This window comes from Oncorhynchus masou, chromosome 17 (assembly GCF_036934945.1).
Source record: "Oncorhynchus masou masou isolate Uvic2021 chromosome 17, UVic_Omas_1.1, whole genome shotgun sequence".
NCBI classification, from domain to species: Eukaryota; Metazoa; Chordata; class Actinopteri; order Salmoniformes; family Salmonidae; genus Oncorhynchus; species Oncorhynchus masou.
Genome location: NC_088228.1, coordinates 13,399,649 through 13,506,629, shown reverse-complemented (window position 1 = coordinate 13,506,629; position 106,981 = coordinate 13,399,649). Strand labels below are relative to the sequence as shown.

The 106,981-nt window shown below is 43.2% G+C and overlaps 3 protein-coding genes across 4 annotated transcripts; 1 reads left to right on the top strand and 2 right to left on the bottom strand.

Annotated features, from left to right (window-relative positions):
* The first annotated feature begins 5,586 nt into the window (after window positions 1-5,586).
* On the top strand, window positions 5,587-7,382 carry LOC135558529 (transcription factor JunD-like). Its single transcript, XM_064992396.1, has one exon. It carries the CDS (start codon window positions 5,844-5,846, stop codon window positions 6,747-6,749), a length of 906 nt encoding a protein of 301 aa, XP_064848468.1. The 5' UTR covers window positions 5,587-5,843; the 3' UTR covers window positions 6,750-7,382.
* A 331-nt stretch (window positions 7,383-7,713) lies between these two features.
* LOC135558530 (ras-related protein Rab-3A-like) lies at window positions 7,714-14,911 on the bottom strand. The gene is made up of 5 exons (XM_064992397.1): window positions 14,830-14,911; window positions 12,755-12,979; window positions 11,052-11,170; window positions 10,728-10,852; window positions 7,714-10,058 (listed from the first exon to the last, which is right to left on the bottom strand). The coding sequence occupies exons 2-5, from the start codon at window positions 12,977-12,979 to the stop codon at window positions 9,868-9,870; spliced, it is 660 nt and encodes a 219-aa protein (XP_064848469.1). The 5' UTR covers window positions 14,830-14,911; the 3' UTR covers window positions 7,714-9,867.
* Window positions 14,912-18,697: 3,786 nt separating this feature from the next.
* On the bottom strand, window positions 18,698-97,882 carry LOC135558526 (3',5'-cyclic-AMP phosphodiesterase 4D-like). Of its 2 annotated transcripts, none has more exons than XM_064992389.1 (14): window positions 96,800-97,882; window positions 47,489-47,677; window positions 39,398-39,434; window positions 36,531-36,604; window positions 34,003-34,049; window positions 33,626-33,738; window positions 28,178-28,271; window positions 27,139-27,323; window positions 26,877-26,975; window positions 26,593-26,757; window positions 24,974-25,073; window positions 24,516-24,793; window positions 24,086-24,268; window positions 18,698-23,769 (listed from the first exon to the last, which is right to left on the bottom strand). In XM_064992389.1, exons 1-14 carry the CDS (start codon window positions 96,874-96,876, stop codon window positions 23,233-23,235), a joined length of 2,178 nt encoding a protein of 725 aa, XP_064848461.1. In that variant the 5' UTR covers window positions 96,877-97,882; the 3' UTR covers window positions 18,698-23,232. The 2 variants fall into 2 exon arrangements, with proteins under 2 accessions (XP_064848461.1, XP_064848460.1); XM_064992388.1 differs by lacking the exon at window positions 96,800-97,882 and adding an exon at window positions 71,349-71,967.
* Between the last annotated feature and the right edge of the window lie 9,099 nt (window positions 97,883-106,981).

Here is a 106,981-nt window from a genome sequence, read left to right as displayed (position 1 = left end):
GATATCTGTTCACCACAACAACTTATGGTTTGTATTCAGTCCACACCCCTGTTTCAGGACATGACTCATACGTTCGAGCCACTGCCTTCTGAATGCCTGATTCTAAATGCCATGCTGAATATGGATGGAAAATAAAAGGCAGTTTCTGTCAAAATAGGAAGCTTTTTGTTGTTGTTTTTTTTAATGTGCTGTGAAGGAAGGTGCAATCTATTCCAAAAAAGAGACATCAAAGGGAGATGACTTCACTAATGGAACATCTTTCAATTGATGACCTCCTAACCATATGTATCTTGAATTAATTCTATTCTACAAAATCTGATTTTCCCTGAACAAAGCATCAAAGGCTATTTAATACACCATATACAAAATGCTGGAAGATGTATATCTGAATATTGATGCCCACCTATAAACACACACACACACACACACACACATTGCGATCCCCCCATCCACCACCCTTGCATCGTGCACTGCGGGCTTCGACAATCTCAATCCCCTTCCCCCAATCATTCACCTGCTCTTGCGTCACAGCCTATGTCAACGTTGCCATGGAAACAAATGATGCCCTTGCTATTCTGTGGTGTTGATGCAGACAGTACATCTTCCCTTCCTACGGGGGGTTATTGGCTATTATGGCTGCCTAGTACCACCCACTGCGCTGGGCTATTCATAGCAATAGCAGACAGCCATCACCGTTTGGGGCTTTCTGTTCCGATGTGTTAGATCTCTCATGCCTTAACCAGCAGATGTCTGATATTGTCTGGGCAGATACTCTATATATACAAAGTATGTGGACACCTCTTCAAATTAGTGGATTCTGCGATTTCAGCCACACCTGTTGCTGACAGTTGTATAAAATCGAGCACACAGCCATGCAATCTCCAAAATCTCCAGGCAGCGTAGCCTAGTGGTTAGAGCGTTGGACTAGTAACCATAAGGTTGCAAGTTCAAATCCCCGAGCTGACAAGGTACAAATCTGTCGTTGCCTCCTTTCCAACAAGTCAGTTCATTACATTTCTGCACTGCTCGAGCTGCCCAGGTCAACTGTAAGTGCTGTTATGATGGATTGGAAATGACTAGGAGCAACAACGGCTCAGCCACAAAGTGGTAGGCCACACAAGCTCACAGAACGTGAGTACTGAAGCGCATAACGTTTAAAAACCGTCTTTCCTCAGTTGCAACACTCACTACTGAGTTCCAAACTGCCTCTGGAAGCAACATCAGCACAATAAATGTTTGTCGGGAGCTTCATGAAATGGTTTTCCATGACCGAATAGCTGCACACAAGCCTAAGATCAGAGTGGTGTAAAGCTCGCCGCCATTGGACTCTGGAGCAGTGGAAACGCATCCTCTGGAGTGATGAATCACGCTTCACCGTCTGGCAACTTGATGGCTGAATCTGGGTTTGGTGGATGCCAGGAGAGCGCTGCCTGCCCAAATGCAAAGTGCTAACTATATAAAGTTTGGTTGAAGAAGAATAATGGTTTGGGGTTGATTTTTATGGTTCGGGCTAGATGCGAAAGGAAATCTTAACGCTACAGCATACAATGACGTAATGGGTCAGCGGTCAAACGACCTCCACTCATCACTGTAAAACGCTCCCTGAAACACTTCAGCGAGCAGGCCTTTCTAATCGACCTGGCCGGGGTATCCTGGAAGGATGTTGATCTCATCCCGTCAGTAGAGGATGCCTGGATATTTTTTTTAAATGCCTTCCTAACCATCTTAAATAAACATGCCCCATTCAAGAAATGTAGAACCAGGAACAGATATAGCCCTTGGTTCTCCCTAGACCTGACTGCCCTTAACCAACACAAAAACATCCTATGGCGTTCTGCATTAGCATCGAACAGCCCCCGTGATATGCAGCTGTTCTGGGAAGCTAGAAACCATTATACACAGGCAGTTAGAAAAGCCAAGGCTAGCTTTTTCAAGCAGAAATTTGCTTCCTGCAACACAAATGGACACTGTAAAGTCCATGGAGAATAAGAACACCTCCTCCCAGCTGCCCACTGCACTGAAGATAGGAAACACTGTCACCACTGATAAATCCATCATAATTGAGAATTTCAATAAGCATTTTTCTACAGCTGGCCATGCTTTCCACCTGGCTAGTCCTACCCCGGTCAACAGCACTGCACCCCCCACAGCAACTCGCCCAAGCCTTCCCCATTTCTCCTTCTCCCAAATCCGTTCAGCTGATGTTCTGAAAGAGCTGCAAAATCTGGACCCCCTACAAATCAGCCGGGCTAGACAATCTGGACCCTTTCTTTCTAAAATGATCTGCCGAAATTGTTGCCACCCCTATTATTAGCATGTTCAACCTCTCTTTCGTGTTGTCTGAGATTCCCAAAGATTGGAAAGCAGCTGCGGTCATCCCCCTCTTCAAAGGGGGGGACACTGTTGACCCAAACTGCTACAGACCTATATCTATCCTACCATGCGTTTCTAAGGTCTTCGAAAGCCAAGTCAACAAACGGATTACCGACCATTTCGATTCTCACCATACCTTCTCTGCTATGCAATCTGGTTTCAGAGCTGGTCATGGGTGCACCTCAGCCACGCTCAATGTCCTAAACGATATCTTAACCGCCATCGATAAGAAACATTACTGTGCAGCCGTGTTCATTGATCTGGCCAAAGCTTTCGACTCTGTCAATCACCACATCCTCATCGGCAGACTCGACAGCCTTGGTTTCTCAAATGATTGCCTCGCCTGGTTCACCAACTACTTCTCTGATAGAGTTCAGTGTGTCAAATCGGAGGGTCTGCTGTCCGGAACTCTGGCAGTCTCTATGTGGGTGCCACAGGGTTCAATTCTTGGACCGACTCTCTTCTCTGTATACATCAATGAGGTCGCTCTTGCTGCTGGTGAGTCTCTGATCCACCTCTACGCAGACGACACAATTCTGTATACTTCTGGCCCTTCTTTGGACACTGTGTTAACAACCCTCCAGGCAAGCTTCAATGCCATACAACTCTCCTTCCGTGGCCTCCAATTGCTCTTAAATACAAGTAAAACTAAATGCATGCTCTTCAACCGATTGCTACCCGCACCTACCCGCCTGTCCAACATCACTACTCTGGACGGCTCTGACTTAGAATACGTGGACAACTACAAATACTTAGGTGTCTGGTTAGACTGTAAACTCTCCTTCCAGACCCATATCAAACATCTCCAATCCAAAGTTAAATCTAGAATTGGCTTCCTATTTCGCAACAAAGCATCCTTCACTCATGCTGCCAAACATACCCGTATAAAACTGACCATCCTACCAATCCTCGACTTTGGCGATGTCATTTACAAAATAGCCTCCAATACCCTACTCAACAAATTGGATGCAGTCTATCACAGTGCAATCCATTTTGTCACCAAAGCCCCATATACTACCCACCATTGCGACCTGTATGCTCTCGTTGGCTGGCCCTCGCTTCATACTCGTCGCCAAACCCACTGGCTCCATGTCATCTACAAGACCCTGCTAGGTAAAGTCCCCCCTTATCTCAGCTCGCTGGTCACCATAGCATCTCCCACCTGTAGCACACGCTCCAGCAGGTATATCTCTCTAGTCACCCCCAAAACCAATTCTTTCTTTGGCCGCCTCGCCTTCCAGTTCTCTGCTGCCAATGACTGGAACGAACTACAAAAATCTCTGAAACTGGAAACACTTATCTCACTCACTAGCTTTAAGCACCAACTGTCAGAGCAGCTCACAGATTACTGCACCTGTACATAGCCCACCTATAATTTAGCCCAAACAACTACCTCTTTCCCTACTGTATTTAATTAATTAATTAATTTTACTCCTTTGCACCCCATTATTTTTATTTCTACTTTGCACATTCTTCCATTGCAAATCTACCATTCCAGTGTTTTACTTGCTATATTGTATTTACTTTGCCACCATGGCCTTTTTTTTTTGCCTTTACCTCCCTTATCTCACCTCATTTGCTCACATCGTATATAGACTTGTTTTTACTGTATTATTGACTGTATGTTTGTTTTACTCCATGTGTAACTCTGTGTCGTTGTATGTGTCGAACTGCTTTGCTTTATCCTGGCCAGGTCGCAATTGTAAATGAGAACTTGTTCTCAACTTGCCTACCTGGTTAAATAAAGGTGAAATAAAATAAATAAATAAAATGACGTTCTGGACGATTCTGTGCTTCCAGCTTTGAGGCAACAGTTTGGGGAAGGCCCTTTCCTGTTTCAGCATGACAATGCCCCAATGCACAAAGCGAGAACTTGACTGGCATGCACAGAGCCCTGGCCTCAACCACATCGAACACCTTTGGGATGATTTGGAACGCCGACTGCAAGCCAGGCCTCATCGCCCCATATTGAGTTGCACTCCCTTTGGCCCTCAGAACATCCTCAATTCTACAAGGTGTCAAAAGCGTTCCACAGGGATGCTGGCCTATGTTGACTCCAATGCTTATCACAGCTGTGTCAAGCTGGCTGGATGTACTTTTGGTGGTGGACCATTCTTGATACACACTGGAAAACCCAGCAGCGTTGCAGTTCTTGTCACACTCAAACCGGTGGACCTGGCACCTACCTCCATACCCCATGCAAAGGCACTTAAATCACCCTGTGAATGGCACACATACACAATCCATATCTCAATTGTCTCAAGGCCTAAAAATACTTCTTTATCCTGTATCCTCTCCTTCATCTACACTGACTGAAGTTGATTTAACAAGTGACATTAGTAAGGGATCATTGCTTTCCTCAATTCACCTGGTCAGTCTATGTCATGGAAAGAATGGGTGTTTTGTACTCAGTGTATAGGCCACTAACCATTCTAAGAATTTTAAGTTGAGTTCTTTGTCAAACATTGGCTTCTAAAAACAGCATGGTTTCCTTATCCCTCTGCAGTATCTCCTTCCTCATTTCTGTTAAAACATACCGGTAATTACTTCCCCAATAAACCACCTCTTAGTTTATTTGCACCAAGCTGTGCAATCTCTATTAGAAATGTGTTTGGATCGGAAGACACAGTATTAAATGACTAATGTCAGCAATTTGAGGTCAAATGTTTCCATTCAGTGACTGACTGCATACCTATGATTCCTGAGCCCATGTTTTTATGTGCCTTGACTTGCTACAATGTATCCCCAGATGTATTTTAGTCTACTTTGTCATCATATATCCTAAACTGGACAGAACTGTGAGAATGTTTGGAATTGTAACCAAAATAGATCACTTGCAATGAAGAATAGACTGACACAATGACACACACGTTTGGGGCTGATAAATGAAAGTTTATACGTGTGTTCATTCACATACAGCTGTCAAGTTGGCGTGGGAACATTGTCTAAGTTCCTCTAAAGACTGGACTAGTCAAGATAGCTGAAGAAACCTTATGTGCCCCTCCCTAGTTCATTCCCCGCCCAGTTTCTCTTGGCGACCCTGAGCGTTCTATTTTATGACATCAAACCACAATGCACCGCACTGTTTGCAGTTTACCTAAAGTCTCCATGGCAATATGGACTGGTTCGGCCCCTTATTTAAATCAGACCGGAAACGAACGTCATTTTGGGCCAATCTTAGCACGCTAAAGTGACATAATGGAATTTTTAGGGGTAAAAAACAAGCAGAGGGTTGGGTGTACGCATACCAGTTGTGCCATCTGTGAAATGAGTTCATACGGGCGAGAAGAACAGAAAAAGCCACGACTATTGTTTTAGCCTCAGGGGTACAGGTAAAGGGGAACCAGAGTTTGAAGATAGGAAAAATACAGGAAACTGTAACCTGAACTGTGTTTTATTGCCGGAGTTTAACGGTTGAATCGCCTTAGTTTATGCGTAAACCTCAACATACCCTCATGTGAGGGGTTAGAATGGAAACAACCCTCTACCCTTGTAATGTGTTGAATACTCGAGGGATTTCAAGCCTCTATTCCTACAACAGCATGATGAAGAAAGAAATTAGTCTAAACCTGGATGACCAAAGCTCGATTCTGAAACCGAATCTCCGGGACGCAGAGGGAATTCTGAACTCCCCGGACTTGGGACTCTTGAAATTGGCGACTCCGGACCTTGAACGATTGATTATCCAATCGAATGGAATGGTTACCACGATCCCAACCTCTCAGTTCCTCTACCCAAAGTCAGCCAGTGACGAACAGGAATTTGCCGAAGGCTTCGTGAAGGCGCTTGAGGATCTTCACAAGCAGAACCAGCTGAGCGAGGGGACGTGCGTACCGCCGGACAGACTGGACCTCATCAGCTCCAACGCAGCCCCAATCGGCTTGCCGTCAGATCTGCCAGTGTACACGACGTTGAACGGCTATGGTAATAGCCCACTGGGCAGCACAGTGAATTATTCCACGGATACAATTCCATTCCCACCACCACCTTCTCATCTGATGAGCGCGCATCAACAGGCGGCTGCGGCGGCTCTGTCACGACTCCAGGCGTTGAAGGACGAGCCGCAGACGGTCCCCGACATGCAGTGCTTTGGAGACAGCCCGCCTTTGTCTCCTATTGACATGGACAACCAGGAGCGCATCAAAGCAGAGAGGAAAAAGCTGCGCAACAGAATAGCGGCGTCCAAGTGCCGTAAAAGAAAACTGGAGAGAATATCCCGTCTTGAAGACAAGGTCAAAAACCTTAAGACACAGAACACTGAACTGGCCTCCACAGCCAGTGTGCTTAGAGAGCAAGTGGCCCAGTTGAAACAAAAGGTTATGAACCATGTCAGTAATGGGTGTCAACTTCTCCCAAACCAAGATCAAGCTTACTAGAGGACAATGTAGGCCTATGAGGTACCCACCACCATGGGGTTCGTTATCCTTTGGGGATATGGACTAACTGAAACCCAGTAGGCTATTTGCCTGTTCTAATAGAATACAAACTCGTTGCTGAAAATCCATTAGAACTGGAACACTATGGGTCTCTCTTAAAAAATGTGGCTAACAGACTAATTTTGCTGCCCTCTTCAGAGGAAAATGCACTATCAGCTCTCCAATGGACAATAATACATAGCCGAACAAGGATAGCATTATCTGCATGTAAACTGGACAATCTCAATGAGTGCACCTAAACACCAGAATGTCAGTGAGCGCATGTCATCCACTGTGTAATATATAATGCCTTACTTGTTTACAAGCACTTATTTACCAATGACAAATGTATATTTTATTTACTAAAACATGTCTTATTTTGCATACTGTCTTTTATATTTTCTGCAAATATGAATTGTGCATGTCTTGTAAGCTCGTGTTGGCTACAGTAATTTAATGTTGTGCAACTCTGTGTATCTGTCGCTATCCATGAATGTAGCCTTCGTTGTTGGCCCTATGTAGCCATTTTGAACGGGATTTGACCTCTCAAAGCTGTTTTATTAAATTCTATGAATTGTTTATTCTGTTGTCAAATGTTGTTGTTGACCGACTGTACTTTATTTCAGTTCCTGTCCTATTACACATTGTGCCAGCTATTTATTATAGCCTCTACCAGCAATGGATTAGTGTAGAATAGGTGCATATTGTTTTCCCCCCTATCCTGTTGTATTACAGGCTTTGTTACATTGAAATAAAAAGGGGTAAAATAGGTAGGTAGCAGTGGGAGTCCTACTCTATTATGCCACCTATTGGCTTAATGAGGGTAATACCATTGTCAGTTTGGGCCAAGAGGCTACTGTACACCCAACACAAAAATGTGCCTCAAAGACAGATTTGAATAAATGTTGACTCATTTTTCACACAATGCTTTTATGTTTTGTTTATTAATTCCTTGTTTTATCAAACCTGGAGTTAGTGTTACAGCACAATTCACATGACTAAAACCCAAAAAAGAAACATTATTTACAGGGGGAAGATAGGATGGAGAGCTAAGAGAGAGCTCGCTGAATTGAACAGATACCTAAGTCAGAGGCAAGTTTACAGCTGTAGCGAAACACAATCAACAAAACTAAAGTTACCCAATGCAGTATAAATAATAGGATGTGATAAGTACTGATCCTACTTCGAAAACTTTTCCCTTTTTGAAAATTGCCACAGTGTAGGCATACATGCCAAATGCTTCTCTATCATTACTACAATATGACAGGCCTTTTATTCAGCCCTAAACATGTCTAAGTCTTGTCCTAGAGGGTGTCATTTTCGGAAAGACCTAAGCAAAGCTGTCTAAAGGGTCTGCTATGAGGGATCCTTGGGACATCCCTACCCCCCCCCCCCCCATTGAAGTTGACATTTAAAATGGTTATGTTCATGGTTAGGTAAGTGTTATGGTTAAAAGGTTAGGGTGCGGGTCAAGCTAAAGTTTAGTGCATGGACGTCCCAAGGATCCCGGATAGCACAAACCCTACCTAAATCCTTCAAGCAAACAGTATTTGTTAAAGACATGCTTTGTTGGCTGTTAATATTTTCCATCAAGGAGAACCAGGAGACTGGAATACAGTATTTACAATAGCATTATTACACCCACACTAACGGCTTCATGGTTGGTTTAAAAACATAAGTATTTCCCATTGAAACAGCTCGTACATGATCAGGAGAACATAGTGAAATGGAAGTGTCTCAGTCTGGAGTATGTCAACACTTTAATTTCAATTTTGAACCAATCTTTTTTTCAATACTGATATAACCGTCTTTTTTAAACTGATAGTGCAGCCCGCAAACAACAACCTACGAAAAACCTACTTCATTAATAAATAAATATACTGTGTATAAATATAGATGGCCGTGACAATGTCTTCATGTGCCTGAGTGCATTTCGTTTGGCTCTAGCTAGTTATGTTTTCCTCATGTATATGCCAACAAGCAATTCTCACTACACAGAAACAGCAAAAATCACACAAACATGACATTGAACATGCTTTAAAAAAAGTATTTCCTCCTCACAAAAAAAAAAAAAAAAAAAAACCAGACTGCCAGACACCGGGAAGTGATTGGAACGTGATGTAGTATAAGGGTGCTGTACCCAGTGTCGTTCTGTGTGTGTTGTACACATGAATAAGAGGTAATTGTGCTGTAGAGAAGCAGTGTTATACACTGACAAAAAATTAGAAGCTTCATTTAACTGTTCTTCACACATGCTACGTTCTTAAAGCAAAACAAACCAGTTTGATTCAGAGGGGCGTGACCCACAACAGCTTACAGAAGTTCCATGAAAAAAAATTAAACACACACCTCTCACAATGCACAGATATGTATACATAAATATTGTAATTGTTTACTATTTGTTTATATATTTTCACATTTTAAAATGCATATTCATTCATGTCTGAACATTTATACATACTGTTCTTATACCTAAGACACCTTTATCCATCAATCAATATTCTTTCTATCAAGGTTTGCGAGGGGGAAAAAATGAAGTTTTTTTTTTTAAGTAAAAAAAATAATAATAAGGACAGGGACCAGTACTTAACACATTGTTTTCTTTTTCTTAAATTCCGCAATGAAAAAATATTAGAAAATAACCATGACTGATAACCAATATGCATGGGATTTTGGTCGGAAATGTTCGAAAACACAATCTCATCCAATTTTTGTTATCACAAATTTGGACCATACCTCACTCACGCCAATGGATTTGGTGGCTTAATATGTTCTGTCACCAGCCAAATAGGGGACATATTAAAAAAAAAAAACAGCAAAGCTATCAACAGTAAACAGATAATCAGCAATGTGGCCCTTTGAAAAAAGTCATAATCCTTTCAGGTTTGAGGCCGCAGTAAGGGGAGTCAGAGGAATGTGAACTTTGGACTTACAGTAGAACACCTATAGATAGACGGGGGACTGAAATACAGAATGGAGTTTTTCGGATTTTCCATCCAAACACAAACCCATCACAGACCTCTTCCACCAGCTGAGAAGGTTGTAGGAAGGGGGTGTGTGAGAGGTCAGGTGTGTGTGTTTAGCAAGCACAGTCCTGGTGGGGGCGTTCGGGCTGCTCGGTGAGCTGGGGCCCCTGTTTGGCCCCTGTGACGGCGGGGTCGGCGTTGTCCAGGCTCTCCGACATCTTCTCACAGATGATGTCCACCAGCCGCTCAAACGTCTGCTTCACGTTGATGTTGTCCTTGGCACTGCACTCAAAGTACTCAAAGCCTGCAGAGGAAAGACAGATGTCTGATTAATTAAGAGACGTTCAAATCTAACGAGTGATGTGTACTTGTTGTAATCATCAACACTTGACATGAATTTGTCCATATATTGTTGCCCCAGAACTACTGTACACAGTAACTGCAGATGACCTTAAACCTGACCCTTGGCAACAGCGACTAGGATCAATGATGGACTCTTTATGACATAGATGAAACTACATCGCTACTTTATTCGCACTGCTATGCTTTATCTTGGCCAGGTCGCAGTTGTAAATGAGAACTTGTTCTCAACTAGCCTACCTGGTTAAATAAAGGTGAAATAAATAAATTAAAATAAAATAGTAATAGTAATAGTATCTAGCAAGATTGAGATCAGAGGTTATTTTTGAGTGCATTTCACAAGTGGCTAGTTTACATCAACTACCTTCACTCAAACAAAACAACTGCAACGGTTTTAGCCTGCAAACTTTGGTTTTGAATCGCCACATTCTGGCATGTCTGCCTCGTGATTTGTTGGTCAAGTTGTCAAACAAGAGCCTAGTTCCTATTGCCTACAGTCGGCTTTCAGAGACTACTGCAGGTTAGGAACATAAAACTCATTTTGTAGTGAAAGGAAACTGATAACTTGTTGCTGTTATATTACTGGGTAATTAAGTCCAGTGTTCCAACTCACCCAGTTGGTCAGAGAGCTGCCTGCCCCGGTCTGCTGCCACCACCCTCTCATCCTCCATGTCACACTTGTTTCCCACCAGCAGGACCTGGGCGTTGTCCCATGAGTACGTCTTAATCTGGGTGGACCTGACACACACATTAAACTGAGTTATATTAAGGATCCTATCATAACTTCCCATACTGAACATGTTTAGTTGCATGCATGGACCCTCATTCAAGCAGGCAAAGCAACTGACGCTTGATTGGTGTGGTCATCAAATTATTTAACTTTTGTAGAACATAAACACAATACACGGACAAACACTATTTCCCAGTGGACCCGTACCAGTCCTGCACGGCATTGAAAGAGTCCTCGTTGGTTATGTCATACATGAGCAGGAAGCCCATGGCTCCTCTGTAGTAGGCTGTGGTGATGGTCCTGTATCGCTCCTGGCCGGCAGTGTCCTGAGAAGCACACGTTATATCACACAATCGGTCAGTATATCACACACACGTATACTCAGGCACAAAAATAGCCCTGCAATGTACTACCACATAAAATAATGCACTAAGTTTAACCTCCCATCTTTAAACATTGTAGTTGTGGATTAAAAAAAATAAAAAAGATACTAACTTTAATATTCCGTATGATGTCAGAAGTGTAGTTGTTGTATCAATTTAGAGCCAGCACACGTAGCAGTGCAGTATATCAGAGTAAGATTCTGTTTTAAACAAGCAGTGTGATGACAGTGCGATAGATACTCCAGTAACATAACACAGAGAGATGCAATAGCACTCAAAGCCATTTTCTGATGTGTTTAAGCAGGTTTTATGGGCGTCACCAGGCCATAATGATGCTGCACATAGGAGAGACAGCAACGACAGACACTTTAGAAATCGAATCAAGGTCGATTTAGGAAAACTAGACTTATCAGCATACATGTTTTTTGGCTTTAGCGATGTTATAACGTCGAGACATGATCATGTTCACAGGATCATATGAATAGAGTAAACCCACACTGACAGCATATAATCTTGATTTATTCCATACATGTCAAACAGGATATAAATCAAGATAATCTTGGGAGAGGGGATTTGCTCACATTAATAAAATGCGCCTCGGATCTAGCAACTGAGAAAACCGTTCAAATTTCAATAAAACATGTAGATCTAGGTGAGCATGTGTCATCAAATCCTCAAATTACATGTTTCAAGATACAGTAATCATAATCCTTATAATATGAATATCCTTCTTGTGTATGAAGGTAGCACCCTAGATTTGAGCTGTGTGCACTGTTCCATAGCGAGGTCTACTCTGCTAAAAGGGGTGGATACAGATGACCCACCATGACACACGTAGTGTCACAACCAATCTTCTTCAGAACTAAACATATTTCTTACAGGAGCCACAGACACAGAGACTGGAGACACAAACCTCCTGCTAGTGTACCAATACTGCTCCTCTCCACCCCCTCTGCTGTCATGCAGGAAAGTATAGGGGTCTGACTGGCCAAAATCCTAAACAAACACACCCTCTAAAAAAAGCATAACTTTCAGATCTAGCCTATTGTCATGGGATATTTCCCATACAGTTGTCCCCCCCATTACTTTATAGCCAACAAACTTGGAGAACTAGTCTACTTGCCAAGACCTTTGTGCTCATTCATATTTCACAAGGTAAAATAGTACTCACCAACCCTGGTCCTGGAACGCTACGTATGTTTTTGATCCAGTTCTAATACACCCGATCATGCTCTTGTCGAGCAGTTTATTCGTTGGATTAGGTGTGTTAAGTGCTTGGTTGAAACAAAAGCCTGCACACCTTGTACAGTAGCTCTCCAGGACCAGGGTTGGGGATTAGATACCGCAATGGTTGAATCTGTCAATGTCTGTTCTTCATCCAAACGAGCCGACTACATATCCGTTAGATGAGGTAAATGTGTAATTTGGTGTAGCGATCCCTTTAAAGCAAGAACACCCTTGATAACAAATGAGCTAATTTGTGTTCAACAGAGGAAAAATATAATTTAGTTATGGTCAGTGTCTTACCCAGATCTGCAGCTTGATCCTCTTGTCGTTTCTGTAGATGGTCTTCACCTTGAAGTCGATGCCCACCGTGCTGACAAAGGCCGGCGTGAATGAGTCGTCTGCGTAGCGAAACAGGAAGGAGGTCTTACCCACACTGCTGTTGCCAATGATCAGGATCTTGAACATGTAGTCAAAGTTCTGGTCTGAGGACTCCTTCTGTCCATAAGTGGCTGTTGCGGAAGCCATCTTTGGAGGGATAGAATGACGACAAATGTAATTAATACTTTTGTTGCCCATTTAAAATAGATTTTTTTTATTCTGTCAAAATGGCAGATTTATCCATTTGCTTTGTCAACAATCAGAGGATTGTTTTTCAGAGAAATCCATGAGCACCTCTTTGGTAAATGTCTGAGGAAATGGGCAGGTAAGTAGACCTACCAAATGATTTTCACTCATGCTCACCCATATCCAACATCTACTTTCTCTATGAAAAATAGCTACATCAAAATAAGACAGTATGTTTTGACATCAAACCAATAACTATGGAGACATTTTCCTAAACGCTTCCAACGGCAGTGGTCAATAGAATGAGAATTATAATCTAACACCTCTCTGGGAAAGGGATAGACAACTATCAATAAAAACGGCAGTGAGTCGAATCATACTGATTGATGCTGACTATTTTCAATGAGCCGTAAAGCCTTTTAGTAAATGATTGACTTGAGATTAGTCACACCCTTCAAAATGTATTCATCAACTAAAGAGAAGGATGTTTAAAAAAAGCCGAAAGCAATATATTTTTGTGGAATAATATGATACAACATTTTGAATTAAAACCAAAATAGTTGAATTTTGAAATAGGCGTATGCTTTGATTGTATGGCCTATTACAGTATTAAGGACCCAGTGTGATTTTGATGGCTATGAATGTCAGTGAATCCTTGCAACTAGATTTCATTGAGTAATACCATAATGATAACAGAAACAAAGTGATTTTGACACTGAATATTTGGAATCCTCCCAGATCTCTTTCAGTCATTTGATACTACAGGCATCTTTTATTGATCCCAATGGTGGTGAGGACAAGCCTCACCTGCTTTCAAATAAAATGTATCCACTAAAGTACAGGATCAAAACTGATTGACCTCCATAACATTTCCATAACACTATCTTGAGAGGTGGGAGTCTTGGAAACATCAGTGTCCTGTGGCGCTGTATAGTCAGCTCCTGCACATTCTAGTGCGCATATAAGGTTTAAACAGAAAAACGATACTGTAATACCTTTTATCATGCATAGTAAAGCAACGTAATGAAAACAACATTTTGTTATAAATAAATGTAGATAGTCATTGCTTACATTGCCTGGACATTTCAGACAGTAAAATCGCCAAGATAAAGAAGGCGGAAACCGCAGGGCTTAGGCTAAGCATCGGCTAACCCATCTATGGCTGGGTGTTGTGAAAATAGATTTTAGCGCATGTTGTATACTTGAATGGACAGGGACATGCAGTTACATCAGGCGGTTTGACTTGACATTTGCTATACAATGTACGTAGATAATTGTATTTACATGGGTAAGCGGTCTTGGTCACAGGGAGATCAATTAAGCTATTGGGTCACCATTGTTCAGCTAGCTATCTAGCTAGTTTGACGCCTATCTTTATAGCCAGCCAGCCAGTTGCTGCTTTCCTCAAGATTGCTAGTGGGCTCGAAAGGCTCGCGCACCATTCAATGGGGGGAAAACATTTCGAAACATGTTTATTTCCCAAATAACAGTTGCTCTTGGTCATTCAATATGATTTCTGTTGTAATGGCAGAAAACCCACGCTACATTATTTTTAAACAGCCGCATTGACAGCATAAACATCAGTTCATCCAATAAAACATACACGGCTCCCTGCAATTAGGCTTAGCTAGCATACTAGGCTAGCGAAGCATTCCAGCCTCGCTATATGTCAAATGAAGGTTACTCTTCCTTATTTCGCAAATAAATTGGCCCTCTCCACTTTTTGATTTACATCTGGAAACATAATCTAACCCTTTCTAGTGCTATAATTTCTTTAAATGACTCGCAAAATAATACCGCTTGCGGCTTACCGTGAAAAGCCTGTTTTTATCTGCAGCGCTATTGCAGCAGTACCCAGTATCGCACCTGCAGAACCTTGGGCGTCACTTGATTGCCTGTCACCGAAGGGGCGGGCTCAGAGTAGAGCTAGAGGATGACTGACAGTCTTTTAAACCAATCGAGACTGTTTAAGGTCGCTGAGCTCTAGGGCCTACCCCAATACCTCTCTCATTATTGAGGGGACTAGTTATGGATAAAGGTAAAAATCGATTGTCATCAAACTGTACAATAATTTTCTCATGATTCATAAAAAAACATGTTGCCACCTATCCCTTTGCTACTAGGACTTTATTTAGAATGATTGTCTTATTTTTTACCTTTATTTAACTAGGCAAGTCAGTTAAAGGACAAATTCTTATTTTCAATGATGGCTGAGGAACAGTGGGTTAACTGCCTTGTTCAGGGGCAGAATGACAGACTTGCACCTTGGGGATTTGATCTTGCAACCTTTTGGTTACTAGTTTGACACTCTAACCACTAGGTCACGCTGCCGCCCCGTCTTATTGAAATACGTTCAGATAACCATATGTCATCTGATTTGTGTTGGAAAAAAACATGCATATCATAGCAGCATTCCATGGTCAACGTTATTCCCAATAAGCATCCATGATGTCAAAAGCATGTAGACTTCTTTATTGGCAAGGTGGACAGGCGTACAGGTACAGTAAGAGCGTTGAAACCCATAGTAAACAGTTGTGTTTAGATTGTCGTGACTGCAGACTGAATAGTTCTGGTCCGGAGAAAAACATAGGAACAATGTGCCTGAAACAAGGAGGAATCTCCTACTCTACTGATGCTATCTAGAAAACATACAGTTATGAATAGAACCGCTGTTCCCTGAAGGAAAGAACAAGGTATAACATATTATAGGGGGTCAACCAATCCTATTCACCTGAAGCAAACTGAAATCAAACCCAACGGGTCAATTAATGCAGAGCCCGCCCTCAGAAGCCCCACCTCCCTGGCTATAATATGAGGGCTCGCATACACTTCCTAAATTCAATACTGCTCTTCAGCGAGCCCGAACCCCCTGATGGCGTGGGGTCTAAATAGGTTATACCTTGTTCACTCCTTCAGGGAACAGTAGTTATATTCATAAATGTACATTCCCTTTCAGTCGGTCACTCGGTATAACACACTATGGGTACTTTCAATCATGCTCCAAGCCGGCTCAGAGGGTACCACACGACAGCCCAAGCACACAAACAGCTTCTACCGGCTGCAAAATTGGTTTACAGAAGTCACCTTTTTCTCTGATACTTAACCAAGAATTCTGAACTGTCAGAACCCCATATAGGGACCTAGAACCTGCTGCAACTTGGCAATGCACACTGACAAGTCCATAGACCCCACAGTTCCAAGAACAATACTTAATTAACTTGCGAGCCTGACATGTCAGAACTTGTACAAGGAACTGCAAGTCCAAAACAACAGAACCCCTGTCATGACTTGGTAAAGCGCACATGCACAATGAACCAAGGCAGCCTGCGCATAGCCACGGCATCCCAAGGCTCAAACCCACAGGGAAACTGTGGTAACCCAGACAAAACGCTGCCTAACATTGGCCCAAGTCCATATGTAACGGATGTGAAACGGCTAGCTTAGTTAGCGGTGTGCGCTAAATAGCGTTTCAATCGGTGACGTCACTTGCTCTGAGAGGGGTGTACTAATAGCATGTGGATATCCCCAACATGCTTGGCTGATGCCAAGGCCATTAGCAGGGCAGTCTTGTCTACAGACACCAAATGTTCCAAAGGAGGCTCACTCAATGTGGAACCACACCACCAGAGCCACCAGATAGGACCCCTGGGGAGAGCCGTCAATCCCTACATGACACGCCGAGAGATGAATATGGAAAAAGAAAGGCTCTGCTCAAAAAGCTCTTGCAAGAACATCAGAAACTCCTTTAACCTGACACCAAACCTCAAACTCGTGCCACTTATTTACAATCCTCTCGTAGAGGGTGCACACGCCCAACTGTATAGTCATAATCAGAGGATAAACCCTTGTCATCAAATTCAACCTTTCAGGGGCCAAATCTGCAGAGCCATATCTACGGCCTTGGGTGTCAATAGACAATAGATCCTGATGACACGGAACCCCTCCACGGGTCCCTACATAAACTTAAATATGGAAAAAGAAAGGCCCTGCTCAAAAAGCTCTTGCAAGAACATCAGAAACCCACCTAACAGGCAGAGGATCTCCGGGAATCAGGGTTGTCTGGTCCAACGGGGAGCCACCAGAATCAACAACAGACCTTCCTGAAGGACCCTCTCCACAGTGGCCTGAATCAGGTCCATTGGAGGAACGCATAGAGCAGGGTCCGAGGTCACTGATATGCCAAGCATCCGCTCACAACAAAGTGCACAGATCTCTCATTGAGAAGACGTCGACAATGCGCATTTTCTCGCAATGTGTAAAGCTTTACGTCGGCCCTGCCAAACCGGTCCCATATCTGGGCAACCACTGAGGGGTGCAGTCTCCACTCCTTAGAGATAGGACCCCCCTTGGAAAGTAGATCTGCACCCACATGGAGAGATCCGGGAAGATACTTTGCCCTGAGCGACAGGAAATTCGCACTGCTCCATACGAGGAGATAACGTGCCAGGTTTAGGAGAAAGAGAGACCTCGTCCCCCCTGCCTGTTGATGTACGCCACCATCATCCTGTTGTCAGACCTTACCAACACATGATGGCCCTAAAACATCGGAAGGAAATGCCTCATTGATAGCAACGATGGGGAAACCCTAAGCAACCAATGGCAGTGGCAAGATGCGTCCAGACACTAGCAGTCACCTAGCGCTGAAATATACGCATCAGCAGACGTCCCAGAGGCACCACAGCCATCATAGAGGCCATTAGACCCAATAACCACAGGCAAAAGCAAAACGGCACTAAGGGCCCCAGCCGGAATGTGACCCTCCTCTGTTGGGACAAAAACGCGTGATAGAGCAAGGTCCAGAAACTGAATGCATTGAGCGCTGAGCCGTAGTCAACAACTTCTCTTGAGATTCATTATGAACACCATATGGGAAACAAGTGTGGCAGTGTGGGACCGCACTATTATCTCCTAGGATAATTTAGGTTAATTTATAAATTTAAAAAAAAATTATACTTGTTTTTCATTTCTACCACTTTTGACAACCGCGTGTCTGAATGTGAGGAAGGAACTGTGTTTATTATGCCCACCCTGGGTTCGGGGACTTCGGCAACCAGTAACTTGCCCCTTATTGACCAAGCCACTTGGGAGCACTGTTGCCACAGTAAATGTTTGGGAAGGAGGGCCCAGAGAGCACGCCCCCTCTCCCGGCCTCCAGCTAGGGTTGAGATGTCTGCTTCTTCCCCAGCGTGACAGAAGAATCTGCTTGCATCCTGCGTTCCTTCAAACCAGCACGCCGTCTGTGCCAAGACGTCTGCCGCTGCCCAGAAGCACCAAGGCGGCAACCCGCCTTAGGCGTGCACCCTTTCCTTCACGCCTCGGAACTGCAGAACCGCAAACGATTTTAGTTGGAAAAGGACCCATAGAGCTACGTCCTGCTTTTGTTTCTCCCGAAATTGGCCCGTAAGGACTCCATAGCCGAGCAAAACAACCTTTTTGAATAAACTGTCTCATCCAAATACATCCGCCTATCCCTCTCAGGAATCCAGGACAACATCAACCAGAGGTGGCACTGAGCCACCACCATCGCCCCCCATACTTTCCCCCACAGCCAGGATAGTACAGTGGGACAGACATAACTTTGTCCAGCTGATCCGCTGAGGATCAGCACTGTTTATTTGGAATCATCATGCTAGGATTTTGTCACGCTCGTCGGAAGAAGTGGACCAAGGCATAGCGTGGTGAGCGTACATCTTCGTTTATTTATAATGTCGTCAACAAAACCAGAAATAACAAACAAACGTAAAGTTACGTGGTGCTCGCAGGCCACTACACATAGACAACTACCCACAATCACAGGTGGGAAAAAGGGCTGCCTAAGTATGATCCCCAATCAGAGACAACGATAGACAGCTTCCTCTGATTGGGAACCACACTCGGCCAGAAACAAAGAAATAAAGAAGAGAGTGCCCACCCAAATCACACCCTGACCAAACAAATAGAGACGTAAACAGGCTCTCTAAGGTCAGGGCGTGACAGATTTGCCCCCTTGTTAGCCTCTGAAGTTAAGTAACTCGCCAGCTTTCTATCCATTGGTGGTGTGCAAACGAGCCCCGTCTCCTCCATACCCACTATTAATGAACTCACTATAACCTGGTAGCTCCAGCCTGGCTGAATGAGGGGAATCACAGTTTGTCTTTAGCTCATCACTCATCACTGCTGCAGGGATGGGAGGTAACCTGGAGGAACTCCTCTGCAGGGGAGAAGGACAATCTAACCCTAGGTGATCTGCCGCCCTACGACACAGCTCCAACAAAGGCGCATTAACCACCAATGGTTCACTCTCCCCCGCCAAATCCAAAGCCGGGGCTTCAGGCTTTCCCGGACTGATGTCAACCCATTGACACTCTGAAGACCCTCCAGAGCCAATCAGGGATAGTATATCATCCCTGGAATCCAGAATCTGAACACTGCCAGAGAAACCAGAATGAGCCTCACTTGGCTGGGATTACACCCATATCAACTCTACACCGGCCTCAAACAACCCCATTCCCAAACTCTCATTTTCACTGGAAGAACCTTTGCCAGCAGCCTCAATCTTCCTCACAAAGTAAGCCCTACACCCAATAGAGGTTGAACCCCAGCCGGAGACATTGATCATGCAAACTGGCCTGAGCCAAGTGTGTTTCCACCCCAAGCAAGCAGGATAGCACTCTTTTCTTAATATTTTATTGTGAAACCACATGCCCTAGGTCATGGTCGGAGGTTCAAACTCGGCTGGTTAGCCTTTTTGAACTTCCTCCTACCACTGGCCATCTTACTCAAGCAACAGAGCACTAGCTACACAAGCAGAGCAGAAAGTAGTGGGTGTTAAGCAAACACAAATCCTACCTAAACAAGGAAGTATTAGCTACACAAGCAGAGCAGAAAGTAGTTAACAAATGCAAAAATGTAGGAAATGTATGCGAGCTCCAGTATTATTGTCAGGAAGGCGGGGCATCCGAGGGCAGGCTTGGCATCCATTGGCCCGTTGGGAGTGATTTCAATTTGCTTCAGGTGAATAGGATTGGTCGTTGACCCTACATAGTATGTTATACCGAATGACCGACTGAAAGGAAACCGTAAAGTTGGTTTATTTTTGCTTTCTTTTATGGCAGACATAAGGAAACTAAAACATTTGGTTGAGTGCCAGAGGAGGCTGGTGGCAAGATCAATGGGAGGACGTCTCATTGTAATGGCTGGAATGGAATAAATGGAACGGTATTAAACACATCAAACATATGGAAACTACATGTTTTACTCCGTTCCATTAATTCCATTCCAGCCATTACAATGAGCCCGTCCTTCTGTAGGTCCTCCCACCGGCCTCCATGGTTGAGCACTGTAGTTGAAATCTATCCGATTTTTTTTTCTCCCAAAGCTCAGAAGTTAGCTACAAATAAATACTTAGCCTCCGACAAAGTCTATAGTTCTTCATTTTCAGACAGATATAGAAATAATAAATAAACTGTACACAAAGCGTTGTGAGGAAAATATACAAAACAATCAATGGTAGACAGAGCATAACTGAATCTTCGTGAAAATACTGTCATAAAATGTCTTCACCAGCCATTGTTTCATGACAGCTGAGAAAGACAGAAAGGCTTGCTTGAGTTCTGAACTGTTTGTGCTCCTTAACTACAGTGTGCATGGCACTGGTGTCTCCCCACCATATCGAGTATACAATCTATGAGGAAAGAAAACGTACGCAAATATAAGGCTCCAGAAAGTCACATTTCTGGATCTTTCGTAAAAACACAACATCAATTTACTCCACGTGTAGGTTCAAAAGTTTCTGTTCACAGATGAGCTTATTTTAGATACTTGAATAATTTCCTTATGAATCTTGCATCTTTCATGCATCTTTATCAAAACATATTATAGATACAAAAAAGTTCTAATTCCATAGCACAAGTCCACCAATTTAGCTTCAGTGGTCCAGCCTGTGCTATGCATCAATTGTAATAATCAAGCCACATAATACCAGAATACGGAATACTAATGTGGATTAGTCAACAGAGTTACATCACACTCGACTGTACTTTAAGCACAGACTTGTAAAAATTACTATACAAAGTGCTTTGGTTTCTTTACAAATTCAATTCATCTAAATGTCCAACCATTCAAACATTAAGAAAGGTGCGGTTATCAGTGAATTATTGTTCTAAAACAGAAAACCTATGGGGCAGAAAGGGTATACAGGGAGGGCGACATGATCAACATTAGTCATTGATGGAAATTAGCCTGGAGCAAAATGGAAATTACAGTACGAGTTGTGTCATGCTTGCTTGGCACTTGTACTGTCATTGGTCATGTCCCTGTGAAGAGCAGAATATTGACCAATGACAAAAGGAAAAGGGTGTGAAAATTTCAGCACAGAAAACTGGCCTATGGCCAACGGTCTTTTTTTTTTTTTTTTTTTTACAATTGCCTTGAGCGGCACATCTTTCATACAGTTCTGAAATAGTTTGGCAAATATTACACCATGTGCTTCACAAACTGTGATAACATATGTAAACTCTACCAATGTATCTTTTTTTTACTAGTTCAACTGGTTGATAGTGTGACCAGATTATGGTACCTGAAGTAAGTAGGAAACTTGAGACCTTTACTGTAACAACAATAATAGACTTGAAAGGACATTGTACAGTTTGACTCATTTGGTAGAGCATGGCACTTGCAAATGCCAGGGATGTGGGTTCAATTCCCATGGGGACCAGTATGAGAATGTATGTGCTCAAGTTGTAATTTGCTCTGGATAAGAGCATCTGTTAAATGACTAAAATGTAAATGTAAAAAATGTCCCACAGCCCTACTGTACTGTCAAACAGTTAACTTAACTCTGTCCAGGTTCCCTCAATGCAACTAGTTATCCTAATGTGCTAGGGTATGTAAGTGCTGGCTACCATGTTGCCAGTGGCAAACAAAAATTCTCAGTCACCTGCCTCCAATGTGTTTATGGATTGGCTCAAGCCCTTCCAAGCAGGATGAGGATTGGCTGTGAGTAAAATTGTAAAGTGCTAAAAGTGGAGGCAAACTGATGCCATAAAAAGGTTAAGGATACACACAATTACAGTATAAAGCAGTATGTATACACTATGAGGGACTTCAAATAGAAAAAAATAAAATAAAATAAAATCATACAGACAAGTGGTGCATCTTAACTGAAGTGCTTGTTTTGGATACCCCTGCCTACAACAGCAACACAGCTAAAACCAATCCACTTAACATACCTATAGTCAAATTACTGTAGGTATGGGCATTTTGAATGCCTAGAATAGCAGTACACATTCAGATTTTAATTCTGATATTCAACACTGGGAGGTGCCAAGTGCACACCGCATAGCTTTGGGTTACTTATATGTCCCTATAACGGCTGGCTCAGGGTTGGTTTTGTTGGTTTACACATAACAGGACTGTGGTTAGGACTGTGGGAGGAAGAACTGACCCTAAACCAGTTGTTAAGGGTGTGGCTGATGAGAGACCCCTAGTGATGCACCGAGTAGCTGTTACAACAAGGTACCCAAAAAGTGTTGTGCTACATTGAAACAATCTCTTCCTCAATTCTGATGTTCTGCTCTGTACTTTGTCCTTTGTAGTACATATTTGGTAAGTCTGCAGTTTACCGGTTTAAACCACTTTCTGCACTAGTTTAAAAGGACTTCAATTAAAAACAAAATGACCAACAGTTGAAAAGGCAGGCAAATGTTGCCATTGGCCAAGTCCATGTTTATTAATCTGTTTGGCATAATGTCTCAAAAGCCTTTGTGGTGTTTGTTGTTACTAAGTTTGTCGCTTCGTCAATTGTTTCAAGCGGTCATAAGTAGTCAAAAGGAAGACGTGTTCCACAAAATCCTTGCTCTTTTGTCGTAGACCTTGGCTTGACTTGCAAAACAGGAAGGTTGGTTTTCTCAGTGTCTCTGAGAAACATAAGCTGAGTACGGGGACACGTCCAACTCAGAGACGTAAAACGGTAAAACACAAAAGACCAGCTCAAAAACACGGTTTCCTGTTCTCTGCAACCAAAGAAGGAACAGTGGGGCTCTCCTTTCTCCAGTACGAGGTGACTGCTGTGTAAGTGCAGACTTCCTGAACGCACCCCCTCTACGTTCCTTACCCCAGCTTTGTCCTGCCATTCAATCCAAGGAAGCCAGAGATGGGGGTTGAAGGGGTCAGAGGGGAGGCTCAGAAATGTAAAAAAAAAAAGAAGAAAAAATAAAAAGAATATTGCACTGATGTTATGTACCTAGCCTGAAGCGCCTCACACCGGCGTTACCTTCTTGGTCATGTTCTCTGTCTTCGGTGGCCTCCCTTTCTGGGTCAGAGTCTGTGGACAAAGTCCTGCCACCAAGATTGAGGACAGAGGTAGCCATTTTGGAGAGTACTTGCGTGTGTGGGTGAGAAGTGGCAGACATGGAATGGAGTCTGCTGTCCGGGTCAGTCCTAGAAGGCTCCATCCCAGTGCTACTGTACCCCTCCTCCTCTGCCGGAGGGCTCTCTGTGTCGGACTCGCACTCCTCCTCCTCTAGGGTCAGCTCAAACTGGAACTTATCTCCTGTGGAGGATCCACCTCCACCCCCTCCGGCTCCCATGGCTCCCCCAGGCAGGCCCAACTTGTCCTGGGCCTCGGGTGTGGGCGAGGGGCTGTGTGGGATCATGCTCTGGTACCACTCACGATTGTCCTCCAGCGTGTCTAGGATGTCCTGGGCATCAGGGTGGACCAGGTCTGCCCACGTCTCCCACAGAGGATGGACGATGTAGTCTATGAAGCCCACCTGTAGAAGAAAATGATTATAGTCAGTGGCATATTAGTAAGAGGCAGACTTTTTAGCCCAGACTGTGTGTGTGTAGAGCAGGTGAAGAATCTGTCTGTGTGGCCTGTCTCAGGGGGAGTGGGATATGCAAAAAAAAACACATTTCCAATTCACACGTGTATATTGCACACTTGTTCATGTGTGAAATAGGACAAATGTAAGAATATACCGAACTATTATAATTGTGTGTGTGTGTGTGTCTCTCTTCTGCATGTGAACATAGTGTGTGCATACTGTACTGTATGTGTCTCAATGCCTGTGTGTATAATAACTGTACCTGGTTCTTCTCGATGGAGGCGTTGTGTTTGTCACACATGGGGCTGATCTCCATGCCCTTGTCCCTCTCCCTGTCCCCCTGGGTGAAGAACTCCACCATGATGCGGTCAGTCCACTGGCGGTAGACCTCCAGGGGCTTGGTGGGGTTACTGAGGTCAGCACAGTGAACCATGTTCTGGAGGACCTGGAGAAACCAAAAACACTTCTTATTGAGTATCAAGGAAAATAAATAACCATACAATCATATGACAATAATACGATCCCAATGGTTCATTTGGCTGGAGCAGGGTGCTGTCAGCCAAAACAAGTGTTTTGGGTTTAATACCCAATACTCAATACTAAATATGCTACATATTAGATACATTCACATTGGTTATGCTGAATATGAATCCCTTCTAAGATAGTTAATTTTATTATTCTGTGAGTCTTACCTGGATACGATCTCCATAGTTGTCTAGTAGAAGTACTCCTAGACTGGTCACCTTCTTGGTCTCCACCATAGTCTTCAGGTCAGCCAGCAGGTTCATGTGTTTGGACATGTCTGTGGCTAACACCATGTCTATGACCATCTTGCGTAGGGACTGCCTCTGTTTCTTGCTGAGGTTCTGGAAGATGTCACAGTTGTCCTCCTGCAGCAGCTTAAAGCCCACGGCCAGGTGGTGGTTTTCCAGGACCGACACGTCGTTGTACATCAGAGCCAGCTCGGAGTCTGGACGGACACACAGGAGAGGAACAGTGCAAACACACATTCTACAGCAGGGGTTTCAAACTGGCGGCTTGTGGGACATATACGGCCCATGAGACAATTTAATGTTGACACACAACCACAAAGGATTCCAATATTTGAAACATCTCTATGCCTCGTGCCCAGTGGGATATGTGAACTCACTGGTGTTGATGAGGAACTGGTTAGACACCCCCGGGTGGTCCACATCATGTATAGCACTGGCAAACAGAGCAGCTAGGATCTCCAAGTCCGTGAACACCGCCTGTAGAGATTGGAGGAACACAGGGATGTTAATGCAGGTAAATACTGTACAGCAGGGGTCACCAACCGGTCGATCGACTGGGCAATCTCCATGGTATTTCTAGTCGATCGGAAAACATTTCTGTAAAAAAACAACAACGATAAAGCCTTGCATTCCTTTATTTTGTTGGCCGTAGGTGCACGCGATTCAGCTGCCCTTCATGTCAGGTAGGGCGAAATGTTCCCGTTTTCAACCATTTAATGTGTCTGAAGGTACAAACTCTACCTTCCCGGTGGGCCTGGAGAGCAAATCAAGTGCACTATAGGCTGACCGCTGGCCAGTCGGATTGCTCAGATTCCCGGGTCTACAGTAACATAGCTAGGCGGGAAAGAAAGCAGCGGTAAAGTTGATGCGGTGAGATTTCAAAACATTTCAAATCATGACCAGAGAGAGAATGTCAATGAATACAGCAAAGAGATGCTGTTTTTATGAGTGAGTTCATGTTTAAGTTCTTACTCAGCACTGTCAACACTTTTTATTCAACACTTAGAGGCTATTAAAATGTGCATTCTTCAAACTTCCACTCACGCTACAACCAACACTGCAGCTGTAATGAATGAGTAGGAAAGTGTATTGATCGGCTTGCATTATTATTAGCAGATTGGGTCTTTTTTAATATCGAGAAATATTTCACTTTCTCTGTTCATTGGAGTAACAACATGAATTTGTGCATTATGCAGGAATAATGCTGTACTACTCGAGTTTCACCATCAGGTGGAAGACGGTGTCCCTTTTTGGTCAGTGTCAACAGAGGAAAGGGAGAGCGGAGGGACGTTGAGAGGCGAACCCCTGTCTCCTCCTGCTCTCTCCCTCTGCTGACACTGACCATCAGATGCAGGCACAATCAGGCCAGTAAATTTTTAAACGTACAGTATGCTCACTCAGCTTTGCCTCACAAGTAATACAACAACATCTACTGATCAGTTATTACCGGTGTGCAACTGATCTATTACCGGTGTGATCATATAGCCTACCTCAAATTTTTATATATTTTTTAATGTTCTGAACAACAAAGCATTGGCAGGGCAATTCAAGCAAAGACGATATGTGGTGATAATGTATTGGGCCTATCGCCTACTGCACAAACCTCATTGCTACAGTGCTGTTTTAAATAGGTTAATGTTGCATTGGCTTCCGTTTATTTAAGTCCTGTTAAAAAAAAATCTGAGTGGTAGATCTCGTCTTGCTTTTTGACTCAAAGTGATCTTCACTCAGAACGGTCACCACTGCTGTACAGTATGTGTGTGAGAATGTGTATGGGACTTGTGCATAGGCACAACAACAATGTGGGACAGGTGGGACACATGTCTGCCCCAATTTTCAAAACACCTTTTTTCTAATGTCCATAACTTTGAAGTTATACGATGTATTGTATAGCCCTGCAGAAGGTGTACAGTTTTGAACATTATATTGCATATATTATTTTTTTAAATAAATTATATATATATATTCAGTATTTTTAGCTAAAAAGTTGTCATACCTCCAGGGCAGGGGTAGAGAGGAGGACGTGGGTGGACTGGACCACGTCTGCAGCGTGTATGTTGTTGTGGTAGGCCACGTCATGGTGGTAGTGGTCCTCCAGGGTCATCATGAAGGTGATGAAGGTGTCTGCAGGGATCTTGAATGACTTCAGCAGCTCTCGCTCCTATATGGAATACATATATGATGTTCAGCATTTTTTATCAGTGACTTTGTAAATTGTTTAGCCATGTAAGAGGGCCCTTTTTCGAAGAGGACTCGTTTGGAAACATGAGGATGACATACCTGGAAAATTGAATAAATCGCCACCGTCAGCGGACGATTCCCAGAATATTCAGATATTTTGAAAATATCCACACCCCATCGGTTTATATCTTCCAACTGCTGCCAGGTGGAAAAACATTTGTTAGAAAAAAACTGCAGATCATTTAACTCCAAAATGTGCCGGGGACTATTAAATCCTAAGAGTGACAGAACTTGTGGCAGAACAGAACCCTAAAAGTGAGGTACTTTCTAATTGTCAGAAAAGAAGGGTTGCGTCGACTACCTTGGCGAGAAAGCCCTCCTGAGTGGCAGCAACCCCGAAGCGGGGGATGTTGGAGGGGGCCACACTGGGGATGATCCTGGGCTTCTTCACCCCCACGATCTGGGACATGGGACGCTTCTTCTTGTCCGTTTTCTCCTTCTTCTCCTTGATGTGTGGAGACATGATCTCCATGTCATGTTGCTTTTCTGGGGTGCACAGTTATTCCACAGTTATTCCACAGTTATTCCACAGTTATTCCACAGTTATTCCACAGTTATTCCACAGTAATAACAATAGAGTTCAGAAGGGTTGTCTATTGAAACCAGGGCTGGTTACACTTTACACTGAGTTGAAGTTGCACAGATATCATGTAGTTGCCTGGATTTGTATTGTCTTGGCGTAATCACATGTAATGTTACAGGCTTGGGCTTTTCCATTTATATTTCGAGGTTGGACGTTAGCACGTGGGGCGCACCGATTGGTGTCACCTTATTTGTCAGTATGTACTACACCTGTGCTGGTTGGTCATCTCGTTAGGGGGAAGGTGTTTCACCTGTGCTGGCCCAGGTGCTATTTAAGAGTGGCTGGCCCAGTGCTCTGATGGTCTTGAGAGATGTGGAGAGTTAACACTTTTAGTTGGCTTGCCTTATTTGATTTCCAGACAAACAATCCTTTATCTTATCTGCCCTGTTTTCATTTTGCTCCACTTTTTGGTTTGCTTCCTGTCTTTAAGTTTGGTTTGTTTTTTCAAATTTTGTTTGCCTCTTCTTGGGTAAATTTAGTGGGTGTCTTGTAGGTTTTGTTGCTAGTCAACTTTCAGTGGACTCCCCCATGAGTGTCTTTCAGAACCCCTCCTAAAACCCTGCCTGTTTCATTTTGGTTGTTGTCAGTGACTCTTTGTGAGTTCCCCTTTCTGTTTGAGCGACAATTTTTCATGCTGAGGAACGTAACAGTAACTACACAATAAGTATACATTAGTAACTTTTAGATTCACATTACAGTACATATGGCCTCTACTAAGGCAGTCAGACAGTGAAAGGTGGTGGAGAGAAAGACGTACCTAGGAAGGTGCTGGAGATGAACTCTGACACCTGGTTCCCTGATCTGCTGGCCTCTGATAGCTGAGTGAGCTCTCTGTTCAGCATCCTCTTGAACTGTGGAGACAAACAACAACACACTGCATCACTCAGACTGTCACAATATAGTCTCTACTGTAGACTGTGGACATACACATGACAGAAACATCTACACTGAGATATTTGGTAGTTTGCATGTGTGTGTCTGGTAACTTCTTCATTGAAGAAACATGTACTTACTAAGACTGTGATGCATATGCAGTTGTCCCACTTAGCTTTCTTAAGATGAATGCAACTAAGTATAATTCGCTCTGGATAAGAGCGTCCACTAAATGACTAAAATGTCAAATGTTTTAGAGCTCAGGAATTCTTTAAAGACTGGACAAATATTTTTCTTAATTTTAACAAAAGTTTTGTTTTAATGCACTATTAAAAGCTCCTGTGCTAATTTCATTAACATTTTGGCATGTCTTTCTAGATTTAGAACATAAAACATTTATATCTCAAACATTATCCCTTAAGTCGGGGCGGCAGTGTAGCCTAGTGGTTAGAGCATTGGACTAGTAACCATAAAGGTTGCAAGTTCAAATCCCGAGCTGACAAGGTACAAAATCTGTCGTTCTGCCCCTGAACAGGCAGTTAACCCACTGTTCCTAGGCCATCATTGAAAATAAGAATTTGTTCTTAACTGACTTGCCTAGTAAAATAAAGGTTAAAAAAAAAGGTCTAACACAGCAAATACTTTAATTGTTTAAGCATGTGCTACAGAACACTGATTCAAATACTTTGTCCGATATTGACAAAATAATATAGACTCCATCAGTGACGGTGTTGACAAGCCACTGACGGAGTTGACAACCGATACTCAAAACAGACATATTTTGGCCTCTAAAAATAAAAGTTCAATACAAACATTTGCAAAATATGGACATTTATTAATTGGAAAATTCCCAATAAAAACAACAATTTTATCAAATCTTTCAGTACTTTGGTTGGAGTTGATGTCAGACAATAATCTGACCGAGTTGATGTCTTATTGAGTTTACAAAAATATAATTTTTCTTCTTTATTCAAGTGGTAAATATAGTAGCATTTTAGTTTTTCCTCAGTTGCTTTATGACTGCAAAACTTAGTTAAATGTAACATCTTTTAACCAGAATTCTGAGCTAATTTCATGTAATGCTAAACATTTCTTTCATGACTTATGACGTAATCATATGCTATCTGGGGGGCCCAACCTCCAGTGGGACTCCAGCACAGTAAAGTATTATAATAGTAAATATACTGAAGAACAATATAAACACAACATGTAAAGTGTTGGCCCCATGTTTCATGAGCTCAAATAAAAGATCCCAGAACTGTTCCATACGCACAAAAAGCGTATTTCTCTAATATTTTGTGCACAAATGTGTTTACATCCCTGTTAGTGAGCATTTCTCCTTTGCCAAGATAATCCATCCAACTGACAGATGTGGCATGTTAAGAAGCTGATTAAACAGCATGATCATTACTCAGGTGCACCTTGTGTTGGGGGCATTAAAAGGCCACTTTAAAATGTGTAGTTTTATCACACAACACAATGCCACATTTTGAGGGCTGCTGACTGCATGAATGACCACCAGAGCTGTTGCCAGAGAATTTAATGTTAATTTCTCTACCATAAGCCGCCTCCAATGTTGTTTTAGAGAATTTGGCAGTACGCCCAACTGGCCTCACTACCACATGTAACCACGCCATGCTAGGACCTCCACATCTGGCTTCTTCACCTGCGGGATCATTTGAGACCAGACCGCAGATGAAACCGAGGAGTATTTCTGTCTGTAATAAAGCCCTTATGTGGGGAAAAAGTAATTCTGATTGGCTGAGCCTGGCTCCCCAAAGCTGCAGGAGGGTGTGCTACACCAGTGATTATACTGTATAATCATCATACACAAAGATAATACATCCCATAATAGATGCCAACCAAGCATGTGCACACAGAAAAAGACAGTACATACACACACACTGTGCACACTGCATGTACTGTACATATGTTCACACATACTTCTTGCACACACATATCTGCACATACACTTTATGGACACACTCATACACACATGCACAAGCACTCCTGACACACACACACACCCACACACACATGCTGCAAAAACAGCATCACTTCCCAACTAATTGCAAAGAACTCTGCAAAGAAGGATGGACACCTGTACTACACATTCATTCACCAAGCAACACGTGTATTCCATCCCATCCCAGTCCGTCTTACCTGAAGGTACATCCTCGACAGAGAACAAGTCATTGACTTCGGGCATTTCAACACTAAATAACGCATGGGGTGGGAAAAAAAGCAGGGTCCTCTCTGTAGCTGCTGTACTGGGCTTACAGTCCGTACTGTGCTCCTGTCCTGCTTGTCTGAGCTCCTTCATTCCACTGCAAGCAGATAGTCTACACACACAGTGCACTGGGAAGGTTTTATCCACACACTCTAGCGGGAATGGACAAGTAAGAGGATTGCCTTGGTGGAAGAAGTGTGGAAGCCAGGCTGAGGATGCAGGGTGTGGGGAGCATGGCAGAGAAGCGACTCCTGCCACTTACTCTCCTCTCCCCCTCAGCAGCACTATTCTGCCTGCTGCTCCGCGTGTAAACAGAGGAGAGCAGCACACGCTACTCCCAATTACCACCTCCCCATACTGTATGCCTAAAGGAAGGAACAAATCAGCAGCCTGCTGCATCAGAGGCTGGGACAGGGAAAGGGATCTGATTGGCCCACGGTGGGGGGAGAGTAGGCAGGGGCTGGTTGTGTTCGAGGCTTCACCATGTGCACCAAGTTAAAGATGATGAGGAAATCTGATGCCTTGAATAGCTGAGGTATTTCATCCATATACTGTATGTGACCCGATTCAGGATACTAGGTGTATATCATGTCACGACTTCACAGGAGAGCCAATTGAACGTAAAAAATATTTTTTCATCAAAATGCGGTTTTTGGCAAAATGCCTTCTCGAATATGTGAACTTGTGCCTTAATATCAAACTTGTATGTCATCTGTAAATATGAATAGAATTGTTAAATTACAAGCTTAGTTGGTTTAGCCACATAAAAATACAATTTATGTGAACACATGAATGTGTTGCTTTAAATGACATGAATGACAATGAAACAAGTATCTGTAGATCTAAGCTATGAGGAAAGAGAAAACAGGGGACGATAGGATGATTCGGCATGATAGGCAACATCATTATCCTATTATGAATGTAAATAACACAAACGTTTGCAGAAAGCAGAATAGAAAATACATTATAGCAGGAGAGAATTTCAGAAAAATCCATTGCACATTATATTTTCCCATACGATACAATGTAGTGAAGATGGTAAATATGCGAAGTTGGTCAAGTAAACCAGACAAAGAGCAACGACAAAGGGTGAAATGTTTAGAATGCCAAACATAAAAGTTTGATGGGAAAAATCAAGTGCGAGCATGGATGATTCCTCCTTACTGACTCCCTTTTCATTGACTATTGGCAGCAATGTGGGGGTGAAGCACATAAAATGCACCACCACATGTGTGCCTTGCATGTATGTATATGGTATATGTATATACAGAGAGCCTGTGTGTGGTGTATGTATACAGGGAGAGCCTGTGTGTGTTAATTGCCTGTTCAGGGGCAGAATGACAGATTTGTACCTTGTCAGCTCGGGGATTTCAACTTGCAACCTTTCGGTTACTAGTCCAACGTTCTAACCACTAGGCTACCCTGCCGCCCCAATACTGGGAGTTGGGGGTTTGTGTCTACCGATGCATACCCACTATCCCATTCATTCAGGTAGGCCTGATCACAGACAACGATGAGACAGCCTATAGGGAGGAGGTCCTATACCTTAGTCGTGTGGTGCCAAGATAACAACCTCTCCCTCAACATGATCAAGACAAAGGAGATGATTCTACAGGAAAAGGAAGACCGAGCACGCACCCATTCTCATCGACGGGGCTGTAGTGGAGCAGGTTGAGTTCCAAACACACCAAGACAGTCGTGAAAAGCGCACAACAAAGCCTATAGATTTGGCATGGGTCCTCAGATCCTCAAAAAGTTCTACAGCTGCACCATCGAGAGCATCCTGATTGGTTGCATCACTCCCTGGTATGGCAACTGCTCGGCCTCTGACTGCAAGGCACTACAGAGGGTAGTGCGTACGGGCCAGCACATCCCTGGGGCCAAGCTTCCTGCCATCCAGGACCTCTATAACAGGCGGTGTCAGAGGAAGGCCCTAAAAACTGTCAAAGACTCCAGCCACCCTAGTCATAGACTGTTCTCTCTGCTACCGCATGGCAAGCGGTACTTGAGCACCAAGTCTAGGTCCAAAAGGCTTCTTAACAGCTTCTACCCCCAAGCCATAAGACTCTTGAACAGCTAATCAAATGACTACCCAGACTATTTGCATTGTCCCTTTTACACTGCTGCTACTCTCTGTTCATTATCTATGCATAGTCACTTTAACTCTACCTACTTGTACATATTACCTCAATTACCTTGACTAACCTGTGCCCCCTCACGTTGACTCTGTACCTGTACTCCCTGTACATAGACTCACTACTGTTATTTTACTGCTGCTCTTGAATTATTGGTTATTTAAATTTTTTACTTATACATTTTTTACATAACACTTTTTTTCTTAAAACTGCATTGTTCGTTAAGGGCTTGTAAGTAAGAATTTCACTGTAAGGTCTACACCTGTATTCGGCGCATGTGACAAATAACATTTGGTTTGATTTGATTTGATTCATGGGACGAACTCAAAATGTCAGAAGGCATTGGCGATTTCATTCACATTTCCTAATCTCTGATGGAATTCATTGTATTAGTGGCCTTTCACATTTGTCCAATCAAGATCAGCACAAAATGCATTTGCAGAGTGACACAGTCACTGGCTTAGTGGGCTCTTTTTTAATTTGGGAGGCCACCAAAAGTGCATTGGCCAAAATGTATACATATTTTTATTTATTTATTGCTTACTTTGACGTAAGAGTGAAATAATAATATCCCTTTTGTTTTAATGGAGAGGGGAAAGGTCAATTGTTTTGGCTAAACAATAAGAAAATTAGATTGAATCAAAGTCTGAAAGAGAGTCTTAATAGATATTGTTCAGCTACAGAAAATTTGATAAAAATTCCCTGTAGATTCATTTGGCCAAGTCATGATCCATACAGGGTTCTAGATCACAGTCATTCATGACAACTCTTCATAAAACCACGATGGCGCTGACTCAATGGTGAGCTTTGTGCTTTTGTATTGTACCTTGTTTAAGTCCATCATAGTGAATTAACTCAAACCTGAACCAAATACTGATGTAAGACATTAGTAGCTTCAGCCTTACCATTAAAGTCGAGGGTACAAGTGAGTAAGCTCCCTGGGTTATGGGTGTGTGTATGTGTGTACCTTATTGGAGGCCATCTCGCTGACGGAGTGGCGTGTCTTCAGAGTATCCAGCTGCTCCAGACACCAGTCCAGCTCGTCCAGAGTCTCCACGGCCAGCTGCTGAAACGGCTCCTCTGTCACACCCGCACAAGGACAACACACAACGAGACGAGCACGTGATTTAACGTTCTTTTAACGTTCAACCTCCATTCAAGAATCAATGATTCAATCTCAAAGTCCCCTTTGCTGTTTATATCAATGGTTAAATCATCAGTTTGGTTTAATATCAGATTGAATCTAATACTAATCTTAGTCTAATTGCTAAATGGCTGAATGAAATTTCTGTATTTTTTGTGGAGTGTAGAACTCAACCAAGCAAAACCTTTTCAAAGACTCACCTGCTAAGCTTGTATTTAACATGGACGGTGGATTACTGCCAATTCTCCTGTGGACACACAGACATCCCAGTTTTGAGTAAAGTTGATATCTATGTACTGTGTCTATGTATTGTTCACTTCATCATTATAATCAACAGGGAGCACGTGGGTTTGGGTTTGAGAGGCGCCAAAGAGGATGGATGACGTTTTACATGTTCCTGACCAACTGTGCTATTTTGTTAGTTTTTTGCGATGTTTAACTTATTTTTTAACTTATTTTGTACATACTGTTGCTGCTATTGTCTCTTATGACCGAAAAATAACTTCTGGACATCAGAACAGCAATTACTTACCACAAACTGGAAGAAGCTTTTTCCTTTAACGAGTCCGACGAGAAGGATATACTGCTCTTCTGGGAACAGGCTCAAATCCCCGTCATTTCCATGAAGAAAAGACGGAGGAAAAGAGGACGCAGATCGGGTTGCCTTCTGAGAATCCGTAGGCGAGCGAGTAAACTCCGACTGCCTTCCGTTCTACTTGCTAACATGCAATCATTGGAAAATAAAATGAATGACCTACGATTACGATTATCCTACCAACGGAACATTAAGAACTGTAATATCTTATGTTTCACAGAGTCGTGGCGGAATGACGACATGGATAATATAGAGCTGGGGGAATTTTCCATGCACCGGTAGAACAGAGATGCTACGTCTTACCAGGAGGGGTGGAGGTGTGTGTCTTTTTGTCAATAACAGCTGGTGCGCAATGTTTATTGTTGAAGGAGTTTCGAGGTATCGCTCACCTGAGGTGGAGTACCTTATGATAAGCTGTAGACCACATCTACCAAGAGAGTTCTCATCTATATTATTTGTAGCCGTCTATTTAGCACCACAAACCGATGCTGGTACTAAGACCGCACTCAACCAACTCTATAAGGCCTGATCAAAGAAGAAAATGCTCACCCAGAAGCGCCATTCCTAGTGGCCGGAGACTTTGATGCAGGCAAACTTAAATAAATTTTTACCAGCATGTCACGTGCAGCCAGAGGGAAAAAAACTCTAGATCACCATTACTCCACACACAGAGATGCATACAAAGCTCTCCCCTGCCATCCATTTGGAAAATCTGACCATAATTTGATCATCCTGATTCCTGCTTACAAGCAAAAACTAAAGCAGGAAGTACCCGTGACTCGCTTAATACAGTGGTCAGATGACGCGGATGCTAAGCTACAGGGCTGTTTTGCTAGCACAGACTGGAACATGTTCCCGGGATTCATCCAATGGAAATGAGGAGTATACAACCTCAGTCATCGGCTTCATCAATAAGTGCATCGACGATTTCGTCCCCACAGTGACGCTCGTCGGATGTGGCAGAGCTTGAAAACTATTATGGACTACAAACAGCTGCCCAGTGATGCGAACCTACCAGATGAGCTAAATGCCTTTTAAAATCCACAGATGATGCAATCTCAATCGCACTCAACACTGCCCTTCCCCACTTGGACAAAAGGAAAACCTGTGAGAATGCTGTTCATTGACTACAGCTCAGCGTTCAACACCATAGTGCCCACGAAGCTCATCACTAAGCTAAGGACCCTGGGACTAAACACCTCACACTGCAACTGGATCCTGGACTTCCTGACGGGCCGCCCCCCAGGTGGTAAGGGTAGGGAACAATACGTCTGCCACGCTGATCCTCAACACTGGGGCCCCTCAGGGGTGTGTACTTAGTCCCCTCCTGTAGTCCCTGTTCACCCACGAATGCGTGGCCAAACACGACTACAATAGTGGCCTGATCACCGACAACAATGAGACAGCCTATAGGGAGGAGGTCAGAGAACTGGCAGTGTGGTGTCAGGACAACAACCTCTCACTCAATGTGAGCAAGACAAAGGAGCTGATTGTGGACTACAGGAATAGGAGGACCGAGCATGCCCCCATTAACATCAACGGGGCTGTAGTGGAGTGTGTTGAGAGTTTCAAGTTCCTTGGTGTTCACATCACCAACGAACTATCATGGTCCAAACACACCAAGACAGTCGTGAAGTGTGCAAGACAAAACATTTTCCCCCTCAGGAGACTGAAAAGATTTGGCATGGGCCCCCAGATCCTCAAAAAGTTCTACAGCTACACAATTGAGAGTATCCTGACCGGTTGCATCACCGTCTGGTATGGCAACTGCTCGGCACCTGACCGTAAGGCGGTACAGAGGGTAGTGCGTACGGCCCAGTACATCACTGGAGCCAAGTTTCCTGCCATCCAGGACCTATATAATAGGCAGTGTCAGAGGAAAGCCCATAAAAGTGCCAGAGTCTCCAGTCACCCAAGTCACAAACTGTTTTCTGTTACTTTTTAGATTTATTTTTTTATTTTTTTAAACTTTAGTTTATTTGGTAAATATTTTCTTAACTCTTCTTGAACTGTACTGTTGGATAAGGGCTTGTAAGTAAGCATTTAACCATAAGGTCTACACTAGGTCTATGTTGTATTTGGCATATGTGACAAATAAAGTTTGATTTGATTTGATTTGTAGACTGAACTTACTTGCTGGGTTGACGATCTTGCTGATGGGTCAAAACGGCGAAGTTGCTTCTTACCGTCCTCAAACTGGCAAGTACCTACAAGAACGGACAAGATTAATATACAGTACCAGGCAAAAGTTTGGACACCCCTACTCATTCAATGGTTTTCTTTATTTTTTACTGTTTTCCACATTGTAGAATAATAGTGAAGACATCAAAACTATGAAATAGCACATATGGAATCATGTAGTAACCAAAAATTGTTAAACAAATCAAAATATATTTTGTATTTGAGATTCCTCAAAGTAGCCACCCTTTGCCTTAATGATAGCGTTGCACACACTTGGCATTCTCTCAACCAGCTTCATGAGGTAGTCACCTGGAATGCATTTCAATTAACAGGTGTGCCTTGTTAAAAGTTAATTTGTGGAATTTCTTTCCTTCTTAATGCGTTTGAGCCAATCAGTTGTGTTGTGACAAGGTAGGGGTGGTATACAGAAGATAGCCCTATTTGATAAAAGACCATATCCATATTATGGCAAGAATAGCTCAAATAAGCAAAGAGAAACGACAGTCCATCATTACGACATGAATGTCAGTCAATCCGGAAAATTTCAATAACTTAGAAAGTTTCTTCAAGTGCAGTCGCAAAAACCATCAAGTGCTATGATGAAACTGGTTCTCATGAGGACCGCCACAGGAAAGGAAGACCCAGAGTTACCTCTGCAGCAGAGGATAAGTTCATTAGAGTTACCAGCCTCAGAAATTGCCGCCCAAATAAATGCTTCACAGAGTTCAAGTAACAGACACATCTCAACATCAACTGTATCAGAGGAGACTGCATGAATCAGGCCTTCATGGTCGAATTGCTGCAAAGAAATCACTACTAAAGGACACCAATAATAATAAGAGACTTGCTTGGGCCAAGAAACATGAGCAATGGAAATTAGACCGGTGTAAATCTGTCCTTTGGTCTGATGAATCCAAATTTGAGATTTTTGGTTCCAACTGCCGTGTCTTTTCGGTGAATTAATGTTCGCCGCATGTTCCCGCATGTTCCCACCATGAAGTATGGAAGAGGAGGTGGGATGGTGTGGGGGTGCTTTGCTGGTGACACTGTCTGTGATCTATTTAGTATTCTAGTATTCACAGCATTCTGCAGTGATACGCCATCCCATCTGGTTCTGTGCATAGTGGGACTGTCATTTGTTTTTCAACAAAACAATGTCCCAACACACCTCCAAGCTGTGTAAGGGCTATTTGACCAAGTAGGAGAGTGATGGAGTGCTGCATCAGATGACCTGGCCTCCACAATCACCCGACCTCAACCCAACTGAGATTGTTTGGGATGAGTTGGACCGCAGAGTGAAGGAAAAACAGCCAACAAGTGATCAGCATATGTGAGAACTCCTTCAAGACTGTTGGAAAAGCATTCCAGGTGAAGCTGGTTGAGAGTACCAAGAGTGTGCAAAGCTGTCATCAAGGCAAAGGGTGGCTACTTTGAAGAATCTAAAATCCAAAATATATTTTGATTTGTTTAACAATTTTTTGGTTACTACATGATTCCATATGTGTTATTTAATAGTGTTGATGTCTTCACTATTATTCTACAATGTAGAAAATAGTAAAGATAAAGAAAAAACCTTGAATGAGTAGGTGTCTCCAAACTTTTGCCTGGTACCGTACATCCTCTCTACTACCTAATTGTGATAGTTGAGGTACTTCATGTATGAATAAAAACATTTAGAATATATTATATGCATACTCCGTGAAGTGTTACAATTGAACATTTAACCCCACAAAAGTGCTAAGCATACACTGCAATGGAGTACATTTAAACTCTCTTACGTCTTGATCAAACCGACAGTGTTATTGCGCAAATGGTACGCTGCATCATCTGGATATGTGTGCAACAAAAGTTCAACATTCACCTTCTGTTACCATTTCTGGCAACACATACAGTTTAACGGCATACGTGAGATAACTCCAATTTATGCACCACACAAAACGCACTGCAACTGCCTTTGCAACTTAATGCTGCAAGTCTAACGCAGGGTTTCATTGGAAATGTATGTACTTCTGGTGTACCAAAATGCGTTTTCGCTGTTGGTGTGATCGAGGCGTTAGTGTTAAATAGTGGCTTGCAATAGTTCATTTTCAACACTTTTCAAAACAAGCAAGCACTAGCGGTGCCCCTGAGCCATCATAATTACAGGCTGATGAAGAGTGAACCCCCTCGCTAGCCCCCACCCTCCCATACGTCACACATGTCAGAGTCTGGGCACCAATCTAAATCATGAGTCAGCACGTTAAAAAGGACGGTATCTGGTTTCCCGGCTGTGGTGGGTTTCTGATCAGTCATCAGCCGTATCGAGGAACGCCATGTTGGATTCCTCGCTTGTTTAGTAAAGTGAGTGCGGTTATGACGCACGTCCTCTGTCACGGGCCTGGCTGCTGCAATGTGCCAGCCACATGCCAAAGGCTGTTCCGTTGGCCATCTACTAAGTGTCACTGGCACCTATAGTGACAGCTGTGACTTCACTGACAACAACCTTTTGTAGTTCTCTTTTTTTTAAGCTTAATATTACTCAGAATCAGTCAGTGTTCAGTTCCGTTATTTATTTCCTTGTTGTGTTGTTGTGCATAATGACGGTGAAGTTACATAACCAGTGGGCAGATTAGAGGTCACATTCCAAATTACAGGGAGAATTTGGCTTGGCAAACCAGAGCGTGCTTAAAACCAGTGGGATAGATTCTAACCCATGCTGGCAGCAATACATTGTACATGTGCTCCAGAGGCAGTAGCCTAGACCGCTTGTCCATACCAGGCCAATTCATTAACCATTTATTCAGCTGAAAAACACAGGACAGAATATTTCCAAAACTAACCTGTGCAAATGGTGTCACAATCATGTCTTCTCCATGTCTATAATGGGGCAAAAATGATGAAATTTAGGTTAAATCCAGATATTGGTTTAGGCTCTGGTCTTACATTTTTAAAAGTACATTAACAGAATCAGTGAAAAGGTTAAACAAATGTGCAACCATTTAGTGTGCGTACAATATTTAGGTTAAATCCAACATGACTACTATGGTACTAATGTCTACTGAGCACTTTACACATTTGCATTTAATCCTAAATCAAGACAGTTGATCAGTGTCTGTGGAAAAACACTTCAACAACCTGCAGACCGACATCAAAGAACGCAACGAATAAAGGTAGACCAGACCGGGTGAAATTAAGGTCAAACAAAGGATGCCATGCACTGTACATTACAGGAACCGTGAGGTAGGGAGAAATGAAAGTCCAACTGGTAAAGTTACAGGGTTGAGGTTATACTAGGGTCTTTTTCTCGAAGCTTCACATGCAAAAGAAAAAAGGCTTTTCTTGGGGTCACAGGAAAAACATGGGGAGGGGTAATTTTTTTTGTCACTGGTGCCATGGGGAGGATGATGGCTCTGAAACCTGTAATGGAGAATGCAGAACAGGCCTTTGAGGGGACAAATCAGCGTTTTGTCAAGTTCTTCTCACCGAGACAACCAGTTGACTTCCCAGTGCTTCAAGCTTTCTTCCCTTTAAAAACAGAGGCAAGAGTTGGTGACCTGCAACCGATTAATCACAAACTAAGGTGTTTAGACACAGGGAAACTGTCTTAGGCTGATGTAGGCTGGAAAAATAAACTGAAGAAGTTAAAAAAAACAAGAAAGTCGCTCATTTTTCCAACTTTGGCTGCAGTCCAAACATCTTATTTTTACCCCCTCAGCCCTCATGCTAGCAACTCTCCCTCGGGAGCGAGCGAAGAACTTTGATCACTTGTGGGGTTGATATGACCCACAAATCAATGCAAACTGTAGTCATTTGTCAAGCTCCGCTGGCTGCGAAGTTTCAAATAAAGTCAATACGGCTGCATTTCTGGCATGTCAGACAAACTTTTGACGCTAGCCTGCTAAAAAATATATAAATAAAATAACATTTTATTGGTCACATATACATAATCAGCAAATGTTATTGCAGGTGTAGCGAATTGCTTGTGTTCCTAGCTCCAAAAGTGCAGTAGTATCTTAAAATGATTCACAACAATACACACATCTGAAAGTAAAAGAATGGAATTAAGAGTGGCATTGACTAAAATACAGGAGAATAGAATACAGTATATACATATGAGATGAGTAAAGCAGTATGTAAACATAATTTAAACAGTATTAAAGTGACTAGTGTTCCATTATTAAAGTGGCTAGTGATTCCAAGTTTATGTATATACGGCAGGAGCCTCTAAGGTGCAGTGTTGTGTAACAGGGTGGATGCCGGCTAGTGATGGCTATTTAAGAGTCTGATGGCCTTAAGATTGAAGCTATTTTTCAGTCTCTCAGTCCCAGCTTTGATTTGTTGCACCTGTACTGACCTCGCCTTCTGGATGATAGCGGGGTGAACAGGCTGTGGCTCGGGTGATTGATGTACTTGATGATCTTATTGGCCTTCCTGTAACATCAGGTGCTGTAGGTGTCCTGGAGGGCAGGTAGTTTGCCCCCGGTGATGCTTTGGGCAGACCGCACCACCCTCTGGAGAGCCCTGCAGTTGCAGGCAGTGCAGTTGCCGTACCAGGCTGACAGTATGCTCTCAATTGCGCATCTGTAAAAGTTTGAGGGTTGTAGGGGCCAAGCCAAATTTCTTCAGTCTCCTGAGGTTGAAGAGGCGCTGTTGCGCCTTCTTCACCACACTGTCTGTGTGGGTGGACCATTCCAGATCGTCAGTGATGTGTACACTGAGGAACTTGAAGCTTTCCACCTTCTCAACTGCGGTCCCTTCAATATGGATAGGGGCGTGCTCACTCGGCTGTTTCCTGAAGTCCACGATCAGCTCCTTTTGGTGACGATGAGTGAGAGGTTATTTTCCTGGCACCACTCTCCCAGGGCCCTTAACTCCTCCCTGTAGGCTGTCTAGTCAGTGTACAGGAGGGGGCTGAGCATGCACCCTTGTGGGGCTTCTGTGTTGACAATCAGCGAAGTGGAGGTGTTATCTATGGTGTTGAATGCTGCACTATAGTCAATGAACAGCATTCTTACATAGGTATTCCTCTTGTCCAGAGGGCATAGGGCAGTGTGCAGTACCATGGCTATTGCATCGTCTGTGGATCTATTGGGGCGGTAAGCATATTCAAGTGGGTCTAGGGTATCAGGAAAGGTAGAGGTGATATGATCCTTAACCAGCCTCTCAAAGAACTTCATGATGACAGAAGTAAGTGCTATGGGGCAATAGTCATTTAGTTCAGTTACTTTTGCATTCTTGGGTACAGGAACAATGGTGGCCATCTTGAAGCAAGTGGGGGCAGCAGACTGGGATAGGGAGAGATTTAATATGTCCGTAAACACTCCAGCCAGCTGGTCTGCGCATGCTCTGAGGACACGGCTAGGGATGCCGTCTGGGCCGACAGCCCTGCGAGGGTTAACAACCTTAAACTTCTTCCTCACGTTGGTTACGGAGAAGAAGATTCCAAAGTCCTTAGTAGTGGCCCGCATCGGTGACACTGGGTTGTCCTCAAAGTGGGCAAAGAAGGAAGACATCAGACATCAGTGAAGACATCAGTGTCCACGATGTGGCTGGTTTTCCCTAGACCGTGATTGTCTGTAGACCCTAAAACATATGTCTCGGGTCGGAGCCTTTAAATTGCGACTCCGTTTTGATTGTTTTGCCTGTTTGATTGTAATTCAGCCATAGTCACCTTGCCATGGTTAAATACTGTGGTTCGCACTTTCAGTTTTGCTCGAATGCGGCCATCTATCCACTGTTTCTGGATTGGTTAGGTTTTAATAGTCACAGTAGGTACAACATTTCCTATACACTTCCTGATGAACTCAGTCACCGTATCTGTGTATTTGTCAATGTTATTCTCAGAGGCTAACCGGAACATATCCCAGTCCGCGTGATCAAAACAATCTTGAAGCATGGATTCCGATTGGACAGACCAGTTTTGAATAGACCTTAGCACGGCAGTGACTATAACCGAAGAGAATTTTCTTGGGAGGTAATACAGTCGGCATTTGATTGTGAGGTATTCTAGGTTGGGTGAACAAAGGACTTGATTTTCTGTATGTTATCACAATCACACCATGAGTAGTTAATCATGAAACATACACCCCCGCCTTTCTTCTTCCCGGGGAGTTCTTTATTCTTGCCGGCACAATGTACTGAGAACCCAGATGGCTGAATAAATATATATCCTGAGAGAGCCATGTTTCTGTGAAACAGAGTATGTTACAATCCCTGATGTCTCACTGGAAGGAGATCCTCGCCCTGAGCTCGTCTACTTTATTATCCGTAGACTGAACATGAGTGAGTAATATACTCAGAAGCAATGGATGGTGTGTTGAATTCCTGTTCGTAACGCTGGTGAGTTACCGCCGCTCTGATATCCAAAAGTTCTTTCTGGCTGTATGTAATAACACCAAAAAAGTATGTGCTTATAATATAAGAAATAACACACCAAAAAAACTAAATACTGCAAGTTGCTTAGGAGCTAGACACAGAGCTGCCATGTCTGTCTGCGCCATCTACATCCTTGTTTTTTAAAGAAAAGCTCATTTTTTTGTCCATTAAAATAACATCAAATTGATCAGAAATACAGTGTAGACATTGTTAATGTTGTAAATGACTATTAAAGCTGGAAATGGCAGATTTTTTAATGGAATATCCACATAGGCTTACAGAGGCCCATTATCAGTAACCATCACTCCTGTGTTCCAATGGCACGTTGTGAGCTAATCCAAGTTTATCATTTTAAAAGGCTAATTGATCACTAGTGTCAGGATTTGGCCAGGGTTGTTCCGGGTTTTGGTCACTAGATGCCCCCATTGTGCTTTTTGACCTTATGTTTTTTCCCTTGTTCCCCATTATTATTTGCACCTGTACCTCGTTTTCCCCTGATTGTATTTAAACCCTTAGTTTCCCTCCGTTCTGTGCTCTGTGTTTGTATGTTAGCACCCAGCCCTAGTGTTCTGTGTTTTCTTGTCGATTCCGGTGGATGCTCTTGTGGAATTCTGTTTTTGTTTTTGAGTGTCTCTTGAGGCTTTTTTGTGCTATTCCTACCACCTTTTGGATTTGCCATTTTTGTATTTAAGGACTTCTCCTTTTTACTTTATTAAATACACCGTCTTAAGTACTGCTGTGTCTGCCTCATCTTCTGGGTTCTGCTGACTATTCGTGGCTCAGTTGGTTAAGTGACTGTTTCTCACTCCGGAGACCCAGGTTCGTAACCGGGTCCTGACAACTAGAAAACCCTTTTGCAATTATGTTAGCAATAAAACTGGCCTTCTTTAAACCCGTTGAGTATCTGGAGCATCAGCATTTGTGTGTTTGATTACAGGTTCAAAATGGCCAGAAACAAAACACTTTCTTCTGAAAGACCCCGGTGCACAACTGAGCAAGAGGACAAGTACATTAGTGTTTAGTTTGAGAAACAGACGCCTCACATGTCCTCCACTGGCAGCTTCATTAAATAGTACCCGCAAAACACCAATCTCAACGTCAACAGTGAAGAGGCGATTCCGGGATGCTGGCATTCTAGGCAGAGTTGCAAAGAAAAAGCCATATTGCTGTTCAGTGTATGTTCTTTTGCCCATCTTAATCTTTTATTTTTATTAGCCAGTCTGAGATATGGCTTTTTCAAAATCAAAATAATGAAAATGGCTGTCTGGTAGCCTCAATAAATAGAGAAAGATTTGTAGTTGAATATGTCGTTGCATGTACAGATTTGTTTTTTACTTGACTTGAAAAAACTTGTGACTCGACTTGTTCTTAGATTGCATGACTTAAGTCTTGACCTGTTATACTTGGGACACGACTTGAGACTCGGACCTTGTGACTCAACTTGCTTGTGACTCGAATAATAGTGACTTGGTCCCACCTCTGTACAGTAGCTAGCTACATCAAACCTATCATCTGGTTTGCTTGGTTAGCAAGGTAGGAATTAAGCTAGCTAGCCTGTTATGCTAAATATGATGCTAACTATTTAGCTAGCTAACGTCAGCAAGCTAAATTGATGGCTCTGTTTTGCATGTTATTTTGGCATAAATACATGTCACATAACAGTTTGCAAACAATGTAAAAAAAAATATACAAAAAATAATTGACTTAATAAAGCTGCATACAAACTTGGTCTCACCCACAATAATTTGGTCCCTTTTCCCTCAGAATTTTGCCTATTGACTTAGTGGTGCTCATGTAGCCTATAGCCTGTTTTAGATAAATGTAATCATCTATTGTAAGAGCTTTCATTGTCTGCTTATATGCCCCCTTCATTTATCCTACGGTTCTGACTTAGTGTTAAGAGAGAATATTGTAAAAACGGCTCATGTTCGGGATCCTGTCGCTGTACATTTCAAAAGTGCTGAACAAATAGTTATATTGACTATGTCTGTCCAAGCTCGCTCATTAATGTCTTAATCAAAATTACGGATTGCTTCTTATCCCGCCGTCATCCCCTTATGCCATAGTTTGTGCATCTCAATTGTCAGTAGAAACCACATTTGTTTAATCCAGTCAGCCATATCAGCTATGGTTTTTAAAAGGCAGTAAATGAGGCTGAATGAACTGTTTCAATGCCAGACAAGGCTCGCTGGTAGCCCGGTGTAGCATTGGTAAGGTGTTGCGACTGCTGTGGGATGCCTTTTATGGCCCTAACATTTTGTGGGAACCTTTTGTGACCATTATAATGCAATTAATTTATTGTTTAGTGTTGTGTTGTGTAGTGGCTTTGCTGGCATGCATCATTTACATGCTACACACCTACTCATTCAAGGGTTTTTCTTTATTTGAACTGTTTTCTACATTGTAGAATAATTGTGAAGACATCAAAACTATGAAATAACACATATCGACTCATGTAGAAACCAAACAAGTGTTAAACAAATCAAATGTATTTGATGACAGCTTTGCACACACTTGGCATTCTCTCAACCTGCTTCATGAGGTAGTCACCTGGAATGCATTTCAATTAACAGGTGTGCCTTGTTAAGTTTTATTGTGGATTTTCTTTCCATCTTAATGCGATTATGCCAATCAGTAGTGTTGTGACAAGGTAGGGGTGGTATACAGGAGATGGCCCTATTTGTTAAAAGACCAAGTCCATGTTAAGGCAAGAACAACTCAAATAAGCAAAGAGAAACAGTTCATCATTACCTTAAGACATGCAGAAAATGTCAAGAACTTTAAACGTTTCTTCAAGTGCAGTCGCAAAAACCAACAAGCACTATGATGGTCGAATTCATGGTCAAATTCATGGCCTTCATGGTCGAATTGCTGCAAAGAAACCACTACTAAGGGACACCAATAATGAGAAGAGACTTGCTTGGGCCAAGAAACACGAGCAATGAACATTAGACTGGTGGAAATCTGTCCTTAGGTCTGAAAATGTGAGATTTTTGCTTTCAACAGCTGTGTCTTTGTGGGACACAGAGTAGATGAATGGATTAACCAGCATGGCTACCTCAGCATTCTGTAGTGATACGCCATCCCATCTGGTTTGCGCATAGTGGAACTATCATTTGGACAATGAACCAACACACCTCCAGGCTATTTGACCAAGAAGGAGAGTGATGAGTGATGGAGTGCTGCATCAGATGACCTGTCCTCCACAATCACCTGACCTCAAGCCAATTGAGATGGTTTGGAATGAGTTGGACCGCAGAGTAAAGGAAAAGCAGCCAACAAGTGCTCAGCATATGTGAGAACTCATTGGAAAAGCATTCCAGGTGAAGCTGGTTGAGAGAATGCCAAGAGTGTGCAAAGCTGTCATCAAGGCAAAGGGTGGCTACTTTGAAGAATCTAAAATCTAAAATATATTTTGATTTGTTTAAAACAAAATTGGTTACTACATGATTCTATATGTGGTATTTAATAGTGTTGATGTCTTCACTATTATTCTACAATGTAGAAACTAGTAAAAAATAAAGAAAAACCCTTGAATGAGTAGGTATGTCCAAACCTTTGACTGGTACTGTATATAATGGGCAAAAAAACATATTGTTATTAATTAAGTTAATTATAGTGGAAGCAAGCTATCAAAGTTGACCTCCGGCCCTCCTCATCTTCCCACTCTTCTTCTCAAAAGGAACAGAACATAGACTGTAGTCAAGTCAGCGCGCAAGATTAAATTATTTTCGGAAGAAGCCTTTGACTCTCCTCCTTGAACTGTCACCATAGGCCTACACAGCCATTGGTTAAGCAGCACACAAACATGTTTTTGATCAGCAAGAGCAGAGCAGGCCGGGGCTCAGGGTTGGAATGTCCATTGCCGTTTGCAATGCAGCCTAGTTTTATTTACACCATCCCAGCAGCTATCTTAGATATACAACTTTGCTCTGTGCTTCTCCCAGTATGCACTTCGTAGCCTATAGGCTATGGATCATTTGATTGAGACCACACTAAATAGCCTATAGGCGCATATGATAGTGCACATGATAGCAGAGAATCAGAGATGAGGGGTGGCATCGGGCACACAACGATATAAATATCCTAATAAGCAACTAATTCTAAAACACTGAGAAATATAGACATTTCATCAATTACAAATGATATTACTCTCGCCTGGACTAGATTTAAAAAAGACTAAACCCTCCTCTTGACTGAAATTGAAAAAGCATGACCCCACTTTCCTCCAGAGAACCATTCTGTACATTTCTATCCATTCCTTGCTGTGATTATACAGTTAAAGGGAAAGCTTTCAATGGGCCTAACATATTCCCCATGTTTTGCTATCGGAATTCCCTTTTGGAAAGTGATCCAAGAAGCAATTCCCTTCCACATATAATTGTATCTGTTCCACAAAACCATATCTGTATATAACCTTGGGCATTACAAGAAGTGGAGACCTTGCAGCATCAAGGCCTACATTGAGACATCTCTGCCATGATGCTTCAATAGATGTGAGTGGAAGGTGAAAGGTCACAGAGGGAGACAGTACCAATATGAGGGGGGGCACTTACAGATCACTGGCAGTGGACGAGTTCCTCGAGGGGGCCTTGGGTGAGAGGTCAAAGTCTGAGTCGGAGCGGTAGAGGAAGGACTCACGGCGCTGGCTGTGGTAGTTGGCCTGGAGCACCAGGCCGGAGCTGGGACTGGCCGGAGGGTCCAGGGGGCTGCGCCCCACCGACAAGCCATTCTCAGCATCAAAACTATGGGGAAAGAGAAAGAGGGAGAGAGCAGATGAGAAAACAATTCACAGTTTCAAACTTGTAGCCTAAATCAAAGTTCCAAAACAACAATAAAAATCTAAGAACTGTTCAGATTACAGTAAATATGAATTTGACATACAACACCCTAAGGGTATCACCCTTTAATGAGAGTGAGGAGAGTATGGTGAAGAGTAACCTGAGATGGGAGAGTGATCGAGAATAGGCCACAGTGGCTCTCAACATGTACCATGATTTAGCATGTCTTTCAATGAAAGCTGCTTATTATCATCATCACTATCATTTATAATTGTAATAACCATGCTCCAAAAATCATCCACGTCACAAATGATGCTCCATCACTCAATAAATGGAACGCACCTTGTGCACACAGAACAAACACACACTCAGTTAAAGCACAATACACAACAGGTTTTAATCATTCGCAACAAGGCACTTTCCTTCGAGACTGACGTCAAGTCAGACATCACCAACGGGACAAAGGAATCAAACCCCTCCTTTCTCCCCTCTAAACAAATTGAGTGCGTTTGAGAAGCCCAAACTAAAAATATCAATGGCGTCAATAATAGCACAAACCCTTTCAACAACGAAGGTGATTTATCAAAAGCACAGGAAATGGACGCATACAAAAAAAGGCCCATCATTGTTCTGAGTCACACCAAATTACCTCCATATGACGGAAACAAACGAGTGGTTGAGAGGGTGAAAAAACCTGTATAATAATACATTGTGGAGTTGACTGCGTCAGAAAAGTATATCTGAATGGTGTTGGCTGGTCAGACTATGGGAACTGGCTGTTTGATGACGAGGGTCGGCCTGAGGCACCAGCTGCACAGATTCACAGATCTGTAAACCATCTTTAAGGCCATTCAAATGGATAGGAATGGATCCATATACATTAAGATTAGTGCAGCTCTGCACCGCCGAGCCCAGGTTGACATGCAAAAACAGTTCTCTTTGATAATAATGCATCTCACTAGTCTAAAGGGGCGTAGTCTCCCTGTCTCCTTCCCTTCATCTGCAACAGATCTTAAAAACACATATGAAACCCAAGGAGATTCCCAAATGAATTCTACACTACATATCTACCCCATCACATCTACCAGCATTTTCAGATCTGTACAAAGGGAAGGAGACAAGATATGGAAGCCACTAGACTGTTGAGACACAGCCAAGAGTCTGCACTGCCTACAGCAGAGGGTCATGATGATGGTCCATCTTTGGCCAAATAAAGGCATTTCTCATTCTCGGCGCGGTTCCACCTTGATCCACATCCACATTCCAACAACCTCCACTATAACATCCAAGCTTAGCGCCACTTGGTATGCAGGTTCTGATGAACTCCAGAGCTGGAAAATCGGTACTTTAGCAAACAACCATTGCGGTAACTGTGGCTGTTTTTGGACAGAAACTGGATGTAGCCTAAGCCCTTTGCAAATAAATAGTGCAAAGTGATATGAAAAAATAAAACCCTCATGCTAAAACAGTTTGAATTGACTTGAAATTGAAACTAACCAAGCCAGAACTGTCCCCGTAGATGTCTCTCAATTATATGAGGAAATTACACAACATTAACGTCTCTCTTCTGTCAGATGAGCTATTACACAGCAATAAAACTGGCATCCAGTGCTTTAATAATGGCAAAGTCAAACTCTCGGCTCTGGTTCAACTGAACCTAATTGGGAACCCCACTGGGGGTATTTATTGCTACCTGTCGGGTGCAGACATGGAATTGATAGATACATTGCCTAGTGAATGTCTACACACCCCTCCTCAACATCTCCATCACCATATATGTTTTTGCTACCAGTTATTCCATTAGAGTCTAAGCCAATGAACAAATATTTGGGGCCTTACTGCTATTAGCCCATACAAATGCATTGAATAACAGATTCATTATGTGGAACAACAGATAGTCGGCCTAAATTAAAAAACTAAATTAAAAACGAAAGTCTTGGGACAAATCCATTACACAACACAACGCAGATGTTGGCACAAGATGGAGGGAATGTTGGAGCATATTAAACTAATTAAATGACAGTTAATGAAAATGTACATATTGAATTTATTATACAGGAGAGAAAAAAAATCTGAAATTCTACAGCACAACGGCAGAGTCATGTCTTAAGTGTAAAACTAACAATGACTCAATAATCCATGCTTACACGGAATGCTAAAAAGTCCAAAAGTTATGGGCGGAGCTAGAAAGTGGGCTATCAGAAGTATTTCAATGTAAACTTACTTTCAATCCATCTGTCTGCATATTTCAAAATATGGCATATTGGGGTGTAGTCAAATACCCAATGGGCTGGACGATTCTCTTTTCATCACTCATCTTGAAAAAAACGTATACAAAAAAACCCTGCCATCATTAACACAATGGAAAAATCAAATGTTTTTTTAATTAAAATATGAAAATAGTATAGTGTTTCTGTAAGTTGTTCGTATGTGTATGTTTGTAACTGTTTGAGATTTTAAAAATATTACATGAATATATAAAAAATTATGTTTTTCCAAGAGGTGTTGAGTGTTCCTGAGTGTTCCAGCCTCAGTCCTGATTTGCTTGAACATCAGAGACAAGGTTTGAATATTGTTGTCCATCAATGACACCCAATTCCCAAACAAATTTACTGAGCTTGAGTAATTTTGACAAAAACAATGGATAAATGTTGCCCTAAGAGTTGTGAAAAGTTGGCAGAATCTGATTCAAAATTATTCACAGCTGTAATGGCTGCCAAAGGTGCTTCCCCCAAATATTAACTCTGGGGTGTGAAGATATACAATAACGACATCTTCTTATTATTCTTATTTTTTATTCATTAGGAACATTTTCTATAATTTTTGTTTGAGTTTTAAAATACAGAGTAGGTTGTGTAAATTGGTAGGAAAACATTTCCATTTATTCCATTTTGAGATGTAATTTTAAGGCAGCAAAATGTGAAGACTGTGCAAGTGGTGTGGTCATTGGATTGCTGAAACACCTGTTATATTAAATACATCACATTGTAAGGTACTATGTCTATATGCAGTACCACGATTTATACTGTATATTTGATTTATTTTCTGTTTGTACGAAAATGGTTTGCTCCCACAGACAGTGAATCACGTGGACATGGCTTGCTATATAAAGCAGGAGGACAGGCATCGGGCATTCAGTTACTGTTGGATTGCACGTTAGAATGGGCAAAACGAGTGACCTAAGCGACTTTGAGCGTGGAATGATCGTGGGTGCCAGGCGCGCCGGTTCTAGTATCTCAGAAACGGCTGGCCTCCGGGCTTTCCACGGGCTTTCCACACACAACAGTGTCTAGGGTTTACAGAGAATGGTGCGACAAACAAAAAACATCCAGACAGAGGCAGTCCTGTGGGTGAAAACAACTTGTTCAATGAGAGGTGGAAGAAGAATCGTGCAAGCTAACAGGTGGGCCACAAACAGGCAAATAACTGCTCAGTACAACAGTGGTGTGCAGAACAGTAAATTGGAATGCACTACTTGTCAGTACTTGTCACAGATGGGCTATTGCAGCAGACGACCACACTGGGTTCCACTCCTATCAGCTAAAGACAAGAAGTAGCTACTAAAACAATTGGATACCACGAAATTGGGGAGAAAAAGGGGTAAAAGTAAAAAAAAAAAAAAACTGCAACAATATTTTTGGGGTGGGAACTATACCCATGTAGATTTTACCCATGTCAAATTTACAAATGTAAAAATGGGCACTCCATGCACTCCATACATTTTCCCACCCACTTCATTCCCTGGGATGTTGCATTAAGACAAGATGCTGGTCTATCACATTGTGTCATGTGAGACAGAATACACAGAGAGAGACAGAATACACAGAGCGAGACGGAATACACAGAGCGAGACGGAATACACAGAGCGAGACGGAATACACAGAGAGAGACAGAATACACAGAGACAGAATACACAGAGAGAGAATACACAGAGAGAGACAGAATACACAGAGAGAGACATAATACACAGAGAGAGACAGAATACACAGAGAACGACAGAATACAGAGAGAGAGAGAGAGAGACAGAATACACAGACAGAGAGAGACATAATACACAGAGAGAGACAGGGGAAAGTAACTGTTCAATCCTGAGACAAGCAGAGAGAGATGATGAGAGAAAGGGAGAGAGAGTGAGAGAGAGAGAGAGAGAGAGAGAGCATTCTACATTGGCAAGAATGACGTGGCATTGCGAGGGGAGCTGTGTGTGTATGTGATAGTGAGAGTGTGAGAATGAGAAGAAGGTATTCTAAAGATACCTGTGCTGTCGCTGTCTCTCCCTCCTCCCTAATGGTGCATCTCTCCCTGCTCTGGCTGATTCCACACGCTCTAGCTGTCTCCGACTCCGCTCGCTTCTTCATCTGCTAAAAATAGCCTCTTCGTGCAGGAAATAGAATCAGAGATTCTAAAAATAGGTTTTCAGGTGGAAAGGGTTCCCTCTCTCTCTCTCTCTCTCTCTCTTGCTCTCTCTCTCTCTCTGTCTCCCTCTGCATCGACGATACCAGATTCTTCCCTCCATTCATTCATATTTATGGCGGGTTTCTATTTGAAGCAGATGTCAGGTTAAATTTAGTCTCCATAAACAAATCTCTGCCCCTGTCATTCCCTCGATGCCACTTACAGAGCTTTTCCCTCGGAGGCCCGGCTCAAAGTCTTCTGAGTGGGCCTTCTGACTTAATCATCAGGTTGGATTTTGTTTACCTTTGACTTGAGTACTACACAGTGACAGTGTACTACTGTCAACTTGCCTAGTTGTTTAGTGGAAACCATGCTCTACGAGAGTACACAGTGACAGCGTACTACAGTCAACTTGCCTAGTTGTTTAGTGGAAACCATGCTCTATATGTATGTATGCTATTTTGGAAATGTTAAACGATGCCAAGCCATATCAACAAACATGACTGCAATCTTTTCAAATGTACACTTATAGACATAGACACAGAACTTAGTTTTTGCTATCTATGAAGACCACAAGTCTTACACGTACAACCTCAGGCTTCTACATGGAGGTGTGACACCATAATGAAATGCTGAATATATCAGATGTGTATTTGTTTGGTGTTCAGGGTCAAGTTCAGAGCAGAGGATGCTCCCCTACAGCACCACCATGGCTCTTTGTGCTTCTGGACTCCATTGTCTTCTCATTCCCATGCTCACCAGTCACACCCTCAGGAACAAACACAAAGTGTGAAAAGAAATGAAAAGTAAGGAAAGGGAAACAGTCCAGAATAACCCTGGGCAGTGGGGGTTCAACACTATATGGGCATAGTGAGTGATCTGAGAGCTGTAGTATTATGTTGAGAGACTGTTTTTTCTTCTTCTTGGGCTTTGCTGAAATCACAAGTCTCGAATGAACTCAATCGAGTTCCCTAGAACAACGGAGAGATGGTAGTAGAAACAGCTATTGATATTCTCATGATAGGCCTTCACATTGAAGAAGATTGTGTGATACTGCAGTAGTGCAAAACACACATTTCCCCACTAGGAATCAATACCATGCACTCAGTGGCCAGTTTATTCTGTACACATCCTGTTTACTAAAATGTATCACTCCTACAGACAGTGAGTCACGTGGCTGTGGCTTGCTATATAAAGCAGGAGGACAGGCATCGAGGCATTCAGTTACTGTTTGATTGAACATTAGAATGGGCAAAACAAGTGATCTTAGCGAGTGGTATGATCGTTGGCGCCCTGCATGCCGGATCCAGTATCTCAGAAACGGCCACCATCCTGGTGTCACGACATCTGCCGAGGTCGAAGCCTCTCCTTTTTCGGACGGTGCTCGGCGGTCAATGTTACAGGTCTTCTAGCCATCATTGATCCATTTTTCATTTTCCATTGATTTTGTCTTGTCTTCCTACACACCTGGTTTCAATCCCATTCATTACCTGTTGTGTATTTAACCCTCTGTTTCCCCTCATGTCTTTGTCAGAGATTGTTTGTTATTCAGTGTTGTGTTGTTTGTATTGGTGCGCGACGGGTCCTCGTACCCACTTTGTTTTATTGTTACATTTAGTGTTGGAGTTATGTTTCGTTTATTGTTATTGAATAACTCCCTTACATTCGGTTGGATTCTCCTGCGCCTGACTTCCCTGCCACATATACACACGACTCTGACAGAATCTCTGACCAAAAAATAAGGTCAGCAGGAGAAGGTCATGGAGGTGGAAGAGCGCGTCATGGAACATACGGAGATGATTGACAATCTGAGCGCCGCCATGGATCGCGTTGTCCAGAATATGGACCGCTGGTAGAGACAGGGAGTTTTTCCAGCGCCTCCACCAGCACAACCGGGGTCTCCCCTGAGTGCTCTTTCCCTGCCTGAACCCAGCAGGATACATTTATCTCTGCCTGAACCCAGCAGGATCCATTTATCCCTGCCTGAACCCAGCAGGAACCATTTATCCCTGCCTAAGGGGTACGACGGAGATACTGCTGGCTGCCAGGGTTTTCTCCTCAAACTAAGCTTGTATCTGGGCACGGTCCACCCAGCTCCATCGGACCGTGAGAAGAGTTACGCCCTCGTCTTTCTCCTGTACCCATGGAGTTGGGAGGGAAGGTGCGCAGGGAGACCGGAGGGGGTTCCCGCTCAAGCACCATATGTCAAATCAAATCAAATCAAATGTATTTATATAGCCCTTCGTACATTAGCTGATATCTCAAAGAGCTGTACAGAAACCCAGCCTAAAACCCCAAACAGCAAGCAATGCAGGCGTAGAAGCACGGTGGCTAGGAAAAACTCCCTAGAAAGGCCAAAACCTAGGAAGAAACCTAGAGAGGAACCAGGCTATGTGGGGTGGCCAGTCCTCTTCTGGCTGTGCCGGGTGGAGATTATAACAGAACATGGCCAAAATGTTCAAATGTTCATAAATGACCAGCGTGGTCAATAATAATAAGGCAGAACAGTTGAAACTGGAGCAGCAGCACGGCCAGGTGGACTTGGGACAGCAAGGAGGTATCATGTCAAGTAGTCCTGGAGCATGGTCCTAGGGCTCAGGTCCTCCGAGAGAGAGAAAGAGAGATTTAGAGAGAGCACATGTGGGGTGGCCAGTCCTCTTCTGGCTGTGCCGGGTGGAGATTATAACAGAACATGGCCAAGATGTTCAAATGTTCATAAATGACCAGCATGATCGCATATCTGGTCGCAGAGGTCACACTGCTGGTCGGTGCCAGGTTGGTTCCTCTGGGAATCAAGGCAGCAGGCAGGGCACTCTGGCGTCACCCCAGGTGAGTAGGCACCATTCTCATCCAGAGCCCTCTGTTGCACATATGTTTGTCTCTGTCACTTTTCCTGAATTTTCCCCGCGTTCCCAGCACAAGGCGCTAGTAGATTCCGGCGCGGCTGGGAATTTCATTAATAAAAGTTTAGCTCATAGTTTAGGGATCCCAATTGTTCCTGTGGATATGCCTTTCCCCATTCATGCCTTAGATAGTCGGCCATTAGGGTCAGGGTTGATCAGGGAGGCCACCGCTCCTTTGCTAATGGTAATGCAAGGGGGGTCACAAGGAAAATTAGTTTTTTCCTTATTGATTCTACTGCGTATTTTGTGGTGCTAGGCCTACCCTGGTTAGCTTGTCATAACCCCACTGTTTCTTGGCCAGAGAGGGCTCTCACGGGGTGGTCGCGAGAGTGCTCAGGTAGGTTGTTTAGGGGTTTCCGTTGGTGCTACTACGGTGGAAAGTCCAGACCATGTCTCTACCGTGCACACTCTCCCAGAATATGCCGATTTGGCTCTCGCCTTCTGTAAAAAGAGGGTGACTCAATTACCACCTCATCGATGGGGGGATTGTGCAATAGATCTCCTGGTAGACGCTGCATTTCTCAGGAGTCACGTGTATCCCCTGTCGCAAGCGGAGACGGTGGCTATGGAGACATATGTCTCCGAATCCCTGCGTCAGGGGTACATTCGGCCTTCCATTTCACCCGTCTCCTCGAGTTTCCTTTTTGTGAAGAAGAAGCACGGGCGGTTTGCGCCCGTGCATTGATTATCGTGGTCTCAATAAAATCACGGTGAGATATAGCTTCTTCACTAAACTGGATCTCAGGAGTGCGTACAATCTGGTGCGTATTCGGAAGAGAGACGAGTGGAAGACGGCATTTAGCACCACCTCAGGGCATTATGAGTACCTCGTCATGCCATATGGGTTGATGAATGCTCCATCGGTCTTCCAATAATTTGTAGACAAGATTTTCAGAGACCTGCACGGGCGTAGTGGTGTATATCGATGATATTCTGATATACTCCGCTACATGCGCCTAGCATGTGTCCCTGGTGCGCAAAGTGCTTGGTCGCCTGTTGGAGCATGATCTATATGTCAAGGCTGAGAAATGCTTGTTCTTCCAACAATCTGTCTCCTTCCCAGGGCATCGGATTTCCACGTCAGGAGTGGAGATGGAGAGCGACCGCATTGCAGCCGTGTGTAATTGGCCGACTCCCACCACGGTAAAGGAGGTGCAGCCAACTACTACCGGAGGTTTATCCGGGGTTTTGGTCAGGTTGCTGCTCCCATTACCTCACTGCTAAAGCGGGGCCCGGTGCGCTTGCAGTGGTCAGTTGAGGCAAACAGGGCTTTTAGGCAGACTCTGTTTACCTGAAGACTCTGTTTAACTCGGTTCCTGTGTTGGCTCATCCGGATCCCTCTTTGCCATTCATAGTGGAGGTGGACGCATCCGAAGCTGGGATAGGAGCAGTGCTCTCTCAGCGTTCGGGTACGCCACTGAAGCGAAACTATGATGTGGGGGACCGGGAGCTGTTGGCTGTCATAAAAGCCTTGAAGGCATGGAGACATTGGCTTGAGGGGGCTGAACATCCCTTTCTCATCTGGACTGACCATCGCAATCTGGAGTACATCCGGGAGGCGAGGAGATTGAATCCTAGTCAGGCAAGGTGGCCATATTTTTCACTCGTTTTGTGTTTACCCTCTCTTACAGACCAGGCTCCCAGAACGTTAAGGCAGACGCACTGTCCCGGCTGTATGACACAGAGGAGCGGTCCATGGATCACACTCCCATACTCCCGGCTTCTTGTTTGGTGGCGCCGGTAGTGTGGGAGCTGGACGCAGACATTGAGCGGGCGTCACGTGCAGAGCCCTCTCCCCCTCAGTGTCCAGCTGGGCATCTGTATGTTCCATCTGTATGTTCCGCGACCGACTAATCTATTGGGCCCACACGTTACCCTCCTCTGGTCATCCTGGGATAGGTCGGACGGTGCGCTGTCTTGATGGGAGGTACTGTTGGCCCACTTTATCTAAGGACGTGAGGATTTATGTTTCCTCCTGCTCAGTGTGCGCCCAGTGCAAGACTCTTAGACACCTGCCCAGAGGTAAGTTACAACCCTTACCCGTTCCACAACGGCCGTGGTCGCACCTGTCGGTGGATTTTTTTAACTGATCTTCCACCTTCACAGGGTAACACCACGATCCTGGTCATTGTGGATCGTTTTTCTAAGTCCTGTCATCTCCTTCCTTTGCCCAGTCTCCCTACGGCCTTACAAACTGTGGAGGCCCTATTCACACACGTTTTCCAGCACTATGGGGTGCCTGAAGATATATTGTCTGATCGGGGTCCCCAGTTCACATCAAGGGTCTGGAAGGCATTCATGGAACGTCTGGGGGTCTCGGTCAGCCTTACCTCAGGTTTTCACCCCGAGAGTAATGGGTAGGTGGAGAGAGTTAACCAGGATGTGGGTAGGTTTCTGCGGTCTTATTGCCAGGACCAGCCTGAGGAGTGGGCGAAGTTCGTGCCCTGGGCAGAGATGCCCCAGAACTCGCTACGCCACTCCTCAAATAACCTTTATCCCTTTCAATGTGTATTAGGGTATCAGCCGGTTCTGGCAATTGGTGGACAATTGGTTCCGGTGCCCGGAGGAAACCTGGGAAGCCGCCCACGTCCACCTTCAGTGCGCCATACTGCGCCAGAAAGTTGGCGCAGACCGTCACCACAGTGAGGCCCCGGTGTTCGCACCAGGGGACAGGGTCTGTCTCTCGATCCAAAACCTGCCCCTCCGCCTGCTCTCGGAAGCTGGGTCCACGGTTTGTGGGGCCATTTAATGTCCTGAGGAGAGTGAACGAGGTACGTTATAGGTTACAGCTACCCACTAATTACCATATTAACCCCTCCTTCCATGTGTCTCTCCTCAGGCCGGTGGTGGCTGGTCCACTCCAGGAGGCTGAAGTGCGGGATGTTCCTCCACCCCCTCTGGACATCGAGGAGGTCCCGGCGTACTCAGTTTGATCCATCTTGGATTCGAGACGTTGGGCGAGGGGCCTTCAGTACCTCGTAGACTGGTAGGGGTACGGTCTGGAGGAGAGATGCTGGGTTCCGGTGGAGGACACTGCTGGAGCCACACGTCAAAGCCTTGTTAATGAGAGGTCGAAGGAGAATGGCAAAAATTGTGCAAGCTAACAGGCAGGCCACAAACAGACAAATAACGGTGCAGAACAACGTCTCGGAACGCACAACTCATCCATCCTTGTCACAGAATGTTTCCTACTTGTAGAATCCATGCCCCGAAGAATTCGTACAAGGGGGGTCCGACCCGGTACTAGATGTGTGTACCTAATAAACTGTCTGGTGAGTGTATAGTCATTCATTCTCGTCTAGAATTGAAGCAAGTTACTGTGCAATCCAAGAGCTTTTGTGTATAGAAAGGCAGTAGACCGAGGGCCAGACAGACAGACATAAAGGCAGACCCGCAGGAGAAAATATAATGTTTCTCTGAAACACACCTGCTTCTCCTCTGTTCAAAAGTCCACATTCCAGGTGAAACGTTTCATGAAAGAAAAGGAGGTGTGTTACTTAACGAGCAGCTTGGTAAGTGAGCGTGATTGATGTCAGGCTGTCAGTAGGTGGGTTACCTGACACCCCGCCTGCGTCACTGCATGTCACAGCTGCATCAATTCCAGCTGGGGAACATTTGAGCACAGGAGCACCCTGCCTGCACTGTGGAAGGTCTAGCTCGTCCCTCTGAGGCACAGTATTATATGAGAGGCAGAGGTGAGTAAGAGTATCCCCGTAAAACCTGGCCTGTCATCCTACTACTCCTCATCTGACTCCTCATCCATCATACTCATCCACAGAACTCTCCAGACATACACCATTACACCAGACTGGCTGGTCAGCACCGTACAGTTAGTTATACCAGACCGGCTGGTCAGCACCGTGCAGTTAGGTACACCAGACTGGCTGGTCAGCACCGTACAGTTAGGTACACCAGACCGGCTGGTCAGCACCGTACAGTTAGTTATACCAGACCGGCTGGTCAGCACCGTACAGTTAGTTATACCAGACCGGCTGGTCAGCACCGTACAGTTAGTTATACCAGACCGGCTGGTCAGCACCGTACAGTTAGGTACACCAGACCGGCTGGTCAGCACCGTACAGTTAGTTATACCAGACCGGCTGGTCAGCACCGTACAGTTAGTTATACCAGACCGGCTGGTCAGCACCGTACAGTTAGGTACACCAGACCGGCTGGTCAGCACCGTACAGTTAGTTATACCAGACCGGCTGGTCAGCACCGTACAGTTAGTTATACCAGACCGGCTGGTCAGCACCGTACAGTTAGTTATACCAGACCGCTGGTCAGCACCGTACAGTTAGTTATACCAGACCGGCTGGTCAGCACCGTACAGTTAGTTATACCAGACCGGCTGCTCAACACCGTACAGTTAGTTATACCAGACCGGCTGGTCAGCACCGTACAGTTAGGTACACCAGACCGGCTGGTCAGCACCGTACAGTTAGTTATACCAGACCGGCTGGTCAGCACCGTACAGTTAGTTATACCAGACCGGCTGGTCAGCACCGTACAGTTAGTTATACCAGACCGGCTGGTCAGCACCGTACAGTTAGTTATACCAGACCGGCTGGTCAGCACCGTACAGTTAGTTATACCAGACCGGCTGGTCAGCACCGTACAGTTAGTTATACCAGACCGGCTGGTCAGCACCATACAGTTAGTTATACTAGACTGGCTGGTCAGCACCGTACAGTTAGTTATACCAGACCGGCTGGTCAGCACCGTACAGTTAGTTATACCAGACCGGCTGGTCAGCACCGTACAGTTAGGTACACCAGACCGGCTGCTCAACACCGTACAGTTAGTTATACCAGACCGGCTGGTCAGCACCATACAGTTAGTTATACTAGACTGGCTGGTCAGCACCGTACAGTTAGTTATACCAGACCGGCTGGTCAGCACCGTACAGTTAGTTATACCAGACCGGCTGGTCAGCACCGTACAGTTAGGTACACCAGACCGGCTGCTCAACACCGTACAGTTAGTTATACCAGACCGGCTGGTCAGCACCATACCATTTTCTATGTCAATATCTGGTAAACAGAAGGCTGTAAATTAAAGCCGAACCCAGTGTCTCCCTTTCTTTAAATGAGAAGTGCTGACTCTGACAAAGTTGTGGTAAGATTGCATTGTCTTGTTATTAACTCCATTGCACCTGCAAGGGTACTATAAAGAGCGACACTGCCAATACACCAACAAAAATAGCGAGCAACAGAGTTGTACACAGGATTGACGGCATCATCACTTGTAAGGTCAAGACAAAATAATTAGATATGGCATTAGATGTTAGGCCGCAGGCAGGGTGAGGAGAGGAGGTAACGAGGGGTACTGAGGTGAAACTATAGGCCGGTTGGGTTAGGACACTCCCTAGCTGCTGAGGTTGAATGAGAGGCCTACTGGGATACAGTTCCTGGTTCAGCCTGTCCGCTGTGAGTCTAGTCTTCATTGTTCCTAATCAGACATTCGAGAGGTCGTGACCCTCGCATGGGGAATGGGCTTGGGCCAGGAGAGTCTAAGTATAGGCTCAGAGAACATACTCAGTTCACTGATTATTTTTTTAATGGACTATACACGATGGGCGTATCGGTCTAAGGCACTGCATCTCAGTACTAGAGGTGTCACTACAGACCCTGGTTTGATTCCAGGCTGTATCACAACCGAGTCCCATAGGGCGGCGCATAATTGGCCCAGTGTCGTCCGGGGTAGGCCGTCATTGTAAATAAGAATTTGTTCTTAACTGACTTGCCTAGTTAAATAAAAACATAAAAAAAACTGCTTATAAACATTATTACATAGTTTGTTTACTAGTAAGTCAAGTAAAAACATGTATTAGGCCTGTTCCTGATTTTGTAAATATTAATTAGTACATAAACATGTAATGGTGAATAATTACTAAGAATTCATTAATGGCTAATAAACTATTTAATAATGGTTTATGAGCAATTTACCCTCAAATAAAGACATATCATGTATTTGTTCATTTGATTTGGCACGTCTTATTGCAGGAGCAGCCAAGAGGAGAAGCAGCCAAAAAATATGAAAAATCACAATCTGGGTCTGTATAATCAGCACTTGTGCATTTTGGCTCACCCTTTGAATGGTTTTGCATAAATTTCTGTCTGCACTCACTTTCACTCTGTTTATATTACTTAACTGGGCGGCTATGTACTGTACGTTTCTTGTATTGTTGCTAATGTCCATGCACCATAGTCTTAGTGTGGGTACACACCGTTCTAGAGCTCATTAACTGAATCTAACTCAAATGAAATCAAATTTGGCAGGCCAAGGACCAGAGCATTAACCACAGAGCAAGACATTACAGGACTTCCCATTAACATACAGTGAATCATAGGCACACAAAAAATGTCCCATCTCCAAAGACAGCTAATTAATTGTTGTGTTTGGGCTATACACACGCACACACACAGGCACACACTCCCTGCTGCACAATACATCTGTATGACTCTATAAACACATGTTCCTAGATGGGGAATTCCACGGCTGTGCCGGGTCATGTTATGGGGATGCGATGAGCACAGATGATGTGTATTCTAAGTTCTCTATGATTGTTTTAATCACCGTCTCCAAGCACGAGCCTTTTACTTCTGACCAAATACAGGCCCCAGCCTAACCGACGCCATAAATATGTCATTACGTACATAAATAAGATACTAATACTGATTAAAACAAAAAGAGGCCCACGTAAACAAAGTACATAAGCACAATTCTGTTCTCACGTACGCTTCTAGCATAACAGTGTATTGTGAAGAGGACGTTTGCTTCGGTATGGCTGAAGCGAGTTGAGAACCTCAGAGCCATAATTCACAAAAGAGCAGCCTAACTACAAAACAGAGTAGTTAGGCAGGGGAAATTAGTCCCGGGATCAGCTAGTACAGTGTGTGTTTCAGGGCTGAGGTGAAGGGAAGGGAGGCGGTCTGGAATTAAACTCAGATGACTGGTGTGAGGAAAAGTAGCAGAGGAAACACCGTTGGGATAGGGTTATTATTACTGTAAACATCTTCGGCGTTAACACATGTAGCATTACGTTATGTGGCATTAGCAACAAATGTACACGGAAACGATTGTCATATGCGCTAATGAGCTAGTATTTGCTATGGCCTCACATTCAGGGTTTCTCGGGAGTGGCTGTGAAAGCGTTTCACATCTTCTTGAATCTGGAGATCTCCTTAGTGGACAGTTAAGTCCGGGGGTATTAGGAAAGCATCCACTCTGGGGAGTCAAGAGAGTAATTCAATCATGACAGAACTCTCAGTGAGCCTGTAACAAATTACCCAGGTGCACACCATAGGAGTGCAACCCAATACCACCAAGACCTCAGTCTGTGAATAGATAGATGGATGCCTGTGAGGATCTCCAAGATCCACCATTACGAACCTACTCAGAGGTGATTTAAAAAAAGCTTGGAAGTTTCTCTAGACACATTTATATAAACGAGTCCTCTCTTGGCTGTTAACCGGCACTTCCCTTGCCAGAGGAATGAGAGCTGTATTCTGTGGAAGAGGCTTGATTACTTTATAATCTGTGAAAGTGAGGTGTTTCGTATGCCAGCTAATGGCTTGAATTATTTTATCGAGAGCTCATTGATGTAACATTCCATGGAATTAAGCAATTGTCGACCTATGGTGCCAAAGCGATATTTAAGTCTAATCTAATTTTTCACTTTTTCTAAGAAAGTGTTTCTACATTCTGACAAAAACAATTGCTGTCTGCATTTGGCCTCAAAAAAATCCGAACGAGCCCAGGATTCATATTATCTAAATTTGACATATCAAGCATTAAGATTTTTTCCACTCACTTCAAGTTGAGTAGGACGAGGTAGTTAATTTCTTTCTACTCTGTGTTCCAGGAAGTATACTGTAGAATACTGGAGATCATGACAAAAGCAACCTCAATTACCTCATTCACTTACCACTAGCCAAAACTGTCTGTGCCCCAAAACCCTTTACTCACATGAAATTACTCACATGAAACCAAGACAGACCAGACACAAAAACCTCATATGTGTGTGCTGTCAATGTCTCATTTAGAAATAATCCTAAGGCTCCATTGAATTTGTCAACTCCCCCTTGTGCCATAACTTGCACAAATGTCATTGCCACTTGATATTTGTATTTGGCCTTTTATGGAGCGTGTTGGGGGAATGAAATGAAAGGGCATTCGACAAACAGCTGGATCTGAACAGTTGAGGAAACAGAGGTGGGACAGCATAGCTAAAACAGATTTAATAAACAAATGGACTCCCTCAACTGGTTTTTCGCATTCAATTTAAAGTGAGGATACACTGTGACCACTCTAGTCTGCCTCCCTCAAGCATATTACAGCAGCTGGTAATATGATTTTAACGGGAAATGGTTTTTCAATTAATAGAGTGAGATTGATCCATAGGATGTTCACAAAGCATGACAGTTAATCACTATGATTCACTCTGGAATCTTCTAAAAAACAGGTGGTACATTTACAGTGGCAGTGAGGTTCTACAAATAACCCCAAAAGATCCCCTGTCAGCTGAAGTACGCCATCACAGCTCCCCCAAGAAAAAACTGGTGTTATGGAGGGAAGCAGATGTGCCCAACACTTTGAACAAAAATATAAACGCGACATGTAAATTGTTGGTCCCATGTTTCATGAGCTGAAATAAACGACCCCAGAAATGTTCCATACGCACAAGCTTATTTCTCTCAAATTTTGTGCACAAATTTGTTTACATCCATGTTAGTGAGCATTTCTTCTTTGCTAAAATAATCCATTCACCTGAAAGGTGTGGCATATAAAGAAGTGGATTAAACAAAAGTATCATTACACGGGTGCACCTTGTGCTGGGCACAATAAACGGCCACTCTAAAATGTGCAGTTAGTTACACAACACAATGCCACAGATGTCTCAAGGGAGTGTGCAATTGGCATGCTGACTGCAGGAGTGTCCACCAGAGCTGTTGACAGATAATTTAATGCTAATTTCTCTACCATAAGCTGCCTCCAACATAATTTTAGAGAATTTGGCAGTACGTTCAACCGGCCTCGCAGCCGCAGACCACGTGTAACCACACCAGCCCAGGACCTCCACATCCGGCTTCTTCATCTGCGGGATCGTCTGAAACCAGCCACCCGGACAGCTGATGAAACTGTGAAACTGTCCAAAACCATCTCAGGGAAGCTCATATGCATGCTTGTCGTCCTCACAAGGGTCTTGATCTGACTGCAATTCAGTGTCGTAACTGACTTCAGTGGGAAAATGCTAACCTTCAATGGCCACTGGCACGCTGGAGAAGTGAGCTCTTCACAAATGAATCACGGTTTCAACTGTACCGGGCAGATGGCAGACATCATGTATGGTGTCATGTGAGCGAGCAGTTTGCTGATGTCAACATTGTGAACAGAGTGCCCTATGGTGGCGATGGGCCATCACCTCATGTTTCAGCATAATCATTTAAGGTATCTTTGACCAACAGATGCATGTCTGTATTCCCAGTCATGTGAAATCCATGGTTTAAGGGCCTAATTTATTTATTTACATTGACTGATTTCCTTGTATGAACTGTAAAAAAAAAAAAAATGTTGCATTTGCGTTTATATTTTTGTTCAGTGTAAATATCTTACCTACTCGGAACTCGCCTAATCATAACATCATATGTAACATAAAATATGGCATAACATGACATATAGCGGGAAAAACAATATGAATCTAATTTCTGTGCAGTAAAGTGGAATGTCTCTACTGTAAATCATAGACAGTTGAATCGTAACATGCCGCCGGTAGGGTGCGAGACCGGTGTTTGCTGCCAGACTCATTTGTATCCATCCTCCCCATACAATTCCACCCCTCATAAACCTACATCTGAAGGTGCACCTATGCAGACAATATATATGAGAGAGGGCCTAACCTTGCCTGACGACTCAAACTGAATTGTTCCACTGCTCTATGTTCGCTGCAGACTTCAGTCTGAGCCTGCCATAGTTGAAGTCATTTGTGGTGACGTCAAAATGAGGGGTGTTGTACAAAACAAAGTCATCAGCAATTGAATCATCTCTAACCAGAGTATCAAAGCCAATTACGAATTTACGAAATGCTGCTTTACCCACGTGTGTTCGGGCTCTGGCCCAACTCATTGGTTTCTGGATCGGTTAGAATGTGTTCGCGTTCTAAAAATCATTGGGGAGGTATTCAGGTCCAGACTTATTGTGGAGAAGAAACTAACGTCCATGGAAGTGACGTAGCATTTGGCCGGAGCAAGGAGTCTGGGTAGCCAGGCAAGGCCTGACCGTAGTGTGAACCCCTATATCTCCAGATGGTAGTTTAATAACCGCGTCAACTTCTCTTACGTTTTATTCTGAGAATAAATATCCCCTCGGGAGAGGAGGAGAGCGGGGGGAACAATCCATGTAAAGGGTAAAGCTCTTGGTGTACGGACATAGGCACTCCTACAGATGATGAGGGATTAGATTACCAGTTAGACATTTGATGGATTGTCATTTTGCTTTACTTAAGACATCTAAGATCAGGGACAAGTAACACAAAGTTCCAAAATCATTTTCTCCTCGGTTCTCCAACAGAAGTCCATGTGCACAAATAACAACATACAGAAAGCCATTTTTAAAGCCCTAGTCCTCCAGAGCAGACAGCACAAAAATGGGTGGTGAACAAGCAGCCCAAGGAGACTGGTTACAACAACAAGGAGCTTCTTTATTTGGGTTCTGTTATCGATTGCCCTCAAACCACTGATGATGGAGCACCAGACCAGCTGTTAGCCTCTCACAGTCAGGGGGGCCATTTTGCTCTCTGGAGACGAAGGCTGGGTTGAGGAGTTAATCAGAAGCTCACAGGAGTCCCCTTGTTCTAGAACTCCCACCAGTTGCCCAACCCTTGTTCAAGAACTCACATCCAGTGTTTCCCTTTGGATTTTTTTTTCAGCAGCGGGTACCGTAGGGGGGTGTGGTAGTGGATGTTGCCAATAGCACGTTCTCCAGCCTAAACAGTTTGAGCCACTCCTCTTAGCTGTTGCTGTTTTATTGCTAATTTCCTGCAATTTTAGACATTTTGCCATGTGACGGAGCAAAAATGTTACAGTTTTAAAGCTAGTTTCCTGCAATTCAACACATTTTGCCTCAGCGCTGAGAGAAAATGTGTAGTTTAAAAGCAAATTTTCTGCCAGTCTACACATTTTGCCATGGCTTATCCCATGTTCTTATGCTATCTGAATGACTCAAACATTATAAGAAAATCAATGGATGCACCGTGCCGTGACATTTTAACATGTTTGATTCTCCCTGACTATCTGGTTTTTATTCTGGTGGTTGTTAGTTCTCAAAGATGATCTTATTTAAAAATATATATAGCTGCTTTTCTACAACAAATATATATAGATAATTTGACATCATGTTCTTGGAAGTGGCGGCCACAATTTAGCAATTGAGGCCTGCCAATGCTAACTTACAGTTTTTTCCAACTGCTTACACACAAAATCTTTTCATGTCACACAATTTTTGAAACCTCTCACTCAAAGTGCAAAACTACACACCAAATATCCAAAACCATAAGCTATTTCTCAGCGTTTGACTCAGTTGTCAATTGCATAAAACACTTTTTTCAAAACACTACACACAATTATCTACCTAAAACACAAAAATCTAACAGGAAGTGACTTGCTTTCCTTTTCCAAACACAACCAATCAAAATGCTACACTTATTCACCAGGTCACACACACTCCTCACATGTGCAAACACTAATAGCTTAACTGATCACTAACCAATCACTGCTTTACTGTAGTATAGGCCTATAAATAGGTCAAAGGTCAGATGACCTGTTTTGAACAATGGATGCCAACAATGGACAGAGAGCAAGAGGAGTAGGAGGGAGAGGAAGAGGATGAGGGCAAAGAAGAGAAGGAAGGAGAGCCATCTCTGATGAGATTAGGGCAAAACTTGTTGATCATGTGATCAACCACGGTTTGACCATGAGAGAGGCTGGACTGAGAGTCCAGCCCAACTTGAGTCGATTTACAATGGCGTCCATAATTTGAACCTTCAGAAATGAGAACAGGTATGCAACTATCTAATGACTATTTTAGCATTACAGCAATGTACTGCAAAATACGTACGACTGCATAGTATTGCATAAACATTTGTAACTCTAAGCCATCCATTTACTGCACTGCATTGAATGAATGAGGTTGGTTATCATGCTGTGCTACATTGAATGAATGAGGTTGGTTATCATGCTGTACTACATTGTTTTGTACATTGTTTACAGTTCCTATGCTGAACACATACTGTGTTTGAATTCTGTGCAGAGTGGAAAGGCAAAGACATCATGGAGGACGAGGACGCTTGTTTACAGATGTACAAGAGACTGCAATTATAAATATGGTCTATGTGGGGACATAGAGGTTGCCTCTGTCCAAGGTTGGATACGCCACGCTAGGAGATACTTCCCTCCATGTGGGGGACATACGAGGAGATACTTCCTCCATTGGGGACATAGAGGTTGTCTCTGTCCAAGGTTGGATACGCCACGCTAGGAGATACTTCCCTCCATGTGGGGACATAGAGGTTGCCTCTGTCCAAGGTTGGATACGCCACTTTCCTCCATGTGGGGACATAGAGGTTGCCTCTGTCCAAGGTTGGATATACTAGGAGATCCCTCCATGTGGGGACATAGAGGTTGCCTCTGTCCAAGGTTGGATACGCCACGCTAGGAGATACTTCCCTCCATGTGGGGACATAGAGGTTGCCTCTGTCCAAGGTTGGATACGCCACGCTAGGAGATACTTCCTCCATGTGGGGACATAGAGGTTGCCTCTGTCCAAGGGTTGGATACGCCACGCTCCATGTGGGGAGATACTTCCCTCCATGTGGGGACATAGAGGTTGCCTCTGTCCAAGGTTGGATACGCCACGCTAGGAGATACTTCCCTCCATGTGGGGACATAGAGGTTGCCTCTGTCCAAGGTTGGATACGCCACGCTAGGAGATACTTCCCTCCATGTGGGGACATAGAGGTTGCCTCTGTCCAAGGTTGGATACGCGCTAGGAGATACTTCCTCCGCTAGAGGAGATACTTCCTCCATGTGGGGACATAGAGGTTGCCTCTGTCCAAGGTTGGATACGCCACGCTAGGAGATACTTCCCTCCATGTGGGGACATAGAGGTTGCCTCTGTCCAAGGTTGGATACGCCACGCTAGGAGATACTTCCCTCCATGTGGGGACATAGAGGTTGCCTCTGTCCAAGGTTGGATACGCCACGCTAGGAGATACTTCCCTCCATGTGGGGACATAGAGGGTTGCCTCTGTCCAAGAGGTTGCCTCTGTCCAAGGTTGGATACGCCACGCTAGATACTTCCTCCATGTGGGGACATAGAGGTTGCCTCTGTCCAAGATACTAGGAGATACCCTCCATGTGGGGACATAGAGGTTGCCTCTGTCCAAGGTTGGATACGCCACGCTAGGAGATACTTCCCTCCATGTGGGGACATAGAGGTTGCCTCTGTCCAAGGTTGGATACGCCACGCTAGGAGATACTTCCCTCCATGTGGGGACATAGAGGTTGCCTCTGTCCAAGGTTGGATACGCCACGCTAGGAGATACTTCCCTCCATGTGGGGACATAGAGGTTGCCTCTGTCCAAGGTTGGATACGCCACGCTAGGAGATACTTCCCTCCATGTGGGGACATAGAGGTTGTCTCTGTCCACTTCCCTCCAGGACATTGCCTCTGATACGCCACGCTAGGAGATACTTCCCTCCATGTGGGGACATAGAGGTTGTCCTCTGTCCAAGGTGTGGATACGCCACGCTAGGAGATACGCTATGTGGGGAGATACTTCCCTCCATGTGGGGACATAGAGGTTGCCTCTGTCCAAGGTTGGATACGCCACGCTAGGAGATACTTCCCTCCATGTGGGGACATAGATGTGGGGTTGCCTCTGTCCAAGGTTGGATACGCCACGCTAGGAGATACTTCCCTCCATGTGGGGACATAGAGGTTGCCTCTGTCCAAGGTTGGATACGCCACGCTAGGAGATACTTCCCTCCATGTGGGGACATAGAGGTTGTCTCTGTCCAAGGTTGGATACGCCACGCTAGGAGATACTTCCCTCCATGTGGGGACATAGAGGTTGCCTCTCTGTCCAAGGTTGGATACGTCCACGCTAGGAGATACTTCCCTCCATGTGGGGACATAGAGGTTGCCTGTCCTGTCCAAGGTTGGGGACATAGAGGTTGCCTCTGTCCAAGGTTGGATACGCCACGCTAGGAGATACTTCCTCCATGTGGGGACATAGAGGTTGCCTCTGTCCAAGATACTTCCCTCCATGTGGGGACATAGAGGTTGCCTCTGTCCAAGGTTGGATACTAGGAGATACTTCCCTCCACGCTAGGTTGGAGATACTTCCCTCCATGTGGGGACATAGAGGTTGCCTCTGTCCAAGGTTGGATACGCTAGGAGATACTTCCCTCCCAGGTTGTCTCTGCTAGGAGATACTTCCCTCCATGTGGGGACATAGAGGTTGCCTCTGTCCAAGGTTGGATACACCACATAGAGGTTGCCTCTGTCCAAGGTTGGATATGCCATGCTAGGAGATACTTCCCTCCATGTGGGGAGATACGCTAGGAGATACTTCCCTCCATGTGGGGACCATGTTTGGTCCAAGATAGAACGCTAGGAGATCCCCTCCATGTGGATGAAGTATTGTGTCCAAGGTTGGATACGCCATGCTAGGACCAGACTCAGGCCGGAGAAGAGATGAAGCGTAGCTTAGCAGTGGTGACTGTCCCCCCCTACCAATTCCTGGACTGATCCCCCAGGACCCCACACACACAAATTGTGTTCTTTACTGTATTCTAAAGAATATACTTTTGGTTTACATATGTATGCTAGTGTATACAACAGTAATGTTTGGCCTTATAAATATTTTCTGTTTCTACATTGCATTGGTGTTTACAGTGGACTTGTTACCCCTCTCAGCAGATTACTTTCACTGTAGAACATTGTATTAAAATGTTATATAAGCCTATGAAAGACCAAAGAGCTTTAGATTTAGAACAACAGTGTTTACATGGTATATCCAAAAATGTACTATTATGAAAGCAGTGTTTGCCATTTGATGCAAAGGCTTCATTCTGACATGTGTTTATGGCATTTTGAATGCAGTCTTACATTTTGAAGGAGATGTGAGGCATTTTGCATTTTGTGTGTGCAGTTTTGGGAATTGTGTGTAGAATTTTGGAAAAAAGGAGACAGTTTTGAAAACTTGTGTAAGCAGTTGGAAAAAACTGTAATATAGGGGAAACACCGCCCATCATTGGCCGATCTCATGGTGATACAGCACAGGAGGGTGGTAGGAAAAAGCTCTGTACAGTACAAGTGTGATTGATTTTTACAATAAACTGTTTGCCTAAGCCATTCAACTGAATTAAAATATACAATTACTTTTATTCCAACATTTTGCAGAGTTGTTGGTTATTGTTCAGGCAAATCCTACATAATTTTTTCGAACAAAATAAATCTATTCTCTATATCCAAATGCTGAGGGGAAAACAATCCAAGTCCTATTGTTCAGGAGATACAGGAGGCTAGTGATTTCCCTCTAATTCCCATACTCCCAAATGTTCTACTTTTAATCCAGTTAACATAGAGCATGCAGGAGAACAGGGACAGAGGAATGAAATGCAAAAATGTCTATCTCAACGTCCTCCCTTATAACCTCTCCACTGGCATTGAGGATTATAGTGTATGTGATGTACAAATCTCCAACTTCTTGAGCTTTGTGAGAAGATTCATTGGAATTGAGGGAGAGCTTTGTGGTATGAACGTGTGTGTGTGTGTGTGTGTGTGAGTAAGAGAGACAGAGACTTGTTCTCCCACAGTCCACACATTCTAACTGTTGGTGGAGGGGAGAAGCTTGGAGACGCTTCTAAGGTGCTGTTTATTTAATTTCTGGATCACTGAATTGCCTCACCGGCTCTCTATCTCAGCTGCCCGAATCAACTGCTATGCTCAAGGCTATTGTTTGTATGTAGGAGGCAATTCTTGAAGTGATATGGCTGTAGGCTAAGGTATGCGTTTTTGAATGAACTAATAAGTTAACCTCGTAATGGAGGATACTATATAATAATGTAGCTGGAAAATGTGGGAGGAAACGTTAAATTACGCAGAAAACATTTAAGAGCAAAAGTGAGCTTAGTTGGAGTCATCTCAACAACCATTATCATAGCTTTCTTTTGAGTCATCGTAGCAAGGTTAATGACACTACTCCAACGATGCTGCATTCTACAATAGCATGCAAACGGCAAGGCAACATTTAGATTTGTACAGCATATTACCGCCTGCTTTTTTGTGTGATGTCTATAGGCCTGTTGATGGAACAGGGCGATCCACAGATATTCCCGTTCCGCACTTGGAAAGACCGATCTGCAGAAAAATAGAATCCACAGTTTGTTGGCGCACTCATTTTCACCTTCCTTTTCTCTCTTGCTCTTCGTGCCTCTTCTCAGGTTGGCATCCCTGTACAACCCAGGGTCCGTTTTTTTTCTGTCAGAAGGCCAGCTCTTCTGGATTCACCTTCGGTTCTCATTGCCTCTTAGGCAGAAGCCCTGGGCTCCAAAACATGGGGAAATGATAGAAATATGCATTTGATCTGTTCTTCAAGCATCAAAATAAAAAACAAACATTAAAGTTAATTTCTTCAGCGTTGGTATGAAACATCAATGAAGACAGCAGATAGATGAGTTCTTGAAAAGCAGCAGAAAACCGCAGACTCTGTCTGGTGTCCATTGCATTCTGTTTGTTCTCAGTGGCTCTCCATCTCCATACATCTGTCCATGGTTCAGGTTTCTTGAGGTTCACAAACAAAACACCGTTATCTGTTTCCCTCTGGTTGTTAGAACTCCACCTCAGCACTGACTCCTGTCACAGTGTGGTCCTACAGCAATGCAAGCTGTGGCTCCTGTGTACCAGCCTGCCACTCTGACCCTATGCTTCCTGTATAAGAGAGTGAGGGTGAGTGTCTCCCTGTGCGTGTGCATATGCGTGTGTGTGTGTGTGTGTGTGTGTGTGTGTGTGTGTGTGTGTGTGTGTCTGCTAGACTGGAGCAAGTTTCACTGTGAGGTCACAGCTAAGAAAGGGGGCGTGGCCCCAAGCAGCATGGTTCCAGCCCACTCAAAATGTCTGACATATTAACCCTTCGTCACACTTCCATGGGACTGGAAAGCTTCTGGTGCTGCAACCAAGCAGTATGGGTTAGTTTAGCTCCTAATTCATAAAGATGGTAATATGAACAACATACCGTGCAGATAAAATCTGAGGACAATATTCCTTGATATTCTCCTATTGGGCACAGTGAACGTATCTTTTCCCGATATAGCGGAGGGTTTGGTGAAGTGGGGAAGGATGGTTGTTTCCTGGTTGCCCAAAGGAAAGGTAGCGATTTATATCAGGAGGAGAGTATGATGATGGGGTTAGTGAGTACCTTCTGGGGTACAGGTCTTATGGTTTAGACTCAGACTTCCTCCCACATATCCCTTGTGTATTAGGCTTGCCTATGTAGTGGCCAAGGTCAGAAATGGCGAGAGGAAATGTATTTCTAAGGACAAAACAATTTAAATGTAAATATGAAACCATACCTCCAGACTGACCCATTCTATTTTTAATCTGAGAATTTACAGCGGGAAGTATTTGACAAGAGATCAGATATGAGCCCTAAAGTCCAATTCTATGAATGTGATTCAGATCTAAAACACAGAAATGGATGGAATCAAACAGATATAAAAGACACAAATAATGGAGCACAATTAAACATTGCATTGTCTTCAGAGTTAACAAAAATACAACTTGGAATAATGGGAAATCAGATATGTAAAATTAAAAAGAATATATTATCTATACAGCAGAAGGGTGTTGATATCCTATCAACAGTTCTAATAGGAACCGGGCATTTCTCAACAGGAAACAGGCCCATAGATACAGTGCCTTCAGAAAGTATTCATACCCCTTGACCTATTCCACATTTTTTGTGTTACAGTCTGAATTCAAAATTGATTAAAAAAATGTATTCTCACCCATCTCCACACAAGACTCCATAATGACAGTGAAAACATGTTTTTAGAAATGTTTTAAAATGAACTGAAAATGAAATACAGAGATATCTCATTTACATAAGTATTCACACTCCTGAGTCGATACAGGTTAGAATCACCTTTGGCAGTGATTACAGCTGTGAGTCTTTCTGGGTTAGTCAGAGAGCTTTGAACTCCTGAACTGTACAATTTTTTCACATTATTCTTGTTTAAACTCTTCAAGCTCTGTCAAATTGGTTGTTGATCATTGCTAGACAGCCAGTTTCAAGAGTTGTCATAGATTTTCAAGCCAATTTTAGTCCAAACTGAAACTAGGACAATCAGGAACATTCCATGTTGTCTTGGTAAGCAACACCAGTGATTATGAAACATAATTCCACTTTGCCATTATGGGGTATTGTGTGTAGGCCAGCGACACACAATCTCAATTTACTCCATTTTAAATTCAGGCTCTAAGACAACAAAATGTGGAAAAAGTCACGGGATGTGAATACTTTCTGAAGGCTCTGTACATAACAATCCAGGCGGTCTAATATTGGCATATTAATGGACAACAACAAAAAAGTGAATGCCCATGTGATATGTACCAGATGGTCTTTTCACAGAGCAATATTCTATAAATGAAAAATATATAGATATCTGGACTTATTTCACCACAGAACAAAAATCATGTAATCAAAAATACATTATTTCTGACCTTTTCTTGTGGTGTGAATACACACTGGACAGGTCAAAGATCTTATTTCTGACCTCTTCCAGAGGTGTGAATACACACTGGCTCCTGTCCTCTCCTCCTCTGCATATTTTGTGTTTTACATGGGTACGAGCTATCTGGGATCCTTGGGACATCCCTACCCCATTGAAGTTGAAATGTAAAATGGTTAAGGTTAGGGTTAGGGTCAGTAAAAGGGTAGGGATTAAGGTTAAGGTTATGATTTAGGGTAGTGACGTCGTCCCAAGGATTCCAGATAGCACTGACCATTATAAAGGGCCTGGGGAGAACTTGGGGTCCAAGTCACAATCCTGAAAGCTGGTGGACATCTGAGGAAAGCCAGACTCCAGTGTTTAGGTCTGGTCAACGTCTTCCCATTTTTTCCTGAGACAATGGTTCTAAAATAGAATATTGGACCCGAAACAGATTATCACAGATTCTGGGTTGCTGGGTTAAAATGTCCCTATGCCGTTGTACCAGTGGTGGCTAGTGGCACTTTAAATGGGGAGGACAGGCTCCTAGTAATGGCTGTTATGGTATAAACCACATCAAACACATGGTTCCCCATGTTTGATACCAATCCATTCACTCCATTCCATTCATTATTACGAGCCAGGCTCCCCTAACCAGCCTCCTCTGCTTTGTATGTGACTGTGTATGTGTACACATGTGTGCTTCCTGCTTACACTATTCCTGCATGTGCTACGTGCACAGACTATGTTGACTATAATCCCGGTCTAGATCAAAGTCTTACTATTATTGACAAGCTCTGATAAACTGAGCCAGAGTACAGAAGGCTTCCATCAAGTTGCGCAATAAGTGTCACATATTGTGATTGACTTTGTTCTCCCTTGTCATTCTAATATTGTCAAATCTTTATTTATCTACTTCCCCAGAGTCAGATGAACTTGTGGATGAAAATGGTATGTCTCTGTGTCCAGTTTCGCGAACCAATGCTAAATAGAGTTAGCAAAATGACATCCTTAACATTATTCTCCTAACCTGCTGCGTAAATTCTCCTAACCTGTTACGATAAGTCAAATCTGACAAAAGCTGTATTATTTCTAGTGAAAACCCTAACCTAGGGAACGAAACAGTTGGTCCGCATGAACCAGACTTAATGGTGATGTGTCTGTCTGTGGCCACCGCAACACCGGCTACCTGGGCCAACAACATCCCCATACATCAAAACTAATGGACCTTCTCAAGTTGGAAAGTGATTTTGGTGCCATGCAGAGGCGTTCATTAACATGAACAGCCAAAGGAAACATTGAGACAAATCGCACTATGCTAGATAAAATTACCACCAGAGAAACAGAGAACGTTTTATAGCAATACTCATTATCTCATTGATGATGTGGCAAGTGACAATTAGCATTTTGAAAGTTCTATATCTTGAAAACGTGATTGCTGACATGAAAAACTTTTGGGACTATATCAACAGTGGAATAATGAAACAAACACCAAAAGATAGTTTCTGAGTGGATTATTCCTTTGACACAAAAAGCCAAACCAGTTGTCACCCAACTAGGAACAAATTGGCTTGAATCTGATGCTTGCCAAAACCTATATTTAACTATGGCTCAGGGAGGTCAAACGACATGTTACGGCGTGTAGTGTAGTTGGGTATCAGCGTGTCGCCGTATGAATCAGAAACTGCCATCTGTCAGTGATAAGGTGTCTCAGAATGGTCTGAGTACTTGTCTGGCTACATGACCTAATCCACCCTGGTCTGTAGCCCTCCTCTGGGTAACTATCTGGGGGATAACTAAGCCCAGGCATGCACAGTCACAGTCCCCGCATCCCTGTATCACCTCTGGAGCACAGCCAGGCAGGCTAATGCACTGAGATCACACCCTGGCTTGGCTTGGTGTGTGGGGGTCATGTGGGCTGTGTGTGTAAGAGGCTGGTGAGGGTAGGACCATGTGTTTAATACCATTCCATTTATTCCATTCTAGCCATTTCTATAAGCCTGTCCATGCACACAAGGTCCAATTAAAATTTGACTTCCTCTTTTAACCCAACCCCCCCAAAAGACACACTTGCATACACAAATATACAGGTTTTGGAGAGGTGTGGGGGCTGTCAAACTGGGCACCCGGGAAGCTGTTGTTGTGGGTGTTAAGTGCCTTGCTCAAGGGCACAACAGCAGGCAATGGCATCTAGGATTTGATACCAGCAACCCTCAGATGTTTCCCCATCGGACCCGAGAGTTGAACTGGCAGCAGCCTGTGGTATGTTGAGTATGTGGATGTTTTTAAAAGTGTGTGTTATGCGATGCTTCTGTGTTTGTGCATGTATTTGAAAGTGTGTGTGTGTGTGTTTCCAAGTTTGTACATTTATATGCTTCCATTTTTGTGTATTTATGTGTGAGAGTGAGCGTGTAAGTGTGTTTGATAACTAAACGATTATTAATCCACCGTTTGAACCCAACCATTGTTCCCTTGCTCAGCCAGTCTCCATGCAAAACCTAGACACTTCCTCCCTCTAGTGGTCACAACAGGGCATGGTGCCCAGATACATTCACAACACCCACAACAACAAGCTCTTTCCATATGAGAACAGAACAGCTACAACGGAACGATCTGAATAGGTTGTATAAACAACCACGTTGCAATCTTCAAAACAAGACCCAAAACAATACAACTTGTTGCCTGTACACAACAATTCCTCAGTCAACACGGTGTAAATACAAACTGAAAGACACCTGTATATAACATAAAGCATTTACCAAAACTTGTTACAGACAGGCACAGACTGGGTCTGGTTTAATTGTGTTTCATTGGTGCGCTCTGGGTTTGGACAATAGCGAGGGGAATAGAGAGGTTGGAAGCGGCGGTTTAGCGCTGCGACAGCTAGTGTTGGGCCGGACCGGGTAGCAGCCGCGGTGGATCGATGTGCTTTGGGGGGTAGTGATTGGGGAAATCAGCCATGCTGAAAATATGGAGCAGAGCAGTGACGCACACGGCCATTGCCCAGGCACAGCAGCAGCGCGTATCGACTATTCTGGGTGGGGGTATTTTTAGGACCTGTGGACACTGACACTGTTGTCCTGTGATTGCGTTACCTCGCTTGACACTGTAGATACTGTATCTCTTATTATAACCCCTCCCTCACTCTTTCTCTATCTCCCCTTTTCTATCTCCCCTTCTCTGTCTCCCCTTTTCTACCTCCCCTTTTCTATCTCCCCTTTTCTCTTTCTCTGTCTCCCCTTTTCTCTTTTTATATGTGGCTGTTTCTTTTAATAGCACTGTACTTTGACTATCAGTGTGTCTCACTCGTTCGCTTGTCACTCACTCACCCCTCACACCCACTATAGATAGATACAGTCCCTATTCATATCTTCGCTAAAAACTGGACACTCACCCTTGTCATAACAGAGCAACCTATGTACACTGTTAAAAAAAAGGGAACACTAAAATAACACATCCTAGATCTGAATGAATGAAATATTCTTATTAAATACTTTTTTTCTTTGCATAGTTGAATGTGCTGACAACAAAATCACACAAAAATTATCAATGGAAATCAAATTTATCAACCCATGGAGGTCACACTCAAAATTAAAGTGTAAAACCACACTACAGGCTGATCCAACTTTGATGTAATGTCCTTAAAACAAGTCAAAATGAGGCTCCGTAGTGTGTGTGGCCTCCATGTGCCTGTATGACCTTCCTACAATGCCTGGGCATGCTCCTGATGAGGTGGCGGATGGTCTCCTGAGGGATCTCCTCCCAGACCTAGACTAAAGCATCCGCCAACTCCTGGACAGTCTGTGGTGCAATGTGGCGTTGGTGGATGGAGCGAGACATAATGTCCCAGATGTGCTCAATTGGATTCAGGTCTGGGGAATGGCGGGTCAGTCCATAGCATCAATGCCTTCCTCTTGCAGGAACTGCTGACACACTCCAGCCACATGAGGTCTAGCATTAGTATCTAGTATTGTCTTGCATTAGGAGGAACCCAGGGCCAACCGCACCAGCATATGGTCCCACAAGGGGTCTGAGGATCTCATCTCGGTACCTAATGGCAGTCAGGCTACCTCTGGCGAACACATGGAGGGCTGTATGGCCCCCCAAAGAAATGCCACCCCACACCATGACTGACCCACCGCCAAACTGGTCATGCTGGAGCATGTTGCAGGCAGCAGAACGTTCTCCACGGCGTCTCTAGACTCTGTCACGTCTGTCACATGTGCTCAGTGTGAACCTGCTTTCATCTGTGAAGAGCACAGGGCGCTAGTGGCGAATTTGCCAATCTTGGTGTAGTGATGGGCATTTCGAGTCTTTTCGGTGAGCCAGATCTTTTTGCTCCTTTCACATAAAAGAGATGTTAATTTGACCAAATAGTTCTTCGTTCAGTAGTGCTTAAAAAAACATGAAAAATACTCATTTCTAATGTAAAGCCTAAAAAGTTGCCTACCATTATATCAGATCGTGAAATGAAAGTAATTATATAGGGTTCTATTTATTTTTTATTTGTACATATTGCAAAAATGAGTGTGGACCAGAATGAGTCTCTCTCCTCACTACCTGTTGTTCCTGCAATGATAAATTACCATATTCAGAGAATGTTTTAAGAACTTATTTGCAGATAATCATTGTCAGGAGCCCATAAAGCAGTAGCAGAAGTACACAAATCATGGAGCCAAATGAACAACTCTTTCACAGATGCGATTTGGTTCCCAACGTTCACCAAAAATAACCATTAAAAAAGGGCAGAGAGAGGCTCCAGTGGCAGACAAAGCAATTAATAAACCAACCTATTATTAAGTCACCCAATCGAGCTCCTTACCCTGAACAGGTACACTCTGATGGCTATACATGAGTGATTTACTATGAATAAAACATATTTTCATGACCAACCAGGGGAGCAACTTTCACTGGGGACAGGGGGATATGCCCCCCCCCCCCCCACATTCTGAAATGGCATTTTTGTCCCCCCAGTTTTATCATTGGAATGTGATACAAAATGAGGCAACAGGGTGCTTTAGGACCATGCGGACGTCTCAGAGCGGTCAGGTAGGCTGTTTGGAGGGTTTATAAGACCGGATTTAGAACAACACCAACACCACAGAGCGGGCTGACAGGCTGTGTGAAGGGTTTATAAGACCGGATTTAGAACAACACCAACACCACAGAGCGGGCTGACAGGCTGTGTGAAGTGTTTATAAGACCGGATTTAGAACAACACCAACACCACAGAGCGGGCTGACAGGCTGTGTGAAGTGTTTATAAGACCAGATTTAGAACAACACCAACACCACAGAGCGGGCTGACAGGCTGTGTGAAGGGTTTATAAGACCGGATTTAGAACAACACCAACACCACAGAGCGGGCTGACAGGCTGTGTGAAGTGTTTATAAGACCAGATTTAGAACAACACCAACACCACAGAGCGGGCTGACAGGCTGTGTGAAGTGTTTATAAGACCAGATTTAGAACAACACCAACACCACAGAGCGGGCTGACAGGCTGTGTGAAGTGTTTATAAGACCAGATTTAGAACAACACCAACACCACAGAGCGGGCTGACAGGCTGTGTGAAGTGTTTATAAGACCAGATTTAGAACAACACCAACACCACAGAGCGGGCTGACAGGCTGTGTGAAGTGTTTATAAGACCAGATTTAGAACAACACCAACACCACAGAGCGGGCTGACAGGCTGTGTGAAGTGTTTATAAGACCAGATTTAGAACAACACCAACACCACAGAGCGGGCTGACAGGCTGTGTGAAGGCAAAGCTTCTGGAAGGCTGGCTGGACCAGCATCGGAGAGTACGGCTGTGCTCTCTCACCGAGTTGTGAAAGGTAGCAGAACAGAAACTGGCTACTCTTTAGTTGACTGATGTAGCTGGCAAGGTAACTGCTGTTTAACTTAACAGAAAAAAAACTAGTGTTTACTCGCAGTGCTGAGCTAGTAATGTAACTGACATGTAAAGGTAGCTAATGTTTAATCCCCTCTCGATTGAGGTGAATGAATAAGCTACGTTAGTGAGTAGCTACAACAGCCAGGTCAGCTCTAGCCTCTAGTTATCTGTCAGATAGCGATATTAGGTGCCTATTATTACTATAATAGACACCCCACAGTTATTTGTATAGAAATGTTTTTTAGCCTTTGATTTGCCACGTTTCAGAAGTAAATGAACAAGCTTTCGCCAGTTGATTTACCACTAGAGAGATAGCTGGCCAAACGTTGGCTTACATTAGCTATTATTTTTGCCTCAATCAAACTAAAGCTGAATCAAACAATGAAACACTCTCAGCCAAACAATTGAAGAATCTGACATTTTTTCAGTGCAATGTGAGTTGTATTAGTCAGTATGTCAATGTAACATTATTGATCTGTCAGTTTCCCTACCTAATTGCCTACTTTTCACACTGACACAGAAATAAACAGCTCTAAGGTTACAGGCTTCACTGTCATGGTGCACAGTTGAGGTCTGCACAGACTGATTTCTTCATCCTGCTCCAGCCCACACCGCTGTGCTTTCTGTCCACCTCCCACCCACTCCTGCTGGTCCCAAACCCAACTACAGTCCCCAAACCCAACCGCAGTCCACAAACCCAACCGCAGTCCCCAAACCCAACCGCAGTCCCCAAACCCAACTACAGTCCCCAAACCCAACCGCAGTCCCCAAACCCAACCGCAGTCCCCAAACCCAACCGCAGTCCCCAAACCCAACTACAGTCCCCAAACCCAACCGCAGTCCCCAAACCCAACCGCAGTCCCCAAACCCAACCGCAGTCCCCAAACCCAACCGCAGTCCCCAAACCCAACCGCAGTCCCCAAACCCAACCGCAGTCCCCAAACCCAACTACAGTCCCCAAACCCAACTACAGTCCCAAACCCAAAGTCCCCAAACCCAACTACAGTCCCCAAACCCAACCGCAGTCCCCAAACCCAACCGCAGTCCCCAAACCCAACCGCAGTCCCCAAACCCAACCGCAGTCCCCAAACCCAACCGCAGTCCCCAAACCCAACCACAGTCCCCAAACCCAACTACAGTCCCCAAACCCAACTACAGTCCCCAAACCCAACTACAGTCCCCAAACCCAACTACAGTCCCCAAACCCAACTACAGTCCCCAAACCCAACTGCAGTCCCCAAACCCAACTACAGTCCCCAAACCCAACCGCAGTCCCAGAATGTTATTTTAGGCGTATGTGACGCAGCTCACTTGCCAGCCATGGTCCCAGCAATTTTTCATCCTATAGGCAATATCAAATGCTAAAACTCAAATGCTATAACTTAAGAAATAGTTTAAATTACCAGATATTTTCACATGGCCCTTACATTGTATTACTGGGCCATGTCAGCCAACATGCTAGATGTCATTTGAAGAGATGGGGAGACTTGCACTTTCTCCTGAGCAGTTTTTATAGCCTACATTTTAGGAGTGGGAAGATTTTCAGACAGAGAAATATGGGGTAATCAATATTTTAGCCTATTTCTAGGCAATGTAGTAAACTATAGCCTAATCATAGGTCTATTTAGGAAGTACATTTCCTTGGATAGATAACTGCCCCGTGCTTCTCTGCCCATGTATACATAGGCTATAGCCCACTCTATTTAATGGAGACCAGACGCACCAGGAATGGCTACTGAACAGGAAGCAGCAAGAAGGATGACAGAGACACTTGCTACATTTGCATAGTCCTATAGGATATAGCCTACCTTTTAGGAGGAGGATTTGCATAGTCCTATAGGATATAGCCTACCTTTTAGGAGGAGGATTTGCATAGTCCTATAGGATATAGCCTACCTTTTAGGAGGAGGATTTGCATAGTCCTATAGGATATAGCCTACCTTTTAGGAGGAGGATTTGCATAGTCCTATAGGATATAGCCTACCTTTTAGGAGGAGGATTTGCATAGTCCTATAGGATATAGCCTACCTTTTAGGAGGAGGATTTGCATGCAGAGAAATACATGGGTAATCCATACTTTGGAAAATTAAAACGTGCAATGTTCTCTCACCATAGTAGCCTAACCTATGTGCGCATTGTTCCTTTTCCTTTTCAATTCTGATTATATTTTTTGATTTACACTTCAACTCACGTTGGTTGATCGCCCTCCTCTTCTTTTCATTATCAATATTTCTTTACAGACACAGTGGTAAACTACAGCCTAATCATATTTAGGTTAATTTCATATTCAAGTTATATATATATTCAACTGCCACGTGATTCTCCACCTATGTAGGCAGCCTTTTCTATTTCAATGAGACCACTAGGGTTGCACATTTTGGGGAATATTCAGATGTGGAAACTTTCCGTGGGAATTAACAGGAATATATGCACATTAATAATGATACCATTTAAATGTAGATTTTTTGCATTGGATATATTTACCTTATCATAAGGAGACAGAAACATAAACCATTTACCTTATCATATGGAGACAGAAACATAAACCATTTACCTTATCATATGGAGACATAAACATAAACCATTTACCTTATCATATGGAGACAGAAACATAAACCATTTACCTTATCATATGGAGACAGAAACATAAACCTTTTACCTTATCATAAGGAGGCAATTGCAAATGATTAAACCCTTCCAACAGAAATTTAAAAAACAATTTAGTAATGATTTGGACTTTAATTAAATGAATTGACTCTTCACATGGGATGAATTCACTGAACAACAAAAGAAAGGGAATATTGAATGATCCCCAATGATCCATCGCATCTCCCAAAAAACGTTTTCACCGTACATCTGTAAAATGATAGTCTAGAAACTAAAGCTTTGTTTGGAATCAATCCTCAAGGTGTTTTTTCACATATCTCTTCATTGATATATCGTTCGTGGAAGCTTGCTTTCCTCTCTGAATCCCATGGAAAAATACTGGCAGCTGACTTTTGCGCACCAATTTAGTTAAAGAAAGGTTAAAATAAGAATTGTAATCAAAACTTACCAGAAAGCATGTAGTCCTTGGCTCAAACAGGACACCGGGCGGACACCTGGTAAATGTGGTCTCTTATGGTCAATCTTCCAATGATCTGCCTACAAATACGTCACAATGCTGCAGACACCTTGGGGAAACGACAGAAAGAGGGTTGACTCACTCCTCTCGCATTCACAGCCATATAAGGAGACAATGGAAAACAGAGATTTAAAAATCCTGCTCATTTCCTGGATGCTGACGTCAAATGTGGTTTCATCTTGATGTTTTGCCTGAAGCTCACGTTAAGACTAATGGGGACTTGGACAGAAAATATCTATTTGTTTAGATTCTGGACAGAATTCAGAACATGGGCCATTCTTACAGTGTTCTCCCAGAGTCAGAACTTTAGACACATGGGCTTAACATCTTATTAGCTACATATCTCCCTGGCATATTACATAATTTATGCAGCAGCATACAATACATATTTGGATTCACCTTGTTGTGCTGTGCTCACTTGAACAGGAAGGTGGTGCGGCGGGCCTTTGTGGGCAAATTTTGTCATCAAAGTATAGCATTGTCTGGATTTATGGTGCTATCTGTGGAAAAAAATTATATGCATAGTCGGAGAGCATCTTTTTGTGACAAAATATCTTGTTTAAAACAGAAAAGAGCCCCATAATCCCAGATTTGGGACCACACAGTTTTTCATCCAAAAATTGTTGAAAATAGCGTTTATTTCCAATGGCCGATGAGCACCGACTTGATTCCTAAGATTTTGAAAGTATGATGTTGACATGATCAGTCCAATCAAAGCTACTGTACATATAACGTGATTTGAAGTCATTTTACCTGTGGCCAAGCATCAATGTAACACTATGGTAGTGGCTAGAAAATGGCGGTGACATAGTGTCCTCATGAGTGACAGAACACAGAGTCAATCACGGCGCAACGCTCCGTATTTTCTGCTGGCTTGCCCCACCGCCACAGAAAGCACTGAGCTAGGTTGAAACACCTGCATTTTGGAGCTGCCTTACTCAAGAAAACATCCACTACTTCTCTCTACCTCCCCTACTATATGTATGCAGATGTATTAACTCAATGATATATATATTTGACATTGTCTGCAAACTGAGACACGTATTAATGCTAAAATAACATGAAAAACATGTAAGCCCCAAATTATTATTTTTTTGCAAAAATGTGTGGCTCAAATTGAATGACGAATTGCCACTGCTAGGCACACTTGAACTGCCTAACTAGGAGAGGTAGGCTACTGAAGTTGATGCAGTGAATTATGACTGTGTGAATAATGTGAAAAATATGTGCTTTAAATACAATAGGTAGGCTTAACACAGAAAAAGCCATAGCATCTGTTGGACAATAATAAATGCATTGATATTAATTGGAAGGTTGGTTATCCTCCCACAATGTATGGAATAAATGTCAAGTTATGTACAGTATCACTAGCTTTATTTTAGGATTAAGGGTATACTGTGCAACTGTTATAAGGATAACTGAATTATCATGGATCTAGTCCAGTCTCATCACCATTTTAACATATTTAATAATCTCTTACCTAATTTGATGACTGTGAACATTTTTGCTGACTTTTTGTTGTTCTAAATAGAGATGGCTTGAAGGGTCATGGGTCATATTAGATTGTGCAGAAATCCAGGAAATGTGCTTTAGATGCTCCAAAATATGTGAGGACCCTCATACACCCTGCCAAGTTATGTCCCCCTCTGCAAATAGCACTGCTGGGTGACTTAAACAGTTGTATATCAATAATATATAATATAATAATACTCTTAGTAATTTTTTTATTTTCAATGTACAAAATGTAGAATTTATGAGAATAGAAAGTTTCATAACTTTTGTGAAACATCAAAGCACAGTTGAAAAATAGCAAATAGAATTTAAACCTGGATTGTGTTCAGAGATAGATGGGATGGTGTGAGTGGAGCTGAAGGATGGGACTGGATGGTGTTCAGAGATAGATGGGATGGGGTGAGTGGAGCTGAAGGATGGGACTGGATGGTGTTCAGAGATAGATGGGATGGGGTGAGTGGAGCTGAAGGATGGGACTGGATGGTGTTCAGAGATAGATGGGATGGGTGAGTGGAGCTGAAGGATGGGACTGGATGGTGTTCAGAGATAGATGGGATGGGGTGAGTGGAGCTGAAGGATGGGACTGGATGGTGTTCAGAGATAGATGGGATGGGGTGAGTGGAGCTGAAGGATGGGACTGGATGGTGTTCAGAGATAGATGGGATGGGGTGAGTGGAGCTGAAGGATGGGACTGGATGGTGTTCAGAGATAGATGGGATGGGGTGAGTGGAGCTGAAGGATGGGACTAAAAACAATCAAAAGACAACTATTGTAAAATATACTATACTATAAAAAATAAAATATATATAGTATGTATAAGCCGGAAATAGAAGCCTAAAGTGTTGTTGTCCATTAGTTAACTCCAATTAGGGGAGGGATGGTATGGTTAGGGGAAAATAATAAAGGAAATTATATTTAAAAATATATATATATACAGTTCCAGTCAAAGGTTTGTCCACACCTACTCGTTCAAGGGGTTTTCTTAATTTTGACTATTTTCTACATTGTGGAATAATAGTGAAGACATCAAAACTATGAAATAACAGATATGAAATCATGTAGTAACATGTAGTTAGATCTTTCAAATTAGCCACCCTTTGCCTTGATGACAGCTTTGCACACTCTAGGCATTCTCTCAACCAGCTTCACATGGAATGTTTTTCCAACAGTCTTCAATGAGTTCCCACATATGCTGAGCACTTGTTGGCTGCTTTTCCTTCACTCTGCAGCCCAACTCATCCCAAACCACCTCCATTGTGTTGAGGTCAGGTGATTGTGGAGGCCAGGTCATCTGATGCAGCACTCCGTCACTCTCCTTCCTGGTCAAATAGCCCTTTCACAGCCTGGTGGTGTGTTGGGTCATTGTCCTGTTGAAAACAAATGATAGTCCCACTAAGCGGGGATGGCGTATCACTGCAGAATGCAGAATGCTGTGGTAGCCGTGCTGGTTAAGTGTGCTTTGAATTCCAAATAAATCACAGTGTCACCAGCAAAGCACCCCCACACCATCCCACCTCCTGCTCTATGCTTCACGGTGGGTACCACACATGTGGAGATCATCCGTTCCCCTACTACGCGTCTCACAAAGACACAGCGGTTGGAACAAAAAATCTCAAATTTGGACTCATCAGACCAAAGGACAGATTTCCACCAGTCTAATGTTCATTGCTCATGTTTTTGGCCCCTTGCAAGTCTCTTCTTCTTATTGGTGTCCTTTAGTAAGTGTTTCTTTGCAGAAATTCAACCACAAAAGCCTGATTCATGCAGTCTCCTCTGAACAGTTGATGTTGAGCTGTGTCTGTTACTTGAACTCTGTTATCTTCTGTATACCACCCCTACCTTGTCACAACACAACTGATTGGCATAATCGCATTAAGAAGGAAAGACATTTCACAATTTAACTTTTAACAAGGCACACCTGTTAATTGAAATGCATTCCAGGTGGCTACCTCATGAAGCAGGTTGAGAGAATGCCAAGAGTGAGCAAAGCTTTCATCAAGGCAAAAGGTGGCTACTTTGAAGATTCTCAAATGTAAAATATATTTTGATTTGTTTAACAATTTCTTGGTTACTATATGATTCCAAATGTGTTAATTCATAGTTTTGATGTCTTCACTATTACTCTACAATGTAGAAAATAGTCAAAATTAATAAAAACACTTGAACGAGTAGGTGTGTCCAAACTTTTGAATGGGACTGTCTGCCCCCCCAACCCCCACCACACGTCTAAAACCAAAGTTGCGCACCTGTGACCAGCATATGACATAATGAAATAAACTCTGCAAAAAAATAAATATCTTCTCACTGTCACCTGCATTTATTTTCAGCTAACTTAACATGTGTAAATATTTGCATGAACATAACTAGATTCAACAGATGAGACATGAACTAAACAAGTTCCACAGACATGTGACTAACAGAAATTTAATAATGTGTCCCTGAACAAAGGGGGGGTCGAAATCAAAAGTAACAGTAAGTATCTGGTGTGATGTTCGGATGTACCGATCCTGTGCAGGTGTTGTTACACGTGGTCTGCCACTGCGAGGACGATCAGCTGTCCGTCCTGTCTCCCTGTAGCACTGCCTTAGGAGTCTCACAGTATGGACATTGCAATGTATTGTCCTGGCCACATCTGCAGTCCTCATGCCTCCTTGCAGCATGCCTAAAGCACGTTCATGCAGATGAGCAGGGACCCTGGACATCTTTCTTTGTTGTTTTTCAGAGTCAGTAGAAAGGCCTCTTTACTCTCCTAAATTTTCATAACTGACCTTAATTGCCTACCGTCTGTAAGCTGTTAGTGTCTTAACGACCGTTCCACAGGTGCATGTTCATTAATTGTTTATGGTTCATTGAAAAAGCTTGGGAAACCCTTTACAATGAAGATCTGTGAAGTTATTTGGATTTTTATCTTTGAACGACAGGGTCCTGAAAAAGGGACTTTTCTTTCTTTGCTGGGTTTAGAACCATGAATAACTGTTATTATCATGAAAAACTATAAATAATACCATTAATAACACTTATTCTCATGAACAACTATGACATAATACCATGTATTGTTGTTGAATAACTTGTGCAAATCTCTCTCACAAAGTTAATCTACAAAGATTACACCAATTTAGATTTGCCTAATCCCCACATGAACTCCACTTTGGAAGGGTTTGTGGCTTGACGTGTGTTGAGACAAATCTGGTCATATTATGGGTGTGCTTTCGGTTGTCTGTGGGCTAGATCTCTGTTCTGTTCTGTTGTCTGTGCGTTAGATCTCTGTTCTGTTGTCTGTGCGCTAGATCTCGGTCTTTGATCTGCTCATATGGTTGTGACATAAGCACAGCTGGAGGCCTTTGAATGATTTAGCTTGGAGGTAAAATGGTTCAGACAGATCAAAAGACAAAACCACTAAAGCTCAGCCAGCATATTTTTATACTTTAGAGTATTTTTCTCAGTTAACTCGTGGTATAGGAGTGACTGTTTTTTTGTTGTTTGCAAACCAGCATCAATATGATTTAAAGAGGCATGTAACTACACACAGACATAACTCATTAACATGTTACATGTAGGTCAGCACATGCAGATGCAGTTACATAGACCTTAGTTTACTGTTTCATAAATATACCAAAAAACCTTACACCAAATGGGGTAAGCACTCCGTAACCACATAACTTTCTAGATTGTTACAGGCACAGGAGGCTGCTGATGGGAGGAGGATGGATCATAATAATGGTTGAAATGGAGTGAATGGAATGGTATCAACCAGATGGAAACCATGTGTTTGATGTGTTCAATACCATTCCATGTACTCCAAATCAGCCATTACAATGAGCCCATGTGGTATTTCTCCAAAAAGTATGATCTTTGTCCCCATGTGCAGTTGCAAACCTTAGTCTGGCTTTTTTTAATGCCGGTTTTGGAGCAGTGGCTTCTTCCTTGCTGAGCGGCCATTCAGGTTATGTCGAAATAGGACTCAGTTTTACTGTGGATATAGATATTTTTGTACCTGTTTCCTCCAGCATCTTCACAAGGTCCTTTGCTGTTGTTCTAGGATTGATTTGCACTTTTCGCACCAAAGTACATTCATCTCTAGGAGACAGAATGAGTCTCCTTCCTGAGCGGTATGACGGCTGTTTATGCTTGCATACAATTGTTTGTACAGATGAACGTGGTTCTGTCAGGCATTTGTAAATTGCTCTCAAGGATGAACCAGACTTGTGGAGGTTAACCATTTTTTTTTCTGAGGTCTTGGCTGATTTCTTTTGATTTTCCCATGATGTCAAGCGAAGAGGCACTGAGTTTGAAGGTAGGCCTTGAAATACATCCACAGGTACACCTCCAACTGACCCAAATGATGTCAACTAGCTTATCAAAGCTTCTAAAGCCATGACATCATTTTCTGGAATTTTCCAAGCTGTTAAGGCACAGCTGTAAGCTGTAAAGGCACAGTCATCTTAGTGTATGTAAACTTCTGACCCACTGGAATTGTGATACAGTGAATTCTAAGTGAAATAATCTGTAAACAATTGTTGGAAAAATGACTTGTGTCATGCACAAAGTAGATGTCCTAACCGACTTGCCAAAACTATAGTTTGTTAACAAGAAATTTGTGGAGTGGTTGAAAAATGAGTTTTAATGATCCTAGCCTAAGTGTATGTAAACTTCCGACTTCAACTATATGTGTGCATGTGTGTAAGCATTTCACTGTTGTATTCAGCACGTGACCAATAAAAATGTATTTGATATATAGTCTTGTTGATTTGATGGTCTTTAAACGTTTAAGTTGAAATGGTGCTGGGATAGCGGAGGCGATGTCTGTTGTCTTTTCGGTTAACTTGAGGTAACTCCGTGGTTTTAAATCGGTAGTTGTTTAGTAAACTGTCAAACATGAACTTGCTTGACCATGCTGCAGGTCATATATCTGTTTGTTACATGCAATATTTGCTTTGTGGACCTCACCAGACAGATGTTGCTCTGCAGTTTTTGGACAAAACATGTGTAGTTGAATTTATTCTACCGCTATGTGACTCTTGTATTTTTGTTGTCATGGCCTTATTGTATATCACGGTGGCGTATGATCACCCACACACCACTATTGCTGTGTTTGTGTGTGTTGAAGTGGCCCATACTCTTACAGAATCATGGCGTGACTGATCATCGTGACTCTGCTTGGATGCGGCACATCAACCACAACAAAAGACATCAATGGACACTGGCTGTGCCATCGATCTCCCGGCCCCGGCGCCCTCAGGCTGGGACACCCAGAACACCAAAACTCACCACAGCTTAATTACAAAACGCACCACAGCCAAACTAAAAAACGCACCATAGTGAAACTTCAAAACACACCACTGCTACAGGTGTCAGATCTTAATTTGATCACTATTTTGTTGCAGAATTGTTTTCTCCTGTGCATCAGGAAATTCAAATGAGCCTTGTGATTTAGATACATTCATTGAAAACCTGCAATTATTTTTATCTCTCCTTGCCCCTAAACTATAACCTACTGTAGGCTATCCTACAAAAGCTAATTACAAACATTGGCATATAATATCAGATGCAGGGGCGCAACTTTGGTTTAAGAAGTGGGGGCATTATTATTTATTTTATACAGTTGAAGAAACACTCCAAGCACATGACGCGAGCGGTGTGGTCAGCCTATAATACCCTGACGACACTGCTTGTGCGCGAGCATTGCAAAATAAATTTAGGAAGCTGCAAGTCCTGCATCTCCCATCTCCTCATTGGTTTATAGAAGCAGGTACCCACGTGCTCCTCATTGGTTATACCCACGTGGGTGATTGAAAGATGAACTGTTGTCTTAGATGACAATCACCATACAAATTAAACTATGAAAAAGCCTGGAAGAAGGAGAGATGACTAGAAACGATTCGGATTACTATTTTTATGTGTGGATTAATTGTCGGAGTAGAGGACCTTGTGCATTTCAGGTAAAATAACAACCTGCTGTTTATATTCCAGGACAAATTAGCTAGCAACAGCAAGCTAGCTAAATAGGACAAAGTAGCTAGCAAGTGCAAGCTAATTAGCTAAATTGCTATAAATGTTTAATGCTTTTCGACCTGTCCCCAAATTAATGTCATTGGTTCAGAGTTTGTTTTGATATAACCTGCGTGTTGTAATCGTGTATGGTGTAGGGGGACAAAATAAATTTAAGCAATATGGCGCACGCGTGTTAGGCATCCTTTTCTTCAGTGTTTACCATCATTGAATCTACAAGTAATTTTGCATGCCGAACAACCCCAGGCAATATCAGTAACCTAGTGGTCTAACTGCGCACTGTGCCCAGCTTCGCACACCGACCATCGCATGGTAGGATGCATGCTCCTGGTCTTGCACATCTGCACCGCACCTTCACAAATGTTTAAGTGATATTAGGCTTTATTAGTTGAGTGACAACCTATGTCATATGCTAGGTTATTGTTATTTATTCACTGGTAAAATTGTAACAGTGTTTTAGAGAAAATAAAAGTAAGCTACTGGAGACAACTCTATATATATACTATAAAAAAATATATTATTTTGATTGTTCAGGTTCACCATCAGCAATAGTTTTGGTAGTTTTACTTTAAACAATCACTGAACATGGCCATTTTTTCATATACAGGGTAAAGTTGATAATTTCATACTGAGGACAGCATTCACTTTTGTGAGGCGCACTGCATGGCTGAAGGGAAAGGAGAAGAGATCACTCTGTGTAAACTTCCAAACGGTTAAAACAATTTGATTTTGAGGTGGGGGTGAAATCCAACGTTGTGCTAGATATTAATTCATTGGCTATGTCATGGCTCATTTTAAAATTATAAATATTGATACATTACTAGCTCAAACACTTAACCTGCAAAAATGACAACTTAATTAGTGGGTGATGGTGATTTATAAACTGGGTGGTTCGAGCCCTGAATGCTGATTGGCTGACAGCCATGGTGTATCAGAAGGTCTACCAGAGGTATGACAACGTTTATTTTTTACGGCACTAATTATGTTGGCAACCAGTTTATAATAGCAATAAGGCACCTCAGGGGTTTGTGATATGGGACAACGGCTATTTAAATATACCATGGGCTGTGGGTTGTGTCCAGGCACTCCGCGATGCATCGTGACTAAGAACAGCACTTAGCCGTGGTATATTGGCCATATACCACACCTCCTCGGGCCTTATTGCTTAATTTAAAACCAAAGTGGGGGGACAACAAAACACCGGCTATATTGCCCCCCTCCACCCTAATCTGATGGTGCAGGTATAGGGTGGTAGATATCTAGTCTCTTTTATGGCTCAACTCAGGTGTCTACATAGTACATCCACCTTACATCTTTTATGCAGCACAGACAGATGCAAATTTTAATTTAGAATGGAAAATGAATATGTTTATTCAACAAATATTAGTGGATCGAATTGTATCATATCAAGCCGAATCACATCAATTCAGTCTCTAATCTAACCGAATCTCACAGAATCGTTTCAAAACATGACTAGATGGGTGAGGCCATGATTGGACCTTGGAGGGCAAAGGCCCACCCACTTGGCAGCCAGGCCCACCCACTGGGGAGCCATTCCCAGCCAATCAGAATGAGTCTTTTCCCACAAAATGGCTTCATGACAGACAGAAATACTCCTCAGATGTTTATGCATTTGAGCCAAAGACAATTTTGTTGAGCTAAGACACTTTTCTTTGATGTTTAAATTTACAGACTATTCATTTTACTTCTTGAAACCATTTAAATAAATGCAAATAACTTGTGGGCCTATTGTCGGCTATAGCCTAGCTAAATTAATTGATCAATGAACAATCCAGTGGTGGAACTCCTCCACTCATTCAGTGTGTGAATCAAAAGTGAAAGGGCAAAATTGCAATGTATTCGGGGATTAAACGTCCTGAAGTTTTTAATTTCAACCTCAAAATCTCTGACTTGAATCAGGATAGAGTTTATTTTCTATTTCTTTGTTTGTTTTCTCTATCAATGGTGGAATCAGTTAGCATAGCATCTATTGTTGCTTTACATGTCAGTTAGCATAGTATCTGTTGTCACTTTATATTTCAGTTAGCATAGCATCTATTGCTGCTTTAATTTCAGTTAGCATAGCATCTATTGTCGCTTTATATTTCAGTTAGCATAGCATCTATTGTTGCTTTATATTTCAGTTACCATAGCATCTATTGCTGCTTTAATTTCAGTTAGCATAGCATCTATTGTCGCTTTATATTTCAGTTAGCATAGCATCTATTGTTGCTTTATATTTCAGTTACGATAGCATCTATTGTTGCTCGATAGGTCTGTGCATGCTCTATGAATCAATTCAGCCTACTTTTTAATGTATTATTGATCTGGTTTTCTGTTGGACGTGCACTCACAATACAATTGTTATTTGTCCAATTATTTATTATTTCTTAAAGGTGTGGGCCAGTTCCACTCCCTTCATATTTTTTTTTAGCTTTTATTGAAGAGATACTTTTGGTCATGCAGTGTATGTGGACACCTGCTCATCGAACATCTCACCATTAATATGGAGTTGGTCCTCCCTTTGCTACTATAACAGCCTCCACTCTTCTGGGAAGGCTTTCCACTAGATGTTGGAACATTGCTGAAAAGACTTGCTTCCAATCTGCCACAAGAGCATTAGTGAGATTGGGCACTGATGTTGGGCGATTAGGCCTGGCTTGGAGTCAGCGTTCCAATTCATCCCCAAGGTGGTCGATGTGGTTGAGGTCAGGGCTCTGTGCAGGCCAGTCAAGTTCTTCCACACCAATCTCAACAAACCATTTCTGCATGGACCTCGCTTTGTGCACATGGGCATTGTCATGCTGAAACAGGAAAGGGGCTTCCACAAACTGTTGGAAGCACAGATCGGCCGAGAATGTCAGTGTATGATGTAGCAGTTATCTACTGCTGGTCTTTAATTATTTGTTATTCTTATCTTTTACCTTATTTTCAAAGGTATTTTCTTAAAACTCCATTGTTGGTTAAGGGCTTTTAAGTAAGCATATCACTGTAATGTCTACTACACCTGTTGTATTCGGTGCATGTGACAAAAAAAAATGATTTGATTTTAGCGTTAAGATATCCCTTCACTGGAACTAAGGGGCCTAGTCCGAACCATGCAAACAGCCCCAGACCATTATCCCCCTCCACCAAACTACAGTTGGCACTATGCGTTGGGGCAGCTAGCGTTATCCTGGCATCCACCAAACCCAGATTCGTCAAACGGACTGCCAGATGGGGAAGCATGATTCATCACTCCAGAGAACGCATTTCCACTGCTCCAGTCCAATGGCGGTGATCTTTACACCACTCCAGCCGACGCTTAGCTTTGCACATGGTGATCTTAGGCTTGTGTGCGGCAGCTTGGCCATTGAAGCCCATTTCATAAAGCTCCTGACGAAAAGTTATTGTGCTGATGTTGCTTCCAGAGGCAGTTTGGAACTCAGTAGTGAGTGTTGCAACCGAGGACAGAAGTTTTTTACATGCTGTGCGCTTCAGCACTTGTCGGTCCCTTTTTGTGAGCTTCTGTGGCCTACCACTTCGCGGCTGAGCCGTTGATGCTCCTAAATGTTTCTACTTCACAATAACAGCACTTACAGTTGACCGAGGCAGCTCTAGTAGGGCACAAATTTGACAAACTGACTTGTTGGAAAGGTGGCATCCTATGACGGTGCCACAATGAAAGTCACTGAGCTCTTCAGTAAGGCTATTTTACTGCCAATTTTTGTCTATGGAGATTGCATGGATGTGTGCTTGATTTTATACACCTGTCAGCAATGGGTGAGGCTAAAATAGCCAAATACACTAATTTGAAGGGGTGTCCACCAGACCCCTTGACTTTTTCCACATTTTGTTACGTTACAGCCATATTCTAAAATTAATTAAATTGTTTTTTCCCCTAATCAATCTACACACAATAACCCATAATAATAAAGCAAAAACAGGTTTTTAGATTTTTTTGCAAATAAGTACTCAGTACTTTGTTGAAGCACCTTTGACAGCGATTACTGCCTCCATTCTTCTTGGGTATGACGCTACAAGCTTGGCACACCTGTATTTGGGGAGTTTCTCCCATTCCTCTCTGCAGATCCTCTCAAGCTCTGTCAGGTTGGATGGAGAGAGTTGCTGCACAGCTATTTTCAAGTCTTTCCAGACATGTTCTATTGGGTTGAAGTCCGGTCTCTGGCTGGGCTACTTAAGGACATTCAGAGACTTGCCCCAAAGCCACTCCTGCGTTGTCTTGGCTGTGTGATTAGGGCCGTTGTCTTGTTTAGAAGGTGAACCTTAGCCCCAGTTGGAGGTCCTGATCACTCTGAAGCAGGTTTTCATCAAGGATCTCTCTGTACTTTGCTCCGTTCATCTTTGCATCGATCCTGACTAGTCTCCCAGTCCCTGACGCTTTCTGAAAAACATCCCCACAGCATGATGCTGCCACCCCCATGCTTCACTGTAGGGATGGTGCCAGGTTTCCTCCAGAGGTGACGCTTGGCATTCAGGCAAAAGAGTTCAGTCTTGGCTTCATCAGACCAGAGAATCTTGTTTCTAATGGTCTGGGAGTCTTTAGGTGACTTTAGGCAAACTCCAAGTGGGCTGTCATGTGCCTTTTACTGAGGAGTGACTTCCGTCTGGCCACTCTAACTTAAAGGCCTGATTAGTGGAGTGCTGCAGAGATGGTTGTCCTTACGGAAGGTTCTCCCATCTCCACAGAGGAACTCTAGTGCTTTGTCAGAGTGACCATCAGGTTCTTGGTCACCGTCCTGACCAAGGCCCTTCCCATAATAAAATGTGGAGAAAGTAAGGAGTCTGAATACTTTCTGAAGGCACTGTACGGTGTAGTAAAGATGGGGAAGGGGGAGTCAACGGGCAATAGGCCGGATTCTAACCCATGCTGACTGACATATGTGTGCCGGGTTTAGCGGCTGTAACCGCTGGACAACACAGGCACTGAGGCCTCCAATAATGTATTGTGCCTGTTTCTTGCCATAAACTTATAATAAAACAATTGATCTAAAAGAAAGTATTTTCCCTAACAAAGAATACATCTACCCCCTAAAAATACAAATATGTCCATTTTATTATAATTCACATAAGAATTCACACAAGACGCACTGTAGCCTTTACGTAGCCTACATAGGCTATGCATTTTATACAAACACCGCTTCCAGCTGCCCTCTGGCGCCGATTCTAAATATTTCTTCAGATATTCAAATCCTCCTGCTGCAGGATTATTTTCCTCCTGCAACGAAGCGCGTCAAATGTAAGATCCGACATCTGTAAACTACAAAATGCACCAAGACAAAACTAATAAATACACCTCAATGAAACTATAAAGCAGAGCACAGCCTGACTGCAAAGTGGACCACAACCTAACTGCAAAGTGGACCACAACCTAACTGCAAAGTGGACCACAGCCTAACTGCAAAGTGGACCACAACCTAACTGCAAAGTGGACCACAACCTAACTGCAAAGTGGACCACAGCCTAACTGCAAAGTGGACCACAGCCTAACTGCAAAGCAGACCACATTCTATCTGCAAAGCGGACCACAGTCTAACTGCAAAGCGGACCACATTTTATCTGCAAAGCGGACCACAGTCTAACTGCAAAGCGGACCACAGTCTAACTGCAAAGCGGACCACATTTTATCTGCAAAGCGGACCACAGTCTAACTGCAAAGCAGACCACATTCTATCTGCAAAGTGGACCACAGTCTAACTGCAAAGCAGACCACAGTCTAACTGCAAAGCAGACCACAGTCTAACTGCAAAGCGGACCACAGTCTAACTGCAAAGCGGACCACAGTCTAACTGCAAAGCGGACCACAGCGTAACTGCAAAGCAGACCACAACCAAATGACAAAATGCACCGCAACCAAATGACACAACACACTATGGACCTATTATATAGCACACTGCAGTGCCATCACAGGACATAAAAAAGAAAAAGAAAACGCACAACACTCAAATACATCATAAAAACATTAAAAACTTTAGTTGTAAAAATATATGATGATTTTGAGGAAAAGCACAACATTATGAAAGTTTACTATCCACTCCATAAGAAACCCTTTTGTATAACCAACAACAGGTAGACAACACATAAACAAATCATTAGAAAAGCCATTGATTACAATTAATGATGTCTTTCTGGTTTAAGATGTTACAATTGATATTGTGAAGTGTATATGATCAACAACTCATAACTTCATAGAGCAGTGATTCTCAAACTCGGTCCTCAGGACCCCAAGGTGTTTTTTCCCTGGCACTACACAGCTGATTAAATGATCACAGCTTAATAATGAGTTGGTTATTTGAATCAGCTGTGTAGTGTTAGGGGGGAAAAACCTTGGGGTCCTGAGGACCGAGTTTGGGAAACACTAAAACAGAGTATATGAAGTATAGAATGTATACAGTAAAGACACATACTGTATAGTTGTGTCAGCATGTAACTCATCACAATAAATGGCTTACAGTACAGAACTGTACATACCCAATGCATGAGTGCCTTCGAGAGGAGGGGTTGCTATGGACAGCCTTCCTGGGGAAGCGAGAGTCTTTGTTCATCATTGTGGTGGCTATTTCACAGAGATGTAACAGCCTTCAGATGACAGGGGATGAACAGAATGGAATGCAACATCTCTGTAGACTAAGACTTCTCCAGCTTGTCTGAAATGACCATTCTTTCTAAGGTGAACGTCCAATGTTTCTTGGTACTGTTCGGTCACAACCTAAGCATGGTACACCTTGTGAGAACAATCAGTCCACAAAAGCCGAACAAAGTGAAATCTACTGCGTCTAGTAGAGACACAAGTACGATGCATTCAAGTTCAGCGCTGTCAGTAACAGGTCTTCATGCAAACATTTGGGCTGGTGTGTGTTCATACAATTCCAAAGAAGAAAAAAAGTTTTATGAGAAAGTAGTGACCTTCATTGAAAAGCAGTTCCAGAGATCAGAAAGTATGCCCGATTCAGCCGCTAAGGTTCTACAGCATCTGGTCCCTGCATTGGGGATATGTCCGTGTGTTTGAAAAAACTGATGAAGTTCACCCAACTCTGTGTAAACCCACCTAAAAAGGCAAAGAGTGATGCCTGTTAGGAGCCCACCTCAGAAAGCATATCAGTTTACCAACTAGGAGACGGGGGCCAAGTCATACCAAATTAAATTGCGGCTCATATCAGCTGTCAGCGGAGATCTGGCGCTAATTCCTTGCTTGTTTTCTTTTCTGCTCACGAGCAAGGAGTCTTCCTCGAATTCCTAAATAGGAAACAGCGGACTTAATCTTCCCAATGATCGGAGGACTGACGGGGGAAAAGAATCCTCCAAAAAGGAGCCAAACTTTTCTCTTTTTCCAAAAGCCTTAAAACGTGATACAGCGCAGTTCTAGAGCCTAGGAGTTGCTTCTTTCTTTGTTCAAATGAAGGCTCGAACCACTTTATCCCCAGTGGGGAAAAAAGAGAGAGAGAAGGGGAAAAATCTGGTTTTATAATCCCATCAGATGCTCCCTGGAGTGTGTAGTCTCCTCAACCGTCCATATCGGACTCTCCTCTCTTCTCTCCTGAGACTGCTGGGACTTAACTCTGGCCTGGAGAAAAAAAACAACAACACTAACTCCACAGAGAGAGAGAATAGAGAGAATAGAGAGAGAGAGAGAGAGAGAGAGAATAGAGAGAGAGAACAGAGAGAGAGAATAGAGAGAGAGGGTCATAAGATGAGAATTTGAAGCAGCCTGAATGGTACTGGGGGCTGGGTGGTACTGCTGAAGCCTACAGGGACTCAGCCAGTGAAGGGGGGAGGGGGGCAGGAAGAGTGGGCTCTTGTCTATATCCAGATGCAGGGTTCCAGTGCAGTCCCCAGATGGTTGTCCTGCGAATAAGAATGCCTCATCTGCTACCATATAGCTCCGCTACAGGACTGACCGGCTTCCAAACCAGGCAGCAACTCACCCCGGTCTGTAGCTCAATAAAACTGTGTGTTGTTAAAAATCCAATAGATAACGAGGGGGGGGGGGGGGGGGGTTCATGGACATGGAGTACTGTCTGAGCGATTAAATTAACACCTTCCCTAAAATGGAGTTGTTAGCTTCTAGTGTCCTTGGTTTGGCCAGTGTGAACGGTGTTAGATGTGACCATAACTTCATATGTGTTCATCTCTCCCCTCTTCATATGCCCTTCAATATGCCCTTGTTTGTGAGTCCTCAAGTTATTCATATTAAAACAGGCTAATATTGTTTATGCTCATGTATACTCTGCGGCGCAGTAAAATCATTTTCACATGAAACTAATATATCCTGCTGTTGGTTTGCAGCCAAGGACGCTATATACAAATAGTATGGAGGCTATATATACATACTGTATCAAGAGCTTGAGGCTTTGAGGTTCTATCTGCAAAAAGATGATTCTGAGATAATTGGCTTGAATGGTGTATTCTTTTGAACTTATGAATTGGTTTATTGGTAGAGAACAATGATTAGAAACAAGGATATGTCAATTACAACAACAACAAAAAATGAGAGTCACTAAGAACTGAAGTCATGGAAATACATCAAGCTAACAGTCCAAGCACAAGACAGAGGCAAAAATATGTATCTACAGTAAGTAACATAGCAGCCTCTGGTGGAAATTAGAGGCATTACATTGTTTCATTTTCTGTCCAATTTCTAAAACAGGTGACGCTTTAGATCCATAACATGATTCAAATATTGTCCCTTATGTTGTTCATAACCGCAACACGATGCACAGAAAAGCGCTACAAAACCTTGCACAACAGACCCAGAGCCTTGCTTTTTTATAAACAGACTAGTGGGCTAATGTTGTTTTCAAGACAAACGTCTGGTGACCAGGACCCAGAATGAAAACTTTACCCCAAAACAAAGGGTGGCCTGAGCACAATCCGTGTGAAAAGGAGAAGGAGGTGGGTGTTGTCCCTGTGCCATGTCTGTTGAGGGTCATTCAGACGGTAAATCAATTGCAGGAGAGTACAATCACTTGGAGGCACTTGAGAGTGAACGTTACTTCCGATAACGTCGGAGGGCACTTAACGAACTCAAGACCTAGACAAACAACAGCACTAAACATACAGTAGCATATGATTGAATTGTGTTGCTAATGAAACAAGCACCAATACTATGAACAAAGAAGGCATCACTCATCACCTGACTCAGTCAAATAAATTGTTCTAGGAACGAGTGTTCGGTGCAGTATTTCTATTCATTGTTCAGAAAATATGATTTTTCTTACGGACTTATACCAAAGATGGAGGATACATGGAGATGTCTTACTCGGGCCGTTTACCATAATTTAAAAAAGGTCACTTCCGGTCTGCTTAAAACGTTGGCTCTCCCATAGGTACCACTGCGATAGCAGCTGGGTCTGGTCTGCTTAGTTTATTGACTGTATATGAATCATAATAAATTAGGGGAGTGGGATGTCTCGCTTCCTGTTCTGTCTCAGCTCACACAGGACTTTTATGAGGGGAAGTGCTTGTCAGTTCAGCCACTTTTCTAAGCCAATCAACATAACACACAATGACAACAAAACATTATATTACACTGAAAGGAACTACTGTGGTTTCCTCCAACATTTCCCTCAAACTGAAACATTTATCGTCTTTGACGGGAAAATAACATCTCCTTGCCTGATAAACTTAAGCTGCCTGTCTGTACATGTTTTTCCAACAGACTCCCAGTTTGTTTAATTCCTCCCCTTTCCCAGCCATCCTGCTATAACTCAACTCCAACAGTTTGTTTCATTGTCGCTGTTAGGGGCACTGTACATTTTATAGGGGCTCAGGCCTTTTACAAGGCTCGGTCCCTTTCAAAATGGCCCCTCTTTCTAATATTTATAGTAGTTTTAAACATACCAATTTCCATGAAATGGATCGGTCTGACATAAACCAGAAAGATTGAGTGCATTTCTGTTGTTTATATCACACAGACTCACATACAGCACCATTAGGAGTAACGTTTAAATGCCAGAGCAAAATGACCCCACCAATAAACGTTTATAGAGATGTATGAACCTGTAAACACTTTTTGGCTTATTGGAAAAGTATTTGCAAATGTCTTTGCACCAATGGCTTGTTTTTCAAGGTTGCTGAAACTAACTTGCTTACAATGATTCAGAGGCACCTCTTAACAGTCCTATGTTTTCACTTCTTGTTTCTTCATTTACGTGTGTGTGTGTGTGTGTGTGTGCGTGTGTGTGTGTGTGTGTGTGTGTGTGTGTGTGTGTGTGTGTGTGTGTGTGTGTGTGTGTGTGTGTGTGTGTGTGTGTGTGTGTGTGTGTGTGTGTGTGTGTGTGTGTGTGTGTGTGTGTGTGTGTGTGTGTGTGTGTGTGTGTGTGTGTGTGTAGTGTTGTGAGTGCATCTGATTTTCCAGACAATTTTCCACAACTGGTCATTCCCCTAAAGTGCACTTTGCACAAGCAAAACATGTTGTATAAACTGGAAACATCGAACCCCACCAGACAGACAGTGTCACAAACACACAAGAAAAACACAGGGTGTGTTTTGCTGTCTGAAAAAAACTCTAACCCCAGACAAAATATTTGTTTTGCTCCCAGGCAATTAAGGTTAAGTGCTCTTTCATCAGCCCTCCTGCTCCTGCTCCGTCTCCACAAACACAGTAAATATTTGATTTGCGTCAATATCATGGTTTATGACTAGTGGTAGTGACTAGTGGGTCAAGGATCTGACCCTTTTTTTAAATTTTCCCCTAAAATGGCATACCCAAATCCAACTGCCTGTAGCTCAGGATATGAAGCAAGGATACACACATTCCTGAAACCATTTGAAAGGAAACACTTTAAAGTTTGTGGGAATGTTAAATTAATGTGGGAGAATATAACACATTAGATCTGGTAAAAGATAATACAAAGAAAAAAAAGCCTTTTTTGTATTTTTTTGTACCATCATCTTTGAAAAGCAAGAGAAAGTCCGTAATGTATTATTCCAGCCCAGGCGCACTTTAGATTTTGGCCATTAGATGGATGTATTGTATGTGCAAAGTTTTAGACTGATCCAATGAAGCATTGCATTTCTGTTCAAAATGTGTATCAAGACTGCCCAAATGTGCCTAATTGGTTTATTAATACATGTTCAAGTGCAATCCCCTCAAACAACAGCATGGTATTCTTTCACTGTAATATCTACTGTAAATTGGTCAGTACAGTTAGATTAACAAGAATTTAAGCTTTCTGCCAATATCAGATATGTCTATGTCCTTGGAAATGTTCTTGTTACTTAGAACCTCATGCTAACCACATTAGCCTACGTTAGCTCAAACGTCCCGCCTGTGTGGCTCAGTTGGTTGAGCAAGGCGCTTGCAATGCCAGGATTGTGGATTCGATTCACACGGGGGGCCAATACAATATTTTTTTTATGAAACATGTTTGTTCTCACTACTGAAAGTTGGTATGTATAAGACTACCATTTAATAAACCTACCATTCAACTAATACTACCATTCAACTACCAGAGCAGAAAAGCTGATGAACACACAACAAAAAGCCATCGAGCCAAAAAACACCTATGTATCTGACAATCCATTGGAATATGCAGATACTAGACTCAACATCAAATAGAGTCTAAAACTTAGACCTAACCAGGTATTACAAGTGTGTCATCAGGAACCCATGTTCAGACTGTATACTGTCATTTCAAATAAAACTCTGCAGTCTGACAATTGTAACAAATCTTCAGTAAATTTGTTTTTATATGTCGTAGACTTTATGCACTTTACTACGTAAATATATTTATCTCCTCAGCAGAGCACCTACTGAGTAAGCATTTGGCAGACCTTGGGAGTAGGACTTCATAAACACCTCATCATAAACACCTCATCTAATTATTCTTGTTAGTCCACAAGAAAAACAAAGATGTATGGAGAATAAAAAGGAATGAGATGCAATGTTTAAGTTAGTTTAACAGTGGTCAAGTAGGCTACTGTGGCTATTTGATCATAATGTAGGCCTACCAGAGTGACATACCATTCAAACAATGGAATAAATATATCCCATAACATATTAAGATGGAAATAGCTGTTCTATTGTTCAGCCTACATTAGCAGCTGATGTGTGGTGTTCAATGTAGGCCTAAATGCAGGTCTTGAACCTGTTTATCCACTTGTCCTTCAGGCAAGGTGACAGAAAATGTTGTTGTGTTGTTTGATGCAAGAAACCACTTTACAAAATAAAATGCGTAATTATTCCCACACAATTAGTACAGAGAATCAGACCAATTATGCTTCCCTCTGCCTATTGGCTACTTAGCTTATTCAAGCCTGTCTCAAAATACAACACTGCCCCTTTTAAGACAAAAAAAAGACAGCTCTTTACCTGAATTTCTTTTCAAAGATGTCTAGAAATGCACACATTTTGTGCTTTTGTGCAATCACTCCCCCAATGCTGACTACAAATGATCTATAACTGGGCTAATAACTCAATAACTAGCAAACGATATGAACAAATGTACAAATGTGCACAAGTCACTAAATGTAGCTCTCGCTTTGATCTTAAAACAAGAGCATCTAATCACGACCGCTCATGCTGTAAACACAGTCCAGTAAAAATAGTCCAGTACAAAGTGAATGGTTGATCCATATATGACAATGGTCTATTTGAATATAGGCCTACTAAAACTCTGGTTATGGCACACAGGTCTGTGTAGAGTACGGGCCTGAGTCGTAACCTACTCTGATGTGTTCTGCCTACACCAAAATCTCTTGACATCTTTAGTTTTGCATACTAAATTTCGCATAGCTCGTTCTGTTTCGCTATATAGCATTGAAAGTGGCTAATAGTGTGTTGATTCGATCACAATTCCCACAGTAAAGGGAAACGTTGATAGTGTTAACTAATGGGGAAAACTCAAGATAGTTGAGTGAAATTCAATCTTGTATTTTTTGCGCACGCTGATATTTCTTCTGCATGGCAGTCTCGGGAAGCTCCACACGCAGCTTAGCGGGAACACTGATGAGATGTATTTACTTTTTAAAGGGAACACAGCTTTTATACACCTCCTTGTAATATTTAATATTAATCTGTTATTACAACAACTCTAGTGTACAGAGAGAAGGACCTTGTAAAACCATTTCTTAAGAGCCCCTTTAAGAATCCATTTGTTTTTCTTCAAATTAACTGTTGCTACGTGGAAAACAACACAACAGAGAAAGAAGGCTTCATATGAGTTAGACCACCTGATGCCAGCCGATAGAAGAGATTCTGCTCCTCTACAACAAAGGCATCGATTCAAGCACACCACAAGCCAGTACTTTCAAAAGTTATTGTTAGTCCCGTATATAAAACCCTCACTCTGCTGACTTAACTTCAAATCACATTTAAAAAGGCCCCGAAAACCTTTTTTCTACCAGCTTTGAAAGTTTGCCCTCTAAACATAACAGGGTAAGTCATGCAGCCCTAAGGGACCCCAAGACTGGAAAAGACAGGCATAGAACACAGTAAGGTCACTACCTGGGAGTGTAGGCCAAAGTGTAGCGCCTCTGTAGACTGATGCTCCGGTTCATCAGCAGCTTCCTGAAGAGCATCGGGGAGTTTCGGGGTGACCCACAGGGGGAGTCGCGTGGGGAGATTTTAGGGGATATGCCTGGCGACATGGGCTTGAGTTGGATGACCGGAAGCCTGCTGACCAGCTGCTCCTCAGAGTGCTCCTCGAACCACTCCTCCTCAGAGCATGCTTCGCTCATGTCATCAGTCGCTTGGTCCTGGTTCCCGCTGTCCCTTTCACCTGGCTTGGCTACGCTCTCCTGGTGACTCTGATCAACCTTGAAGCTTTACCGGTCCTATTCTCCTCTCACAAAACTGACTGGTCAGGTCAGCATGGAGGTCAGTATACCTGGACTTATCAATCCATTAGTCAGGGATACAACTAATACTGACTCTAGTGGGTGCTCTCGAAAGTGCTCTGAGAGTACGTGGAAAAGCTAGACAGCTCTCCATCTGACCATGTCCGTTATTTCCAAACAGCCCTGTCTCTCTCCAAAGGTCATAGTCGTGGTTAATGGACTAAAATATTATTACAGTGCAATCCCTTCCCCTGCCTGCCCAGGCTTTTGTTTACATAACTGCTAGGCCTTCCCTCCCTTCCGTCTAAATATGGACGCCTGATTTAAAGTGAGCAAGAGGCATGACAGATCTGCCCCATCCCCCTCCTCTCACCAGAGCCTAGTGCTGGTCCACTTCAAACTATGCTCTATAATAACTTCCTCTCTCAAGTCCTCAGAGTATAAACATTAAACCTGCTCAACTTAGCAGTACTCCGGTCTAAGTCCCAGTCCTATTGTTTGTGACGTCCAAAAAATGTGCTTCAAGAAGTCCGTTTGCCTTTCACATGCTCACAAGTCTACCAGGAAAAGTCACATGAAGGACCCCGACTATAAAAAACCAGGGTAGATGAAGTGATAAAGAGCATGGACTCTGTCACGATGGTTCTCTATCTGTGGCTGGGGGGCTCACTTCCTTGGGCGGCTTTGTTTATCAGGAGAAGAAAAGAAAAGGTTTTTCCTGCAATCTTACGACTTGCAGCTGAGCACCGGGCTCCCCAGAATAACCTAGGAGTCTGAACATTTGACGCAGGAGAAACCTATGACAGCCAGCCTGGTAGAGGCTAAGACAGTGTTACCTTTTAAAAAGGCCTCTTCTGGTTCTCTCCCAACTGTCAAATAGAGTGTCCTTATTAAAGAACACCAATCATTAACAATGGGATGGTGGTGAGAAGAACAACCTTCAAACAACCACAAACAACCGCCTCAGGGTAAATGTCTGAACAAACCTCTTGTTCCAGAGTAAGAATAACATTTCAAAGCATCCTTTGACAGATCACTAAGGTTTGTTTTAATAAAAGATTCAATACAGCTCAATTTAAATGCTTTTGTTGCATTAAAAGGCCTTGTTTTTCAGCTGAAGTTTATTTTGCTTTATATATTTTTGCTTTAGAAAGAAAGCAGTGTATCATAAATGCCTCCCCGTGAGAACAAGCATGAGGGCGATGACTGGAGATATTAGTAGTTAGGTCAACATAAAGGCTATAAAATAGCCACAACACATCTATTCAAGAGTACACTCTTTAAACACAATTCTAAATGTTTGACATTCACAGGATTGATAACATTATGTTTGGAGTCCAATAAACTGTATCGAACTGTATACTGTAATAGTTTGAGAGTGTATTGGCTACCAACCCAGTCACATATGGTCACAATGAGAAGCGTTTAAAGACCATGAGCCACTGTTGTCAATGCTACCTCATATTGCAATACGACCTGGCACCCCCTATCGGCTTGTTGTTCCAATACCCAGCCCTTTCATACTACGAATTTTACATTGTGTTCCAAAATAATCCAACTAGAATTGATTCAAACCACAGCAGACAGGAATAGACAATTCATGCGGCAAAACAAAAAAGGTCAATTCATGTTGGTGGAAAAACAGCTCTTCCTACCCTTCTCACATGCTTGGCTGATAACAAGGAGATAAAACTGACCATGAAACAGGAATGTCTTCATTCCTCTTCTCTTCAAAAAACAACAACAACAACCACAGAGCACAGAGGGAGAAGATGTTAGCACAATGTTACTGCTGGTCCAATCAGAAGGCTTCTGAACCAGGAAGTCGTCCCCCCCCCCCACACACACACACACAGACACACAGTATTTCACGTGTTCCCAAGGGAGATAGATGCCCAAGTAGTCATTAGTGAATCTTGTGATCTTTGATTAATCAGTGAAAACTATCACATGGGTTTTGTCTACTGTTGTATTATTGAAATATAATTTACATGACTGTAGTTTTAGTTGACCTGTTATAGGCCATTATTAGTTTCCATTTAGGGAGGAAGACATGACAAGCATGAAGTTGACAGTCAAACTTACCAGACCTTCAACAGAGCCACACACAGCTTTCAATATTTCAATAGGGCTCCTACTGTATATGTTCATATTGCATCCAATCAGATATGCCAGTGGGAATGTGCAGGACTTGTATTGGGACCCTTTTACTATTTCAAAGTATCAAAGTATTTCAGATGCATTTTTAAGTTGAGGCAAGCATTACAGGAAAGAGATAGATAGCACTACTCCAACTGCAAGGCTCTAAATCCAGCCCCCCTTCATCATCTAACTTTCCCACTCGCCCTACACCACACCACAGGGAGGAGAGGAATGGAAGGGATCAGCTATCCAAACAAACCACAAGACTAACAAGGACATAGGGGTAAAAAGATACATTGGTTTGGAATTGAGCCCAAGAGCAAAAAAACATGTGACTAACTGGCTCTGCACTCTTCCTGACGTCCTAGGTGGAGTTTCGGCGGGACAGAAGGGTGAGGAGACGGGCTGCTCTGGTTCTGTGCTCTTCCTGACGTCCTGGGTGGAGTTTCAGCAGGACAGAAGGGTGAGGAGACGGGCTGCTCTGGTTCTGCACTCTTCCTGACGTCCTGGGTGGAGTTTCGACGGGCCAGAAGGGTGAGGAGACGGGCTGCTCTGGTTCTGCACTCTTCCTGACGTCCTGGGTGGAGTTTCGGCGGGACAGGAGGCTGAGTGAGGAGACGGTCTGCTCTGGCTCTGCACTCTTCCTGACGTCCTGGGTGGAGTTTCGGCGGGACAGGAGGCTGAGTGAGGAGACGGGCTGCTCTGGTTCTGCACTCTTCCTGACGTCCTGGG

What these genes read in the sequence shown, in the direction of transcription:
- LOC135558529 (XM_064992396.1), top strand. Translation starts at nt 5,844, where the DNA reads ATGGAAACAACCCTCTACCCTTGTAATGTGTTGAATACTCGAGGGATT.
- LOC135558530 (XM_064992397.1), bottom strand. Translation starts at nt 12,979, where the DNA reads ATGGCTTCCGCAACAGCCACTTATGGACAGAAGGAGTCCTCAGACCAG. An exon ending in GGATCAAGCTGCAGATCTGG is followed by an intron (nt 11,171 to 12,754) that starts GTAAGACACTGA and finishes TGTGCTTCTCAG; the next exon opens with GACACTGCCGGCCAGGAGCG. An exon ending in TTCAATGCCGTGCAGGACTG is followed by an intron (nt 10,853 to 11,051) that starts GTACGGGTCCAC and finishes TGTGTGTGTCAG; the next exon opens with GTCCACCCAGATTAAGACGT.
- LOC135558526 (XM_064992388.1), bottom strand. Translation starts at nt 71,476, where the DNA reads ATGAGTGCGCCAACAAACTGTGGATTCTATTTTTCTGCAGATCGGTCT. An exon ending in ATCACACAAAAAAGCAGGCG is followed by an intron (nt 47,678 to 71,348) that starts GTAATATGCTGT and finishes CTTTCCCCATAG; the next exon opens with TTTTGATGCTGAGAATGGCT. An exon ending in CGATTTATTCAATTTTCCAG is followed by an intron (nt 26,758 to 26,876) that starts GTATGTCATCCT and finishes TATTCCATATAG; the next exon opens with GAGCGAGAGCTGCTGAAGTC.